Source organism: Aphidius gifuensis, linkage group LG4, assembly GCF_014905175.1.
Source record: "Aphidius gifuensis isolate YNYX2018 linkage group LG4, ASM1490517v1, whole genome shotgun sequence".
Taxonomy (NCBI): Eukaryota; Metazoa; Arthropoda; class Insecta; order Hymenoptera; family Braconidae; genus Aphidius; species Aphidius gifuensis.
The window spans coordinates 1,347,341-1,456,795 of NC_057791.1; the positions used below are offsets into that span (position 1 = coordinate 1,347,341).

A 109,455-nucleotide genomic window follows, 5' to 3' on the forward strand; every position below is an offset into this window, starting at 1 on the left:
ATTTAATTGTATAATTAATTTACAATTAAACAAAAACATTTAAAAATTTAATTTTTCGTGAGTTGTTTTTCGAGAAGTTTTATTTTTTTTTTTGTGCTCCAAAAAAAAAAACATTGAACATTGTGAATTGTGACATTGTGAAAATTTTATATGGAGGATTGAGCATCGATTGATAATTCACAAAAAAAAAAAATGTAAGTTAATTTTTATTGATATTAAAAAAATATATTTAATTCAATTTGTCTTTAAACGACGGTAAAAATAAATATATTTTTTTTTTCATTGTTTTAAAATTTAATTTTATAGCACGATAAAATATTTGTATGTGAAAAAAAAGGCACGTGGCTATATGAGCACTTATTTTTAATATATCAACAAAATATTTTAAATTAATATTTACATTTTTTTTTCTATTTAAAAATATTTTAATATTTTTCATTTCATTATATATTTTCTTTGATAAAATTTTATATTATTTTTCTTCTTTTGTATTACTCCAAAAATAAATTCTTTTTTTTTTTTTAATTTTAAATACCACAAGCAATAAATATTAATTTAACAAAATTATAAAAATTATAAATTTAAAATATAATTTTGTAAATATAAATAATCAAAAAAAAAACAAACAAAAATTCATGTAAAATTACTCCAAAAAAAATTTTTTACTCCAATAAAATTAAATATATTTTTTTTAATTAAAATATAAAATAGCAAAAATAGCCATTTTGATATAGAAAAAAAAAAAGAGAAAATAAAAATATATATTTGAAGCCATTGCAATAGGGGAAAACATTGGTCCAATGCTTTTTGCACGAGGGTGGAATATTGTGGGTGTGGGAGAGTTGAATCGAAATAAAAAAAAAAAAAATAAATAAAGTGTATTGAGGGGGGGTCCATTGCAAAGAAAGCCATCGATCGATCTGTTAATCGAGTGGGGCATTTCCTCAACGAAGACTGATTATCATTATCCCACAAGTTAAAGCTAGAAAAAGGCGGGGATTATTATTTTTTTTTTTTTTCCTTGATTTACCCCTGTATGTTTTATTTTATTTTTTTTTTTTTGGCTCCCTTCGTGATATATAAAAACTTGTGTCGACCATTTCAGTATAAGAATTATTCTTTATTTTGTATTGCGATAGTAAAATATATTTTTTTCTTTGTTTTTTCTTTGACCTCAGTCGTTGTCTTTTTTGTCCGATCGATATAACTTTTCTTATTATTTTTCATTTCCTTTTTGTTTTTTTTTTTTTAGACACAAAAATATATTTATTATTTTAATATATTTTTTTTTTTTTTTTTAATCTTCACATAGCTCTTGTGCTAAAAAAGAAAAATATTTTAAATTAAACTTGTTGTTATTTATTTATTTTTTTTTAAATTTTAGTCAATTTATTTTAGTACTTAAAATATTTAGAAAAATATATTTTCTAAAAATTATTGTATTATTTATTTGTTTTTTTTTTCTTTTCCTTTTATTATTATTATTTTTTTTTGTTTCTTTCTTTGATCGACATCACTCTTTTCAATGATCGAGACCTTCGTCTTTTCTGCTCCAACACCACCATCACCACCACTACCATAAAAACTAAAAAAAAAAAAAAAGAAAAAAAAAATCTTGTCTTTTACACGAAAAATGGGAAAAAGTCGACAGTGTTGAACTCGTTATTTATGGGCCTCTGCATGGGTTGATTTTACAATGACAAACTTTTCAAGAGCTATGCTGGAAGGGGGCAAAGATAATGAATAGAGAAATAAATAAAAATCAACAGAAAAAAAATAGAATACTTATGTATCATAAAAGAAAATAAAGACACGGTAGCTTTGCAAATTTTTTGAAATACACCAAAGTGAAGGTCTTCTTCGTGAAAAAAAAAGAAAAAAATAAAAAAAAAACTATAACACGACCATATTTTTTGTTGCTCCGCTTGAACACTTTTATCTCTCCTTTTTTTTTTTTGCTCACAAAAAGTTTTCAAACTACTTTCTCGTCTATATTTTCTTTCTAGGAATCGGAAAAGGTCAATTGACGAAGACCAACCCCTTTTTTTTTCTTTTTTAACAAAAAAAATATGAAAAAAAAATTTTTAAATTATGAAAAGATTCAATGCATAAAATGTTACAATTTTCCAAAATTTTTTTCCCGGCTTTTGGAGTTTTTTTTTTTATATACATACATATTTCTTTCATTTTTTTTTTTATTGTATGTATAATCTTTGGTCACAATGGGTCCAGCAAATAAAGGAGAAAGGACCCCTTTTTTTTTTCATTTTTTCGATTTCACCTGGCGCGGTCAAAAAACTTTAGATCCTTTTTTTTCAACATCTGCATAAAAAAATTCATAAAAACATATTTTTTTCATCATACACAAACCTTTAACCTTTTTTTTTTTTTTACTTTTAGTCTGAGTAATTTCAAGTGGTTATAAAAGGCCTGGAACGAAAAAAAAAAAGGGATAAAATAAAAAAACAAAAATAAAAATGCGAGCAAATTGGGAACCTGCTGATCAATCTTCAGCGCATGCAGCACAACAACAAATGATTTATCAACATGGTTTGGCTATTTTAGAAGCTGCCCGAGAACGTGCTTTTGATACTGGAGCCACAAATAATATGAATATTTCTCGCAAACTTGTGGTGAGTAATCCAAAACAACTTGCATCATCCCCTTTTGCATTTTACCCCACATAAATATCTATCCAATTGTCTGTATCTCCCCCTAGTCACAATAAAAAAATATAAAATGCCGCGGAGTCCATTTTGTTGATAGCCAAATAAAAAAAATAAATTATATAACAATTTTTTTTTTACTTATCTAATTTATAGAAAAATGAGCCAGTTGATGATAATAACACTGGTGTAACACCAGAAAATTATAAAACAACATCATGCTCACCAGGAAGTAGAAATTCATCTGCAACTGGTACACCATCACCAGAATCATCATTTGATTCATGTATTATGACACCAAATCTTCCAGTTTACACTGATCGCGACATGTTGGAACATCAACAAAGACGATTTGCAAGAATGAGTGTACATCAACCAATGGACCTTGGTGCACAAAATAATCATGAAAATGTTCCAACTAATTATGGTTCTTCTGCTGCAATAAATAGGTAATAAATTGTCATTATTATTATTATTTATCTATTGTAAAAATTTAGCATTGGTTCGTCAGTCTAATTCTAGGATCTAAGTAATTTTTTTGTTTATTTAATTTTTCCCATGTCGGGCAAATATTTTCCATGTATATTTACCGTTAGAAAAAAAAAAACAGCATGAAGAGGATTAACTTTAATAGAGTTAAGCTCACCGTGAAATTTTTTTCTTTTTTTTTCGTATTTTCATCAGATTTTTGACTGTCGGATGCGTTGTAATTTGTAAAGCGACTAGAAAGAATTAGAAATGTGTTTTTTCTTTATTTTCCTTTTTTCTATGAAATACTTTTGTGTTTTATATATTTTAACTTTGTCTGTGTCTCGATGAACAATAGCAAAAGTTAAATGTGAAATTTTTTTTTTCCTTTTTTCTGTAAAAAAGAAAATAATTTGAATACAAAGAAAAAAAGAATAAAACTTTGGGAAAAAAAAAAAAAAAAGAAAAAAAAGAAAATGTATAATTCTAAAAATTAAATTTACAATTAATGATAGAAAATTTTATTTATAAAAACTAACTGTTATCTATTTTAATAATGACTTACAGATATCCATATGCTGGAGCTCCAGGTGGTGGTTATTTTTCAGTACCATTTGATTCATACAAATACATGAATGGTTCACAAATGTTTCAACAATTGAGTCTTCAATTGAGTCCACATTCTGGTTCACAATCAAGTCGTCAATCATGTTCTCAATTAAGTCCAGAATCAAATTCTCAATTAAGTCCAAATGAACAAAATAATTCAGAATTACAAGCTGATAAATCTGATGATTTTGATAATGATAATAATCAAGATGAATCTGATAAAAATATAAACAACAAAAGAAAAAGAAAAACAAATGAAAAAACAAAAAGTTATAGTTGTAAACGTTGTGATTATGTTGCTTTATCAAAACTTGATTTTTGGAAACACAATGCAATTCATATTAGACCAGAAAGAAGATTAGAATGTCCAAAATGTCCATTTGTAACTGAATTAAAACATCATTTACGATTTCACATGGATAATCATAATGGTGCTAAACCATTTAGATGTGAAGCATGTAATTATTCATGTGTTAATAAATCAATGTTAAAAAGTCATGAAAAATTACATTTAGATATATTACAATATAGATGTGCTGATTGTACATTTGCTGCAAAATATTATCATTCATTAAAAAAACATTTAAAAAAATTACATCATAAAGCACAAGTTATATTAAATAGAGATGGTACACCAAATCCATTGACAATTATTGATACATATGGTACACGTAGAGGACCTAAACAAAAACCAGTACAAAAAAAATCAACTGATGATAAACAAAATGATAATCAAAATATTGAAAAACAAATTGATAAATCATTTGATAATGAAACATTTAATAATCAATTATCATCATCAACAATAGCATCAACATCAACAACACCAGTAACAACATTAACAACACCAGCAATAACAACAACACCAATAACACAAGTTAGTCCATCAATACAAAATAATTCAATAACAACAACACCACAAATGTCACCAGCTGAATATGTCAATCAACTTGCTATGATTAATAATGCATTTCAAATGAATCCATTATTAACATTAAATCATTATATGAATAATGCTTTTCAAAGAGACAATAATTTTATAACAAATGAAGAATATGCTGAAAAACAAATTGGTAATTTACAAAATAATTTATTATGTGAATTAGCTAAAAATATTAAAAATAATATTGATAATAATAATACAAAAGAAAAAATAGATGATGATAATGATCATGCTGATGATGTTAATGATGATAATAATAATTTAAATAAATTAAATGAAATGAAAATATCAACTCCACTTGATTTAAGTAAATTAGAATCATCACAAATTAATGATATTAATGAAGATAATATTTTATTGAATGAAAATATTGAATCATCACAAAAACAAATTGATGAAATATGTAATAAAAATGATGATAATATTCAACAACAAAATAAACCATCTGGTACAAGAAAACGTAAAGGTAAAGCTGTTAAATTAGTTGTTAAAAAAATTAATGAAGAAGAATTTAATGATAACAATGAAATGCCAAATAAAACACCAAAGTTATCAAATGAAATAATATCAGTACCTGATAATAATAAAAAAATTAATATAACTGATAATAATATTAATAATGAAAGTACTAAAAAAAAATTTACCTGTAATTATTGTGAAATTTCATTTGTTAAAGAAGTTATGTATTCACTTCATATGGGTTTTCATGGTTTTAATGATCCATTTCATTGTAATTCATGTGGTAAAAAATATGAAGATGATGTATCATTTTTTCTTCACATTTGTCGTTCTGAGCACGCGTAATAATTTAAATTAATTTTTTTTTTTTTCCATAATTTATTTACGCGTTCTAGTCATAAATGTTATCCCAGTAGATTCTGTGAATTAAACAAAACAAAATTAATAAGGGTGCAATTGATAGATTTCTTTACCCCTTTGAATTGTAGAATTAATTTTTTTTTCCTTTTTTTTTTTTCTTACCTTTTATGTCAAAGGGGAATTATTATATGAAAAAAAAAAAAAAAAAAAAAAAAGAAATTGTATATTATTATTATTTTTTTTTTTCTTCTGCTTATGATAAACAAAAAAATAATGAAAATTAATTTGCATGATAGTTTATCATGATTAAACTATAAAAATATTGTATTTATACATTTATTATCAATTAATTTTTTACATTTAAATTGTGAATATTGTCATATGTTGATAAATTATATGAGCAAAAAAAAAAAACATAAATTTTACAGCAAAAAATTGCTTGAAATTTTTGCTGTATTCTATTTTTTTTTTTTTTTTTGCTACTATTCTCTGATTGGTAGTCTCGTGATTTGCCGAGGGTATTTTTTTTTTTTTTTTTTTTCATTCCATGCAGGGGGTGTGAACAAGGGTGCTATTACGCAAGCGCATTTATTTGTTGGTGATTCATTTTGGAAATGTGGGATGGTTTTTTATTTCTACTCTCAATTTAGCCAACAAATGGTGACGCAAATTTTTTTTTTTTTTTGTTTTTTTTTTTACTCTTATTCTCTTAATATTATAAGCAGAAGAAAAGTATATCTAAAAAACGAAAAAACATATAAATTATACATAAATATAAATGCAAAAAAAAAAAAAAAAAAAAATTATAAAATTATATATAATTATAATAAGGCGAAAAAACATTAATAGAGATGACCGATCAGGCGATATTTTTCTAAATGAATAATTAAGAAAAAACGAAAAAAAAAATACAACTGTATTTTTTCAATTTTATATGATAAATACATTTTTTCATTTTATCAAGAAATTAATGTAAATTTTTTTTCAATTATTTTTCGCATAAAAATAATTGATAAAAATATAATAATGTATAAATTTTTATAATAATTATTTGTGTATATCTTGCGTTGATATATTTACTTCAAAATTAAACAAATAATTTTTTTTTTTTTTTCAATTAATATTGAGCAGCTAATTAATACATTAATCTGAATACTTATAACTTGATTATCATCAAGTTTAATTTTTTTCTATTGCTCGTAATTGAGTTATAATAATATTAATAATAATAATTAATTGAAAATAAAAAAAAACAACGTCGATTTGTTTTATATAATTGTAAATGCACGTTGTAATTAATGCACGTAATTAATAATAATAATCATGAAATTGTAATAATTGTAATAATTAATAAAACATAAAAATTCAAAAACCATTTTGATTAATTGAAAAAAAATAAAAAGCAAAAAATTATACTAATAATTTTTATAAGAATAAATAAAATAGTAATAATAAAAACGAAAAAATGAAAGTGAATATATTTAAAATTGATTTTTGAATTTTTGATAGTCATGTGGTTTGTGTATTTAATAAAAAATTAAAAATAATAAAAAAACAAATATATATAAATTATATATTTATCTAAAAACCAAAATTATATTAATGGCTTTTATTTTTTTCTAACTCTACTAATTTTTCATCTATATTTCTATTTTTTTCAGAAAATTATTATTCATTTATTTATTAATTTTAATAATTAACTTGACACTAATTATTTTATTAATTACTCTCTTATTTTCTACATGTTATTATTAATTTTTCATATGAAAATATTTTTTTTTTTATTTAACTAATTTACATTTCTACTTGTCAATATTAATTTCGAATCGAAATAAAAAGCCAAAATTAATATTGACAACTGTAATTAATCTATGAACTTGCCAAGTACGTCAAAAAAAAAAAAAAAATAGAAAAAAACGCTTTTAAAACTTTGAGGTGTATTTATCCATCACCATAAAAACAATTAATTATTTTCATCAAATAAATATACCATGATATATCTTAAAAAAGCATATTTAAAATTTTCTCTTTTCGAAATAATTTTTTATCATCATATATTAATAATAAATTGAAAATAAAAAAATTGCGATATTTGTTTTCTTTGAAATATACCGAGATATATCTTTTTTTTTATAAAAAAAAAAAGAAACATTAAAATCTCATCTCAAAGTAGGGAAAGCAAGGTTTTTTTCTTTTTTTTTTTTCTTTTTTTTTTCAACATCATGTGCATTGACGCACTCGGCTCATAACATCCATGACAAATACATTTATTAATATATACGAATGACACGATTTCTCATGGTAATTTCATTGAACATAATCATCTACTTGTTGAATAATCAAAAAAAAAAATCAATTAATCTCTCAAGATTCTTTGTACAAAAAAATATCTAGTAATTTTTCTTTTATAATTTGTCATATGATGATTTAATTTAAATATTATAAAATATATATACGAAAATAATAATAATTTAATTTTCAATTTCATTGTCAATACGACTGCTGGGTATTCCAGTTTTTCCTGTCCATGGATATATTTCAGGACAAGGTTGGCATGTTTTCATATATCTAACTCCACTTTTGTGCCAAAGATTACAAACTTTTCCATTGTTACATCTCTTGGGTCTGTCCTATTTATTCAAAAAGAAAAAAAATCAATTAGTTTATTTCGATGCGAAATAAAGAAGCAAGAAATAAATTTATATATTGTTCATTAACGTACTGGATAATTGCAACCAAATGGCTCAAATGAATTTAGATGCTGTAATGGTGTTGGATTTCTAATCCATTGAAGAGCTTGCCAATTAGTAACAACCCAAACATCATCCATGGCAACAATTGTATCAAGAAATGATATAAATCCTTCTTTGTGATGAGGTTGAGTAAACCAAGCTGCATGATAAAATAATCCAAATGGTGCTCTTAAAAAAAGGAAAATATATTTTATTAATTTATCAATGCAATTATAATTTAATATTTATTTATTTATAAATTTTTACCTGCTTGTTGTATAATGTCTTTCAAAATTTTTAATAAGCATTTTATAAACTCCATCAGATGTTGGTGGATTACTACAAGCATCACCCATTGAACATCTTCCACCATTTAAATCTTGCCACATAACCATTGGTACTTCCCAAAGACCAGGATATGATCTTGTTGGACATGGTGGTATCATACAATCATGAAATAATTTATAATCAAGTGTATATGGCCAACTTGGTGGACGATTTTCATATATTGGCATTGATGAATCATAAGTAAAATTTGCATCCCATAACATTTTAAACATATTATTACCTCCAACCTTAAATTAAACATTTAAATAATTAAAATTTATATTTTTCATATTATTATTTATTTAACTTACAGATAAGAATGGTGCTCTCATTCCTCTGACATCTTCCAATTTAACACCACCATAAGCAGCAAGAATTTCACGTTGTCCAGATACTTCTCTTGCCCATTTTCTTGCCGAAAATTGTTCACCAAAACTATGTCTACATAAATAAATATTTAATTAAATATTCATCTGATTATTTAACTAAAAAATTTTTAAAATAAAAAAAAAGAAATCGAAGAGCACGAGGCTATATATATTTAAATAAATTTAAAACCAGGACAAGCATATTTTATATTTATTAACAGAGAAAATAAGAAAATTTTTAGATATAAATTATATATTTTTTTGTTTATGTTGCAAGCAAATGATAACGAGACGTTTAAAGCTCGCTTATATATTAAATTTAATAGATAAATATTGATGAGTTAAATAATGATGATGATTATATTTTTTATACTTACGATACAGTATGAGAAGCAATTTCATGACCACTTGCATAAAGATTTTGTACTTGGCTGTAGTCAGTCCATTCATGTGATACATAAAATGTTGATGAGATTGGACATCCATTTGGATTTTTACGTCCTTTCTCAAATAAATCAGCATACAAGCCTTTGTTCAAATCATTTACCGAGTCATCAAATGTAAGCAGTACAATTTGTGGTGTTTCCTCTGGTCCAAAGTCACCTACAGGGATTTATTGTATTTTTTTTTTTTTTTTTTTGTTTTACTTTTTTACATTTATTATTTCAGGAATATTAAGATGATTGTGATATTTTTTTTTATAATGATAAAGAATCAGAGATAAAGAAAAAAGAGATAGAGAGAAAGAAATAAAAAATAAAGAGGTAGGTAAATTCAGTTCTATGGAACCCAAAGTCCACCTCCTGGGGTCATTGTTTTCCGGCATTTAATATACCTTTGCATTTCACTTGAAACTGAATTTACCGTTTGCCAAAAAAAGAAGAAATTTAGTTAATTAATTGAGCAATTGAAAAATATAGTTTACTGATTTTTTTTTTTCAATTTTTAATAATTGTTTTTATAATCAGTTTTTTTTTGCCAAGCAGAATATTTAATTAAAAAACAAATATATATATATTTTCAAAGCCTCGATACTCGTCAATTTTTTAAATTAATATATGACGAATATTATAAATCGAGGACTTACGAGACAGTGTGTGATGCAAGTTCATGTCCATCAGCATAAAGATTTTGTACTTGTGTATAATCAGTCCATTCATGTGATACATAAAATGTTGATGATATTGGACAACCATTTGGATTTTTACGTTCTTTTTCAAATAAATCTTCATACAATTGTTTATTTAAATCATTAACAGCATCATCAAATGTTAAAAGTACTATTTGTGGTGTTTTTTCAACTGGTATTCCACCTAATTATCATTTATTATTTTTTTATTTTTTTAATTATATATAAAAGATAAAAAATATTTAATTGTTTTTTCGTTAATTAATTTCTTTTTTTTTTTTTTTTTACTTGAAATAATTATAATATACTTATTAAATGACAAATTTAATGCTGTTATTAATTTTAAAATAGGAAATGCGAATATACCTAAAACTTTCGCGAAAACAATTATATAATTATAAAATACAAAAAAAAAAAAAAAAATTTATCAATTCAAATTTTTATAAATTTATCAAAATATCGCGATCATATATATATTTTTTTTTTCACGGTCGTAAAATTAATTTAAATAAATATATTCATTAAATTCAATGTCTAAATTACACAATCGCAATATATATGTGCGTAAAAAAAATTTTAAAAAAAATTCGAAAATTTATTTCGTAACTACTTTCAGATTGATAATAATTTTAAATTTAAATATTGTCTTTTTTTTTTCTCCCCGCAATAAATGTTTTTCTTTTTTTAATATTTATTTTTATTGCTGTTTTTTTTAATATATATATAAATTTTTTTTTTCCATTTGTATGCACATGAGAACATTCACAGGACAACTTATAACGGAGCAATTCGCGTATGTACATTTGTGGTTAATTTTCACTTTCAACCACTCGTCATCGTAATGCGTGTTTATAACATTAGAATCGGTGAAAGTATAACACACTTCAATATACAATCGACATGTGTATTATTATTTTTTTATTTTAAAATATTTGCCTCATTATCAAGTTGCTTCTCTTGTTATATTATTTTATTTTCTATAGCTGACTCATTGTTTTGGATATTGTTGCCAATAAAATGTGCAATAATAAAAAAAAATATTAAAAAAAAAAAAAAATGAAAATAAATTTCTAATATTTGTATAATTATTAACAATCCTAAAATTATTAATTTATAAATTTTTCATTTGAAAAATTAATTACACATCGAAATCTATAATTTCGAAAAAAAAAAAACAATATTTCGAAATTTCGATTGATCCACACAATTTTTCTATAATTATTATACAAAACTGAGAATTTTTTTTTTCTTTTTTTTTTTTTTCATTTTGCTCTCATTTCTTTTTTTTTTTCTTTCTTTCTAATTTATTTTTTTATTTGAGAAATTCGTTCAGGTAATGAGGATCATTGTGAATACGCGTTAGTCCCTGAGGACTGTCTCGAAAAAAAAAAAAAAAATCAAAGGTAAAAAGAATAAAGGAGAAAAAAAAAAAACTAAAAAGACATAATATATAAAAGATGACTTACCGGGAATATCTGAACCCCCACAGCTACAGTCAGGAAGTAGACAAACGTCCTTGCGACATTTAGCTGCTGGTTTGTCGACAGTTGGAGTTGGATAAATTGGTGCTGGTCTAACTGCTGGATGTCGATAGATATCAGCAAACTCCTGAGCCTTGGATACAATTTCCATCGATGGTTTCAAGGTGGGTCGTTGACGTCTGACAAAAAAAAAACCATAAATAAATTATAAATTTCTTAACATAAAGAAACATTAATTTAAAATTAATTAATACAAAAAATTATATAAAAAAAAAAAATATATATATTAACGTATAGTTATTCAATCAAGTTGATCATATCAAATGTGATCAACAACACACCCATTTTTAATTGCACATGTTTTTTTTTAAAAATATTTTATACATCTAATTAAAGACACTTAAAAAATAATCATTATAAAAATTTATTACACAACTAATAGTAATGCAAATCAATCATCCATAAAGATTATAAATTTGATATAAAAAAAATACTGTTTATTAAGAAATTTAACTAAAACACATTATTGTTCAAGGATATACCTGTGGATAAATTTCAAAGAAAAAAAGAAAACTTATTTTCAAAAAAAAAAAAACATTAAAATATACTTACGGAGGTGCGGTTCCTCGGTTGACCTGAGGTTTGCTACGGCTGAAAAAAAAAAAAAAAAAAAATATATATCAACCAACATTACTTATTTGTATTCTATTTTCTTTTGTAATATAGATAAAGAGAAAAAGAAGAAGGAGAAAAAAAAGCATTAAAAAAAATGATTATCGAGCAAATGATGCTAAAAAAGATGAAAGCGAAAATAAAAATTCTATACAAATGTCCAGGGTGAAAGTAGAAGAAAGAAAGAGAGTGGTGTTGAGTGTTTCAATTTTATTTTGGGCCTGTTACATATATATTTTCTTTCTTTCTTTTATTGTTGCGTATTGTATGCGTGATTTAAATAAAATTAGGTCTCGGTCGAGGTAATAATGTTGACAAAAATAAAAATAGAAAAAATTCACGTATATCATTCAATTATTAAAATTGAAAGTTATACGTTAAAATTAATATTTATTAATACACACCTTTGTTGAGTCACAGTATATGGACGTTCAGTAGTTGTTGTTGTTGTTGTTGTTGTGGTTGTTGTTGGTGTTGTTGTTGGTGGTATTGTTTGTGTCAATGGTTCATATGTATCAGTAATTGCATTGGGTGTTGTCAAAACAATTTGATGATTATGAAGTCCATTTGTTCTATAAATAATTAATTAAAAAATTATTATAATTATTTTAAAATAATATAATTACAATATATAATATTTACCTAAATGATTGTTGGCCATCATTAATATGAAATTTATTTTTATTAAGTTGTCCCTGAAATTTAAACAATTTATACATTAAAAATAAATTTAATTAAATTTATAATTTAGTTAATTAATAAAGACTAACTTGATTTTCATAAATGTCATAGTAAGATTCAGTAACTTGTTGATTTTTTTGTTGTGGTTGAGAATAAGCATTTGAATTTGGTGTTACTTGTGCTATTCTAACATTTTGTTGAGGTGGTGGTGGTGGTGGAAGTGAAACTGATTGATTAACTGAATATTCTCTGTAATCTGTAAATTTATATTTAAATATTATAATAAATATTTTTATAATTTTATTAATTTAATATTTACCATCATCTTTGTAAATTGACACATCGTCATCATAAAGTGTGTAATATGGATAACTCTCTGGATCAAAATAAGCTTTAGAAATAACTGGTGTTGTTGGAGTTGGAATAGTCGTCTTTACAATTCTTGGATTTTCTGATGAAATTGATCTGCAAATAAATATACACACATTATTTTATATTCATTTGACCTTTTAAATATAAAAATTTATCATCAAGGTGTTAATGTATTTTTAAATTATAACTCAATGTTTATCTTGTATATTATTATTTTATTCTTTTACCTGTAATGGTTATCCACTTGTGCACGAGTATTTGCAACACTATCTTTTTCTCTTTCCTAAACAAATAAACAAAAAAAAACATAATTAATTTTATGCTTAGTTGATAAATATCTGTGCGTAAATAAATAAAGAAACGCACTCAATAATTTGCTAATAAATATTACATAAAAAGAAAGATATTTTGATTTAATAAAAATCGAAAAATAATTAAATGAAATATGAAATTAAGTAACGATTGTAATTTGTCATAGTAATATCGGTAATTTGGATTTTAAGTTTTTTTGTTTTTTGAGGAGGAAAACGTCTCATTGTTAATATACAACACTTTTTTTTTTCTTTTTGAAATTTCCCAGTCAATTTGTCACAATTTGTCAGTTAATAATCACAAAAAAAAAAAAAAAAAACCACTTTTTTTATTTTGCGTTAACAACATTCAGGTCTTCATCATTGTTTTTTAATTTTTTTTTTTTCATGTCTACAATCAGTCTGGAAGTATTCCAAAGAAGATATGTTAAGACAGTGTGGTCTCAATGACTGCAAGAAAATACAAAAAAGTCAGCATTAAAAGAAGAAGATGTTGTCCAAGTAGGCCATATAGATAATTAATTAATATTATCTTCATAGGGTGTTTCTATTTTTTTTTTTTTTTCTATTTCTACCAGTTCTTATGAGTATGTTAATTCTTTTTTTTGTTTTTTTTAATTTTTTTTTTTTTCAGTCAAAGAAGTTCTTGATGTTGATGGAAGATCAGAGGCCGATAGAGGAAGTCAAGATGCCGTTACAGCAACGTTGTGATGACTTACGAGTGTCGAAATCCGTCTGGTTGTTTCACGATGTCGTTGACGTGGAAACTGGACACCCAAAAAGTTGAATTGATTACGAGTTGTACTACTATTGATGCTTGTTGTTTTTGTTGTTGTTGTTGGCTCTGAATCTAATCGTCGACTTGCTGTTGGAGTTATTTCATTTATATCCACTTGTTCATTCAGTTGTTGTTGTTGTTGTTGTTGTTGAGATGAAATTTCTGGCTTAATTGTTGTTGTAGTAGTAGTTGTTGTTGGTACTGTTGTTTCAATATTTTTATCACTTTTTATATAATTTTTTTTAAAACTTGGCAATGTTGTTATTTCAATAAATTTATCAATTGAACTTTGTGTTGTTACAAAACGATGATTTTTCATAAATGGTGTTGCTAATATTTCATTTTTTTCAACTTCATTTTGATCTTGTAATTGTGCAACAATAAGTGCACGTTTATATGGACTTAATGTTGTTGGTATATCATTTAAATCAAATGAATCTTGTATTAATTTACGTGAATTAATATAATATTTTTTTTGTTGATTTATTTGTGGTGTTGACATACGTAATGGTATACTTATACTTGTACCAAATGTATCTTTACCAATTTGATCATAATTATTAATTGGTCTTTTACGAATAATTGTTTTCATTGTTACTGATGACCATTCTTTATTTTCATAGCTATTATCTGTATGATGATATCTTTCACGTCCTCTTTGTCCAATTCTTGTTTTAATTCTATGACGATTTTTTGATTGATTTTTTAATAAATTAATACCATTATCATTATGCTCACCATCAATATTATTATTAGTATTTTTTTTTGATGTAATTAATATTTCATTTTGTTGTTCTAAATCATCAGCAATTGTTGTTGTTGCTGATGTTGTTGTTGTTGTCATTGGTTTATCATCATCATCATCATTATTAATATCATAAAAACGATCAATTTTAATTTCATTATTTTGTTTAATATCTGGAATAATTGTTGTTAATTCTGGCACAATTGTTGTATCATAATTATATTTTTGTGGTAATTTAAATGGTGATGGTGAGCTAACAATAATAAAATTACGTTTTGTGGCATCATGAAATTCATAATCAGTGTCATCAAATAAATATGATTGTTGTTGATTGTATTTAACACTATTTGACGATGATGATGTTGTTGTTGATGGAGATGGTGGTGTTGGTGTTGATGATGATGATGATGATGATGAAGGTGGAGGAATTGTATTTGTCGTTGTCGTCATAATTGTCGTAGTACTAGTCGTTGTCGAACTCGCGCGTTTATCGTTATCTTCGACAATATTATTTCCATATGAGACATCAGACGATGGTGACGTGATGTAATCATAATGAAGTGGTTGCGATGAATGCGTTGAACTTACGGATATGATGTTCCTCCTGAGTCCATCTCGATCACGTTGTACTTGTCCAATAATTGATTGTTGTCCACGATGTACACGTTGTTGACGATCACTTTCAATTTCACTTGCTGGCTCGTACTCATCATCCTGGTATGTTGTACGTTGTAATTGTGGCTGTTGACGATTACGTGATTGACGATCAGTTATTTGGGATGATATTGAGGAAGATGGTGATGATGATGTTACCTGTGAACGTTGACTTGGACCACGTTGTGATCCACGTTGCTGAGACTCTGCTTTTGCAGACCTGCAGTTTAATCAATTTTATATTATTTTTTTTTTAAATTAAACATAAACAAATAAATAAATAATTTGCAAAGTAATGTAAATCCCATTGTCGGTATGATTAATAGAAAAATAGTAATCAATATCTCCTTGTTTAATTTATTTAATATAGCAATAATATTTATAAAAATTATTGCTGATTAAGTAACACAATCAACTTGAGCATTTTTAAATATTGAAAATAAATTAATTTAATACTTGGCCTAATTTTCTATACATGATATTTTTAAAGACAATAAATTAAAACATCTCCATGATTCATCAAAAAAATATATATAAAAAAATCATATATTTTTTCTCCAACTGCAGTATATAATTTAAAAGTATTAAAAAAAAATATTAAAATAAAAAAGACATTAACATTCATCACCTCAAAAACTCTCTGATAATAATAAGTAATAGTAAACCTCAATTTCCACAAGCTCATTACAATGACACTCTTAAAAAAAATATATATATAAAAATAAATTAATGATATTGTATAAAAAAAAAAAAAAAAAAGTATATACACAATTTTAAATGTTACAACTTTTTTTTCAAGTAATAATATTTTTTTGCTGAGAGTATTTGAAATATGAACTATATAATATTTTATGTTATTATTAATATATAAATAGTTATTATTTTGTTGACCAAGAATGATTAAATTGTAAAATTAAAAAAAAATCATTGAACTCGCGGACAAATGAGATTTTCATCATATTGAGAAATTGACAATTGGTATGATCACCTGGTGCAACTACAATATAATGACTACTCTGTTTAAAAAAAAAATGCATTTGTGTTGTTGCTCTTGGTCTTGCTCAATAAAAAAAAAAAAAATTACACAACTGGAACCCAAAGCCAGCTCTCAAATGATTTTTTGTTGTGTCACGCGGAAGAATGAAGAAAGAAAGGTATTTTTTTTTCAATTTTAAAATTTTTTTTTTCTCATTTAATAATTTTAAATGTGTATATAAAATAATATTGTAAAATTAACTCAACTAATTACATCTAATTAACAATAAAAAAATTAAATAAAAATATAAATTTTTTAATTATTATTTAAAAAAAAAAAAACATTATCATTTATTCTTTTGACTATAAATGAATTTATTATTTACATTTGAATCTATTTTTTGTTCTATTCAAATGTAGAAATTAAAAATAATTTTTTTAACAGTCCATGTATATAATCTAATTAAAAAAATTAAATAACTTTGTTGCATGAAATATTAATTTCTTTCTCTCTGAATATATATTAAACATTTTATCTTTAAAAAAATTAATTTACTAGAATAAATTATAATTTTCTTACCTTTCAAGAAGTGGATCATCATCACCAGTATCTTTAACAGATGATCCATTGTCAATACATCCAACATTTCGTGGCCAATCACATGTTTGCAATTCATGACTAGAAAAAAAAAAATTAAATAAATTAAAAATTAACTGTAATATCAACATGTTATTGCAAATGTAAATTAAAATCAAGTCAATAAGTTAATTTGTTTTTTAAATTAAAAATATGAAAGCTCAAGAATTTTATCTTTTTAATATTACATGACAATATCTCATATAATATAATTACATATCTATGTAGACATCAAAAAAATATTACTTAACAAAAATTAAATAAAAAAAATAATAAACGTCAAATTGTTCCGCATGCCTTTTGGCGTCATTCAATTGATCACAATATAAATCGACCTTGCTTTCTTTAAACTTTCAAAATTCCAATTTTTTATTTTTGCAATATATCAATTGCGTGGGATCTAGAACACACCCGCAATTGATAATATACCGGACGTTAAAAAATTATTAACAACAATATCATATTATCATATTTTAAAATCATAAATAAGTCTTGCCAAATTTGTCGTTTCCTTTTGTTTGTTAACAAATATTATTTATCATTTTATATATCGCATAATATAATTATTATTACATTCAAAAATTACTTAAAATGTAAATTTATTTTTTGAAGGTCAAGCCTTGTTTAAAAAAAAAAAATACTGTTCTCATATAAAATGGCATATTTGGTGACAAAAAAAAAAAAAAAAAATAATAAAAAACTCGATCATGAAATAGCTTATTCCATAATTGGACATTGTTAAATGTCTCTTTGAAAATTTTATCTGCTTGAGAACTTTTAAAATTGCGCATATTGTATAAGTATTTTTTTTTTTTTTTAAATATAGATTTCACTTGTGTGTAATAATATAATGTTTTTTAAATATATTTTTTTTTGTTTTGTATATATATTATTTTTAAAATAACGGGCATGCATGAATGATTATTATATATTTTTTCTGTAAATAAATAAAACACCAGGTCGTGACTTGAATTCACGTTGACCTGGGTGTGGCAATTTGACTTTTACCACCAAAAAGTCAAGACACATATGAAGTTCACATTAGTTTAATTTTTTTTTTTTTTTTTTTTTAACTTATAAAATTGCATATACAAGCGTGTCCAATCAAATACCCTGACGTTGTATGCTTCTTAATGTCATTTATAAAAATTTTTTTTTTAAATATAAAATTGCACAGCTGATGTCATAAAAAAAAAAAAATTTTTAAAGCTTGACTTTGATTGAAGACATATATTGAAAAAAAAAAATATATTATTTTTGTTATATTGGCAAATTTTTAAGGGGTCCAGTTTTCTCTTTTTTATATAATTTCTTTTACAATAATATTTATAAAAATTTTCATTGTATCATATTTAAATTTATTAAATTTTTTATCCTTGCAAATTATTTTATTTCCTAAAATATCTAAAAATTTCTCCAATATATGTCAATTAAAATTAAGCAAATGAATATCATCTATAAAAAAAATTTCTTGATTTTTTAAAACTTGATATATACATAAAAATTTCCATGACGAAAGTACAAGTAAGTATAAATAATTTTATAAATATATATTATTATATATTTTAATATTGGAAAGCTCGTTTAATTTGCTCTCTCTTTAAGCCTACACACTGAATGATTATTTATACACAAACATATATTAATTGATTAAATTGTAAAATTTAATTATCATATATCATTAAATATATATAAAAAAAATCAGTATCAATTTATCCTCAATCTAAAATTACTATTTTTTTTTTTGCAATTGATATTATAATTAAAAATATATTTATATGTCTTACCTGTACATCAATCCACCTGTACATGATTCAAGTAATGCACCACCAAATACACATACATAATATTGTGTACAATCACGTGGATGTGAATAATACCCAAATTCTTCTGGACATTCAAATTCTAATGCTGCTTCATTTCTACTGGCACGTGCTGTTCTTGGTGTATTTCTTTGACATTCTAAAATAAATTAAAATATATTCATCATATTAATTTATCAAATATATCAACACCTACTCAATCTTATAATCATTCAAAAAATACACTGTGTTTCGAATTAAAAAAAAATTAAAAAATATCAATGAAAGTTTTTGATTGAATAACAAACTCGATACAAAATCATGCTAAAATAAAATTTAAAAAAAAAAATGTATTTTATACGCGTGACATTTACGAGTTATGACGACGTGATATCAGGTATACTGAATAGGATAAATGTTTTTATGGAAAACGCGTTCGCTCGCCCGTGTCGAGACTCACGTTCATATATATCCATGTCTGACCCAAGTTTTTATATATATTTTTTTTTTTATTTGATAGCCAAGCTTTTTCTCTTGGTGTAACAGTATAATACTGATATAAAAGGCCATTGGCATCAGTAAGCAAAAAAAACATAGATAAGATTTATAAAAAAAATAATTTAAACAATAACATAAATAACATTGAATTTTAGTATATTTTTACAATAAAATAGAATTTATATTTGCAAAAAAAAAAAAAGGATTAAAATAAAAATAATATAATTCTTCAAATTTAAAAATAATAAATATATATTGCGGATTTTAATATAAAATTTCGTCATTTTTATTAATATTTTTTGCGTATTTTTTTCTATGTAATTTTACAATGAATATATATGATAAATTTATTAAAGACAAGGAAGTTAAAAAAAAATATAAAAAAAAAATTTATAGACAGGTAGTAAATAATTTGAAGGTGACGATTGCCCACATGGGACACCTGTGCATGTTTTTTTTTTTTTCTATATAAATTTAAACATATATCTCTAGGCAATATTAAAACATAATTAATTTATGTATTTACTCAACTTCAGGGGATTAAATTTGTCATTTAACAACATCATACAAATATTACCTAAAGAAAAATTCATTATCTACTATTTCAACAAAAAAAAAAAAAAAAAGTCACTGATTTATTAGTCTCAATTTGAGAAAGAATATTATATATTTTCTTCAATTTTTTTTCTATTTATTAAAATAAAAAAAAAAGGCAAAAGACGGTATGCATAAATACATATTAGTTGGAGATAGTAAAGTTAAAATAAAAGTTGAAAAAAAAATAAATAAAAAACGCTAAAGAAAAATATATAAATTCATTTTTTTTTTCATATAATAAATGGTATATTTTGATATGTCCAAGCTCACATTGCTCGTTGTGATTTAAAAAATATAAAAAATAGCAAATGCAAAAATGTACATGTGGTATAAAGTTTATACACTGTATAAATATCACATATCTATATATAATATGTATGCTGTTTTATTGCACAATGTGTAAGAAGAAAAGTAACCGGATTTTTTTATTTAATGTTTTTTTTTTTTTGCCGACCTTGCTGCTTATGAAAACACACCCATAAGTTAAATTAAACATTTTAAACTTGTTTTTAAATTAAACGTAAAGGTGTGGTGATTCAATTTTTTTTTTTTTTTTTCAATGACAGAGAATTTTTTTAAAAAAGAAAAATGATTAATTTGTGACTGAAGGCTAGTGAGTTTGCAGGTGTAATTAAAGGGAAGTATGATTTTTCTTGAGATATATAAAACAGGGTGATAAATATGTGCTTGTTAAAAATATAAATATATAAAAATGAGAATAACTTTCTTGAGGTTAGTAGAACAAAATGTCGAATTAAAAATAAATATTTTCTTTAAAATAATTGTTAATAATCACGAGTAAATATATAATTTTAAAAAATACACTTTTGACTATGTTGACTCAATTAATTTTTCAATATTACAACTATAAAATTTAAATAATTTTAAAAAAAACATATTATTTTTCATTTTCCATTATACAAGTTATCATTAAATATTAATTTTACTTTTTATTTTCAACAATTAGATATAGATAATTTATTATTAAGTTAATAAATTTAAATAGATATTTTTTTTTTTAACGATTTTTTAATAATTATTATAATGTTTATGATAATTTCGATGGTGTTAAAATAAGTCTACATAAAAACTATATTTTAAAGATATATAAAAAAAAAAAATAAATAATTACATGCCTACTGAAAAAATGAAAACAAAATGACTTGTAGAATGAAAAATAAATTTAATTATTTGATAAAAAATATTAATTATAAAAATGATGATAAAAACAAAAATATAAATTTCTTTTTTTTTTTTTAAATACAGTTATTTGTAAATTATTATAAATACTTCCTTATATAATTTACATAAAATTATCATCAAATAAAAATTAAAGAAAATCTAAAACTAGAGCATATCCTGATTTTTTTTTTCTAATTAAAATAAAAAAAAATGGGCTACAAATAATAGAAGAAAAAAAAAAAAAGTTTGTTAATGAGATTAACAGTGTCAAAGAGAATTTCGTTAATAATATTTTCATGTATTTTTATTAAATTTTTTTTCCCTTAATAACTGTACAATAGTATTGTTATTAATAATATTCAAAGACAATGAAATTGTCTACTCTCACAAACCAGTAAATTTTTACCTCTCTCTTATTTTTTTTTTTTTTTTCTCTAAATTTTTCACTTCACATGTCAACGTTATGAGAAAATATATATAGCATAAAAATAAAAAAAATTACATGTGCCTGAGTAAGTAATTATCAAGTTAGCTTGTATACCAAGCGACAGAAAAAAAAATCTACTATAACTCAAATGCCCAGTGTATTGCAAAAAAATATTATTTATATAGTACCATCAGAGAAACTAAATAAAACAAAATTTTTATTGTTAAACATTTCTATCATGTTAAAATAATAATAATTTATTGTTGGAATGTTTCAAGTAATTTTATATATATTTTTTCGCATTATTATTTTTGTCATATGTTATCTTAATTTGTCACATTAATAATCCATGAAAATGTTAAATAAAATAAAAAAAATTAATTTATATAAAATAAATAAAAAACTGACAATGACATTTCAATATAAATTGTAAATAAAATTATAGTTAACTATATTTATTTAAGGCCAATGTCTTGAATTAATTGTATAACAATTTGGCTGAATTTATTTGAAAAAGAAAATTTAAAATGCATTGCTAAATGATTAATGATTAGAATATTGATAATTAAAATTGATTGACATTTATGTGATTTAATTTTAATGATAAAATAACTACTGGCTCATTAATTTTCAATGATCCAAATAGTCAACAAATTGATCATATCGATGGCCTTCTTCAATGACCTTAAAATACCGCACAAACATTTTATTTTAATTCTTTTTTATATATCAGCTCAATAAGTTTTCTGATCATTTACGAAAAAAAAAAAAAACAATTATAAATTTTTGAATTTGTACACACATGTAATATAACGCAAATAAATTTTTTGCCTCAGGTATTATAAAAGTGAAAGTCAAGTGAATAAAAGAGAGTGAGACAGTTAAGCTTAGTAAAAATTGAAAAAAAAATATTTTTTTTTTTTTGATAATTTAGAGGAATTAATACGACAGTAAAAAACCAACGACAAATTGCATTGATAAAATTGATAAAATAAAATTAATTGATATAAAATAAAAATCAATATTCAATTTTTTTCAAAATTAATATTTAAAAAATTAAAAAAAAAAAAATATATTGAGTGAAAGTTAAATTGAAATACCAAAGTGTAAAGAGTTAAATTTTTTTTTTTTTTTTTTGGTTCATTCGAACAACAGAGAAAGAGATAGAAAATTTTTAAACTGGAGCAATTATTACATAACATACTGGACATTTTTTAATATAACTCGAGGCAAAATTTTTTGTGTCTCTCATAATAATTTTTCCTTGAGCTTTCTTTTTATCAATATAAAATTTAAAAAACAAATAACAACAAGAATTATTTATATTTATACACGTATTTTATTTTTTGAATTAATTATTTAAAAAAATATATTTGTAGGTGTTTTATTTATTTATTGATTTATTTATATTTAAAAGTCATTTTTATGAATTTTAAAATTTATTAATCCCACTAAATTTAATTTATTTTTTTCCTATTATTTTATTATATAACATTTGAGTAATAATTTTTTTATTTTATATATTTTTATTACACATACGATGTAATTCGTGTGTAAATATCATAAAATTTTTTATGTCGATATATGTGAAATAATTGCTTTTTTAATAACTTAAATTCTTACAAAAATATTATAACATATTTATCAAGAATTTTTCTTTATATTTTTTGTATATATTTATATATCATCAAAAATTTTAATAAATATAATAAACATTGTTATATTGCACATAGTATTTTCACTGAGTAAATTAATGTCGCAATTTAATATAATCTAATTATTATTATATAAAAATTATATATGATTGTTATAAAATTTAATAGGATAATTATTTATAATTACAATAAATCATAGCAAGTATAAAAATTCTATTTTTTGCATATTTAATTGAGGGATATTTTCTCAACGAGCAAGTTTAAAAAAATTATCAAATTAAATTACCTCAAGTTTAAATGTATTTACAAATTCATCTAGTTATATTTTTAATGATTTCATTTTTTGTCAACTAATAAACAAATGATCGCAAAAAAAAAAACCCTTTGCTTTTTTTTTTCATTCAAGAATTTAATATATTTATTAAAATTATTTTATTATTGTTAAAAAATAAATAAATTGTCTATTAATAATAATAAAAAAAAAAATCTGATTTATGTATATAGTATTATTAAAATTTTTATATTTATTTATCAAATTTTTAATAATAATATTAAAACTTGTTATATGGGCGTATATTTTTAACGTTTATTCTGGTGGAGGCGGTTTGTAATCTTTGTATCAATTGACAGGGGATCATTTACCCGTTTATATATATATCCACAACAATATAAAAATAATAATGAAAATAAGACAGAGGTAAACCTTATCACCGTGTGAAAAAATTTTCTTTTATAAACTTGAGAATATAAAATTCCAGTGAGTTTTAAAATTATTAAAAAAATTATTTAATATATTTTTATTTTTTAATTTAAAAGTCATGATTATTTTAATCTAATTTAAATTTTATTTTTTTTTATTCTTATTTTAGACACGTGTATAATTTTGATGAAAAACACTTGTCTTATCTTATTTTATTTATTTTAAATGATTTTTTTATTTTAAATTTGTCTTATCACACAGTGGATTTATTATTATTATTTTTTTTTTAATATTTAAATAGTTTTAATGATATATTTTTTTTTTTAAAAAAAGCTTGTTATTCTGAAATTGAAATTTCTGTGTCATTGAACTATTGTTGATCATTCGTCATAAATATAAAAGTCAAAATATCCTGAATCTTATTTTTTTATCATACAATAAATCCAACAAATTTATTTGAAGATTATATTTTTTATTTGAGTAAACATATAACGTATAAAAATAAAAAAATATGTCTAAATTTGAGGTATAAAATAGAAGATATTGTTCAAATTGTACGCATTATTTTATCATCTAAAGAACTGAATATATTTTAAATTAAACTTGTCTCATTTATATACACAAGAATTGTTTATCAAATAAAAATTCAACACCATGAATATAACAATTGTATTGATGGCCTTGTTGATATATTTGACGAGACAGGTATGTTGTAACTTGATATATTAATCAATAAATTTTATGCAAAAATAATAATTAATTCTAAATTAAATTTTAAATAACAGAGTATTTCAAATAAGTTTCCAAGTTATGGAACTGGTCTCAGAGAACTTTATGAAAATAAAAAAAATGATTTGTATGCTGGATGGAAAAAAGAATGGAATAATATTAAAAAAGAAAATTCAAAAATTTTATCTACATATATTATACCAAATAAATTTGAAAAAAATGAAGAAAATTCTCATTGTTACAGTATTTATAATTCTGACATGATAATAAGAATAAAAATGTCTTACGATGAAAATACTTTGTGTCGCGAGCGAAATATTTTGGCTTATGATAATTTTGTAAATTCAATAATTGAAGTAAGTATATAAGTATAATAATTAATATGATAAAGATATATATATATATTATTAATTTTTATTATTTTTAATAGAGCTTCAATACATCATTGTTATTTAAATCTTGTTATGAAAATAAATATATAACATATGAAATTCTTCATTGTCTTGACGACATAGCAGTAAATGCAATTAATCAAAATACAAAAAACTATCAAAACATGGTTGAACGTTTAAAATTGTACAATGGAATAATAACATTAAATATAAAAAAATGTTCTAATAATTTTTTAGCTTCTTTATTCAAAACACTAAATGAAACAAGTAATGAACTCAAAAAATGTATTAAAATACGAAAAGAAGAAATTGCAAAAGTATATATTTAAATTAATTTTACCATCAATTTGTTAGGTGTCAAATAAATTTATTATCATCATCATATTTTACTTTTTTTTACAGGAAAATTGTAAAAATTTAAATATTGATATTAATTTAATTAATTTACATGAAAATTATAAATTAATGATAAATATAATGGAAACAAAAACTCAAAAAATCATTCAAAGAATTCATGAAGATACAATAGAAAATTACAAAAAACAATCAAATTATTATAAAAATTATGAAAAAAATATAACATGTTGTTTTGATTTATCAATGAAATATTTTTATGTAGCATTTAAAAATGCATTAAATCAAAGTAGAGATTGTTTTGAAGAAAAAAGATTTGTTGTTGAAAAATTTATTACTAAATCAGTTGAGGTAAAAATTATACTTTATTAATAACAACAAATTATTGAAAAATTTATATAATTTTTTTTTTCACAGAATAATAAGATTGAAAAATTTTTTTGGCCTTGTAATGAAAGAAATTCATCACTATCTGAATTATCACTTGTCTGTTTCGATTGGGTCATGATGAGCAATTGTAGTGAACCAGCGAGACAAAAGTATGATACATTATTAAAAAGTATGAAAAATTTTAATGAACAGCTGCCATTGTCAATTCATTTTTGTCTATATAAAATGATTAATGAATTGAGACAATTTATTCATGCTTCAACAAAAGAACTTGTAAATTGTATTAACAATAAAAAAATTAACGAAAATTGTGTTGATAAAGAATTAACATATGACTCTAATGTGATGAAGGTTGAGACACTTGATATTTATACCAACGAAATTGTTACACATATAATTGATGCTTATCAATAGATATTATCAAATTAAATCTAAATATTTTAATTTACTATATAGCTTTTAAAATAATTAAAAATAGAAATAGCTTTTACTTGAAGGAAATTTTAGGTCTCCTAATCAAGAGACATTTATGTTTAAATTAAAAACATCATGTCATGAAAAAAAATAATAATAAAACAATGCTAGTATCAAAAAAAAAACAATTTTTTTCTTTGTTAATTAAAAATAATTATTATTATTTGTTATAGAAATAATATACAGCAAAAAATAAATAAATTTGAAAATTAAAAAAAAAGTTATTTATTAGACAAGAAGACAACACTCCTAATACTCCTAATATTCTAATATTATTTTATCATTTTTTTTTAAATATATATATTCTAAAATTATAATAACTTTTTCTAAATTTAAAATTTTATCATCGTAAGCCTTGGGTTCAGTGTTCATTAACAAATCAGTCGTCAAACTGTCATCAAATTGTCAACGAAAAATATTTAAAGTTTCTCTCTAATATCTCTTTTATTTTATAACAAATTTATTTTTATTATTTAATAATCAAGCAATGATATTTGTAAATACATTAATTTTTTTACTAATTAATTTAAACCATCATCAGGTATGTTTTTTATTTCTAATTAATTATATTTCTTTGAGTTTAATAATATTTTTTATAAACAGCTAATTTATGGATATGACACTTTTCAATATCTTTATAATTATCAAATTGAAAATACATCAAATGAAGTATCAACAAAATGGAATAAATTAATGAATAATTGTTCAGTAATTATTGATAAATATCAAAAAATTACAAATGATTATAAAGACAAAAAAAATGTAACAGAATGTATGGAAAATTTAAAATTTCAAACATTAGAAATAGTTGGTGATGTGTCAATGAACAATACTTTGTGTCAACAAGAAAAAAAAGCTGCTTATTATAATTTTATAAATACTCTTATTCGGGTAAATATATATCACAATTAAAAATCCATTAACTATAAAATCCTTGAACTAAATAATATATGATTTTTATTGATTTCTTTACAGAGCTGGGAAAAAAAAACAGAATTTAAAGATTGCACTTATGATGATGATTCTTTACCAGATATTTTAGAATGCATTGATGAAAATACTCAAAATATGAATATGGAAATGAATATATTTTATCAAACATTAACAACACATTTAAAAAATTTCAATGATATATTTTCATTTAGAATGAATGAGTGTATTGATAACTCAACAAAAACAATAAATAGTCAATTAAATATTTTTGAAAATAATTACAATAAATGTATTAAAAAGGTAAGATTAAAATATTTTTTAAATAATAAATATATAATTTACTATTTTTATTTTAGGAAAAAAAATTGTCAGATTATAATTTGAATATTATAAAATTTATTCACAAAGAATTATTAGCTGAAATACAAAAAAAAGCTAGACGAGTAATTAAAAGATTTCAAAAGACAATTTTACATTTAATTAAAGAAAAAATTATTAAAACAGGTAAAATTAATGAAGAAAAAATAAATTGTTGTTCTGAACAAACAGAAATTAATCTCAATGAAACAATAGAAAATGCATTAAATCAAAGTAAACAATGTTTTAAAAATCAAAGAATTAATTATCAAAAATTTATCAATAATTTTGTTGAGGTAATTTCAATTTTCGGTATTTAATTTGATGTATTATTTAATATAAAAATTATTAATAATATATATTTAATTTATTATCCAGAAAAATGAAACAAAAAAAGCATTTTACGTTTGTTACGATGAAAATGAGACAGATTTAGAAATTCTTGGATGTTTTGATTGGTTTTATGGAATTGAAAAATCAGTTGAAAAAGAATATAAAAATATTTTACAAAATATGATAAATTACAATAAACAATTTCCATCATCCAATCGTTATTGTTTATATAATATAATTGATAATTTACAAAAAATTATATCTATTTTAAAAAAAAATTATACAAAGTGTATAAATAAAAAAATTTTAAATAAAAAATGTAATTATCAACAGTTTAATTATAATAATTATTTAATGAAAAAAAAAAAATTAATTAATCTTGTTGCTAATAATATTGTCACAGATATAATTAATGTTAATTATTCTTTTAGTTTAACATAATAATAAAAATGTTGTATTTTTAATTTAAAAAAAAAAAAAAACTAATGTATAATAAAAAAATAATTAAAGTTTAAAAATAGTAACTAAAACTCAATTAATTTTTAATTTATATTAAAAAAATTAAAATTAAGTTTGAATTTTTTAATAAAATAAATTTTTTTATATATTTTATAATAATTTTATCAATTAAATAATTTTATTTTTTGTATTTCTTGATAATTTTTTTAAAAATATATTACAGTTATTTATTTTTATCATATACAATATCGAGGACACGTGGAGATTCATATGAGTGAACTTTCCTCTATTTGAACATGATAAAAAAAAAAAAGTAATTATTTCTCAACAAAAAAACAACAACATTATTATCAACAACAACAACAGCAAATAATAAAAATATCTGATTTATAATTTTTGATAGATGAAAAGATAGATAGATAACTCTAATAGCCACTGCTTGTAGTAAAGTCATCATTTACATTATTTTTTTTTTTTTTATATTTTATATCATGTTTATTACTAAAAATATATGTACTCTCTCATTGTCCTAATGGTGGCTCATTTTCGAGGCCATTGAATGATAAATTTTATTTCTTTTAAAATTTATAAATTTACAATGTATTCTAGCATAACGCGATTTAAATCAAACAAAAAGTAAATTTTGCAATGTATACAATTTATCATTTTTTAAATAATTTTTCAAGCATATATTTATGCACTTATTTTTGTTACTTAAATTTCGATATTACTTTGACATGTTGAAGACTAATAAATTATATTTAGAATAAAGCTTTTAAAATCAATGAAATAATATTTATTGAACAAAAAAAAAATTAATAATTATTAACATGTTCTACTGGGGCACACCCAATCTTAATAATAATATATAAATTGTTTATTAAATATTTTTTTTTTATCATTAAGATATGTGTAATGATAATTTTTTTCTATATTCATGTATATAACACACACCCTCATTTTTTAAAAAACTTTTTGCTAAAAAAAAATCCCACGATTTTAAATCTCTGCGTTACTATTTGTATGAAAAAAAAAAATTAAATTGTTTTTTAAATTATTAACAATAATAAGAGAAAATTGTCTCCAGAAAAATAAAATTAATTCATCATTCAACATGTCAAAGTTTGAATGAAAAAAGATATTAATGATATATTATAAAATGATCGATTTTAATTTTATTTATTGTTTATTTAAAAAATTACGAAATAAAAAATTAAAATTTATAACGTTTCATGTGAACAATGTAAATTATTCCCTTCTAATATTCTCGGTCAAGCATTGAAAACTAAATCCCACACATTATATTTATTAATAATAAAAAAAATAATAATTATAATAGGTGTGTGGGAAATAGATCAAGAATAAATTGTTTCTTTATATTATTTTATTTTTTTAAAATTGATTTATTTTACATTTATAAATACGAGAATTGTAGTAATTTAAAAAATCTATTCTTCATTAAAAAATACACCAAGAGCTAGAATAAACTCTTTAAAAAACTTGTCAATAAAATAATAAGAAACATTATATATATACCAATTATTATTTTTTTAAAAAACTTGTAGACAAATTAGAGTATAAAATATCCATTTAAAATTCATGAAAAATATAAAAAAGAATATTTTTTTAATCAACAAAAGAAAAATAAATATAAAAAGTCAAATATAATATATGAGATTTTATAAATGTAAGTACTGTAATATTTGAAAAATTATGATTCTCATTAGGCTCACGACGGGGGTTTTTTTATGTCATTAATAATATCTGTAGATATCAAGTTAAAAAAAAAAAAAAAACACAATAATATAAATAAAAATATCAAAATATATTTGTATGATTATTTTATCAATAATATTTTTTATAAAATATATATTAAATTCATATCCCTGGAGGGTTTAATAAAAGTTACACAATAAAATATAAATATATCATTGCTGGACACTATCGATCACAATAAAAATTTTTTTACGTAAGTCTCTCGTCAGTGATTTCTTTTTTTTTTTTTTTTTTTGCATCAACTTCCCAGCTGTCTTTTTAACTCTCTTTCTCTTTTATTTATTTATTTTTATCCCCACCTTTAATTTATTTATTTGCAACTGAAAATATTTTATATATTTTGCAATCAATTATTTTTTTTTTTTTTTCATTACTTATTATTTTTTAACTAATAATTTTAAAAAAATATATAAAGTTTTTTTTTAGTCCAATTTTTTTTTCAATTTTTTTTTCTTCAACTTTCGATATTTATATATTGCGAAAAAAACGAGTGACATTTTTTTTTTTTTACTTGATATTATTGAACCGATTCAAGACTGGCTATACGAGTATCTGTTAAATTTTTTTTTCAATATTTTTTTATTATTTTTTAACTAATATTACGCTATTCTTGCAAAATAAAAAAAAAAATATAAATTATACATTTTAACTTGTTGTAAAATTGGTTGAAAAAAAATTTATTATAATTTTTTTTTTTTTTGCATGATTTGTTATCTGATAATATAAACAAGAATTTGAATTTTAAAAAAATATTTTTTTTTTTTATTCTATTACTTCCGGTGTATATATCTTGTTGATATATGCATAAATTTGTGCACTTTCTTTAAACAACAATATACGAATTGTTTTCGGTCTAATTGTTGGACTGAATTTTTTTTTTTTTAAATAAATTATCAAATTTTGTTTTAAAAAGAAACTTTAAAGATATAATCACACCTTGCCTTGTTCAAAATAATTTTTAAAACACAACTAATATACTTGGTAAAATATTTGGTTCAATGTGATATGCAAATTTAATAATGAAATATTAAAATAACCTTGATTGAAGGTGAAAAAACAAGTTACAAGATTTCAACTAAAATGAAAGATTGTTTTTCTTTCAAGACATATCCCATTGAATGTTTTTTTTTAAATATATATTTAAACGATAATTCAAACTCAATAATAAAAAGAATGAATTTATGAAATGTATATATTAATAATACGATAAATAATATTAGCCTGGAGAACACAAAAATAATATTCAATACAAATTATTGTTACGATTGAGATTTCGATTCACTTTCAATTTTGTGGTGTTTTCTGGTTTTACTATAGAGGCCGAGGCCCATAGAAAGTCCGAACAGTTAATGTATATTATAAACTTTTATAACTGCATTGTCGTTAACACTTTATTTTTTTATTTTTTATATTTCATAAAAAAAAAAAAAAAAAGATGATTAAATAATTCTTCATAAATTACAATAAGATTTTTCTTAAAAATAATTTATTATTGTTTTTTTTTTTATATTATTTTAAAAGGGTAACTCGTTTTTTTTTTAATAAATTTACTTCACATTTTATTTACCAAAGAATATTATTTTTTTTCTCATTAAAAAATGTATTTTTTTTTTTACTATCAACGTTAAATAAATTCATCAATATTTATTGAATTTTTTTTTTTTTTGCATTTTCCCTTGTGTAAAGACTTGTTCTTCATGTTGAAAAAAAAATTAATAATTTAAAATTGCAATTATTGATTTATTAGAAAATTATAATTTTTTTTTATTTACAAATTTTTTTTATTTTATCAAACTGAGATAATGAGACAATTTATTTTGTTAGCTGTATATTAAAATAGAGCAAATACATAGACGCACGTAATATCCTTCCGGAGTGGGACAGGTAAAAGGAAATTAAAATATTGCTGTATATAAAAATAAAAAAAAATATGACCGCGTCAAGTAGGTATATGAGATTGTGATTATAATTCACTTTCAATTCAGATATTTTTCAAAGACAGGTATAAATTTAAACTGCACATATGGTATATATATTTTTATATTGCTCTAGAAAGTACACACTATAAATAACCACATAATTTTATAATCATTAATGTTTTTATAAATAAAAACCATATCATCAAATTTTATACAATCCATTTTCTTTAAATTTTTAAAATATATTAATTTTTCATTTGTAAATGCTTCAATGAAAAATATAAATCAAAATAATAAAAATAAATTATCTCAATGTTAAAACTATACATAAAAGAAAATAAAAAAAATTAAATTTTATAAATCCTTGAAAAGCTTAATATTGCAAAATATAAAATTACAACTTGACGACATAATATTTTTTTTTTTTTTATATCATTTAAATTTTATAGTTGAATAATTTTTTTTATTTTTTTTTATATGAAAATTAGATCTGCGTGTGTGAAAATTTTTTCCTTTAATTTTATTTGTATAATATAATAAAAATTATTTGTATCGTTAATATATACTCTTTGTTTAAAAAATTTATCTTTGTATAAATGTATATATATTGTAAAATAAAAAGTGTGAGTATATATAATAGTTGATTATTTATCCTCGGTACACTTTTGTTCATAGCTCTTACTACCATTTTTAGTGCAACATGACGTTTTATAAAAATTGACGTAATTCAACCTTTCTTGTGAGAAAATAAAATTGCAACCACGCATACAACCATCAATATATAAATAAAAAAAATAATTGTTAATATTATTAACATTAAGTTTAATTTATATTTAATTTATATAAATAATTATAAAATGTCTAATTTGTTCTTGACCTTTTAATAATATTGCAACTATGTTTAAAAAAATTTTCCATTTTCTATATAAACAATTAAATAAAATAATAAAATATAAATATTAAATTTATATTCATTTATTTTATAAATTAAATATCATCTTAAATATCTAAAATTTAAAACGATAAAAAAATTATTTAAATGACAAAATTAAAATATATATTCTAATTTTTTTTTGTATTAATTTCGAAAGAGAAAGCAATTGATAAAAAAAAAATAATTCTGGAGAATTTAATTATGATTATGTCCTTGAAAAAATTGACACTGATATTGATGTCGAGGGAGGAGATCCTTGGACTCCCGGATTTAACTAAAGAGAATGAATTAAATCCGGGTTCAAGTGAAAGAAAGTGAATGTGTACAATCGACCTTTTGAAGGACGAAATTTTTTCATTTTTTTTTTAATCTTATTTTTGTACAAGTTTGGTGGAAAGTTTTGGCCGACAAATTAAAAACAACAAGTGGGAGTATATAAAGAAATAAAAAAAATACATTTTTTATAGCTCTAAAAAAATTTCAGATAAGAGGGATTTTTTATAAAGGTCAGAAGACTCTGGCTATGATTTTCTTATTTTTTTTTTTTTAATAATGTCAATGGCATTTGATTATTATTTTTATCAAATTCCACTGCGACATTTAATAAAAAAAAAAACTACATTTGAAAATTTAACTAAATTATAATATTTTTGGAATTTTTTAACAAATAAAACCGGTGTAACTACTTTGGCAATAATCTTTTTTATATATAAATATTTTCATTGACCAGTGTTTTACAGTGAAAGGTTTATTTAACTACAATTTGTATAAAAAATAAAAAAATAAACAGGGCAATAAAGATTGAAATAGTTATTACAGATTGTTAAGAAAAAAAAAAAAAAAGATTAAATTAAATCACTTTAAGACACAGTGATTTTTCACTTTTACTTGTTGTAATAAAATATTGAAAAATAGGTAATAAATGTAAGTCCATAAATATTAATGAATTTTTTTTTGGATATATTAAAATATTTTAAACAAAAGTAAGTTGATAAAATAGAGTATAAAAAAAGAAAATATAAACAAGTACTTATAGATAAATTATTCTGTATGAAAATAATAAAAAAAAAAACTAGAAAATAATTTGATTAGCTTGTAATAAAATATTAAAATATCATAGGACAATTATTAATGATAGATATTATTTTTAAATTAAATTATAAGAGGACCACTCAGAATACCCAACTTTCCAGGCCTCCTACACAAAATGCAAGAGGTGAACGATCATCGATGACTTGAGAGACCAACAAGAAATTGGTTCCTCAAGTCTTCCTCACGCTCAGGAAAGAGGGTTATACCTCTTCATCATGGCTGCATCAACTCAACTGTTAAGTAGAGAGAATGTGAAGATATACTACAGAAATGATCCTGTGAAGTATGATCTTAACTAAACCCTCGCTTCTCTAAAATCTTTAAATATTTAAAATTACAAATAACAAGTAAAAAAAATTTACGACTTTTAACACCTAGTGGCTAAAAATTAAACTATACTTCTAATCTTTAAAATAGAAAATCTAACTTGAAAAAAAAATAATAAGCAGCTTAGTTCAAAAGATAATTTATAATATTTTAAATGACATTAACATATTATTAATATTTAAATTATCCACAAAAAAAAAAAAACATTAAATCAACACTGTTTATTGAAAAGAAAAAAAAAAAATTATAATTACATGATTGTTGTAATGAAAAATAAATAAACACCATTTTAAACTCTCGTCAATTGTGAAATTGATCTTTCATCAAGTGAAAATTTTTCTATAATGACGTAATAGGCCACATGCCAATATTTAATAATAATATTTTAAAAAATTTTTTAAAATAAATTTTTTATATTTTCATGAATACGTTATATTGTGAGAATATTTAGAAAAAAAAAATTAAAATAAATATAGTACAATGAGAATGTGAAAAAAAAACAAAAAAAAATTTTGTAATAATTTATAAAATCTCATGATTGAACGATGCATACTAATTACCAATTGCGCATCGACAGAGAACATCTGACCTGATGTGCTGAAAAATTACGAGGTGAGTTAACGTAATCGGCTAGTTTAAATGTATATGAACTTTTCACCGAGAACACTATAGAGCTAGTAAACTGCATTTATTATTTATACACAAGATTTCTTAATAACTGTTTAATACAATTTCCTATTTTTTTTTTTTTTTACCTTTTCTTTAAAAACGATCTAGACTACTAGTTAACCCGGAAATAAATATAAAGTATTGCGCAAACTCTACTCGGAAGTATTATCAAACTAAAAAAAAAAAAAAATTAATCATTTTTTATCTAAATCAATTATCAATTAAATTTTGATTAGAATTTTGAAAAATAAATAAAAAATATAAATTAATTTATTCAATATATAAATTGTTAAATTTAAAACCAACTATATTTTATTTATAATAATACGTCATTGAATAAAATTTTAAATTAACCACGTTATAAATAAATATAAATTATTTAAAAATCATAATATCTAATTTTGCAAGTACATGTACATCATTTTATATACAAATTACATCAGCACACATTATTAAAATTATAAAATTAAAAATAAATAATTCATCTTGTTATACCTCCATCAAATAAATTCATTATAATTTAATTTTGATATTTTAATTGTAATAAAAATAATAATTTATTATTTTCCGTGAATATATCTTTCAAAAAAAAAAAAATACCAGCTTTATTAAATTTATATACACATGCATTTTATTATTTTTTATTTTTTTTTCAATCCTGAATTCCTATTAACTCGATAGACACTTAGCAATATGCAGACAGAAAATTAACATATATATATACCTATCAGAACTTTATTATAACCGCGAAAGTACTTATTTAAAAAGACATTTAATATTGCTCATTTGATAAATGACAAATAACAATTATGCTAATATATAAAACAAGTTGTATATATATTTTATTTTCATTAATTTATATGTATTAAAAATATAATTGTCATTATTAGCTCAATAATAATATTAAATAATAGATATATACAAGTGTTAAGTTGTTTTTTTTTTGTGCAGAAGCTTATTGCAAAATAACTTGTGTAAAAAAAAATATATACATATAAATATTTATGATGAACGCATATTGAAAAAATAAATTTATATAAAAAACTTGTGGTTAAATGTCATGATCTACGAATATTATAATAATAATTATTGTTATTTTTAATAGAAAAAATAGATAAACAAGAAATTACAACGGTATATTACAAGATGACAAGAAAATATTATATATGAAAAATCAGTTTAATTTTTTATTTGAATTTTCCAACTGGGATTAAATTTATATACTAGTTGTATATGTGGGTGTTGAAGGTAAATTGTATGTTTAAAAAATAAATATAAGGGAATAATTTTATTTTAGCCAAATCAACTTAACAACATGTAAACTTGCTTTGAATAGAAACATGAACGATCGTATTTTATCATCAATGATACAGCATAAATGCAAAAGGTATATTATTATCTACAATACACTGCAAGTACAACTAGAATATTATTTTTTATTTTAAATTTTATCTATGAAAAAAAAAAAAAAATGATAAATATATATTTTTAATTTTTAAAATTCAAAGTTTTATATATTTAAATAAAATATTATAATTTATACGTCTAGACAAATTTTTATTAAAAAAAAAAAAAAGTTATTATATTGTTTTGTTATTATATATTTATTTAAGCTTGACATTTTATAAATTTTTATTTATTTAAACAATGAAACCTTGAAGCAATTGGATATATCAATAATTGTCGTTTTAAAATGACATATTGGAATGCAAATATATAGCAATGTTGTTATAGACATTTGTGATGAATTATGTTGCTCCTTGTGAATGCAAACAATGCAACAATTAAAAAAAAAAAAAAAAATAGAAAAAAAGCATGTTGAAAGCAGTCCTTGATGATAATATACACAAGTGACTTTAAAGGACTTCAACTTGTATAAAGGTTTGTTATACAATCAAGCTTTAAAATCTTGCAATTGTAAATATAAAAAATAAATATAAAAACAAGATATTGTCAATGACAAAAGGGACAAAATAGATTAAAAAAAAAAATTGATTATAAATTTTGCATAGACATATGGTAGTTTTATTTTGTCTTGTTTATACTGCGTGAATGTTGTTTTTTAAATTTTTTTTAAAAATATAAAAGCAGGTATGTACATATACAAATTGACAAGATAAACTTTTGATAAAACCCTTGAAAATTATTTTCATATATATACAACATGTTAAAACATGTGAATTTTAATGATATAACATTTATTTTATAGAATTTCATTATAATAGCAGTAAATTATTATTTATACATGTGGATTTATTTTATGGGGCATTTGATGCTTGTTAAAGATACACGATTGGAACAAAACTATCAAATATAATTGTAAAAAAAAAAAAGCAGCGAATATTATTTATATATTTTAAATGTCTATATAAAAGTTGTTGAAGAACACATACTTGTTTATAATATTTCTCACAAATGGTGAAACTTTGCGGAAGGATAATGACAAGGTAAAAATGGAATTGTTTTCTTTCCATCATAAAAGGAATTTAAATTCCATTTCTTTCATTTCAGTGTTATAAATATTACCATTTTTTTTTTTTTAATTATTATTTTGTGATTATTTATATACCAAGGTCTATATATAAATATATATTATATTTCAAGAATTATATATATTTTTATATGTACTCGTTGTTGTATTTTAAAAATAAAAAAAAAAAAATTATATTTAAAAATTTTTAAACAGTTAAAATAAAATAAGAAATATATAACACGTAATTTTTTTTATCAAATGAATAATGATAAATAATATAAATTACATTACAGAGTGTTGTTAGTTTATTTTTTTTCTGAATGAATAAAATAATTGTAAGATCATGAAAATAACACCCACATATTATACAAAACAGTAAATAGAATCTCGTTGATATTTTATATGATTTTTTTAATCTAAAATATTACAAATAAAAATTAAAAAAAAAAAAAAAAGAGTATTATTTAAAAAAAAAAAGAATAACAATACAATTGAAATATAAATATTATAAAATTTGTATTGAAAAATAAAAAGATAAGTTGGTAAAATGCAAAAATCCATTTAAATTTTGATGCGGTAATTACATTAAGTGCGATTATTTCGTAAATAAAAAAATTAGTTGTTTATTTAAAGTATTAAAATTTCTCCATAGTATATATTATAATAATTTAAAATGGGAAGTAAAAAAAAAAAAAAATGTAGGTAACAAAGTAAATGAGCTGCATTAAGTAGATGAATTTGACGTATATAACGAGTGTTAAATAATTGCAAAATATATTTCCAAGACTTTCTGGCTGTTACATATAATATATACATAGGAACAATTGGAAGAAGCAAAATGTTCTTTCTTATTTTTATATTATTATAAAATTGTTTTTTTTTTTTTTTTCTTTACGTATATATTATTTCACCCTGTAGTCTTATGCAGTCACTTTTTTTTATTGTCTCACGATTCAATCTCATCCCAAGTTAAACAATAAAAATAAAAACATTTTTTTTTTTTTTTTTTCTATTTTAGATGTAATTATTATAATGCTGAGATACTTGTTACGCTTGAATTAAAATATAAAAAAATATAAAATTTGCATTATTATTTTTTTTTTTTCTCGTTGAAAATTTTATATGAAAGTGTGTTTGATAATAATTAATTATAAATTGTAATTATGACCTTTTAATTTTATAATAAATTTACGTAAAATAATTTAATTTAATATATTTTTAAAAAATTCATTTTATAAATATGACAAATATTATTTTTTTTATTTATTCAAGTATTTTAAATCCAACAATAATTTTCGTTTCAAAAAAAAAAAAACAAATTAATTATTTCTAATTAAAAAGAAAAATTAGTCTTTTAAAATATATTCAAATTTGATATTTCGTTTGTTTTGTTTGTTAATAAATAAAATTTTAATTACCATTGTAAAAAAGTGAGAGTTAACAATGAGGAAGCAAAAAAAAAAGATCACGATAAACTAAAAATCAAAGAAGAGAGTGAAAAAATAAATAAAAAAAAAAAAATAAACCCTGCGGTCAACCCTCAAGCTCACCCTTTAAGATAAATAATAATTAATTTAATTTCCACACTTGATACCGGTTATCCAACTCGCATACTCTGCGATTACGTAAATTGACATTTTCACCAGTCTCTTTACAGCATAAAAAAAAAAATTATTTTTTTGTCACCCCTTTAGCAATACAGATGTATATTTAACTACATTGTATATATATTTATTAAAAATAATTAAAATAATAATAATAAATAAATAAGTAAACAAAAAAAAAAAATATAAATGCGATTAAGTTAAAAAATAAATGGTACATCATTAAATTATTTTCCAAATGCATTAACGCACAATTATTTATGCAACAAACAATTTGAAACATTTAATAAACCATTTATGTTTTTTTTTAAAAGAAAAAAATATCTATCTATGTATTAATCCTTAAAAAGATTTAAAAATAAATAGATATAAATAATTAAATAATAATGTCAAGGATAAAAAAAAAAAAAAATTCATATTAACTCACCCACTCGGGAGAAAACCGCCAGTATCATCAACAAATTGCCAACAAGTAGCATCTTGTATTATTTATTTTTTTTTTTTTCAAATATCTTCACACACTTTTGATAATATATCACAATGAATATTAATATTTTATTAATTAAATTTACAATTTTCTTATTAAATTAATAAATATTAATTTTTTTTTATAAAAAAAGTATTTTTACGACCGAAATTTTACTTTTTTATTTGTAAAATAAAATAACGTCACTCTTGAAATGTAAACATTGAAGAAGCACGCGTGCAGTAAACAGGTGAAACTTTAATCACGAGCCGTTTCTATCAAGAGTAAAAAAAAAAAAATCATATATATATTCACACAAAAAAGATAAAAAAATTTTCTTTTCGACTCAACCGAACGATAAAAAAAAAAAAAAAAAAAAGAAAATTTATATATTAATATTCACTTAATATAAAAACACTTTCAGTGTGATTTTTAAAAAAAAATTCAAATAAATACTGTAACTGCAGTTGATGATGATGAGCGCGAAACGATTTAAATTTAAAAATTGAAATCAAGAGTGATCGCGATAAACCGTACATACACTTTAAAAAAAAAAAAACAATATAAAAATAATTAAAATAAATTAGCTGAATAATATTGTTCAATAAAAAATTATTCAATTAAAAAAAAAAAAATTATATTTTGGCCAAACTCAATGCGTGGAGTGCGCCATTGACGATTTAACAAAAAAAAAAAAAAAACATATGTTTCGGTCACGACGAGAGAAAGGTGACTGAATACGTTCAAGTCATGCTCAATACCTTTGCTGGTCTTCTTGGCATAGTCACCTTTCTAGCGTTTTTAAAAAAAAAAAACGTCTTACAAAGAAGGGAGTTGTTACAAGTATCATGTTGGGGGATATATATATATAATTTAGTGTTAATTTAAAAATTCAATGTGTATATATTTTGTATTTAAATTTCCCCTCTATTAATTGCCCCACCTTTACAACTTGATTCACCACCACCATCAACATCATCAACATCATCAACATTAGAATCATTAGAAAAATTTTTCCCCCGTATTTTAAAAAAACCTCCTACTGCACCTCTTACTTTACCCAACGCACTTGAAATGACTACACAGTTGCATATTTAAAAATTTTTTTTCAACATATTTTGCAATTTTTATTTTTTTTTTTTCTTTTACCTTCAAACAATCACTGGACCTTGGTGATTGTGGACCAACCCTCTTTGTCTCAATGTCGTGAAATATTTATTTAACACACAAAAAAGAAAAAAAAAATTTTTCTCATTTTATTATACAAAATGTATATTGAAAGTATTTTTATCATGTTTGTTTTTTTTTTTTTTTTGAATATTTTAGAATGTTATTTAATTAATCAATTTAAAATTTAATTTTTTTATTTCTTCAAGTGATAAATTAATTTTTTTTATGCCTGATTAAAACGCGATTATATTTTTTCAAATAAATTTTAAAAAAATTTTTAATAACGAAAGAAAGTGTTGGTAGTGTGTATAGAAAGAATTTGATAAATTAAATTTTTTGATATTCATAAATGACATTTTAATTCATCATTTTTTTTCTCCTTTTTTTTTTTTTTCTTGAATGAATTAATAAAATAACGCTTCCGTGATGAATTTAAAAAAATATAACAAATGAAAGTATGAGAAAAAGAAATAAATAAAAAAATTCAAGTGAATACACATTACTTAGATTTATACTCGTGAAACTTTTTTTTTTTTTTAAATTTTTTTTAAATTTTGAGTTTTCAATTGTGACAATGAAAGTTATTAAATTTTAGAAAGTTCATTTCAATAGATAAATTAGGCTTTTTTAGTTATTTTTTAATTTTCATTATTTTTAGTTTAATTTTGGTGGTCTATTTGATCAATCAATTTAAATCGATAAAATGATCTGTTATTGAAAATAAAAGGTCAAGGTTTTTGATCAAGGAATTCAACGTTATAAATACCTCAATAAATCGATCCATATATTAATTCAAAAATAATTTGTAATTTTTTTTCTAAATCGTAAAACAAATATTGTGAAAAAAAAAAAAAAACTATATTGATTATATAAAATATTTGAATTAATTAATTCTAAATTTGTTTTCTTGTATTTTTTTTTTCGATGTCAAGTACATTATCGAGACTCAATTAAAAATAGTATAACTTTCATTTTAAAAGTTGACATTAATCGTTCAAAATTGAATAACAATTTGTGTGTATTTTAAAAGATCAACAATTTATATAAAATAATTAACCCTGAACACTAATCTCACAGTGAATATAGAATATCTATTCCGCAATTTTAATATTCCGGGGTGCGGCTATATATAGATATATATTAAAAAGTATAATTAAAAAAAATAAAATAAAATAAACATATATAAACAAAAGTAAACGCGTCAGATTTGTTAATAATAATTCAAAGTGTTTTAATCACATACTGCCTACTGTCTAAACCTATTTTTAATTTAACATATATGCACGCGATATATATTCTTCAAGCATTTTATCTTGCACAATTTATATCAAACAAAAAAATTAAAAAGCACAATTAATTTACCGAATAATTCTTTGTTATTTAATTTTTCCATGTCGAAAATATTCACAGATATTAATTTAAATTAATATTAAATTAAATTAATATTTATTTTAATTACTAATAAATATTAAAACTTTAATAAAAATTTTCTTTTTATAAATTTTCATCTATTGGAATTTTAAAAAAATGAATTTATAAAAAACATAAATTAATGTTAAATGTAATCATGAAGATTCCTTAAAAAGATTCATTTCCCATTGTTTTAAAAATAAAAAAAATTTTTTTTTTTTATTTATGCAAACCGGATATAACAATAGATCAAAAACAAAAAAACAAAAATTCTATAAATACCTTGAAGATTAATTAATACAACAACGATAACAACAATGCTTTGTTGCAAATAAAAAAAAAGATGAAATATTGTTTGTGGAAAAATTATTTATAAAAAAAAAAAAAATAATAATAAACAATTTATTCTATAAACTGGGCGCGTATTACCTAAGATATATATTAACCTTTCTTTTTACCTTGAACAATCATTTGCACAAACATATAGACACACGCAAAGTTATGCTTGAATACAATATCGTAACAGTGAACGGATTCTCAGGGGTTTGATTATATTTTTTTTATTATTAAAATGTATATATACTTTTTTTTTTCATATAAATTATTACTATTATTATAAATAAATGTTATAATAAAAAGTAATTCTTTCATGTCATGCATTCTTATAAATAATTTCATTTAAAATGATCGTAATCGATAATAAAAAATGAAATAATATACAGATTGTGTAAAATAGTAAGATTCGAAAAAAAAATATATATATAAATTCAAAAGAAATGGGTCAATTTATTAAGTTTTGACCGATTTCTATTTTTCGACGCGTGACGCACGGGATTATGGTTAATTTTTTAAATTTTTTTTCTTCAATTTAATTACTGCTTTCGATTAAAAAATAATTAAAAAAAAAAAAATTAATTCAACTTTATATATTGTCAAATTAAACAAACATAATATTTAAATAATTTTAAAAATTAATATATCAAATTTTAAATTTATTTACAATGACAAACAAGTAGCTAAACAAATTAGGCTAAATTTTTTTTCCTTTTTTTTTTTTTTCATTTATGCGTTGTCATTAAGTATCTTGCCTAATCATGCATAGAATAATTATTATTAGTTAATTGATTCTATTTTATTTGTATATTTGATTATTATTTATTTTAATTCTTTTTATTTTTTTTTTTGTTTAAAAAGTAAATTTAATTTGACATTGAATTGAATTAATTTCATGACAATATATGAGTGTTTTTTTTTTGTTTAATAAATTTTAAACATGAGAATGAGATAAATGTAAGTGAGAAAAATGAAAAAAAAAAAAAAAAAATTAAATAAAACAACTTGATTATTTCGCAATAAACTCGTGTTATACCGCGGGCCACCGTCCGCCCCAGCGTGGGACGAAATAAACCCGGACAAAGTAAAAAACCATTCACCCGATCTTTTACCAGTATTACATTAATATATACACCGTGTACATATCTTTATACAATAATCTCATGGATAATACCTTTATCTAAAAAGTATTATTTTTTATTTTTAACTTCCGTTTTTATTATGAGAGTAAATAATTTATCTACATTTTTATTTGTGACAATACTTTAATAAAATAATTAAATTCATGTAAAATAAACAAATATATATAAATAAAACCACAAGGATATATATAAATTTTAAATTAAATTTATATAAATTTAATTGTAAAATATATAAATTGGCACGCAAAAGCGAAATCAAGACCTTCATTGCGTCCTGGTTTTAACTATTAATGTATATTTTTATTTTTTTTTATTATTTAATTTAAGTATTATGTTGTTTTGAAATATTGAATAAAATTAAAGATTGTAAACATTGATGAGTAACAAATTAAAAAGAATTTTTTTTAAAAAAACTCACCAATTATTAAGACAGGTCAGGGTACAATTTCTAATTTTTCAATATGATAATCTCCCTTGAACCTTTAAAAACAAAATGAAACAAAATATATTTGTTAAATAATTATTTTTTATTTTTATATATATAATATTGTGTTATATATGAAGGTATTTTATTTACAATAGGAATTGACAAGATAATTATTTTTTCTTGAAATAATTTGTCGTATTTTTTTTTTTTTTTTTATTTTTCATCAATGATAAATAAATCCACATAAATAAAATAAAAAAATATTCATGTGGTTATTCAATATCATTAATTTTATACTAAACAAAAAAAAAAAAAAATATTTATATAAATAATTACGTTGTTTATTAATTAATTAAATTAATTTCTGTTGATTATAAAAAGCTAGTTGTTGACTAATTCAATTTGTCGATATTTTTTACGTAAATTACTGACAGGATCTTTGAATAGCACGGGATCCAGCCTCATGTTTGATCTCAGTAAAGGCATGTAACCAAATACAGCAACAAATGTATTCATACATGTTTGTCGTTGAATGAAATGATCTGGATCATTCCATGGTGATCTATAAATAATTTTTTAAAATAAAATATATATTGTAAAACTTTTTTAAAAAATAAAATATTAACCTGGTTCCTGCAGCTGTTGTATCTTTGTAAATTTTACGTTGAGTAACTTTAATTGGTGGTCGTCTTGTAACATGACTTACTAAAAAGTTCATAAGTATATCTTCACAATTTTGTGATTGTTCAACAGTTTTATGTAAAGTTGTACTCAATAATTCAGTATAAAGTGTATTATAATAACGATGATAAAATGCAGCACCAGTTAATACAATACTATAATCATTTATCCATTTACTTGTGTAACCCCATGATCGCTATAAAAAAAAATAATTATAAAATAATTATAACAAATAATCTCATTTACATACCTTTGAATCATCCCAATAATGTGATCTTGCTGGATAACCAACAATTCTATCTGGAAATGATTGCCATACAACAAATGCAAAATCAATTTCATCTGTATTAAGTGTAACATCTTCATCTAATGATAATATGGCACTTGTTTTAATTTGTGAATGTGGATAAAATCTTTGTGATATACCAGTAGCAACAATAATATTTATCGACATTTTAATACCCTGCCAGCGTGGTCGTCTAGGTACAGGTGAATCAGAATTCCATAATAATATTATTTTATCTAAATATTTACTTTTAGCAACATTTTTTAATAAACGATACAATACAGCTGTTGATCCTAGTTGTGAATAAATAATTGCTGTAAATGTATTACCTGGATCACTTCCTGTAAATGGATATTCTTCTTCAGTATCAGAAAATTTTGGTAATATTGCTAATGCACCAGGATAACCATTCCAAACTAATCTATCACGTGAACCTTCCCATGGTAATCTTTCACGTATATTTTCAAATGTTGTAAATATTATTTTTTCAATTGATGAAAAATATCTTTCCCAAAGAAATTGTGTTTGTTGACGTAATTTAAGAATTTTTGTATTTGATACAGATCTTAAAATATCAGGTATTTGAAATAACAGCCTTTCATCAGCATAAATAACAGCTTGTTTCCAATCAATACGTTCATTAAATGGTAATGCCCAACCATTACTAAGAATAACTGGTATACAACCAGCTCTAAGTGCCTCTAAAAATCTAAAACTACCAAGTCTTCTTCCTCTTGGTACAAGACAAAATGTTGAATTTAATAATAATACATCATAATCATAATTATCATATTCTTGATTATCCTGTTGACAATGTTCATCTTGTAATTCACGCCATGCTTTACCATGTCTACATGTTGTTACAAATACAAGATCTTTACCATTATGTAAATGATAAAGTGCATTTCTTGTTTCTGATCCAATACCATGTACATATCTTTTACCTTTAAATGCTGCTAAATATTTTTTAACATTTGGAAATGTATTTTCATTAGCTTGTCCAGCTTCACCACCTCTTTCTGGATGTTGTTTACCAAATAATGGTATTGATACATCAAATTCTGTACGTAAATTAAATTCTGACATACTTGCTTTTGCTAACATTGCATAACCAATATTAAATGATAATGAAGATTCTTTATAATCTGGCCATGTACCAGAATATAAATTAAATATTAAATGATTTTTTCCATTATTCCAGTATTTTAAACGTGATAATTTTGTTGGTAAATTATGAATAAATTCAGTTGACAATGGATCACGATCAAGTGTATCTAATGATAGCACAAATAAACATGCTTTTGTTGGATCTAATGTATAATAACGTGATTCAGTTATGACATTTAATATTTTTTGATAAAGTGGACTTATTGTATCATCAACTGGATAAACATATACTGTAAAACCATTTTTACATTTTTCATAATCAAAACATGTATTCATACGACAATCTTTTAATGGATTTTTTAATTCTCTATTAATTATTTTTTTATTTATTATTTTATTATCATTAAATTCATCAATTATTGATGTATATGATGGTAAATTTTCCCAACATTCATTTTTTTTTTTATCATTTATTAATTTTTTATTATTACTTTTTAAACGATAACCACCAAAATAACAATATCCCAAAAATGCTATTGTTACAAATAACAATAAATAACGTTTTTTTGCTTGCATATTATTTTATATTTTATTAATCACTTTTTTTTTTAACAGCAACTTTTTTAAACTTTTTCTTTTCAGTTTTATGGCTTTGTTTGTTTTTTTTTTTTTTCTTTGTATATTCTTAGTCTATCATTTTTTTAAAAAATAACTAGTACGTATTTATGGCCTTGTTGTTGTAAATAATTTTTAAATCTTCTTTATGTTTATATGGCATTTTAATGTCACTAGATGATAATTGACTCCACTGTGTTATATTGCTGAAATAAAATAATGATAAAGGTCAAGTGTTGATTGACAATATTTTTTTTTTTTTTTTATAATTAAAAGTAATTTTATTATTGATAAAATAATATTATATAATTACCTTTGAAATATTGGAGATGACAGCCAAGCGAATAATCGCCTTCGGCGACGTGCTTGGCTTGTCGTTTCTCCAAATTGCAACATGGAGCAATTGTCAAATGTCCAAATACATCAATAAACATTTATTGATAAATAATATAATATCAACAATTAATTACTATTGATCTGTTCATTATTGTTTTACGTTTTATAAACAAACAATTGTTGTTTATTTTTTTTTCATTTGACTTTTGATTATTATATTTATCCAACAAACAAACAAAAAACACACACAACACAACAACAATTAATTTATTTTGATTATTTAATAAGAGCAAAATTTATCACGTGTATTATTTTCTTTGTTGATTTATCATTGATACACTATTGTCATTTATTGTTTAAAAAAAAAAAAAAACTTATGAGAATTATAGGTTAGTATTTGACTATCAAAGAGCAATGCTTTATCACTGATAATATTATATTTTTAAATCACTTTATATACACGTCACAATTGATGATAATGCTCATTCAACATAAGTGCAGTGAATAGATATTATTATTTTTTTTTTTTATATTATTATTAAAATGCAAATGAAGCCATGACATTCCGGTGTGTAAAGATTAACAGATTGGAGCAAAAAAAAAAAAAAAGGTCTATCACGTCATTATTATCATGTTGTGTGTGCAACAAGGACAAAGACAATCAACATTAGTCGATAAGATGGCTGTCTGTTTTTAACATTAGAGAGTGTTATATTATTTGAAAAATAAATACTAAATATTTTAATTAACATCATAAAAGTATTTAAAATAAAATAAAATATATACTTACTCGATAAATAAATAAATGAAACACTTGCACTAAATCTTCAAATGACACATTATAAAACTATATGAAAAAAAAAATTAAATGGTAGCTTGATTTATTTACCGCGTATTTTCAATTAAAATTATTAATAAATAAAAAAACATACATGTACAAGTAACAAGTGTTTATTTAATATTAAAAATAAATTTAAAAAATTGAAACACTGTATTGTTTGACATGCATTAAAGCTTTAAATTACGTATCACAAGCGATATGAAAAAAAAAATTAAAAAATATGATTGCGCTCTAAGCAGCAAATTTAAATTTATAATAATATAAACCAAGATCAAATATGCAATTACATCAATTAAATAAAATCCTACCTTTTACGCGGATGTTCATCTTCCAACGCTGGTCATCAAAATTGCTCAGGATACTGCAATCCATGAAGACCAGAGGATGCTGCACTCCATGTAGTTCATGTGATGATTCAATCTGGTTATCAACAGGTTCAATGATCACACACACAAGCACTACACTGCACTACACAAAACAATGATTGCACCACACTTTTCACTAAAACTTTTGTAAAAACACTTTTCACTGCTTTTCACTACCACCACTTGTAAGTACCCAATAAAGTTTTTGTTAGTCTCTTATCTTATAGATATTTACTTGATGATAAACTATTTGACTCGATTGTTTAAAAATTATAATAAATTGTAATATTATATTTTCAAATATAGTCTATACTATTATTATTATTTGAAAGGTGTCTCGAGTTGTCGGCTGAATTGATAATATACACACCGTTGCTATAGCGGCAAGCTCTTTGATGTAAACAAGGTATTGGATAGAGAGGAGCAGAGAGGAGGCAAGCCATTTGCTAGAGGCAGTATATTCTGATGCTCTCAACCACTCTCAACTGCTCTCTCAACTACTCTAAACTCTCTCAAGACCAACATGTTGTTATTGATGGAGCAGTACCAGCACTTTACCAAAGACAATTACAATAAAAATTGGCAAACGTTTAACAACAACAACAACAACTTTAACTGGTGCATTAGAGAGAGCATGAGAGTCAATAATATCAGCACCATTGCTCCAGTAAAAGATTGATAAATCATATCAGATAACTCATGACTTGCTGGATTTCATTTAAACTTGACATGTTTTGGATTCAATTGCACTTGCAATATGTAAATAATTGAGTAATGATTATTCATTATCAGGGACTCATCATTGTTGAAGCATAAACATATCATGTAGATGGTCTTGATGCTCATTTTATTGCTGGTTCAAGTGTACCAGTATTTGATGATTGTTGAATTGTCAAATAGTTTATAAACAATTTGATTAATTTCTAAAGCACTTGGTAACACAAACTAAAATCGACAACGTACTTAATGACACTTTTAACACTATAATCATTTACTTGCTATTGTTTATGTTATACTTAAGCATTTACGCAGTCCTAGTTGTTCACATTCTTCTTTTTTCATTATGCAAATCTGATATTACATAAATTGGCAAGACTTAGTGTTTCAGCCATGAATAAATTTAATGCAACTGTAACAATATATTATTAAATTATTATTAGATAAATAATTTTATTTATAAAAAATAAAATAACTTACTGTACTGTAAAAATGATCTTGGCACCAATGACAAACCAATTTAGTCATTTGTTTAGTCCCATTTTTAATAATGTTCTTGAATTATTTGCATAAGCACATCAAATATTTTAGTCACACTTGTTGTTATATATCTGTAAACAATAAAAATATTAATTAAACATTATGTTATGAATAATTTTCAAATTGGAGTAATTATTATCAACAAAGAAAGAATAAATAAAAATGGCATTATTAAATGAATAAATAAATGATAATTAAACAAATAAATAAATAGTAAATTTATAAAAAATAGATAAATAAGCAATAAATAAGTAATAATTAAACAAATTAACAGTAAAAAATTGAGTCTAAAAGTGAATAAATGGACTCAAAACACGGACACTAAAAACCGACAAAGACCTCAGACAATGGAAAATTAATATTGAAATATTTCACATTTTTTTGATTATTATTAATAAAAAAACGATTGTTAAACAATAAGGATGCTACAACAATGCTATAAATATCAAAAATTTATAATTATTTATAAATAAATTGACAATCTCTTTGTCTTTGTTAAAAATGACAACCTAACCTCAAATTGATAATTTTAATTTGTCAAAATTATTGATAAAAATTACGTAATTATGTTTGTTTATGCTCCAAATAATTAATAATAATGAAAAAACATAATATTTACATACCATTTGTCCACTACTCAACAAATTAACAATTGCCTTTGTCAGCTCCAAGAGTCTTGACAGGTCCATTAATTTTGGCTAAAATTCACGAATTTCCCCAATAAATTATATCACATTTTGTTCAGAAAAATTTAATTAACCGATTTATTAACAATTTATAATTATTTAACAATTATTATTGCAAAAAAAAGTGAAAAAAGTCACGACACTAAACGACACACGTCCTCACTCGAACAAAGCCATAAGCCACCTAGCGGACAAATTATGTACCAAAAGTAGATCTCTGCTCATACATTACCATAAATTTTTTACTTATCGACAAGTCGGTAATTTTATAATAATAATAATAATTTAAAAATATTATAATAATAATTATTATAATATAAATTATATATATTTATTTATAATATAAATATTTATTAATAAAAAATATATGTAAAAAAATACCGAAAATTATCTTTAGATGTTAATTAATAATTTTTTGACTCATCGAAACACAAAAAAAAATTAATTATAAAAATTAAAATATTTATTTAATTACAGACAAAATCAACAAATAGTTTAATTGGGAAAAATCGTTCAACAACTCAGTTAAATATTTAACATGTCATTTATAAAGTAGGTCAAATTTAATAATAATATATTAATTTAGTTTAATTATATTTACACACTACGAGGCCACTTTACAGCCAATTGATTTGGAGTTTGATGATTCTGAAAATTATTATATATTTCAGTTATATTTATTCAAAAAAAAAAAATATCGTTTTAATGTTCACACAACTTGTTAAATTAAAAATTAAATATAAAATAAAATATTCTTTGATGATTTATTTTATAATTGATTTATAATTTGTTTGAAAATTACATTACAAATAAAACAGTTAATTTATTATTTAATTAATTGTAATTTGATTATTTTACCAGTACAATAAACACGTAAAATATAATTTTTAAATTAACATTTTCATATATAAGTACACACTTCAAATTAATATAAAACACCAAGTTTTAATGCAGAGAGATTAATTTATCTATTCGTTAAATTTCATTTTCATTATATAAAATGAAATATATGATTTATAATTATTTTATTGTTTTACTGGTAACAATGACCAGTGTAAAAGGTGCTGTGGAAAATTATCCTCCAGGATTAAGCTGTATAAATGGAACAACAACACCAAATACTTTAATTTTTATTCGTTATAATGCAACGGAAATTCCAGGGCATCATGTTGATTTAATTGTACGTATATTTAACTCAAATTTATTTATAAATAATTTTAATTTTTAATCAACAGATGGATGGTGAAAGTACAATTGTAGATTTAGATTTTCCATTAAATTTTGACTGGAGAAGATCAGTTGCATCCTCTTCAAGTGGTGGTTTTAGTATTTGCTTCGATGTACATGTTGATGAAGGTATAGTAATTATATTTTTAATAAATTATTAATTAGATTTATATATTTAATTGTGAATTTATTTTTTTCTGTTATTTAACAGGCATAGAAATTAAAGAACAGCCAATTGATTTTGATCATCGTGAGAAAGATCCATTGTAAGTTTTTTTTTTTTATTGAATTTTTTATTAAATATCAATGTTGATTATTTATTTATTTATTTTAATTTCAGTCCAAATAGTTTGATTAAAAAAATAAGACCAATACCAATCAGCAAAATTATCTATGCTCCATCTGAACGTAAATTAAAATTACGTCAACTTAAAATAAATGTTACTGATTAAATAAATAAATTATACTCTGATTAAAATTCCAATTTGCTCAACAACAATATCAACCACTCTATAATTTATTCAACAATATTTTTGGACAGCAATAATTTCTTCTACAAAATAATAAAAGTATTTTTAATTTTTTAAAAATAAGTTATAATTGTATAATATTTAGTTAGTATCTGTAAAAATAAAATTAAGCAATCAATAAAATATAATTTAAAAAAAAAACAATTTTAATTTATTTATTTTCAATACTAATTAATGTTTGTTCCACGATGAAATTTTTTTTGAGAATAGTTTAAACCTGTCTCTATTTGCTAGACAAATTTTAAAATTATCTATTCATGTCTTTTTTTTTAAATTAAAATTGAAATTGCGCAAGTTTACGTAAGAGGCATTTTTATTTTTGAAATTTACGCGCGCTACGCCATCATTGTTCGTAATTGTTTTTTTCTCTTTCTCTTTTTCTTGCTCTCTATTTAACACCCAATGGCTGCCAACTCATCGTAAATTGTTGACAATTGTAGTCATGCTACGTGGGCCAAATAATTTTTAATAAAAATAATAAAAACATTGTGTAATTCTAAAAATTACAACTAAATGATTTATATATTTATGAAATATTAAAAAATAAATATTTGATTAAATAAATAAATTAAAAAAGTAATTAATAATTAACAATAAAATGAGTTGGTTAAGCTGCGTCGTTGTGACGTTGCTTCTAGTGATTGTCAATGTCCAGGGTATATCTTGGCGAATGGATCCAAATGGTTTAAGATGTTTGAAAGAAGAAATGCAAGGAAATGTTCTTGTTGTTGGTGAATATGATGTATCAGAAGCACCTGGACAAAGAATGGACTTTGTGGTATGTTATTTATCATTAAAATTTCATCTCCAGATGGACCATTGTTTTGTATAAAATTTAAACCGGTTTATTATTAATTCCAGGTTAAAGATTCAAAAGGTCATATACTTTATCAAAAAGAAGACATACCACATGGTAAAACTTGGAAGTTTACATTTGTCACTGAAACAATTGACACATTTGAAAGTTGTTTCAAATCACATGTACCAAATCGTATGTTGATCATTCATTTATTGATTATTCATTTTGTTTATTACATTGTTTTTAATTAATTTAATTTTCATGTAGACATACGAGGCAATAAACAAGATGTTACATTAAATGTTAAACATGGAATTGAAGCTAAAAGCTACGAGGGTGTAAGTATCATTCAATTGATCTCATTTAAATAATTTATTTTTTTTATATTCTTTAAATACTATTCAATTAATATCTTTTTTATATTTTTTTTTATTATCTTTCTTTTATGTATGACTCGTTTCGACGTGCAGTTGGTAAATTCAATTTATAAATTTATTTATTTTCACAATAGTGGAACCTTTTAGTGGAACCTTACTTCCTGATTTTTGTTTTCACTGTTTGGATTTGTTTTTTTTTTTTTTTTTTGCTTTTTGATTAAACTCAGATTGTGTTTTTATTCTGAGGTATTGCAATGATTTTTATTGTCTTGTTGAGATTATTATTATCTTGGTTTGTGATTTACAGAAAAATAAAAGTCTAATGGCTTTTTGGTTTTAATATTTGAATGCTTGTATTTGTAGATTGGTGAAGCAGCTAAATTGAAACCAATTGAAGTTGAACTTAAACGTTTGGAAGATTTATCAGAAGCAATTGTTCAAGACTTTGATAGAATGCGTCAAAATGAAAAACATATGCGTGATACAAATGGTAATTTATATTATTTAAATCATCAATTTATTTATTATTAACATTTATTTATTTACAGAACAAACAAATGCACGTGTATTTTACTTCAGCATATTTTCATTGTTTTGTTTGATTGGTCTTGCAACATGGCAATCACTCTACTTGAGACGTTTTTTCAAATCAAAAAAACTCATTGAGTAGATGTTTTAATAATACTAAAACAAATAATCTTCCATGTACATGCAAATCAAGAAGGAAGAATAATTTGAGTAAAGCAAAAAATAAACAAAAATTCAATTAAATAACTCAAGATAATACTTTTGTATAAAAAAAACATTAAAAACAAAAAAAAAAAAAAAAATGGAGATAAACAACACGATGTACCTTGTACAGAATTATCGTCAATCATTGTCATTCATTTTTTTTTTTTATTAACATCATCATAAGCATTGTTGCTATTTACTTTAAAAGAAAAATAAAAAAAATTTTTTTTTTGTCTATTCGATAAATATTTTATTGTAATTCAATTTTATTAAAATATAATGATAATATTAATTTAACTAGTTGTTTTAAAATTTAAATTATTTTTTGATTCTTCATGTTGATATTAAAAATATGAGCTAATTGTTATTCATTTTTTTAATTGTTAACATATTTTTTAATTATTGATTTGTCAGATTTTTCAAATAATCATTCAACATAATAACAACAAAAATCTCTAAATAAATTCTAGGGTATTCAAGGAACTTTTTCATCCTCAGAATTACATCCTCCATTTTTTATTTACTCCTCCCCTCTCTCTCCTCACCACCTTGTGTCAATATCAATTATCAAAATCAAACCAAACGTTTATGTATGATAAAACAACAAGCACGTGGTTTAACAATAATCTATAATAATATTTATTTAACACAATAGACAAAGCAACAATTAATAAATAATGGCTCGCAGTAAAAAGGTAACGAAATAAATAAAAAAAAAACAATTAAACAATTTATATTTATAAAAAATTCAATGAATTAAAATTGTATTTTACAATTTTCAAGGTTAGAATAACATTTAATTAATTTTTTGATAAATAATAATTACAGGGAAGATGTGTAAAAAAAAATAAACATCAAAATCATGAAGAAGATGTTGGTTTAGTTAAAGCACCACATTCATTTGTAATACATCGTGGTACTGGTGAACATATTGTTGAATTGACAAGAGATTTTCGTCGTGTTATGGAACCATTTACAGCATCATCATTAAGAGAAAGAAAACATAATACAATAAAAGATTTTGTATCAGTTGCTGGTGTATTACATGTAACTCATATGTCAGTATTTAGTAGAACAGAAATGGGAATGTATTTAAAATTAGCAAGATTACCAAAAGGACCAACATTAACATTTAAAATACATAATTTTTCATTAACACGTGATGTTATATCAAGTTTAAAAAAACAAATGGTATTTGAAGAAGCATTTAAAAATTCACCATTAATTGTATTAAATAATTTTAGTGGTGAAGGTATGCAAATGAAATTAATGGCATCAATGTTTCAAAATATGTTTCCAACAATTAATTTAACAACTGTTAATTTAAGTACAATAAGACGTTGTGTTTGTCTTAATTATAATACAACAACAAAACATATTGATTTTCGTCATTATGCTATTAAAGTTGTACCAGTTGGTTTATCAAAAAGTGTTAAAAAATTGGTACAAGCTAAAATACCAAATTTATCAAAATGTCATGATTATTCGGAATTTATAACAAAAGCAATGATGTCAGAAAGTGAAGCTGAAGATGATGATACAAGTCATGTTACATTATCACAAAAATTATCATCACGTGGTAATCATGAAAAAGGTACAAGTGCAATTAGATTACATGAACTTGGACCAAGAATGACATTACAATTAATGAAAGTTGAAGATGGTTTATTTGATGGTGAAGTTATGTTCCATGAAATTGTACATAAAACAGAAGAAGAAATACAACGTATTAAAAAATCAAGAGATGATAAGAAAAAATTAAAAGAAAAAAGAAAAAAAACACAAGATGATAATAAAGAAAAGAAAGAAAGTAAGAAAAATGAAAATAAAGAAAAATCGCTAAAAGGAATGAAGAAAAAAGAAAATGATACATTGATGCATAAATATGCCAAGGAGTCTAATGATGCAAATGCATTTGAAGAAGATGATGATGCACAATATTACAGAGAAGAAGTTGGACAAGAACCAGACAAAGGTTTGTTTAATATTTTTTTATCATTAAATTATCAATAATTTATTATTAATTTATTAATTTTTATTTACAGATTTATTCAAGGGTAATTCATCAATGAAAAGAAAACAATCTTATGCTCCAAAATATAAACCTAAATCGAAAAAAGTTAAATTTTCTGATGATAAACAAAGAAATAAGTAAATTTTGTATGAAAAATTTTTAATAAATAATGAAACATTTAATAAATAAACATTTATATATATTTAATTTGTTGTAATAAAGATGTCACTAGTAATAAAATCCCAATAAAATAAAGTCAGTCATCTTGTATTTGTACATAACCAATGGTTCTATTGGCAGACATTAGTCCACAAGATGGCGTAAACAGTGCGACGCTACTTTTGACGTTAGTTGAGTAAAGTTTTTACCGTTTTTTTTTTTTGTTTGTTCCAAATAATAATTGTATTTTACAATTAAACAATGTTATATAAATATAAAAATTAATAATAATATATTACGTAAATAATAATTCAAGTAAAGTATGTAAATAAAATAATATATAATATTTATAAAAGAAAGAATGAAAGATTAAAAAAAAAAAAAAAAAAAAAGGTATCTAAATGTCTTGTATTCAACCAATCAGAATACTGTTAACGTTAAAGGTAAATTATACGCGGGGCACGAGGATCAGCTATTGGCCAGTTTATGAGAACGATGATGGCACCGTGATGGTAGAACATGGCTGCGACGCAAGCCGAGAGCCAACAAAACGATGTAAAGCACAATGATACAGTTAAATGTAATCAAAAACGTTTACAATTAAGTGGTAATAGTTCAAGTGTTAATATTAAAAATAAAATTGAACAAGAACCGGTTGATAAAGTTAACCGGGGCGCGGCCCAGCTGCTCAAGTATGTGAATCGCGGTGACGGTGACTCTGGTTTCGAGATGAGTCAATATCGTGAAGAAATTGGTGGACATACCCCAAGTGAGGTAAAATCACCTCGTGAATTAATACAACAACAACAGCAACAACATCAACAGCAACAACAACAAAATAATCAAGATACAAATAGTGGTAAAAGTGATACACATGAACAAACAAATCATCCTGGTCATCCTGTACATCCTGGACATAATACTTATGTTGGTAGTGGTGGTGGTGGTGGTGGTAGTGGTAATATTAGTGGTAGTGGTAGTGGACAAAATATACAAAGAGACTATCAGGATGATTATGCTGGTAAACCAAACGAATTTACAAATAAACAACAAATATCGGATTATCCAGGCAATAAGCAAGGTACCGATTATGGACCAGGTAAACCACCTGAATTTCATAATAAACAACAACAACAACAACAATTAGATTATCATAATAAATCATCATTAAATGAACCAAGTGAAAGGATACAACAACAACAACAACAACATCATCATCCAGATAATATGGACGATCATTATTCAGTGTCAAAAATTGAACCAAGACTTGGTCATATTGGTTCAGGACCTGGTGGTTTTCCAGGACAACCAAGATTTCTCTCCGGACAGAGTATATCACAAGCAACTGGACCAACACCAACACTTAATCAATTATTACAGGCAACAAGTTCAACACATCGGTTTCATGCTAATTATCCTAGTATTGGACCAGAATCTTATCAACAACCATGGCCAATGCAAAGACCGCCAGTTGTACCACCAGTTTATCCACAACCAAGTCAAAGACCACCACAAACGGTTTGTATTATTATTATTAATTTTTTAAACAACAAAATTTAAATATCTATTATTATTTTAATTAATTAAATGTTTATTTATTTATTTAATTATTTAGGGTTCACCAAGGTTACATCCTGGACCAGGTGGACCAAGCTCACCAACACCAATGCCCTATCAACCATATACGTCGAGATATCCATCACCAGCTCGACCTCATTCACCCTATGGACATCATCAGGTAATTTTTCATCTATTTTTATTAATAATTAATTTACAAAAAATATATATATAATATTTTTTAAATTTAAATTACAGTTAAATTCATATGGAGCACAAAGTGGTCATCCTCCAAGTTTATATCCAGAACAAAGGGGTTGGAATCAAGGTGGTCCACCAAATGCACCACCACCACCTCCAACTCAGGCAAATTCATCAAGTCAATCACCTCAGCGTGCATTATCACAATCTCCTGCACCACCTCCATCAGCATCTCCTCAACCACAATCTGTTGGACAACAACAACAACAGCAACAGCAGCAACAACAACAGCAGCAACAACAACAACAGCAACAACAACAGGTAATAATAAATAAGAAAAAATTATTTAAAAATCATAATCACACACTTTAATTGATTAATAAATCTAATTCAATAATTTTTTTGATAATTATTTTACAGAGTTATCACAACATGCAACGATCTACGACTCCAAATACTCAAGGAATCGATACTGGGGTGAGTCTTTCTCTCTTTAATCTTCAAAAATCAATAACAAAAAAAATGTCATTATTGATTTTATCAAAAAAATAACACTCACATTGGAAGTATTTGATTTAAAATAAAATAACAAATTTGAAAATTTATAAATCATCAATGTGTGTGTTGTATAAAAGAGATAGATAACATATATACATTGGGAGTAGTTTTATTATTCTTTTTTACTGGAGCATTGTAGGGGTAAAAAAAAAAAAAAATCCATGATAATTACGTAGAGGAATAAAAAAAATATTTTTACTCCTTTTTTTCGTTTGTTTTAAATACATTTGAATTGTCTAGGTTGTTGATGTGATAATATTTATCGAGTAAATGGATTTTTTATATTCAAAGATGAAATGAATTATTTTATATGACGTATTATTGTAGTGATGAGGGTATATAATAGGATAGGGACCACGCCGCTTGATGCAATAGCGCCGCGACAGGGGAACCATACATACTCTTGGTAGTCTCGGGGCTATAGGTTCGATTAGGGCGCGAGTTGCGCGGCCGACGTAGTCCCAGATATTAGCGTTATCCCCCGCCTCGTGTATAAATGTACATTATGTACATATATATGTACCGTTGGCTATGTCGTCGTTTTATATACACATGAAGGTATCAACAAAGCCGGGTAGGAGAAATCTCTGTGAAAATTAAATCATCATAGTGGGGGATGTATTAAAGATGGCGGTGTTGCAGGACAGAGGCCGGCATATTTCACTAAAAAAAATACTCCAAAAAATTATAATCAATTGTACTCCGTTTTTCTACATAGTACATTTTTCATTGATTGATTTTTTTTTTAAATTTTTATTCTAACATTTATGACTTTTCGAGGGGTTTTTTTTTCGGAGCAATATTTTTTTGAGCTGTAAAAAAGTTGTCTCTGTTTTTAAAGATGCTGGGGGAAGGGCGACGCCAATGTAAGCATTTTCTCCTACTTTTTCTTCATCATCATCATCATGATAAAAATAATAATAATATTAAAAAGAAGGAGAATAAAAAATAGAGTCGACCGGCTTTGGATTTTCGTAACCACGTTTTATTTGTACCTCGAAGTTTCGCCTGTCATTCTCACTGTTTTTATATACCTCCTTGACATGCATGTGTATTTTTATCTATGTACACATATATGGTATCTTTTTTTTTTTAAATCGATTTTTTTTTATTTTTTTTTTAGAGCTTGTTCTTTTCTCTTCTCTGGTGCGTTGTTGTTGTAGTTTTATTTTTTTTTCTATTTGACAGACAATATAGCTTCTTTCTTTTTTTAAAAAAAAATAATAAATTTGACGTATGATTTTATTGATGAAATTTATTAATTAATTTGTTATTTAAATATTCCCGCAAATATTAACCCGCCATTGTAATATTATTCCGAAGTTTGACGATTTAAACCGAGTGATTACCGCGCCACATGCACGCCCTCCACAGCGAGTGGTTTCAACTGTCCTCGTTTTTCCTTATTTTTACCCCGTTTACTTTTAACATTGCTTCATCATCATTTAATACTTTATATTGGAGTAACAGAGACAACAACACACAAAGTCCAGTTCAACTCCAACCAACTCTTATGAAAGAATATAGAAAAAAAAAAAAAAATATGTATATAAAAAATTATGGTAGAAAACCGACAAGCATCATCATCATCAACTTAAATGAGCAAAAAAAAAATAACTTTAAAATTTAATAAAATATATTCTCAAAATAAATTTAAGGATAATTTTTATTTCAATATATTTTTTTATAATTCAAGTACAAATACTAAAAATGCTAGAGGCTAAATTTTTCATAGCTGACGAGGCAGAACATTTGATTATCATTATTATTTAAAATAACATTCATTCTTCGTTGAAAATATTTATCCTGGTGTTTTTTAAAATTATTCCATTAATTTTCAAAATTTACTCTGTAATTTTTCAATTTTTTTCTCCGTAATAATTACAGTATTTCTATGAATAATTTCGATAAGAAAAAATTAAATTTCTACCGGAGAAAATTCCAAGAAAATTAAGATAAAAAATTCATAGATAAATTTAATGATAAAAATCTAATAATATTATTTTTTTTAATAAAAAAAAATATAATTTATTTTTAAAAAATGTGCAATGCAATAATGTATATCCATGCGTGGCACCATGATGTTGAAATTGGAGTCCAAGTTAATGGTATTGGTGTTGCTTGTAATTCTTCAACAATATTTCTAGTATATACTTATAAAAACCAATGTATTTAATATCTATCTCTTGAATATATATACACTCATACAGCAAGTACTAAACAGACAACACTTTGTATGTTTACATTTATTAAATGTGTGTGGCTTTTAAATCCTGTGTATGCTTGTGACACACGGGGCGTGCACAATAATTTTTTTTTTTTCAAATATATTATTATTTTATAAATTATCATTAATTTTTTATTCAAATATTTATAATTTTTATTTATTTTCTTATTATTTCTATTCATCAATTAAAATTCGACATTGTCATTCAAAAAAAAAAAATTAACAAAGTGAAAAATTATGTGTGCTGATGGTGATAAAAAGTGAATAGATTTTTTTTTAAATTTAAATTTATGTAGTGTCACAATGGAGAAAGCAAAAAATAATTTTTTTCAAAAAAAAAAAAAACAGTGATAAAAAATGTGTGTGTGTTAACAACTCGTGACTTTAATTTAATTTAAAAAATTTATCTAAACAAATAGCAACGAAAAAGTGAATAAAATTTTCTTTTAAATTATTATTTTTTTATTCAAGTGAATAGAAAAGTTTTCCTATACTCGCGTCATCTCGAGGACACGCGCATTCACGAGACAAACAGAGTGAGATATACTGTGATATAAAAAAAAAAAAAAAAGACAACAAAATAAAAAAAAGAGATTACATGTACTTGTACATATATATAGAGTAAAAATTGTTAAAAAGAGATAGAAATATAGATGCGCATTAGTGTTTTAATGTCAGTGTTGCGTGTTTTTATTTTTTAGTATTTATATAAAAAAAAAACTGTTAATTTTTTTACTCCAAAAATAATAATTTAAATAAAGTGTGTGTAACATGGTGTGGCAATCATTTGATAAGACTGTGATGATGATGGTGATAATGATGATGATGATGTTAGTGGGAGTTTGTGAGAAAGACAGAGTGAAAGGGTGAAACAAAGATGGATATATAAAAAAAGAAAAAATATTTTAAGAGGCGTGTTTTTTTAGAGAAACTAACGACGACTAGTGTTACCATACGAAAATATAATTTTTGTTTTGTTAAATTTTTATTAATTTTCTATAATTTATCAATTGTTATCAAAGTGTTTTTAAATATTTAATAGATTATTCAATTATTGTGATTATTAGAAACTATTTTTTATTATTATTATTTTTTTTTAACAAGTGAGTTTTATTACGGTGTTGATTAATTATTATTATTATTTAATTTTTAGGTTATTTTTGTGAATTTTCATTTGAGCTTTTTTTTTATTTTAGTATTTTATTTTTTTTTTCTGTTTTAAATGTGAAAATTGGATATTTCTAAAACTAGTGGGATTTATTGTACAAGTATTTCTTGTTATATGCTTGGCCTCAGGCCACAGTACAAACACATCGTTGCCATTTTGTACTTGCAAAAGTAAAATTATCATAAAAAAAAAAATATTATAAAAATTAATTAATGTGTAGTTTTGTTGTGTTAAAATATGATAGATTTTTAAATGATAATTATAGGGAAATAATTAAAATATGAAAAATAGTTAACAACATATTTGATAGACACATTGGAGTCAAGTTGTTTTGGAGTTTTGTTTTAAATGTGTGTTGTGTTTGTGTGTTGAGGAGGGAGAAGTGATTAGTGTGCGTGTTTGCTTGCCGCCCATAGTCAGGCATAATGCGATTGTCGTAACCTAACCTGACTTTTTTCTATAAATGTGTATGTGTATGTGTGTTTCTTTACCCTGCTTGTCTGGCTTATTTCATACGATCTGTATGTCCGATAAATTTTTTTTTTTTTTTTTCTTCTTTCCTTTTTTTTTTTGTGTTCGTTCATCATAAAGTTCATTAAACAAATGAAAAACAACAAATGTATAATATTGTTTATATATCTGATGTTTTAATAAAATAATTGCAAATTAATTTTTATAATTTAAAACACATATTAATTTGTTATATAAATACTGTATATAATTTTTTAATTAACTGTGAATGTTGGTCATTAGGAATTGTTTAATGAATTTTTTTTTTTTTTAAACTGTGACGTATATGGATGCCCTAAATATTAAATAAAAGGTTTTTTCTATATTTTATTTATAATAAAAATATATACGTGTCAAATACTCCAATGTGTGTTGATGTTTAAATTATCAAAATAAAAAAAAAAAAAACAATACTAATGTGTTAAATAAAATTTACAGGAATTATCTGGTCAAAATAGTAATGACAGTTCAAATGGACCAGCTGGTCCAGGTACACCAAATTCTCAGGGTATGAGACCAACACCATCACCAACTGGTTCAACTGGTTCACGTTCAATGTCACCAGCAGTTGGACAACAAAACGTACAGATGCCACCACGTCCATCAAGTAGCCAATCAGATAGTAGTGGTGGTCCAACAACAGTTGCACAACGTATGAGTCATTCACCAATGGCAACACAAGGTGGTTATCAACAATCAATGGGTCCATCACCACATATGCATGGTTATAAAATAAATAGTAATACACCAGGTGTTGTACAAACAAGTGGTGGACAAGTTACAAGTGGTATTGGTAATATGGTTGGACCAATGTCAAGTGGTGGTGGTATGGGTTATCCAAGTAATACTGTTAATAGTTCTGTTGGACAAACAGTTGTTAGTGGTTATCCAAATCAAAATCCAAGTGGTTATCCACCACCACCAAGACCACATATGCAATTTCCACAAGGTTATCCACCACCACCAAATAATTCACAACAACCACCACCAAATAATCAGTATCAACCAAGTAGACCAAACAATATGGTACAATATCCACCTTATTCACATAAAATGGGTTTTAATAGTGTACCAAGTGGTATGCCACCAAGTCCAGGACCACCACCACCATTACCACCATCATCATCATCCTCATCATCATCTTCATCATCATCATCAGCATTAACAACATCTGGTGGACAAATATATGGTGGTCCTGGTGGGCCTGGTAGTCATGGTATTAGTAATCAAATTATGTCATCTGGACATGGTAATATGGGTCCACCAACAAGTTCAATGGGTCCACCACCACCATCACCAAATCATATTGGTCCTAATCAACAACAACAACAGCAACCACCTCCGTCATCTGGTGGGCCACCTGGACCACCTGGACCACAACAAACATCTATGTCACATCAACAACAACAACAACAACATCATCAACAGCAACAACAACAACAACAGCAGCATCATCAACAGCATTCACATCCACCAGCTGCAACACCACCATTAAATCATGAAGGTAGTCCAATGCCACCACCAAGCACAACGCCAAATTCACATCCAGCACCAGCACCAACGCCAACAGGTAGTGTTGATATTACACCTGATATGTCAAATGACAGTGGAATTACAACAACTGCATCTGGTAATTATTATTATTATTATTTTATAAAACAAAAACATAATTATATGTAAGTATAGATAATTAATAATGATACATGTTTAATAAATAATTATAGGCACATCAGCAATTAATGTGACATCAACGACAAGTGGTACAGTTACATCAGTAATAACAACTGGTCCAGATGGTACGGCTATTGACGAAGGATCACAACAATCAACATTGTCAAATGCTTCAGCGGGTAAGATAAAATTTTAATACATATTTATATGTAGACTTGTTTATTTTTTAATTATTATAATTATCATTAAAATTTATGTATTTAGCATCCGGTGAAGATCCGGCATTTACGCCAAAGACACGCAAAGATATGATTGGTTATCACAGTCATCCAGCAACACCACAAAGTACAGTACCATCACCTGGTGCTGCTAGTATGAATTCAATTCATGAAGAATATCCTGATATTAATAGTCCAAGTTGGCCTCGTACACCAGCAAGTCCGGTAAATAATTTTGTTAATGATAATAAATATTATTTTTTAGTTAAATATATTGAAATACTAATTTATTAAATATTTTTACAGGTGTTTAATAGCCATGTGCCTCAAGATCCATACAGATCAAAGGTTAATAAAGTAAAAATTACATTATAACTTATATATTTAATTTGTTATGAGTCTTATGACAAATAACAATTCATATTTTTAAATGTTAAATTTATATTTATTTTAAAATTATGCTTTACAGAAATCTGACAGTCTAGCAAAGCTGTATGAAATGGATGATTCGATAGACCGTAGAAATTGGCTTGATAAATTAGTGTCATTTATGGAAGATCGAAGAACACCGATAACAAGTTGTCCAACAATCTCCAAGAACCCCCTCGATCTCTTTCGTCTTTATCTATATGTAAAGGAAAGGGGGGGCTTCATGGAGGTATGCAAGGTGCAGTGTAGTTCCATCTAGCCCTCAGTGTCTTGACATTTTTGTTTTGGGTGTTTTTTAAAATATCTCTTGTTTTTTGTTTTTGTTTTCACTAAGAGAATATTTTTTTTCTCTTATCTTTTTTATTTTTGTTTGTATTTTTCTCATCTGTGGTTTGTTGTTATTTTTTTTTTTTTGCACAATACTTTTTTTTTAAATTTAACTCTTTGTTACTCGATGCATTTCGGTAACGTTCTTACTTTTTTTATGTTTTTTGCATTTATTTTTCTATTTTTTTTATTTTACATGTATATAGCACGTTTTTGTGCATGGAGTGTTTTTTTTTCTAATAGTATATTATTATATTTTAAATTAAAAAAAAAACAAATAAGATTTTATATTAATCGAAAAAAAAAGATGAAGAAATTTTTTTCTATTTTTTTTTTCTATTGAGTGCAAAGATGAAGAAAAATTAGACAAAGAGAAAAAAAAGTTTAACTTATTTTTCTTGAAGTAATCGCGCTCATGGTGTTTTGGATTTAACACCCGTGATACACCTACGTACCCTGGGTGCTAAATGGAATTATTCTATTATTGTGATGGAGATAGAAAATTTAATTAAGTCGAAACGAAAAAAAAAAAAAAAAAATACGATTACGGTAATCTATTTAGATCTTAATTTTAAATTCTTTTCTTCGGCTATATTGCATGATAAAAAAAAAACAAGTTAACCAAGTAATAAACTGGTTGTTAAAAAAATAAATTTCGAAAAATTGTTTTTTTTTTTATAATGAAAAAACGATTTTTCGTTTAATTGAATTTAATTGTTCGTGATTTAACAATTTTTTTTTTTTTTTTTCCATTATTGTCTTGATTGATAATATATTTTTGATGTTGTTGTTAACATGTGTAATTAAAAATATAGCTTTTCATATATATTTATAAATTTTCATTATCAATTTTCATATTATATTCATAGGTTACAAAAAATAAAACATGGAAGGATATAGCAGGTTTACTTGGTATTGGTGCAAGTAGTAGTGCAGCTTATACACTACGAAAACATTATACAAAACATTTATTAACATATGAGTGTCATTTTGATCGGGGTGGTGTTGATCCACAACCAATTATAAATCAAGTTGAAGCTGGATCTAAAAAGAAAGGTACCAAAGGTACAGCTTCAGTTCCATCACCAGGTAATTAAACAAAAAATAAAAAAAATACAAACAAACAACAATATATATTAATATTAGTTATTTAATTATTCATTTAACCATCATAATATATATTTTTTTTTAAATCATCATTCATCATTCACATAAGAAATTGTTTATTTCACAGGCTCTTCTAATTCTCAAGACTCTTTCCCTGCAGCTGGTTCGAGTAGTGCATCAATGGATGGTTATGGTAATTATCCTGGTAACTATCAAGGTGGTAATCAGGGTGGACCACCGACTGAATATACACCACCACCACCAAGACCACCAAGTCAAAGTAGTGCACCATCACCTCATCAAGGTTTGAAAAATTAATTTTTATTTGTTTATTAATGATTAATGATTAATTTAATATTATAATTTATTATTATTTTTTGTTATTTACTTAGGAATGCAACCAGGCAATTATCAAAATGCTGGATCCTATCAAAATTATCCACAAGATCAGTATATACGACCACAAGGTGCACAAATGGGTCAACAAGCAGAGTTTAATCAACCCTATTCACCTAGATCACATTATCCTCCATATGTACCAGATGCCGACAGGTATATTCATTGATAAATTATTATTTTTTGTGTTTTTTGTATTGAAAATATATTAATATTAATTATTATTTGTTTTTATATTAAAAATAGGGGTTATCCGGGCGCTAACATTCCACCAAATAGTGCTGGTAGTCAAGATATGTATAATAGATATGTTGGTGGACAACAAGGCCCAGGAGGTTATCCTCCTGGTGCAACACCAGGTGGTAGAAATAGTAATTATCCATCACCAACACCTGGACATGTTAATCCACCACAACCACCATCAACAAGTCAACCATCATCACCATCACAATCACCGGCCAATCCAACTTACTCGTGTCCACAAGATTATTACAGACAGGAGCAGGTAAAATTAAATAAACATATTTTCCTTTTAAATATAATCATTCTTTATACAAAAAAAAAAAAAAACACGTGGCAATTTAAAAAGCTATTCATAAAAATTTTCTTGGAAGTATATTTGATGTACTGTAATTTTGTTTTGAATTTAAAAAAAAAAAAAAAAAAACAAACAGTAGGGGTTTTAGTCACCTGCTGTTTTTAGTAATGTTGTGATTGAAAAAAAAAAAAAAGAAATCAGCTCAATTTGTATTTATGTTTATTTTTTTCTTGCCTTTTAAATTTATAAAAATAGATTATTTAATAATTTAAAATTTTATTTAGGGTGGATATGGAGCACCAGGTGGAGGTCAAATGTATCCAGGTGGTGCTGGTGCAAATAAAAATATGCCACCACCACCACCAGGACCAACTCAACCTCGTCGACATCCCGATTTTGCCAAAGATCAACCGTATCAACAATATAATCCACAACGACCACCTTATCCAGGTTGGCCAGGTGCACCAAATCAGTATAATGCAGGTAGTACAAACAACAGGGTACCTTATCCAAATCAACCGCCGCCACCACCACAGGTACAACAACCACCACCTCAACAACAGCAACAGCAGCAGCAACAACAACAACAGCAGCAGCAACAGCCACCTCTACCACCACCACCGCCACAACAGCAGCAACAACAACAGCAGCAACAACAACAACAACCGTCACCAGTTATACCAACAAATACAGTTAGTCCAAATGTTGGAGGTCCAATTGTTGGTGGTCCAATGTCAAATAATGGTCCACCATCATGGGTTAATCAACAACAACCACGACCACCAACCCAAACAAGTATAAATGCATTACAAGCACATGTACAACAACAACAACCACCTCCATGGGATAATCGTTATTCTCATCAACCATCATCATTATATCCACCACCTGGTTCACATCAGGTGAGGGCAACACTACTGGTTCGTTTTATTTTATTATTTCTTAAATATATATTTATTTATTTAATTTATAAATGTATATTTTGTATAATTAATATTTGATAATATTTATTATATCAACAGACTCAATTGACTATGAATCCAATGATAAGTCAACAAACAGTACCAAAACGTGATGTGACATTCCCCTCAGACAGTGTTGAAGCTGTACAACCATTGTTATATAAAAGACGTAAATTAGCACGTTCTGAAGTTGCACCAGTTGAAGCATGGCGTATTATGATGGCATTACGTTCTGGTTTACTTGCTGAAAGTTGTTGGGCACTTGATGTACTAAATATATTGCTATTTGATGATAGTTCGGTAAGTTTAATTTATATTTTTATTGATATTTATTTATTTGACTCTCTGGCATTACAGTAATCACAATAGAAATTTAAATATTTGTGATTATTTCGCAACTAGAGAGAAATTAATAACAATATTTATTGCTTCGCATTGTTTTAATTAACTATGAACTTTGTGAATCTCAAAATTGTAACAATTTATAAAAATAAATAAATATAAAATTAATTAATCAATTGACAATTTTAAAATGTTTTTTTTTTTTTTTGTTGTTGTTTTACAGGTGAGCTACTTTGGTTTAACTCATTTACCTGGTCTCTTGGATGTACTTCTTGAGCATTTTTCACGTTCATTATCTGATATGTTTGAATCATCTGTATCAGATGATGATCGTTGTAGTTGGAATAAAAAAACAGATAGTCCAGATGTTGATCTTGGTGCAGTATCACGACCAATTGATTCAGATGATCGTACAAAGTTACTTACTACCTCTAACTATACATTTTTATCACGTCGTGGTAGACCAGTTAAAATAGTACCACGTGATGATGATATATTTGTACTTGATAATAGAAGACCTTGGGATCATATTGATACTGATCCAGAATGTGAACCATGGCAAGTTGATCCAAATGATACAAAATATATTATAACATGTTTTCAATCGGAAATTGGTATAACACCATTTGCACGTCATTTACGAGATGAAAAACCACCATTATTACAAAAAGAAGTTGAACATACAAATGATATTAAAGATGAAAATGGAAAGTCTGATGTACTACCAGTATTAACAACTGATGTACAAAATAAATTGAATGATAAATGTGAAAAACTTAAAGAAAATGGTGATAATAAAAATCAACAACAACAACAACCACAACCTCAATCTCAACCTCAGCCTCAACCTCAACAACAACAACAGCAACAACAACATTTTAATTTTCATCATCCTCATCATCATCCTAATCAACAACAACAACAACAACAAAAACAACCTCAAAAACATCAATATGAAAAAAAGAAAAAAACAAAAACATTGAGTGATGTATTATCTCGAATAAAAAAAGAACCAGTAGAAATGAATGATCTGACACGTGAATTATTTGAAAAGAAAAATGATACTGGTACAAAACGTGATGGTGAAATAATAAATAAACCAAATAATAATATGGGTGAACATATTATTGATTTTACAAAACAAGATAATGATAATAATTATCCAACACACAATGGTTTAAGTGATACAACAAGTACTATAGTAGATAAAAATAATAAACGTGATATTAAAATTGAAGAAAATGATAATAATAATGATGATACATCATCATCAACGACAACAGCAACAACAACGACAAAATCAACTGAAGATAAATTAAAAACAAATAATGAAAATAATGATATTGCTGCTGCTGCTGCTGCTGATGATGATGATGGTGATGATGATAATAATAATATAAATAATGATGATGATGATAATACAGATAATATAAATAATAAAAAAGAGGGACCAAGATTAAAAATAAAAGATCCATCAGGTACATTAAAAAGAAAACGTATTAATGATTATGAAGATGAAAGTTATTCACGTGATGAAGCAAGTCTTCATTTAATAACTGAAAGTCAAGATAGTTTAGCACGACGTTGTGTTTGTTTATCAACAATATTACGTAATTTAACATTTATACCTGGTAATGAAATTGAATTTGCTAAAAATGTAACATTTTTAAGTTTACTTGGTAAGCTATTATTATTACATCATGATCATCCAATAAGAACTCAAAAAACACGTAATTATGATCGTGAAGAAGATGCTGATTTTGCTGATTCATGTAGTAGTTTACAAGGTGAAAATGAATGGTGGTGGGATTTTCTATATCATATACGTGAAAATATACTTGTTATGGCATCAAATATTGCTGGTTATACAGATTTATCACAACATCCTGAAGAAATATCACGTCCAGTACTTGATGGTTTATTACATTGGGCAGTATGTCCAGCAGCACATGGACAAGATCCATTTCCAACTGTAAATATTAGTAGTTCATTATCACCACAACGTCTTGCACTTGAGGCATTATGTAAATTATGTGTTACTGAAAGTAATGTTGATCTTGTTGTTGCAACACCACCATATTCACGTTTACAACGTCTTTGTTCTGTATTAACACGTTTATTATGCCGTAGTGAAGAACAAGTATTACGTGAATTTGGTGTTAATTTATTACACTTTTTATCAGCAGCTGATAGTGGTGTTGCACGTACAATTGCATTACAAACACCATGTGTTGCATTATTAGTTGCATTTATTGAACAAGCTGAAACATCAGCAATTGGTGTTGCAAATCAACATGGTCTTGCTGCATTAAGAGATAATCCAGAATCAATGGGTACTAGTCTTGATATGCTTAGACGTGCTGCTGGTACATTATTAAATTTATCAAGACATCCAGATAATAGAACATTATTATTACAACATGAATCACGTTTATTAGCACTTGTTATGAGTCAAATACTTGATCAACAAGTTGCTGCTATTGTTGCACGTGTATTATTTCAATGTTCGAGGGGTACGTAACTCATCAAATCATCATCATTTTTATAAATAAAATTCACTTTGTTTGTTTTTTTATTTTCTTTTTATATCATTATTTTATAAAAAGAAATATAACAACAAGTTTCTATATTTAACATGATGATTGATTGATGGTGTTGTGGGGTTAAAAGTAAAAACAAAAAAATATATATATATTTTTGCTTATTTTTTGTGTTTGTGCGCGGTGAATTTTTTTTTTTCTAATTGTGAAAATTAATACACACTTGACTAATTTAATAGTGTGTTAAAATATCGACTGATTATATTTTTTTTTTTTGTTGTTTTATAATGAAAGAGACAAAGTGTATGAAAACTTTCAAGTGACAAATAAATTATCAGCGATATATTTGAGTGTGTTAAATATAAATTCAACAAACTCATCACCGTTGACCAAAAAATATCCATAACACCCATCAACACCAAGACAAAATTTATGAATAAAAACATCAATCATAATAATGACAAAGAAAAAAAAATTAAAACGAATATAAAGAAGAAGAAATAAAAGGATAAACAATTTCTACAATTTGTCAGCGTCCGGCAGTGCAGTTGTAGTTTTATATCGAGTTACAAAAGCTAACAAAAAAAAAATTAGCTAAATAAGTAAAAAATTTAAATAAAAAAAAGGTAAGAGAAAAAATAAAAAAAAAAAAAAAGGTATAAAGTAATGAAAAATAAATGATTACAAAAATTTAAAGGTAATAAATAATTAATAAAAAAAATTAATAATTATAATTATAAAGTTAAAAAAAAAAATGAATGAATTAAATAATTAAATGAAAATAATGAAATGCTAATAATCGGTGTTAGCAAGTTGTAAATATACAAATGTGTGTTAATTGTGTTCACCATTTGTATATAAATATTTTACATTTTGTGAAATTTTGAATAAAAAAATATCGATAGTGTAAGATATATTTCATATATAGTTAATGAAGAGACTTGATAAATGAAAAAGAAAAAAATTTAAAAACAAAAAAAAAAAAATGAATGAATTTTAAATAAAAAATTTACCCAGCGTCTGCATAATAATTATAATTATAATAATAATAATATATATTTAAATAAAAAAAATGAATGAAGTAAAAATCAATTTATAATATAAATTTTTGATTGATCGTTTAAATAAACGAATTAAAAAATAGAAAAGAAATGTCGAGAGAGAGAGAGTGACATTTACAAAATAATATCGAGCAAATGAAATATAAAATTTTCAACTAGCTACACGTGACGAAATATATTATATACCAATAAATATGACATGATTTATTATCGAAGTAGAAGGTGGTGCGATATAAAAAGACGACTATAGTTAAAGCAAAAAAAAAAATGAATATATGATTAATACGAGGATAATGATTTTAGGGATATTGACAAGTTGATTGAAAAATAATAACACGCAAAATAAAAAATATAATTTAAACATAAAATAAAAAAGCTGCAAAATAAATTAATAATTATGATAAAAAAAAAAAATTTAAAACAAAAAGAAAGCTGGTTGTTTATTATATAAATATATTATATATATGTTTTAGCGAGTAATTAAGATATTTTGTAGATAACATTACACTTCCATTGAATCTTATTCAAATATTAACAAAATGTAATTAATACATTTGTCAATATAAACATAATTGTGGCCACAGATATCCACTAAGTCTCACCTTAACAAAAAGATTTTTTAAATAATCACATTTAAAAAATAATAAACAAAATAAAAACCAATTATTAAAATACTAAAGGGACGAGATAAAAATTACGAGTGGGAGAAAAGGGGGATGAAATTAATTAAACCACACACACAAGCATGAATTTAAAAAAAAGATTTTTTTTTTTCTTTTTTTTTGTTTTTTAATATTTAAAAATCACATGTGCAGCAAACAGTGATTTAAATGAATTAATAAAAGTTGAAAATTTTTAAATAAAACAGCGAAAATGAAATAATAATATTAATAAAATGTTATTTTGCCTAGATGATGATGGACAAATTGACGAGCATTAAAAGAAAAAAAAATGTTACGATTGTTTAAAAATTTAAAAATGAAAAAATAATAATAATAAATGTCAGCTGAGGTGTGAAATGTTTAAATGACGATGTGTGATAATGTGTCGTTTTATTTAACAATAATAATTTATGAAAAAAAAAATATTAAATTGAGGGGGTGGGTTATATTCTACATCCAGGGAAATGCGCGTTTGTGAATTACTAAATGAGGCTAAACGTAAATTTTCAATTTTAAAAAGAATTAATAAATTATAATGATCGAAAATGAGTGAATTGTTCTCGTGTATGTCTGTTTATTATCTCGCGTTATTTACACACTGAAGAAACACACCAGGGGGGTAGAAAAATATATAGAATAAGATATAGAAAAAAAAAAAAAAAACTAATATAAAATGTAAAAGTTTTCTGTAGATGATGGGATTTTTAAAAAAAAAATATTTTGTCTCGACGACAGGGGAATTATTAATTATTTCTGTAAAAAGAAAAATATAAAAATTATCTCTGCATATAATTATTGTGACGAAAAATATTATGAATTTTTTTTTTTTGCAATGTCGTTATTATTTTTTCGATTTTTATTTTAATTCAATTCGTAACATTTGTCTTGTAGATTTCATTATTTTTTTCATTCATTTTTTTTTTTTATCATCTTGTCTTGTCTTGAATATATATTTCGTTCCTTCAAAAGAAAAAGAAACAATTTTTTTTTGTTAACATGTTATATTTGCGCGTTTGTCGAATTAGAAAATGAAAAAAATAATAAATGAATGTCCGTGTGTGATTGACTTTTTCTAATAAAAAAAAATTAATAAATTAGATAAAAATGTGAATGTTTGAAGATTATGATGTATGAAAGTGTTAAATGTGTGTAAAATTTCTAGCTAAAAAAAAATCATGATTTTATATCTTTTTTTGTCGAAATAAAAAAGGAAAAAAAAAACTTTAATAATTAATTGAATGAATTAAAAATTGTTAGACAATTTTAAAATTATAATTTTTCGCGATATAAAATTAATAAAAAAACAAAAAAAAAAAAAAGAAAAGAAATGAGAATAATCACGAGGTAATAAATGAGAATACTGTAAAATTATTCTGGGCTTTGTAATAAACTTTAGAATAAAAATTTTTAACTACGAAAGAAAAAATAAATATTAAATTAATTTAAACAAATAAAATAAAAACAGACACAAAGTGGTAATTTAAAAATAAAAAAAAGGGTTAATTATAAATAAATAAATATAAAAGTAGTAAAAAACAAAATGAAGAAAAAATAAATGGGCCAAGCTCTAAATTTTATTTGAATATATTTAATAATTATATACATTGTATGTTGTTCATAAAAATGTATATAATTAATTTCGAAATATATAAACACATATTTATATATATTATATATACACACAAACACACATTTCAAGATCTTTATTATAACATTAATAATAATTAGACGTTTGGCCAGCAACAACGTATACGCATATATATATTATATTATTTTTCTTTTTTTTTTTTTTACTCAAACATAATTATATAAACAAATATTACCTGTTACATTTATATTTTTGTCGTTAACATTGTTTTTTTTTTTTGTTTATTATTCGTCAAATCATTGTGTATAATATTAATAATAATATAAATAATAATAATAATTAATAATCATCAGCCCAACATTAAATTAATCTCAATTTCCTCGTTGATAAATCAATCAATTTAATTCTTGATTTCTTTTTTTTTTTTTTTTTTCTTTTTATATATAACTTTAATAAAAAAATGAAAATCATTTTGTTCCTTAAAAAAAGAAATTTAAGTAAATTATAAATTAAATAAAAAATTAATTATTCACACGCATGACATGGGGCAGTTTATTAAGTAGCAAACAAAAAAATGAGTGGATGATTTAAAAAAAAACGGGATGGTTTATATAAAAAAAAAAAAAAACTATTAATAATAATAATTATAATAAATATGTAAACACAACACAATTTCCCTGAACCTTGGCTTACTCCCCAGCCCCCAAAGTATCCTTACTCTATATAGACATCTTAAATACGTGTAGCTCTTAAATTATTTACTTTAGTTTTGAGTGGAGATGCCTGTAAGTGTAATTTACTAAGACTTTTTGTAAATAAATTATGAAATAAACTAGATGTACTTTATCCAAAAGTATCTTTTTGTCTAATTTCAATTATAATTATAATAATTTGTTTTATGTTTATATACTTTATAATAATAATAATAATGATAATTAAAATGAATAATTATAATTTCTTTTTTTTTTTGTTCTTTTGATATTTTTCAATCAATGAAAAACATGTACAACATTTAAACATCTCTTTTTTCTTTTATATATAATATTAGTAATAAATTCAACAAAAAATAAATTAAATAATATAATGACACTTATGTTGTTCTACATCTTGAACTAATCATGTTCAAAATCATGGCAGTATTAATTTTTTTACTTAGCCATTCAAGGGTTGTTATATCGTTGCATTCCAAGTACCAGTCTGATGATGATTGTGACATTTGATTCTAAATTAAATAAATTATTAAATTATTTTTTATTTTTGTTATTGTAAATTAGATAAATTATTGTTACCTGTGTTGCTTTGTTGACATGAAATATCAATTTATTACCATCAATTGTCGGTGGATTATCCAATTGTTTTGTTTCAATTGCCCAAGCAATATGCCAAGATGCCCATATACTACATCTTTTTTCAACAAGATATATTTTTTGTAATGATATTAGAGCAATATGTTTACCATCATTTGACAATGCAGCATGTGCCCAGTATGTTTCACCTTTTGGATATTCATTTTTAATAACAGTATTTAATAAATACATTCCACGTGCTTTATAAGTTGAATATAATTCAACAGCTGAATATGGATTAATATAACGTGGAAAACGTATTCTTGATACATAATTATATCCCATTTCTTGTGCTCTTTTAATTGTATCAAGAATAAGACCAGGTTCAATACGTAATGATGATTTACCAGCTTCAAGTTTAGTTAATTCAAGAATACCTTTACCAAGTGCTTTAAGTGAATATTTTAATTCTTCTTGATGTGTATTATCACTTGGTTTAACAATTAAACCTGACATTTCTAATTCAACACCAATTGAATATGAACGATCAAGTGTTAATGCTGATAATGGTGTATCAGTACTTTCAAATCTTGATACTTTTCCTTTGGCTCTTGTATTATCATTATCTAAATTAATATTTAATATTGGTGCAAATAGACCATCCATACATGAATATCCAAGTAGACATGATACAGTATAACTTAGTTTTTCAGCAATTTCATCACCTTGTATCATCAATGTATCAGTATCATAAAAACTATCACCAGGTGATTTAAAATTATAACTATATGGATTACCCAAAACAGTCATTGACAATATTAATACATTAAATTGATGTCTCAATTCATCTTTAAAATTTTTCCATGCATCAATAAGCCACTCTTCATTGTCCATTGTTAAATAATTTTTTTCATAATGTGGTAAACGAAATTCTGCACTTTTTAAAAATGTACCTTTACTAGCATACTCAAATATTGGTCTAATAATACTACAATAATCAGTTGGATCATGACTTATTATTCTAGCATCAGCTGATGCTAAAAATTTAACATGTATTTTAATTGGTGCAATATATAATAATTCAACAATATTTGATTTTTTATAAATATTTTGTTTGTCATTTAAACATGGTAATGGTACATAAACATTAAATAAATCAGTTTTTAATCTTGATGCTAATGAATGTTTTGTATCATTACGTTTTTTAGGTAATAAATCTTTAATTAAACGTATGAAAAATTCTTCTTGTAAATTTAAATAAAATTCACGTATTATTAAATTAATTTTTTTATATATATCATGTGTTTGTTTGGCTTGTTTTAAAATAAAAAATTCAATACAATGTTTTAATTTTGGTATACCAAAATTATTATTAAAACATTTTTTAGTACCTGGTCTTAATATTATTGGAAATATTGAATCATGTATTTGATTATCAATTTGTATTCTGTGTATATTACCCTGTACATATGTTAAATTATTTGATTTTCTAATATGTATCCATATACCTGGTGAATATGTACGTCGTAATTTTGCAAAAAATGGTTTAGTCATATGCATTTTATTAAAATTAACATCAATAAAATTATTTGATTGTATTTGAATTGTTGGATTTTTATATTTATCTTCCATCCATGCATTTAATTCTAGAGTTAATGGTTTCCAACGTTTACCAGCATCAAGTTCCCAATGAGCTGATGAATCAGTTATACTTGCATATGCTAATTCTCTACTATTTTTATTTGGTGTTTGTGAATCAGCAACAATACTCAAACCAATACCAGCTAGAGCAAAAAAAATTTCACTTTTACTATTTTCTGGATCAACAATACTTTTAACTTTTAAAAATGTTTCTTCATCTTGTGTAAACATTAGAACACGTTGTTTTTTTTCAGCATAACTTATCCAATAAACAACTGCTTTATTTTTTTGTACTTTTTCAGTTGTTGTTGTTGTTGTTGTAGTATTATGTTCATTATGTTCATTATTATCAACATCATCATCATCATCATCATCTGAATCACTACTACTACATATTGATGATGAATTAACTGATGTAGCAAATTTTGGATCATTTGTAAATTTTTTAGTTGTTGAATTTGATTGTGGAATTAATGGTGAACGTTTTAATGTTCTAAATGTCACTGTTTCTTGGCCATAACCATCTGTATAAAATTGTGCAGTGTAACCTTTATTTTTACTATTATAAACATTCCATACAAGTTGACGAATTTCAGTTGGATCATCCCATGTATATAATACACTTTGATAAGGACTTAATAGTGCAACTTGACCTAAATTAATTTGATTCATTTTTAAAAATAAATCATCACATAAATTATCAACTCTAACTGGTGCATCACCTGATTGATATTTTTCAAATGTTATACGAAATGGTGAATTATTACCACCACGTACTTCAACAATTAATGCTGATCCATTTTCCATTCTCAGGACAACTCTTCCAACATTGGTAACATCAAAATGTTGTGATACAAGTTGACTTGATTTCCATTTAACTCTCATTTTCATTGATTCAGTATAAGGCCAAAATGCAACACCTTGTCCAGATAATAAATCATTCCATAAATCAGCATCTTCATTTTCTTCCATAAATCTTAATGCTCTTTTAGTATTATTTTTAACAAAAAAATATGGTAAAAATGTAACAATTCTTGTGAATATTGGTGATAATGTTGAATTTGCAATTTCAGCAAGTATTCTATATTTTCTTTTTCTTTCAATATCTTTACATGCAATTAATGACATTGAACTTATTGCATCAAGACCAAATGGTAATGACCAATCTGATTGATGTACTTTTAACATAACTAATTTTTTAGGTGTTTTTTTTTGTGAAAATACAATTAAATCTTCACCAGGTATATCAATTATATTTGACATTGTTTCTTGATATTCTTGTATATTTAATGGTAAACCAGTTTTATTTATAATCCAATATTCAGCATAAATAACAACAGTCCAACTACCATTTTTATTTAATTCAACACATAGTACAAGTGGTCTTAATGGTATATTATCTGTTTCACCATCAGCATACATTTTAACTAATTTTCTTTCAAGATCAGAATTAAGTTTAAATGTACCAGACCATTGTGTTGATAAATAATTTTGTATTTTAAAATTAACAGTTGTATCATTATCACATTTAATTGTATAAACATTAATTTTTTCACCTGGTTCAATTCTAACATCATAATTAATTGTTGGTACATTAATATCAACAACAAATGGTAATTTATTATCAAATATTATTGGTGGTACAATACTTATTAAATATTGTGGTACTTGACAATTTGTTCTTTCAAAATTTTTACTTTCATTACATACTATTTTAACACAAAATAATGATTGTACATCATCATTTTTACCATAACAATATATATCCCTTGGTGTATTAATATGTTCACTTGAATCTTTCCAATAAATACCTCTTTCACTAACTTTAAAACCTTCAAAATGTACTGGCATTATGTGAATTGAATAATGATAAGTTATATACATTGGTACATTATATGTATCATGTGGTTCAATAATACAAATTTTTATATTATCATCAAATGGATTTAATGCTTCACCAAAATTTTTTAAATCAACATTATTACATTGATTTTTTTTATAATATAAACCAAGTGCATATGATGTTTCATTACGTATTTGTAATGGTGAACGTACTGTTATTGTACGATGAAGATGATGATCTGTTGTAACTTCAACAACTAAATGATATCTTATTTCATTACGCATTGGACGTAATGGTATTAATTTATAACCATACCATTTTGGACAATATATTATTGAATCATCAAAATTATCAATATGTATACGTAAACTTTCTTCTGTCATACTATTATAAATATGCATTGGTGAATCATCAGGAAATACAACTGGTGTATTTAAATTATTTTCATAATTACCAACAGTATTATTATTGTTGTTATCATCATTATTCATAAATCCATATTCCATATATTGTTCACTCATATTTATTTCACTGTCTGGACTACTTGGTTCACTTATTGGTGAATCATTATTTGTACGATATTCACATGATGCTATTAATTTACCAATACATTCATTATTATCTTTTTCATCAGCAAATAATTCAATTTTACTTGCATGACCAATGCCATTTTGTAAATTTATTTTACCAGCACTTGTTGGATATATTGGTATACCAGTACGATTTTTAGTAAATGTATTTATAATTATATCAAGTATACCAATTGTATTTTGTGTTACAGTAAAATTTAATTTATCATCAGCACTTATTATTATATAATTTGCTAAACTATCATTTTCAATTTTTGTATCATCATTTTGATAATTGTTATTATCATTAACAGGAAAAAATTCAGTATCATTTGTTGTTTTTGTAAAACTACAACATCTTGTTGAACTATAAGAAAATTTACGTGTATTTTCAACAACATGTTCTGGTGTTAATTCAAGACCTTCATCTTCACATTTACTTGAATGATCTGAATCAGAATCATCATCATCTTCATCATCATCATCACTGTCTTCTTTTGTTAATAAATGACTAAATATTCTTGCTAATTTTTCTGAGCCTTCTTCGTCATTTGAATCAGAATCTTCATCTTGTTCAAAATTATATTCTGGTAAACTTGTTTTTGTTGTTAATGTTGTATCTGGACGAATAAATATCATATCCTCATTACTTTGATTATCATCATATGTATAAATATCTGTTCTTTTTTTTTTAGGTGTTGATTTTTTAATTTGAATCCATGAATGACGACAACATGAACTTAATTCATGTGCTTCAGCTTGTTGAGCTTTTATTGTTAATTCCCATGGATAATAAACAACATCATCCTTGGTACATAGTTCAATAAATGGCTCCCAACTACCACGACTAGCATTATAACAAAATGCATGTATTTTAAAATTTGATTCAAGCTGATATCTATCATTTATTGAATTAACAGTTGCACCAATTTCAATTTCAGCTTTAATCATTGGTATTCTTTCAATAGTATCTTCCATTTCAAGTACAATATGTATACCAACTGGTCGTAAATTAAATATACGTATTTGATTTGAATTTTCATCAATTGATTGTATTTGATTGACAATTGTATGTTCACCATTTTTTTTACATGGTGTTGAAAATATTTTTTTTGGTGACCATAAATCAACATGTGAATTACAATCAAATGATCCATTTTTATTATCAAATTTACCATCAATAATTTTTATAATTCCTGTAGCATCATTTAGAATTTCATTAAATGTATATATTGTACCAGCAGATAAATGTACATCAATTGAACTAACATCAAGTGTTATTTGAGCTCTATCATCTGGTGAATTTTCTTTGGCACAAATTTCAATATCACATGGACGAAGAACCCATTGTGGTGCTTGACGACGAAAACGTTCTTGGCTTTTACTTTTAGCTAATACATTTGATAAACAACAAACAATTGATGATGAACCAGTATGACGAGAGCTTTCAATTGATAATTCAGCTTGAACTAAAATTGCATGAGCATTACTTGCTTTTAAATCTCCAAATAATAATATTTCAGGTTTACGAATTCTTATTGATACTGATGTTCCTATAAAAAAAAAACAAAATACATATAATTTATTTAAAGAAAAACAATTTATTATAATTCAAGCTTAATAATGTAGATTAATTTATACCTGGTTGATCCTCAAGATCAGTTGTTGTCTGAGAAATTGATCTAAAACTACTTATTCTCAATTTACCCTAGAAAAAGAAGAAAAAACGAAATAGAATTTAATTAAAATTTAATGAAATAAATATAAATGGTAATTTAATTTAATTTATTTTGATTAAATAACAAAATAGAATAATAATAAATAAATTACTGAATGATTGTTGCCACTTTCATAGGCTTCATTAACAACCCCTTTGTCAATTTGCTCAGTTGGTAGTGAATCAACAAAATATCTTGTTAATTGAAGTAAAAATGGTATTGATAAATTAACACGTGTTTCTTCAATAAGCATGTCAATACATTTATCACCAGCTGGTGCTTGTGTAAATGTAAAATCAAATACAGGTGGTTCAGACACTGATATACATGATTCAAAATTAATACCAGCTGATTTTGCTGGTGACTGAATGATCCTGTAAATAATATAAATATTATTATTAATTAGCTATAATTTGTATTAACAAAAACAAAGAATTAATAACGTACTTTCTGATGACTATTGATTCTTTTCTTGTGTCTTCAAGAATACATGTTCTCAATGAAATTTTCATACTCATACTTTTATTGCTAAAAAGCTCGAAAGACAATACCATTTCTCCGATACTTAATTTTCCAAGTCCGTTGTTTAAATCACGTACTGGTGAGCTCAGTACCTTCATAGATGTAAGAGAAAAATAAAATTTTATATTATAATAATACATAATACGAATTAATGAATTTTAAGAACATAGGACTACATAAAAAATATTTTGTATTTTATTATTCAGCTCACTTTTTTTACTTTATAATGCCCTGATAAATTTGAAAATTGGTCAGCAGTTTTTAAAAAAATTAGCTTTTGTATTAGGAGTATAGAACAACATGAGAGGTATTTTGTGAATTTATAAATAATAGACTTGCTTTAATATTTAATATTTCATTTAATATTTGATATTTTTGAAAATACCTCCTCGCTTATTCTATGTTCCTGATACTCGAAAATTTTTTTTTTCCCATCAAATTTCAAAAATATTTTAAAAATAATAAAAAAAAATATTTGATATTTTTGGAAATACCTCCTCACTTATTCTATGTTCCTGATCCTCCAAAATTTTTTTCCATCAAATTTCAAAAAAATTTTAAAAATAATGAAAAAAAAAATTCGAGTATCAGGAACATAGAATGAGCGAAGAGGTATTTGATATTTTTGAAAATACCTCCTCGCTCATTCTATGTTCCTGATACTTAAAAAAAATTTTTTTTCCATCAAATTTCAACAAAATTTTAAAAATAATTTAAAAAAAAAAAATTTCGAGTATCAGGAGCATAGAATGAGCAAAGAGGTATTTGATATTTTTGAAAATACCTCCTTGCTTATTCTATGTTCCTGATACTCGAAAATTTTTTTTTTCTATCAAATTTCAAAAAATTTGTGGAAAATAAAATATTCGGGTATCAGGAACATAGATCGAGCAAGGAGGTATTTTCAAAAATATCAAATATCTCTTTAGTTCCTGATACAAATCGAAATTTTTTTTTTTCAAGTATTAGGCAAACATAAAAAAAAAAGAAGTAATTTTCAAAGATTTTATTTATTATTTATCAGGAATGTAAAAAGCTTAAGAAGGTATTATTATTCAAATAGTATTATTTTTTTTTTTTTTTTTGTGGATAACATAAAGAAGAAAATTTAAATTTTTTTTATAAATAAAATTAAATTGCAATTTGCAGAAAATCCAAGTGTTCTTTTTACATTAAAACAACATACCTCATCAGAATCAGTGAATAAATTAAACTGCAATCCATCAAAGCTCATTTTTATATTAACTTCACAAACAGGATGTTCATCATGAGTAAAAAACACTTCAAGTTTTTTAACAGCTGCATCATCAGTATGTATTTTTTTATCAACAATATCATCTTCAAATGATCCATCAACAGTAACGTTTCTTTGATGCATTGATATAATTTTCGAAATATTATCCTCCCATATATTTAAAATAACAGCAAGATCTTTTTGACTCAAGTTAATTAATAGCATATCAACAGAGCCTTGTATTTCACAAAGACCATAAATTTTAATTCCAACTTGACTTCTACATTCAATATTCCTTTTGATATCTAAACGTATTTGAACTGGTTCAACAATTGGTTCTTGAATTTTTAAAACACCAGAAAGTGTCATAATCGCTCTTGATATTGTCATTGATGAAAATTTAATTAATATATTATCAATAATTGTTGTTTGTTTATATATTTCATTATCATCATCATCATAAACAATTTTCATATTATCATTATATTTAAAAAAGTTTTCAATATTCAATATACCCAAATCAAGTACAAATACATTTGGTGAATCTCTTTTTTGTGGAAATAATAATGTTGGTGCTTGTATGTCAATCATTAATCTCAATTTAGTTGATGTTTTTCTTAATTCTTCAATGCTCCAATTCAAGAATAATAATGATGCATCAATTGGTAATAATGATTTAATTAAACTAACAAATGGATGAACAAAATGACGACAATCACGAAATATTTCTGATAATAAAATTACATTAATTTTACCAAATGTTAATTTAAAATTACCATCTGATTTAATATTATTATTATTATTATTTGATGATGTTATAATATCAGATACTGAATATAGCTTTGGTGAATGACGTATGTATTTTAAATCAAATACTTTATCATCATCAGTTGTTAGTATTTTATTATAAAGTGTTATATCACTTAAATCATCAATTGTTAAATTACGTAAATATATTCGTAATATCATTCTTTCATTTGCATTATAAATACAATCACTTTCAATACCATTTAATTTAATTTCCAATAAATCAGTATCTTTTGTACATAAACGTAATATAAATGTATTTAAACGTGCTGAATAACTTAATTTAATTGCACCAGGTGGTACTGGTGGATCAAAATCACGTTTTTTAAATAAATTAATAATATATTTTGTTATTTCAATAATATCTGGTAGTTCATTTGTAAATGGTATACATATTAAATCTTCATAATAATCTTTTAATTTTAAAAATGCTTGACGATGAAATACAATATTAAAATTTTGTATATTAACAACTAATGATTGTTCAATACTTTTAAAATGTGTTTTAAAATCAGGACAATTTGCTTTAACTTTTCTATATGATATACCAATAACATCATATGTTCCATCAGTTGATATTAATTCAAGATATGAACCAGTTATACCAGCATTTGTTTTATCAGCAAGTACAATTGTACCAACACCAAATTGTAATGCTGGACCATATTCCATTATTGCTGATTCAAGATATAATGTACATAAACGTAATATTAAATATGGTTTTTCACGTCCATTACTAGTATGACTAGCATGTAATGATAACTCACCAATCATTATTCTTAATAGCAAATTAACATTATTATGTGGTGATATATTATCATCAAAACCAGAATAATTTACAGATCTTATCCAGTGTTCTAAATCTTCTTCACTAAATTCTGATGATGATACAATACTTTTATCTGTGTCATTTAACATTGCTCCTGCTCCTGCTGTTGATGATGATGTTGATAATAATAAAATATCATTGTATTCAGATTTTTCTCTACACATGACAAATGATGAAAGTGCAACAATTGTTCTAACACGAAATAATTCATATGATGATAATGGCTGACATTGACTAACATCCTCTTTTATTTTCATTAAATTAATACGAAATTTTTCAATATCACAAGGTTTTGGAATAGCCATTAAATTCATAAAATCATTTAAACATAATAATTTATGTTTTGATATATTTAACTTTAATGTTGATATTGAAATATTTAATTTAAGTCTTGGTAATAAACGATATTCTGGTTTAATACTAAATGATATTGTTATATTTGATTGAATTTTTGGTACAATATGACAATCTGAATCTTTTAATTTACGTGATTCACGCCAATCATCACCTGAATGACATATTAATACTTGACAATCACTTATAACAATATGTATTCTATCATATAATAATTCTTCTAATTCCATTAATGTTGCATCTTCAAGTTGTACCTCAATTGGTTGTAGCTCTGTTTTAAATATCATTCTTCCAAAATCCATAATTAATATATTACCACCTTGTTGCATTGTTCCACGATCAGGAAATACAATATATGGTCCTTTAATATCAAGTTTTAAATTAATTCTCATTCTTCTACTAATTATTAAACATAATATACCAGCAATTTTTTCTTCAGTACGTCCATATAATTTTTGTAAACTCCATGCTAAATGTTGTACTTTTGTTATATTACGTTGAAAAAATAATAATAATTCTTTAATAGCATAATTATGATAAGTTACTTCAAATGATTCAAGTCTAACATTAATATCATAATTAAAATCAGCGTTTAATGGATTTTTTTCAAAATCAATTGCCAAAAAATTAACAGCTGCATTACCAGTTAATATATTATCAGCAGTTACAAGTGGTATTAAATCATTATCAATTGATACACCCTCAATAACAAAACTTTCAGCTCTTGCTGATAATTTATAGGCTGATAATTCTGGTCTTGTTTCAATACTAGTAAGAAATTGTGATATTGTTATTAAAAAAATTTCACGTTCATTTGATAATAATGTAAATGATAAATTAGCCAATGTAAAATTATATTTTTTTTCAATATATTTTGGTAATGTATCAAGTTTAAATTTTTCATCAATACTATTTGGTTTTGGACTTAATGGTACACCAGATAATTCTTGTAATTTTTCACAATTAACAATTAATTTAATTGATGATCTTTTTGATTCAACACTAACACATTCTGGTTGTTTTTTTTTAAGTTCAATTTTAGCATCTTCACGTCCAATAATAATATTTAATATTGTCAAACAATCTTCATATTTTTGTAAATCTAATTTTAACTCAGTATCATTTGGTCTTAATAATGTTTGCATAAATGTATCTTTATATATTTTATAATTTTTTCTATGATTATTTAAATAGCTCCATGTATATGGACGTATATTTTGTTCAAGTATAGCTGTACATGCGTACTTCCACCATTCTTTTGGATTTTCTTTGACCTTAACAACAGGATGACATTTTTGCATTAAACGAGTTTTTTCAATTGATCCTTGTTGTAATGATTCCCATAGTGCACAAAATATTGTAAATTGTTCTTCTGATATTTGTATTGATACATCTGGTAATACAAAATCAACAAGCATTCTTGATACTTGTCCATTTGTATTTTGTGTTGCAATGACTTTTATTTTTGTTGTAAATGGTTTTATTATAAATTTAAATTCTTCATTATTTATTGTTAATGTTTTTAATGAACGATGCATTATTTCTTTCCAAGTTATTAAATTTGTAAAATCCCAATTACGAGGATATACTGGTAATGATGGTGTACCATTTGGATTTAAATATATACTTAATGATTCAATTCTTATTAATTGATATATTGATGTTGATGCTGTTGGTGTTGTACCTGGTTTCCATTTATTATTTGTTGTTGACATTGAAAAACTTTGTATACAAAGACCACATGATATTTTTGTTTTATTTGAAAATGTTTCTTCATATCTTATGTGAACATTATTTATTGTTATATGAAAATTTTTTACTAGTGATGCTTTAAGTCCATCAAATAATCCAGATGGTAGACCTAAATTTTAAGTAATTTTAAATTTTATCTTAATTAAAAAATACAACTCGAAATAGTTTTAAATTAATTTTAAAATTAAATTACCAGTTTTAAATAAACCATCACCCTCTAGCTCTTCAAGAATTTTTCTTTTTGCTGATCTCATTAATCTTTTTTGTATTTCTTCGTCGTAATTTCCCGACATTCCTGGCACAGCCACAATATAAATATCCTAAAATAATTTACCATTTAATTTTGTATTTATAATTAAACGATTTTATTTTATTTATTTTTATATTTTTTTACCTCTACACATAATATAATTGGCTGTGAAAATAGGCTTGCCCATGGTATCTTTAATGACACTTTTCCAATAATACCAATTTCGATTCTAATTGGTAATCCAAGTTGATACTATCACCAAAAATTAAATTAAATAAAGTTTTAATTGATCAAACAATCATTAAAGATTAATTAGATTTTTTCTATTTCGTTTTAATTAATTAGTAGAAAAATGGAACTTACCAATGCTTCTGGTCTCAGCTTGAGATCAGTCAGGTACGTTTCACCGGAAAATATTCCAACATTAAATTGTTCAGTGTCAAGATCCTCGACATATCTTCCCAGTAGACGATTGAGAAATGCTGCCACCGCACCCTCAAACATGATTACAATATATTTTTGTCTTTTTAAATGAATAAAAATTAAACTATACACTTGTCAGTCACACCTATGACACCTCGTCCACCTCGAAACAAATGTATGTCTTTAAAAATTTTTCTCTATCAATAAAAATAATTATTTAGCTTTTAAATAAACACCAGCTCGATTATTAATCGAGCACCAAGTTGATTTACCCACCATAACCTCGCGACTGAATTTATAAAGCTATATGATAAATTTGATGTATGATGATGATGATGATGATACTCATCTTTGGTATATAATATCCATCAGCTTATGCGCGAATCAAGAGCCGCAGGATAATATTGATTATATAATATATTTTCTTCTTTTTTCCAATTGTAGGTCTTCGTTTAACTGTGTGTATACTCACCCTTTGATGTTCTTTGTTTCTTATACGCATGTACTGTTTTTTTTTTTTCGATTTTGATTAGGTAGTATCAAGCTGTTTCGACATAGAAAATTCTAATGGAAAAATCATGGCTAAATCATTAGACTGGAGTGGTTTAATGCGCAACAAATTCAACAGTTTAGCTGGAATTATATTAGTAAAAAAATAACTTTTAAAAATTTCAATGGAAAAATAAAATATATAAAAAAATTATCAAACAAAAGTACTTTTTTTTATTATTATTTAAACCTTCATATACAAATAAATATAAAAATTAAATTTTCGAAATTTTACTATTAATATATATAAATTTAAATACAGTAATATATTAATTTTCGTTTTGTTTTTTTCTATCTTTTTTGCAATATAAAAAATTAATAAAAAAACATTAACAATTAATTGAATAAATTATATTTATTCAATATTTTTTAATTGACTGGTAATATATTGAATTTGATTTATTGTTTATCACTTAATTGATGAGTTATTTTGAAAGAAACAATTGGACTTTTGCCCCGAATATATTCACCAACTGGTGATTTAATTGTTTTTTTTTTAAGAAATGATTCATAAGATGGTGAAGTAATTGGGGTTTTATTTTTACTTACGGTTGTACTTTCAGCAGAATCGTAACTAGTAATAGCCATTTTAGGTGTTTTTTTTGGAGTTACGAAAAATCTTCCAGCACGATGTGTTTTTTTAATTTTTTTAACTGATTTTGTTAGATTATTAAATTTAAAAAATTTGGGTGATGCTGAAATAATTGAGTGTCTATTTTCAATTGGTGTATTTGGTGTTACAATAATACCTGGACAATCTATTTTTCTTGATGCTCCAACACTGGGATATTTTAATCCATGAGATTTTCTTTTAGATGATGATAAACTTGGTGAAAATACCAAAGATTTTCTTGATGCAATTTTAGTAGTTAAACAATTTGGTGATTTTCTAAACTTTGTAACATTTTTCCTGTTTGATTTTGTAACTTTTGAAGATTCATCATCAGATAATTTATTATTTGATGAACAATTTGAAGCAAGTAAATCATAACCACCTGAACTTCCAACACCAGAATCAGAACTTTGATTTTTATTAATTAATTCAACAACACTTTGAATTGTTTTATCATGTTTCATCAAGTAATTTAAATATTTTTCAGCTTCTTTTATAAATTCAAATACTTCTTTTAATTTATTGTAATTAAATACTGATGTATTAACAGATGATTTATTGGTTTTTTTTACATTTGATTGTAAACAATTTGAACGTTTTTTAATAGCTTCAACAATAATTGATTTTAATTCTTTATTTTCATCATCATGTAATAATGAATCAATTGACCAACTTTTTGAAAATGATTTATTATTTTTATGACTATCAAATGTATCCCATGTACTTTTATTTAGATCATCATTTTCATCATTTTTTTTATTTATATTATCAACAAAATTATCAAGCTGTTGTTTTTGTGATTCTTTAATTATTTTTTCTTTTTCAGATTCTTTTAAATCTGTTACTGAGATACGTTTTTCCAAATAAAATGGAGATTTTGATCTCTTTGGAGCTGCTGATTTTTCACATAACATTTTTGAATGTAACAATTCATCTTTTTCAGGTGTTTTTGGACTTTCTGAATTTGTTATTGACACATCATTAGCACTATCAGCTTTTTTAGCACTTTTAATAATAGTTCGTGTCAAATTTGATAAATCAGAAGTATAATTTTTTGGAGAAAACACTTGATCACCATAATATGTATCCCATCTTTCTTGAGTTGAATCAGTATCAATTCGTGTTTTATTAACACAAAGACAATCATCCAGTGATTGTTGTTGTGCTTGACATTTTTTTAAAATTGTTTCTTTTGCATTAATTACTTTTAAATTTGGTGTTGATATACTTCTCCTCAAGCTTGATGATTTTTCTTTTCTTGGTGATGTTAATGAGTTACATAAAATTTCTAAATATGCAAATTCATCTTTTTCAAATGTTGCTGAGTTTGTTAAATTCATTAATTTATTTTCATTCAATTTGTTTATCTTTTTATTTATTGACTCAGTTGATTGTGTACTTTCATATTGACAAGAATCATTTATTTCTAATCCTGATGGTTCTGATTCATTTTCAATTAGTTTAATAATATTTTTAAATAAATAAAAATTTTTTTCACCAATACTTGGAGAACCATAATGAATAATTGATTCTTCAATTATTGTTACTAATTTTTCTCTAATCATATCAGGATTTTTATCATACTGATAAGCTAGTTGTGAAATAAGAGTTATTGTTTCATTGAGTGATGAATCATCACTCATTTCAAAGATTGATTTATTTAGCAAAGAACAAATATTTAAATCACTGTCTAATGCTAATGTTTGAAATTGTGTTGAATCAAATGATGAAAAATTTGCATCAAATCCATCAATAGAATCATCAACTACACGTTTTAAAATTTCACTAATGTCAATTCTTTTTTTAACTGGTTGTTTTAAACTTGTATCAGAATATGAAAATGATTTTGTTTTTAACCAGTAACTATCACAGTCACTTGAGCATGATGATAGTGAAGAATTAATGCCTGAAGAATCATCATGATGCTTTTTATTTGAACCAGTAATAAGTATAGATTTATTTATTTTATATTTAATTATATCTTTACATGTACATTCATGTAAATAATTAAAACAACAATTTTTCAAATGTTCTCCAGGTGGATTTGAAACTGGTGAATTTATTGGACTTTTTTTATCATAAACAATAATAACTTCATCATCCTTTGAACAAGCTGAATCTAAATGACATAAAACCATAAAAATATATAACTTAAAATAATGACAATATTAGTTTAACTAATATATTTAAATAATTAAAATAAACAAAAACTTACCATGTGATGTTGTTATTTTTATTTGTGGTTTATTTGGTATTTTATCCATTGTTTACAATAATAATTTTTGTTTTAGTACGTGCCAATTAATCTGATACTGAAATAAAAGAAAATTAATTTATTATTAACATAGTTATTGTTATATTCTTTTTTAAAACTTTTATTTAACTAAATATAAAACCTTTTATTTAATAACTATCAAAACAAATTGTTTAATTAAAGAAAAAAACATTTAATGATGCAAGAGAAAATTAAGACGTACTTCCGTCTTCCACCATTATTAACATAATAATAACAATTATAATCTGGCCAATGAAATTAGCGAAAAATTATGACGTTAATATCGTCACTTTCCTGTCCCCTCTTTTAATTGAATGAAACATTTGAAATATTGTTTGAAATATAAAAATAAATGTTTAAAAGTTTAAAATTTAATTATTATGTTATTTTTCAACCTGGAAAATTTACAAACAACATATTGGAAAACATTTTATACATAAAATATTAAAATTTAATTATAAAACAAGTTTGATTTTGTTTAAAAATATTTTTTATTATGTAGATAAAAATTGAGATAGTACGTTTGGTCGTTTTACAAAATATATTATAATAGATCACAAGATCAATACTTAATTTTTTAGAATATTTGTTGTAGATGAATAAAATTTGTTTAATAAAAAATTGAGTATAAAATTAATCTTCACAATATGTAAATTATTTAAAAGCTTATCTTAATTTAGAAAATCTGTTTGTTAATTATATGTGTTTAATTAATTGACACACGTTAAAATTAAAATTGATTAAAACTGAAATATAGAATAAATATATAATATAATAAAAATTGAATTAAAAAATGTAAAAATCTTATTTTTAAACTTGATAATTAAATAATTGTGAATAAAATTGACGTTAATTCATAATCATGATTTATCAGATAATAAATCAATCTTGAATAAATTTTCAGGTAATTTCGATTTGTTAGGAAACATATATTTCATCCATTTACCAATCAATGGTTTTGGCATGTTAATAAATCTATCCAACGTATTATTTTCAACGATATTCAATGTATCATCTTGAATACCATTGTACAGTATTAAATCTTTTTCAAGAGCTTGCTTATAAAATTGGTCATCAAAATGTTTGTCCAGTAAAATAAATTCATCTACTTTATTTACTTCAAGTGGACTATTGTGACTAACTTTTTTCAAATCAATGTATGAATCATCAGGACTTGAATCATAAGTATTATTAACTCCAATTAATAAATTTTCTTGAGCTAAATTCATTTCTTCAGCACAATACCAAAAGCTTTCTTTTAATTTTTTTAATAATGAATATTTATTATCAAATCCTAATTCATTTATCACAGTATCATTGTCTTGAATAATTGCATGTAGTATAACATCAACTTGATCAATTGACAATGATTGAAGAGTAACAAAACATCTCCAATATTCTGTGACATCTGTTAAATAATCATAAGCACTAATTGCCAAAGGAACAATAGATTTTTGCAAATAATCAATTGGACATGATACAGCAGTTAAAAATTTATCATCAATATTCATTTTAATTTTAACACTTATTGACTCTTTATCAGCATGAATACGTACTGCATTAACATCAAACCAAGCATCATCAATTTTTAATAAAATTGTATCACTTATAACAACAGGAATTCCTACAACTGTTATTAATGTTTCTGGACATAAACGATTTTTAATAATTCGAGCAATAACTTTTTCTCCATCAATAGTCTCATAACTTCTGGCAATATCCAAAGTAGCATTATGATCTTTTGTCCATTGCTTAAACAATGGCCATGCTGCTCTAAGTTCATCACTGTTAGTAACAATAATTTTAGTAACACAAGTGTCATAATCATCTTGACTATCACCATGTATTCTAACAAGGCACTCATTCATTCTACCAGCCCAAATAAATGGACCTCTATTTTTTCCATTAATATTTTTTTGTGCAAGTGCAAATGAACCAAAACATCCAACTGATAAATCAACACATTTAACAATCCAAGTGGTTAATTTTTTTTGTGATATAAAACCTATTTTATCATCATCATCAGCATCATCATTATTATCAACTTCAACATAACTAGATGAAATTTCAATAGCTAATTTTTGTATTAAATATAAACTTGGTCTAGCACTACGATAAATTTTTAAATTTGGTGCATGTAAATGATCTGATTGTTTTAATAAATTAAATATTATATTTTTTATAATTTCTTGCTTCATTCCACTTTGAATTGTCATATATATTCCTTGTGATAACAAATGCAAATTATCAATAATTGCTTCTGTTGATAATTTTTGTTGTGGCCTCCAACTTGGCCACATATTTTGTGACATATATAATCTTAATGCTGATATTTTATTTGTACCAATAACTGGTGCAGCATTTAAATGTACCATATGATCTTTTAATTCAGTACTTGCAAAATAATGTTGCATCATTATTTGATTTAAAAATGGTGATTCAATAATTGTTTCTGATGGTGTATCTTTTAGCCATTTTATTGATTTTTTATATTCATCAAACATCATTTGTGATACTTTTCTTGAAGCTGGTATATCAATGTTAAACCATTTCCATGCTACCAATTTTTCTAATGAATAATCATTTGGTATTGGTGATTTAAATACTGTTAAATCAAATCTTTTTTTCTTTAAATTTCGATACTCAAATGTGCCACTTATATCAATTTTATTTGACAAATAAACAAGACTAGAATAGCTATGTCTAAGAGGAAATAATATATTTTCTTCATCTTCATTTAATACTTTATCATTATTATTACATGAATTATTATTCAAATAATTATGAGTTGTGTTACTGTAACGTTTTAAAACATACTTGCCAAGTACACGTAGGCTAAATGTAATTAATTGACGAATACAAGAGTCTGATGCTATTTCAGAATTTATACCAGGACTGTGCATCTTAACAGCAAATCTTAAATCAAATTCATCAGCATTTTGTGCTCTTTGATACAAAATTAATGGACAATTTTCAACTTTTTCCATCCATGTAGGATCTAAATTTAAACTATCAACAAATTCTTTCCATTTTTTATTATCATCATCATTCTTGGTTGATGAACCTGTTGCAACACTTGAGCTTAAAACACCCAATATGTCATAAAGATCAGCCATTTGTTCTTTGTCTTCTTGTCTTTTTTTAGCTGTTGTATTTAGAATATTTTTAAGTTTTCTAGATAAATAATAGCTTTTATTTGAAAGAAACCAAAGACCAAAACGTATTGATGCCAGACCACAATATTTAGGATTATCTATATAATAAAATCCTAATGTTGGATCTAATATTTTAGCTAATCTTTCAGCATATCTAGACCATAATGGACTTATACTACAACCCAACATACGATAGTGTAACATGGCTTGTGAAATTTGACAAAACCATGCTGTTATTTCACTACCACCACCTTCAAGTATTTGATAAATTAATGTATAATTTTTTTCTTGTCTTGTATATAAAGATTCAGAATCTGATAATCCATTAACAGCATAAATCCATTTTCTTGTTGGTCTAACAGAACTACCCAATATAAAAAATTCAGAATTAAATTCATAAATATTAATTGTACCAACTGTACATTTTTCTGATGGATATATACCAATCATTTTTCCAATTTCATGTTTCATATAAAATATTGTTGTACATGCAAGCATTTTAGTAATAGCATCTTTAACATTATCAGTTGGTAAACTTATAATCATACCACTATCATCAGATGATTGCATAATTGTTATAACATTATCAATATTTGTAAATGTTTTTTCTAATAAATGCTTTGCATTGTCTTTCATAAATTCTTGTATTAATGTATGAAATAATGAACTTGTTAAATGTAATATACCTTGCATCATTCCAGTTTTAGTTTGTATAAAATTTGTTCCAGATGCCATCCATCTTTCTTCTGTACGACCATTAAAACAATGATATATTCTATTAAATAAACTACTTGTTATTAAATTATCAAGTTCACCAGTTGTTTTGTGTTTATTTAATATTTTTAATATATTTGTTGGTAGTAGTATTTTTTTTCTTGTCCATAAATCAAGTGCAGTTATGATAAATGCATGAAATATTGGATCAGTTAATTGACATAACATTATTGCAAATTTTGTTATAAAATGTCCTTGATTCCATTTCGTTGCATCATCACTTGTACAAACTGTTATATTAGCACCAGTACCTTTTTTTAATTTTTTTTCTTGTTCACAATGATCAGCTGGTGTTGTCAATTTCAAATTTGGATGTGTTATTATTTCTGAATTAAATTGATTACACAGTGTTCTTCCAATTTGTTCTAATACTAACTGTATTATTCTTGCTGATATACTCATCACGTATATTTCACGTACACCACCATGTTGATTTTTTTTAAATAAATCAATATGTATACCACCAGAATCTTTGGTATTTTTTAATGCTGATTGTAATAAATGTATTGCTTTCCATCCTTTTTTTCCTGATTCAAGCCATAAATTTTTAACAGCTTCAGCAACTCTTGGACGTTTTGTTTGATTTTTATCTGTCTCAGTAAAACTTGCACTTGCTTTTAATGTTGATATTGATTCTAAATCTTGTTCATTTAAATCATTAAATATTTCATCACGTAATACTTTTTTCCAAGCTGGACCAAGTTTATACTTTAATTTTTCACCAAGTTTACTTGACATTACTCTAACAACTTCAGGTGAAAATTCATGTGTTTCATATTTACAATCTTGTCTTGATTCATGTCCAAGATAATTTTTTGTTAAAGGTAATTTTTCTTCATGTAATAATATTTTTGCTACAACTTTCATTCCACTATTACCTTCTGATTTTTCATTTTTATTTTTACCATAATTGTAGTACATGGAATTCATCAATTGATCAGTTGTTTCAAGTGGAATATGAAGAAATGGATCAAACAATCCAGTCCATTCAATTTTACCATTTTTTTTATTAACATTTGAACATTTAAATCCAAATGATTTAATTATTTTTTTTGATGTTTCAACTAATTTTTTAGCTGTCCATACTTCAATTCTACTTCTGTAAACAATTGAAAATTTTTTTAACATTTTACCAGGATTTGGAACCAAGGGTAATGTTTTAAATCCTTCCATTATCATAAATCTTGCATGTGACATTATTTCATCCAAGCCAAATTTATCATTCATCATAACAAGAATACTCAATAAAAAACTTTGCCTTGCATAAATAATTTTATCATTTAAATTTTCATTTATAAAAAGATCTTCATTTTCCATAAATATTGTTTCATAATTTTCACATTCAAATACTGAATTGCTCAATAATTGGGATTCAAATTTAACCCAGTTAACTAATTTTGATGAATTTAATGATACAATATCAATCCATGATATATAACCATCAGTACGAATTTTTTTAGTAACAAAACAACAATCAGAATTTTTACCTCTTGAAAATATTTCATCATTATTATTCCAAAATAATGTAAAAAATGTTGTTTGTGGATATCTATTATTTTTAAATAAAATATATAAATTATAATTACGTAATTTTTTTAATCCCCATTCTGAGCTACCAAAATTTTGACGTGCATCAACTGATAATTCAATAGCAACATCAGACATTAATTTTGCCCATCTACCAATTCTAGATGACAAATAACGATTTAATTTTTCTTTAACAAATTTACTATCATTTGAATTAGTTGATGATTTTTCAATGGCTTTTAATGCCAATGAAACAGATGAATGATTATCACTCTCTAAATAATTATCAGTTGTACGTACAAAATGATCACTCAATTTAAGCCAATCATCAATGTCATTTGTGTTTGTATTTTTCAATGAAAATGAATTTTTTTTTTCACTATTATAATTCTTAACTAGTTGGCTATTTTTACCATATATTTTAAAATCAATACCAAAACATGCTAGCTCTTCAGCATCAGCAAAAGTCAAGTGTGGCTTAACACGATGACATTTTGTTAGACGTATTTTATGCTCAGGATCTATTTCGTTTTGACTTACAAAATTTACATTATCTTTTTCTTCATCGTTAGTTGTATAAAATGTATTAAAGGCACCTCGACGAATACAATTAATACTCTGTTCAATTAATGAATGAGTTGCATTACAACTTTGCCCAATACTCCAGTTTAAAAAATCCATGTCATCATCAATTGAATCAGTTTTTAATACTTTTAATACAATATATGGTAATTGTATAACTGCTTTTGGATCATTTCTAACTCTGTCACCTTGTGAAACACATATTTCTTCAAATGTTTCATCAATTTCTTTGAGTCTTTTTTTTGCAATAAAATTTGGATTTAATTTACCATTATGCATTATTTCTTCTGATAATTTTTTTTCAGCTAATTTATGTGCTTCAACAACATGACGTTGTGTTACTTCAATGTCATGTTTATTAACTGGACTTGTACAATTTTCAATTACTTTTTTAGTAAAATAAGTGTCATATGGAAGATTGATATTTATTGAATTAAATATTGATTCATATTGACGTTGATATTCACTTATTTCAGCTCCACCAAATACATCAATTTTTAATTCATCACCAATTTTTTCACCTACAGCAATACTAAATAAATATTTACTTATTGTATTGTCAACAAATTTTTGTGGCATTTTATCAGCATTTGTAACAATTGATCCAGGTGTTGTTATTATTATATATAAATAAATATCTTTTTCAATTGTTCGATCACATAATTGTGAAAAATAATTATTTTTTTCATTTTTAAATATACGATTTGCACTGTCTTCATTAACTTCAACTTTATTTATTTTATATATAATAACAATAAAACAATCTTGAGCTTCAATAATTTTACCTGGTGATATATCATCTTCTGAATTACCAAGTTTATAAATATCTGACAGCTTTTGATTTGTTGTTGATTTATTGTAAGTAAAGTCATGAAGAAATTTTGAACAATTACTTATTTTTAAGTCATAACAATCATTTATAATTGATTGATTCAAATATTTATTATCTAGTTTTATTTGAATATTTTCTGGTTCAATAAAACTAACTTTAAAACTTGGAATAATAAATTGTTTTTTTATATTGTGTATTTTTAATGAATCTGGACATTTTAATTTTGGTTTAGCATGTGTTATATTTTTGTCACATTGATCAATCAACCAAGTAAAATCTTCTTGTCTAGTCTCCATTATGTTTCTAAAATAATAAATAAATTAAATTTTAACTTGAAGGATTATTTTAACAGTTGTTAAAAATTAAAACTTACTTTTTTATAATTTATATAACGTGTGTTTTTATATTTTACACTGCAAGATACATAGTGATGTGTAAAAACAATTGAATGTTTTTGTTTATAACTTGAAAAAATTTGAAACAAATGACAGTTGGTTGAATCCTTTTATTTATAATCCTAAAAATAATAAACAATTAGTATTAATTAATTTTTTTTCTATTAAATAAATGTTGTTATAGGTACTCACTGCTAAAATATATTGAAAATAAATATTTATATTATGAATTAGCTACACCATGGCATCATAAAACATAACCCCAGTCCTTTGACATTAATATTTTCCTGATAAGATTATTGTGGTGCCTGGACTGGACTACTGAACACTCTAATGTATATAATGTAAATGTATTTTGTTATCTGAGTTTTTTTTTGCAATAAAATCACGTATGTAGGTACTTGATTTTTTATTGTTTTTGTAAAAAGAAACTCATGAATAATATTTAGCTTGGCTTTTGTAAAACAATTGATGGTAGAATTTTGTTATTAAACAGTTGGCTAGCACAATCAAGTATCAAATGGTATTATGAATCACAATATCTTGTAATCAGAAATCGTAAAATTATCAAAACAATTATATGTAATTTTTTAAAAATATCATTCAACTGAAACTGATTAAATAATTGAAAAAAAAAACAACAATAAAAGTAATTTTAATTTTGTATTTTTTATCAAACTCTAATGTCTATATTTTTTTTACTATGAAAAATTCACATTTATAAATAATTCGATTGTAATGTGTACATTTTGTGATAATTAGATTACATATTTTAATATATTTAACAAATAAATTCAAATATTAATATAATATTTTAGCTACTACACTCAATATACACATCAACAAATGTAAAAAAAAAACAAAATAAATTCGTTGATTGTTATACAAAGTATTATCCAATATAATTTTATTATTCTTAGCTTTATAATTCATTTTTTTTTTATTGCAAAAATGCTGGCTTAAATGACACATAGGCCGAACACATTTAGAGTTAATTATTATTGGAGAAAAATATCCAACTAATGGATTTTATAATCTATAAATTATTAATTAATATTATTTCATAATAATATTGTACAAAGTCAAAATTATTATTAAGTTTTATTAATATCATTTATTACTATTTTTTTTTTCTATCCTAAATAAATGTAAAAAAAAAAAAAAAATGAAAAATCGAAATCGAAAATAGTTATTCAAAAGATTACGTTTCCATGAAAAAAAAAAAAAAAAAGAAAAACAGAATGAAAAGCTTTATAAGCTGTTAATTAATGTAAAAGTAAAAAAAAAAAAAACGAAACAATTTATCATTCAGTTAGATCGCACACATCATTCAGTTACATTGTCATCATGTAGCACTTAATAAAAAATAATTTATTTTTTCTTATTTCTTGAAGCAGTATTACCACCATGGCTTGTCATAATAATAGCACATCCAGCAGTAAATATACTCCACAAAAGTAAACTTGATTCAATTTTAGTAACCAATGAACGTATAAAATCCAATATTATTTTAAATGTTTCATTTGTAACACGTAATGGTGTACTACCACCAAGTATTTTCATTCCTTTAAGATGTTCCATAAGTGGTGAATGATCAAGACTGAAAATTGGAAAATATTCACCAACTTTTTCTCTAGTCCACCAACGTTGATCATTCCATGTTTTCCTCCATGGTGCATAATGATAATGATACAATGTACCTCTAATATATTTTGGTGCTTTATCACCAAATGGTTTTTGTACATTATTCAATAATCCAAGTACTTCTTTTTGTCCATTTAATAATCTATATGTCAATGACATAATCCATGGATTTTGTTGATATGTAGTTTGTGCAGCAAACCACATTTGCCAATCAAGTCTTGGTGAATGTGGTGCAACTAATGGCAATGAATTATTAACATTACCAGGTTTATAAAGAAATTCATATGATTTCCATGGTCCTTCAACACTATTACTTCCTTCAATTATTATTTCTGGACGACCATTAACACCACTTACACGACGGAATATACCATTGTAATTATTTGAAATATAATAATTGTTAACTTTTGTATGGTATTGACGTAATACTGCTGGAATTGTTGCATTATGTGATGTATGAAGTGATGCAAATGGTACAACACTCAAAGCAAATAGTGAACCAATAGCAGCTGTATATACAATTGTTGTTAAAGTTGTTATTATTTTATTTGTTGATCCTTTTGTTGTTAATATTGAATGAGTTACTGCACCAGCAATTGTAAAACCAAGTGATATTACACCAACACAAATTGATACTGGCAATACACGAATGAGAAAATGTTCATATTGTCCTTTGTTAAATGCAATTTCAGATGTAAGTGTCCAATTTTCAGCAAAACGAATTTTAAAAAGAACGACAAATGCATATGTAATTGCACCAAAAACAACAAGACATGATAAAGTTGAAAGAACAGTTGTAAAACTAGATCCATTCTTGGATTTTCTTTTGTAGAAAAATTGATCGTCAAGCAATGATATTGACATACAAATAACCAGAAAATCACGATAACTCCAATTACCAGTAGCAATTAAATTTACAAAGAGATACAACTGTAAAAAAAAAAAAAGTTAATCAATTAATTATGAATTGTGATTTGATTAAATTAACAAAGTATATGAAATTTGAAATTTACCTGAATATAAAATGCAGCAATTCTTATTTTTCTATTTGGGAAAAAGAATAAAAATGGAACGACAAGTTCATGAAGAAATATTGTTGCAGTTATAAAACGCAAAAACCATGACGGTAGATGATGTGCATACCAGGCCAACGGTCCAGGAAGACATTGAGTCTCAAATAGATGTGAAAGAGCTGTAAAAAATAACGGTATTTGATATAAACTTGTATTTATCAGAATAAAATAAACAAGTTAATGATAATATTATTAAATTACCATCAAGATTCCACCAAACTGGACAACCAGATGCCAATTTAACTGCACCAGTTGCAAACATAAAACGAAATAGAAGCCAACGAATACTCCAAAATGTTAAACCATCACTTGGTTTGCTTATTTTTCCTTTAGCTGTTACTAAAAATGGTGCAATTAATACACAAAGAAAACCAGCTTCAAGCAACAAGCTATCCCTAAAATAATAAAATAACAACAACATTAATATTATCATTATTGTTGAAGAATCATTGCTCAATTACAATACTGGATATTATTTTCAGTGATATTATTTTCTAGATTAAATTACATTTTACCACGGAATATTGTGCAATACCTCAAGATAAATATAAAAAATAAATTATTTAATTACCATTGATTTTGCATGAAGACTTGACCAACTTGAAACACTGAATAATAAAGTGCCCAGAGTGTTAAAAATACTGGTGCAATGCAAAATTTCTGTGAGACAAATCTAGAAAAATAAATCAACATATTTAATGATTAAATTTCAATTTGATTTTGTTGATCGGATAAGTTGAAAAATAATAAGTATATATTACCCTAAAAATGATATTAAGGCACCAGAAAGTGCAACAACATCAAGCATGTATTCAACATTGAGACCGATATAACTAGCCAACCACAAAACTGTTGGTTTTTGAGTTATTTTTTGTAATAATGTTGACTTTTCTTTTAAATTTAATTGTGTTCTTGCTGGTAGTATACCATTGTCACCATACAAACCTAAAAAAAAAATATATTATTCATTAAATATTAAAAAAAACAAGATAATTATTGAACGATGAATTTAAGTTATCAGAAAAAAATAAAAATAAATAAAAACTAATCAGTATAATGAAGAAAAAAAAAATTAATCAACAGTTTTTATTTTTTTATTTCATTAAAGACTTCTTTATAAAGTAAAAAAAAAAAAACAGATAACATGACGTGGTGATAAAAAAGTAATATTTTTTTGGGCAACATATCCAGCAAAATAAAAATGTTTAAAAATAAATTTAAAAAAGTTAAAATGATGATGACCTCAAACTGATCTCAAAATTGAAATATTCAGAAAGAGTTTTATCAATATAAGCCATACGTTAACAAATAAATTTTTTCAACAATAAATAAAATAATAATAATAACCATATGTATATTAAATCAATAAAAAAGATTTATATATTTTTAAAAGTTGCAATTGTAAAAAATATTGCTGATGAATTTGGGAATCAGCTATATTGTTAATGAGCAAATAAGCCCATCGAGTTAATTGATTAAAATTATTAAATTAATAAGGAAAACTCACCTGGAATTTGTACATAAAGACTGAGAAATGCAAATAAATAAATAATGCACATTCCCCGGAGGAAAAGATTCCTCGTGTATCGCACTTCCACCATTGTTAAATTATCAATTTATTTTATTTATTTTAACAATAAATAAATGGACATCTAACCGGCTCGAATGATTAATAACAATTGTGTGTGTTGAGTTTTTTTTTTTTTTTTTTAGTCGGCGTTCGTGATTGTTGGAACTTCTTGGTACGCCAAGAGAGAGAGAGAGAGAGAGAGAAAGAGAGAGAAAAAATGATTAAAAAAAAAATCATAATGGGAATAGTAATTGAGCGCCAATGTGTCAACAAGATTAATATCAATTAATATTAAATTAACAAATTTTCGTAATTATAATTACATAATAATACTGACTAATTAACACTAATTTAATTGTATTTTATTTTTTAATTATTAACATTGTCATTTAATTGTTAATTATATTTGTTTTTATTGAATAATTATAAATCGAAATGCAAATGACGTGACGTCTTTGATTTCGATCACAGCCAACTTCACGTTGTTATCAAAGAAAAAAAACAAATAATCAACACATACTGAGACAAAAAAAAAAAAAAAAGAGAACACATATACACAATTGTCAGTGTAAAAATACACAGAGTAAATTTATGAAATATTTATTTTGTTTTTTTATTTGATAATATATTTCAATACTGTACGTAATAATTTAATACAAATAACGAAAAAAAACAAGCTGAAATTGAATATTTAGCGATAAAGATTCAACAAGCTTGGTAAATCAAAAAATATAAAAATAAATAAAACAATAATAAATTTTTTGATTTTGTCAATATTATTATTGAACGTCAAAAAAAAAAAAAAAAAATAGTTCCAAGAATTTGTTAATATATATTATTATCTGGGCAAACGATTGACGTGTTCTGATAGTTTTGTTATAATACGTTTAATACGATAATAAAAATTTTTATTTTGGAGTAAAAAAAAAATGTCGTTTGAAGGAAAATATAATACTAAAAGTCCAGGTAAATAAATAAATAATATTAGCAACAATGTATTTATAATTTTAATGAATTTATTAAAAACAAAAAAAATAATGATTTTTAATCAGCTGTGAAGAGATTGATGCGAGAAGCTCAAGAACTTCATGAAGCAACTGAAGAATATCGTGCATTTCCTCTGGAGGATAATTTATTTGACTGGCATTTTACAATGAGAGGACAACCCTCTAGTGATTTTGAGGGTGGTATTTATCATGGAAGAATAATATTACCTCCAGAATATCCAATGAAACCACCAAATATTATTTTATTAACGGTTAGTAATTGTTATTTATTTTTAATAATTAATTCAATAATTAATGTTGCTTTTAAATTTAGCCAAATGGACGTTTTGAAATAAATAAAAAAATATGTTTGAGCATATCTGGACATCATCCAGAAACGTGGCAACCTTCTTGGAGTATCAGAACAGCATTAGTTGCATTAATTGCATTTATGCCAACACCTGGAAATGAAACAATTGGTGCACTTGATTACAGTCCTGAAGAACGTCAAAAATTAGCTAAAAAGTATTATTAAAAAACATTATTTTAATGTTAAATAATTAATATTAAATATTATTTAATTTTTATTTTAGATCACAAAGCTGGGTTTGCGATAAATGTGGTAAAATATCAGATTTATTATCAAAACATAATACAGGTGGAAATATTTTAGATCCTACAAAAGCTACGAAAAATGTTGATGAACCAAAAATTGTTACTGAACCAAAGGTAATACTAAAGCTATTTAATTTACGCTGGTTATTTTAAAATAATAATAATATTGTTGTTTTTAATGATAGGCTGAAGAAGTACCATCAACATCATCTAGTAAAATAAAATCACCACCAGTTAAACATCCAGTTCATATAAGCATGGAACAAAGCTTGAGACAACGACTTGTTAATCCAAATTTAATTGGTAATTCTTCACATCAAAAAACAGAAACAGTTGCTAGTCAATCATCATTATTTTCATCATCAAATGATATGATTTGGAGTATTCTTATTGTCTTACTTGTATCAGCAATTGTTCTACTTGTTCTTCGACGATTACTTTTTGTTTAAATTATTTTTGTCAATGCATCAACAAAAGATTAAGATTAAATTCATTTATTATTTGATAAAAAGTAGATAAATAAACATTGTTTTTCTCAACGTAGATAATATTTCAAACGTGTTATTAAAAAAAAAATAAATAAACAAAATTTTATTGTTCAATATAAATAAATAAAAATTTTAAAAAATATCAATCAACAGTGTTAAATTGAGTTGCACTTTTGTTATTTAAATATTATTTCATTGACAAAAGTAAACAATTAATTTATATTATTTTTGTTTTTTTTTCTTGTTTATATACTCTAAATATTGCAGTTAAATTTTAATTAATTAGATTATTTTTTTTCGATAAATAAATATTATTTTTTATAGAAATATATTTATAATTATTATTTTAATCTACTTTTATGTATGTTCATTTAATTTTCAATATAAATAGCTGCAAAATAAAAACAATAGTATTTTATTTTTTTCGTTTCTAAATAAATTTAATAAACTTACTTGCTTGATGTTAATTTTTTTTGATTAATAATTTAATTTAAAAATTCATAAATAAAATTTTTTAAGTATTAACACTACAAAATTAATCACATTTATTTGGCTTTAATAATAATTATATATTTTAATAGTCTTACAATTAATTTTAGAATTTATCGATATGGTTTTTTTTTTTTTCTATTCTACAATGATGCAAATGAAATATTAATTATCCTGGTAGACTCTCCAGGGTAACAGTTAGCTTTTTTTTATTCATAACTATTTTCTAGACAAAATAAAAAAAATCATTTTATGATTGTTCTAATAATTCAAAAGTATATCACTCTGTATAACAATTTGTTATAATTTATTTTAAGGCATCAACAATAGTGACTAACATAATTTCACTTTTCCCTCTTTGTTAAATTTTTTTTACTTTTTTTTCTTTCTAAATTTTAATCAACAATATTTTATCAACGTCACTTGGATTTATATCTTGTTTTCTTATTCTCAGTTTTTTTTTCTCTTCATAAAATATAAAAATACAACTAATTATTATTATTGAAAGACTAAAATTAAATTATTTTATCATCTAGCACCAGTTTCATTAAGCGTTTTATTTTTTAATCTATCAATTTCAGTTAATAGTTGTTCGGTTTCAGCATCAATGAATTCATTATCATGATCAATTGAGTCCCATTCTAAACTATTTGGTGTTGATACACGTGACCATGGTGATGCTGTTAAACTGGACGGTTGACTACCTTTACTTGATGTTTTTGATGAGTTATTTGTGTTTATTTGGTTTTCGTTGTCGACAAAACGTATTGGTAAAACTACAAACAATAATAAAATTATCAAATTTATTATTAAATTGAATAATTGTTTTTGTTTTTTCTTCTATATAAATACCTTCGTGTTCCCATTCAAGATCAATTGATGAAGCAGTAGTTGATGAAACACATTCATGTTTCAACAAAATTCTAGCATCAAGAGGTTGCAGTGGAGTATTTAAATTAGAACTATAAATAATACATTTTAAAATTATTAAATAGCTAATAATTGTCATGTTTTCTTTTGATAATAATGAGTCATCATCATAACTACTTGGTCTAAATTTAAATTCTCATTTACCTCATTGAAGCATTATTGCTAGAATCAAGTCGAAAATATTTATTGCCACGTCTGGACCAAAGATTATCTTCAGCAAGTTCCAATGATATTGGAATTTGATTTTTTCTCTATTAAAAAAATCAACAAAATAATTAATAAATTGGTTAATTAAAATAAATACAAATAAATTGAAATATATTAATATTAATAATAACAAGACATTCAATGATTTATGACAATGTTTTTACCTTGAAATATTTTGAAGGCAGAAATGATAATAAATTTCTATCCAATGTTGCATGTTCAATAACACAATATTTATTTAATTTAAAATCATGATGTTTATTATTTAATTTATAAAATATAATAACTTACTTTTTTGATTTTTTTGACTTTGGTGATGATGATAATAACAAGTTGCATCCATTTCTCGTTTGTTCTGAATCAACTTGTTCGTCCTCTTGGCAGCTGCCAGTGTATCTGGAATATCTGTTAAAAAAAAAAAATATAATAATTAAATAATTAAAAATAATGTTTGTTTTTAAAAAACAATTACCTGTGTGTGAATGACTTGGTGACATTGGCAAAACACTGGCCAAAACAGGCCCAAGACATGACCTGTCAAATGAGGTCTTCTCGTCAACATCTAATATTCAAAATTTTTGTCAAAATATTATTTATTTAAATTTTAAATATTGTTCAAGTTTTTTCTATTATTTATAAGTATATTTATCCATTTAAATTTAATTTAAAAAACCAACAGCAACATATTATTTATAACACTTGATTGAGACTTTTTTTTTTTTATATATTTTTTACAAGATAATTTATTTATATTTTTAATCTACTTATTTTGGTGTTATATTAATTAAATAAATACAATTGACTAGCTGAGACTCTGATGACTGTCAAAAAAAAATTTGACAGCACTTTGTTTATTATTATCAGTTTATTATTATTTATTTATTATGAATAAAAATTGTCGATAAGTAAAATTCTACTTTGATACATAATTCGTCCGCTAGGTGGCGCATGGCTTTGTTCGAGTGAGGACGTGTGTCGTTTAGTGTCGTGACTTTTTTCACTTTTTTTTGCAATAATAATTGTTAAATAATTATAAATTGTTAATAAATCGGTTAATTAAATTTTTCTGAACAAAATGTGATATAATTTATTGGGGAAATTCGTGAATTTTAGCCAAAATTAATGGACCTGTCAAGACTCTTGGAGCTGACAAAGGCAATTGTTAATTTGATAAATAGTGGACAAATGGTATGTAAATATTATGTTTTTTCATTGTTATTAATTATTTAGCACATAAACAAACATAATTACGTAATTTTTATCAATAATTTTGACAAATTAAAATTTTCAATTTGAGGTTAGGTTGTCAATTTTTATAAAGACAAAGAGATTGTCAATTTATTTATAAATAATTATAAATTTTTGATATTTATAGCATTGTTGTAGCATCCTTATTGTATAACAATCGTTTTTTTATTAATAATAATCAAAAAAATGTGAAATATTTCAATATTAATTTTCCATTGTCTGAGGTCTTTGTCGGTTTTTAGTGTCAGTGTTTTGAGTCCATTTATTCACTTTTAGACTCAATTTTTTACTGTTAATTTGTTTATTTATTGCTTATTTATCTATTTATTATAAATTTACTATTTATTTATTTGTTTAATTATCATTTATTTATTTATTTAATAATGCCACTTTTATTTATTCTTTTTTTGTTGCTAATATTTACTCCAATTTGAAAATTATTTATAACATAATGTTTATTTAATATTTTTATTGTTTACAGATATATAACGAAAAGTGTGACTAAAATATTTGATGTGCTTATGCAAATAATTCAATAATATAATTAAAAATGGGACTTAACAAATGACTAAATTAGTTTGTCACTGGTGCCAAGATCATTTTTAAAGAACAGTAAGTTATTTTATTCTTTATAAATAAAAGTATTTATCCAATAATAATTTAATAATATATTGTTACAGTTGCATTAAATTTATTCATGGCTCAAACACTAAGTTTTGCCAATTCATATAATATCAGATTTGCATTATGAAAAAAGAAGAATGTTAACAACTAGGACTGCGTAAATGCTTAAATATAACATAAACAATAGCAAGTAAATGATTATAGTGTTAAAAGTGTTATTAAGTACGTTGTCGATTTTAGTTTGTGTTACCAAGTGCTTTAGAAATTAATCAAATTGTTTATAATTTTTTTGACAATTCAACAATTATCAAATACTGGTACACTTGAACTAGCAACAAAATGAGCATCAAGACCATCTACATGATATGCTTATGCTTCAACAATAATGAGTCTCTGATAATGAATAATCATTACTCAATTATTTACATATTGCATGTGCAATTGAATCCAAAACATGTCAAGTTTAAATGATATCCAGCAAGTCATGAGTTTTCTGATATGATTTATCAATCTTTTACTGGAGCAATCAACAATATCACATGGTGCTGGTATTATTGATTCTAATGCACAAGTTGATGTTGTTGTTGTTGTTAAACGTTTGTCAATTTTTATTGAAATTGTTTTTGGTAAAGTGCTGGTATTGCTCCATCAATAACATGTTGGTCTTGAGAGAGTTGAGAGTAATTGAGAGCAGCTGAGAGTGGTTGAGAGCATCAGAATATACTGCCTCTAGCAAATGGCTTGCCTCCTCTCTATCCAATACCTTGTTTACATCAAAGAGCTTGCCGCTATAGCAACGGTGTGTATATTATCAATCCAGCCGACAACTCGAGACACCTTTCAAAATGGATAAACCACTTTCAAATAATAATAATAGTATAGACTATATTTGAAAATATAATATTACAATTTATTATAATTTTTAAACAATCGAGTCAAATAGTTTATCATCAAGTAAATATCTATAAGATAAGAGACTAACAAAAACTTTATTGGGTACTTACAAGTGGTAGAGTGAAAAGCAGTGAAAAGTGTTTTTAAAAAAGTTTTAGTGAAAAGTGTGGTGCAATCATTGTTTTGTGTGTAATGTATGTAGTGCTTGTGTGTGATCATTGAACCTGTTGATGACCAGCTTGAATCATCACATGAACTACATGGAGTGCAGCATCCTCTGGTCTTCATGGAT

At 24.1% G+C, this 109,455-nt stretch overlaps 12 protein-coding genes and 1 non-coding gene across 23 annotated transcripts; 6 read left to right on the forward strand and 7 right to left on the reverse strand.

Moving 5' to 3' along the window:
- The first annotated feature begins 2,895 nt into the window (after nucleotides 1-2,895).
- LOC122853689 (protein hunchback) lies at nucleotides 2,896-5,619 on the forward strand. The gene is made up of 5 exons (XM_044154106.1): nucleotides 2,896-3,115; nucleotides 3,702-4,524; nucleotides 4,676-4,683; nucleotides 4,770-4,816; nucleotides 5,192-5,619. Exons 1-5 carry the CDS (start codon nucleotides 2,958-2,960, stop codon nucleotides 5,488-5,490), a joined length of 1,335 nt encoding a protein of 444 aa, XP_044010041.1. The 5' UTR covers nucleotides 2,896-2,957; the 3' UTR covers nucleotides 5,491-5,619.
- Nucleotides 5,620-6,018: 399 nt separating this feature from the next.
- On the reverse strand, nucleotides 6,019-48,654 carry LOC122854353 (putative uncharacterized protein DDB_G0291812). 5 transcript variants are annotated; one of them, XM_044154899.1, is made up of 17 exons: nucleotides 48,566-48,647; nucleotides 19,155-19,329; nucleotides 17,311-17,409; nucleotides 15,915-15,975; nucleotides 14,298-15,842; nucleotides 13,495-13,550; nucleotides 13,215-13,360; nucleotides 12,985-13,151; nucleotides 12,857-12,909; nucleotides 12,619-12,786; nucleotides 12,155-12,193; nucleotides 11,528-11,721; nucleotides 9,310-9,535; nucleotides 8,876-9,005; nucleotides 8,505-8,812; nucleotides 8,228-8,426; nucleotides 6,019-8,135 (listed from the first exon to the last, which is right to left on the reverse strand). In XM_044154899.1, exons 1-17 carry the CDS (start codon nucleotides 48,627-48,629, stop codon nucleotides 7,977-7,979), a joined length of 3,789 nt encoding a protein of 1,262 aa, XP_044010834.1. In that variant the 5' UTR covers nucleotides 48,630-48,647; the 3' UTR covers nucleotides 6,019-7,976. The 5 variants fall into 5 exon arrangements, with proteins under 5 accessions (XP_044010834.1, XP_044010832.1, XP_044010831.1 ...); XM_044154897.1 differs by lacking the exon at nucleotides 9,310-9,535 and adding an exon at nucleotides 10,020-10,245 and having other exon boundaries at nucleotides 14,298-15,975; nucleotides 48,566-48,654; XM_044154896.1 differs by having other exon boundaries at nucleotides 14,298-15,975.
- Nucleotides 34,446-34,663, reverse strand: LOC122856062. Its single transcript, XR_006374132.1, has one exon. It is a non-coding gene; the product is annotated as a small nucleolar RNA U3 (small nucleolar RNA).
- Nucleotides 44,471-47,991, reverse strand: LOC122854354 (exostosin-1). Its single transcript, XM_044154902.1, has 4 exons — nucleotides 47,394-47,991; nucleotides 45,323-47,286; nucleotides 45,018-45,268; nucleotides 44,471-44,953 (listed from the first exon to the last, which is right to left on the reverse strand). The coding sequence occupies exons 2-4, from the start codon at nucleotides 47,039-47,041 to the stop codon at nucleotides 44,773-44,775; spliced, it is 2,151 nt and encodes a 716-aa protein (XP_044010837.1). The 5' UTR covers nucleotides 47,042-47,286; nucleotides 47,394-47,991; the 3' UTR covers nucleotides 44,471-44,772.
- A 2,880-nt stretch (nucleotides 48,655-51,534) lies between the features above and the next one.
- On the forward strand, nucleotides 51,535-52,567 carry LOC122853690. Its single transcript, XM_044154107.1, has 5 exons — nucleotides 51,535-51,745; nucleotides 51,801-51,921; nucleotides 52,004-52,058; nucleotides 52,133-52,215; nucleotides 52,557-52,567. Exons 1-5 carry the CDS (start codon nucleotides 51,566-51,568, stop codon nucleotides 52,565-52,567), a joined length of 450 nt encoding a protein of 149 aa, XP_044010042.1. The 5' UTR covers nucleotides 51,535-51,565.
- A 152-nt stretch (nucleotides 52,568-52,719) lies between these two features.
- LOC122854355 (transmembrane emp24 domain-containing protein bai) lies at nucleotides 52,720-54,476 on the forward strand. 2 transcript variants are annotated; one of them, XM_044154903.1, is made up of 6 exons: nucleotides 52,732-53,100; nucleotides 53,184-53,313; nucleotides 53,389-53,459; nucleotides 53,592-53,594; nucleotides 53,862-53,988; nucleotides 54,047-54,476. In XM_044154903.1, exons 1-6 carry the CDS (start codon nucleotides 52,921-52,923, stop codon nucleotides 54,166-54,168), a joined length of 633 nt encoding a protein of 210 aa, XP_044010838.1. In that variant the 5' UTR covers nucleotides 52,732-52,920; the 3' UTR covers nucleotides 54,169-54,476. The 2 variants fall into 2 exon arrangements, with proteins under 2 accessions (XP_044010839.1, XP_044010838.1); XM_044154904.1 differs by lacking the exon at nucleotides 53,592-53,594 and having other exon boundaries at nucleotides 52,720-53,100.
- Nucleotides 54,477-54,773: 297 nt separating this feature from the next.
- On the forward strand, nucleotides 54,774-56,415 carry LOC122854356 (protein Peter pan). The gene is made up of 3 exons (XM_044154905.1): nucleotides 54,774-54,925; nucleotides 55,059-56,205; nucleotides 56,276-56,415. Exons 1-3 carry the CDS (start codon nucleotides 54,908-54,910, stop codon nucleotides 56,383-56,385), a joined length of 1,275 nt encoding a protein of 424 aa, XP_044010840.1. The 5' UTR covers nucleotides 54,774-54,907; the 3' UTR covers nucleotides 56,386-56,415.
- Nucleotides 56,416-56,578: 163 nt separating this feature from the next.
- On the forward strand, nucleotides 56,579-71,302 carry LOC122854358 (trithorax group protein osa). Of its 6 annotated transcripts, none has more exons than XM_044154909.1 (16): nucleotides 56,579-57,921; nucleotides 58,019-58,141; nucleotides 58,219-58,482; nucleotides 58,582-58,638; nucleotides 63,063-64,254; nucleotides 64,349-64,474; nucleotides 64,560-64,738; nucleotides 64,820-64,861; nucleotides 64,983-65,180; nucleotides 66,139-66,358; nucleotides 66,504-66,680; nucleotides 66,769-66,928; nucleotides 67,019-67,277; nucleotides 67,595-68,230; nucleotides 68,333-68,572; nucleotides 68,838-71,302. In XM_044154909.1, the coding sequence occupies exons 1-16, from the start codon at nucleotides 56,923-56,925 to the stop codon at nucleotides 71,133-71,135; spliced, it is 7,170 nt and encodes a 2,389-aa protein (XP_044010844.1). In that variant the 5' UTR covers nucleotides 56,579-56,922; the 3' UTR covers nucleotides 71,136-71,302. The 6 variants fall into 6 exon arrangements, with proteins under 6 accessions (XP_044010844.1, XP_044010848.1, XP_044010842.1 ...); XM_044154913.1 differs by having other exon boundaries at nucleotides 67,595-68,212; nucleotides 68,838-71,135; XM_044154907.1 differs by having other exon boundaries at nucleotides 56,589-57,921; nucleotides 64,820-64,870.
- A 1,012-nt stretch (nucleotides 71,303-72,314) lies between these two features.
- On the reverse strand, nucleotides 72,315-88,136 carry LOC122854357 (vacuolar protein sorting-associated protein 13A-like). Its single transcript, XM_044154906.1, has 9 exons — nucleotides 87,634-88,136; nucleotides 87,415-87,522; nucleotides 87,214-87,340; nucleotides 83,231-87,129; nucleotides 81,970-82,136; nucleotides 81,635-81,896; nucleotides 81,446-81,512; nucleotides 75,755-81,357; nucleotides 72,315-75,687 (listed from the first exon to the last, which is right to left on the reverse strand). The coding sequence occupies exons 1-9, from the start codon at nucleotides 87,772-87,774 to the stop codon at nucleotides 75,556-75,558; spliced, it is 10,506 nt and encodes a 3,501-aa protein (XP_044010841.1). The 5' UTR covers nucleotides 87,775-88,136; the 3' UTR covers nucleotides 72,315-75,555.
- Nucleotides 88,137-91,983: 3,847 nt separating this feature from the next.
- LOC122854359 lies at nucleotides 91,984-99,242 on the reverse strand. Its single transcript, XM_044154914.1, has 2 exons — nucleotides 98,374-99,242; nucleotides 91,984-98,303 (listed from the first exon to the last, which is right to left on the reverse strand). The coding sequence occupies exon 2, from the start codon at nucleotides 98,294-98,296 to the stop codon at nucleotides 91,991-91,993; it is 6,306 nt and encodes a 2,101-aa protein (XP_044010849.1). The 5' UTR covers nucleotides 98,297-98,303; nucleotides 98,374-99,242; the 3' UTR covers nucleotides 91,984-91,990.
- Nucleotides 99,243-99,349: 107 nt separating this feature from the next.
- On the reverse strand, nucleotides 99,350-102,845 carry LOC122854360 (lipase maturation factor 2-like). The gene is made up of 6 exons (XM_044154915.1): nucleotides 102,620-102,845; nucleotides 101,874-102,057; nucleotides 101,684-101,785; nucleotides 101,314-101,507; nucleotides 101,053-101,231; nucleotides 99,350-100,969 (listed from the first exon to the last, which is right to left on the reverse strand). Exons 1-6 carry the CDS (start codon nucleotides 102,711-102,713, stop codon nucleotides 99,767-99,769), a joined length of 1,956 nt encoding a protein of 651 aa, XP_044010850.1. The 5' UTR covers nucleotides 102,714-102,845; the 3' UTR covers nucleotides 99,350-99,766.
- Nucleotides 102,846-103,232: 387 nt separating this feature from the next.
- Nucleotides 103,233-105,223, forward strand: LOC122854361 (ubiquitin-conjugating enzyme E2 J1-like). Its single transcript, XM_044154916.1, has 5 exons — nucleotides 103,233-103,648; nucleotides 103,735-103,940; nucleotides 104,003-104,193; nucleotides 104,262-104,397; nucleotides 104,469-105,223. The coding sequence occupies exons 1-5, from the start codon at nucleotides 103,612-103,614 to the stop codon at nucleotides 104,730-104,732; spliced, it is 834 nt and encodes a 277-aa protein (XP_044010851.1). The 5' UTR covers nucleotides 103,233-103,611; the 3' UTR covers nucleotides 104,733-105,223.
- Nucleotides 105,224-105,367: 144 nt separating this feature from the next.
- LOC122854362 lies at nucleotides 105,368-107,035 on the reverse strand. The gene is made up of 6 exons (XM_044154918.1): nucleotides 106,870-107,035; nucleotides 106,689-106,802; nucleotides 106,562-106,598; nucleotides 106,335-106,441; nucleotides 106,113-106,222; nucleotides 105,368-106,036 (listed from the first exon to the last, which is right to left on the reverse strand). The coding sequence occupies exons 1-6, from the start codon at nucleotides 106,926-106,928 to the stop codon at nucleotides 105,789-105,791; spliced, it is 675 nt and encodes a 224-aa protein (XP_044010853.1). The 5' UTR covers nucleotides 106,929-107,035; the 3' UTR covers nucleotides 105,368-105,788.
- Between the last annotated feature and the right edge of the window lie 2,420 nt (nucleotides 107,036-109,455).

Coding starts and splice junctions, on each gene's coding strand:
- LOC122853689 (XM_044154106.1), top strand. CDS start 2,958: ATGACACCAAATCTTCCAGTTTACACTGATCGCGACATGTTGGAACAT. Junction 3,116..3,701: donor TCTTCTGCTGCAATAAATAG/GTAATAAATTGT, acceptor AATGACTTACAG/ATATCCATATGCTGGAGCTC. Junction 4,817..5,191: donor ATATGCTGAAAAACAAATTG/GTAATTTACAAA, acceptor AAATTAATGAAG/AAGAATTTAATGATAACAAT.
- LOC122854354 (XM_044154902.1), bottom strand. CDS start 47,041: ATGCAAGCAAAAAAACGTTATTTATTGTTATTTGTAACAATAGCATTT. Junction 45,269..45,322: donor ATTATTGGGATGATTCAAAG/GTATGTAAATGA, acceptor TTTTTTTTATAG/CGATCATGGGGTTACACAAG. Junction 44,954..45,017: donor ACAACAGCTGCAGGAACCAG/GTTAATATTTTA, acceptor AATTATTTATAG/ATCACCATGGAATGATCCAG.
- LOC122854353 (XM_044154897.1), bottom strand. CDS start 48,629: ATGGATTGCAGTATCCTGAGCAATTTTGATGACCAGCGTTGGAAGATG. Junction 12,194..12,618: donor TATACTGTGACTCAACAAAG/GTGTGTATTAAT, acceptor TTTTTTTTTCAG/CCGTAGCAAACCTCAGGTCA. Junction 8,427..8,504: donor AGACATTATACAACAAGCAG/GTAAAAATTTAT, acceptor CCTTTTTTTAAG/AGCACCATTTGGATTATTTT.
- LOC122853690 (XM_044154107.1), top strand. CDS start 51,566: ATGAAATATATGATTTATAATTATTTTATTGTTTTACTGGTAACAATG. Junction 51,746..51,800: donor GGCATCATGTTGATTTAATT/GTACGTATATTT, acceptor TTTAATCAACAG/ATGGATGGTGAAAGTACAAT. Junction 52,059..52,132: donor CATCGTGAGAAAGATCCATT/GTAAGTTTTTTT, acceptor TTTTAATTTCAG/TCCAAATAGTTTGATTAAAA.
- LOC122854355 (XM_044154903.1), top strand. CDS start 52,921: ATGAGTTGGTTAAGCTGCGTCGTTGTGACGTTGCTTCTAGTGATTGTC. Junction 53,314..53,388: donor CAAATCACATGTACCAAATC/GTATGTTGATCA, acceptor ATTTTCATGTAG/ACATACGAGGCAATAAACAA. Junction 53,989..54,046: donor ACATATGCGTGATACAAATG/GTAATTTATATT, acceptor ATTTATTTACAG/AACAAACAAATGCACGTGTA.
- LOC122854356 (XM_044154905.1), top strand. Junction 56,206..56,275: donor TGGACAAGAACCAGACAAAG/GTTTGTTTAATA, acceptor TTTTATTTACAG/ATTTATTCAAGGGTAATTCA.
- LOC122854358 (XM_044154907.1), top strand. CDS start 56,923: ATGGCTGCGACGCAAGCCGAGAGCCAACAAAACGATGTAAAGCACAAT. Junction 57,922..58,018: donor GTCAAAGACCACCACAAACG/GTTTGTATTATT, acceptor TTAATTATTTAG/GGTTCACCAAGGTTACATCC. Junction 64,475..64,559: donor ATTGTCAAATGCTTCAGCGG/GTAAGATAAAAT, acceptor TTATGTATTTAG/CATCCGGTGAAGATCCGGCA.
- LOC122854357 (XM_044154906.1), bottom strand. CDS start 87,774: ATGTTTGAGGGTGCGGTGGCAGCATTTCTCAATCGTCTACTGGGAAGA. Junction 82,137..83,230: donor TATTCACTGATTCTGATGAG/GTATGTTGTTTT, acceptor ACATCTATGAAG/GTACTGAGCTCACCAGTACG. Junction 81,897..81,969: donor GAATCAATAGTCATCAGAAA/GTACGTTATTAA, acceptor TATTATTTACAG/GATCATTCAGTCACCAGCAA.
- LOC122854359 (XM_044154914.1), bottom strand. CDS start 98,296: ATGGAGACTAGACAAGAAGATTTTACTTGGTTGATTGATCAATGTGAC.
- LOC122854360 (XM_044154915.1), bottom strand. CDS start 102,713: ATGGTGGAAGTGCGATACACGAGGAATCTTTTCCTCCGGGGAATGTGC. Junction 102,058..102,619: donor TCTTTATGTACAAATTCCAG/GTGAGTTTTCCT, acceptor TTTTTTTTTTAG/GTTTGTATGGTGACAATGGT. Junction 101,232..101,313: donor AGTTTGGTGGAATCTTGATG/GTAATTTAATAA, acceptor TATTTTTTACAG/CTCTTTCACATCTATTTGAG.
- LOC122854361 (XM_044154916.1), top strand. CDS start 103,612: ATGTCGTTTGAAGGAAAATATAATACTAAAAGTCCAG. Junction 103,941..104,002: donor CAAATATTATTTTATTAACG/GTTAGTAATTGT, acceptor TTTTAAATTTAG/CCAAATGGACGTTTTGAAAT. Junction 104,398..104,468: donor AAATTGTTACTGAACCAAAG/GTAATACTAAAG, acceptor TTTTAATGATAG/GCTGAAGAAGTACCATCAAC.
- LOC122854362 (XM_044154918.1), bottom strand. CDS start 106,928: ATGTCTTGGGCCTGTTTTGGCCAGTGTTTTGCCAATGTCACCAAGTCA. Junction 106,599..106,688: donor AAGTCAAAAAAATCAAAAAA/GTAAGTTATTAT, acceptor AACATTGGATAG/AAATTTATTATCATTTCTGC. Junction 106,223..106,334: donor AGCAATAATGCTTCAATGAG/GTAAATGAGAAT, acceptor TATTATTTATAG/TTCTAATTTAAATACTCCAC.